Source organism: Sorex araneus, chromosome 11 (genome assembly GCF_027595985.1).
Source record: "Sorex araneus isolate mSorAra2 chromosome 11, mSorAra2.pri, whole genome shotgun sequence".
Classification (NCBI taxonomy): domain Eukaryota; kingdom Metazoa; phylum Chordata; class Mammalia; order Eulipotyphla; family Soricidae; genus Sorex; species Sorex araneus.
Window position 1 is genome coordinate 50,620,111 of NC_073312.1, and position 143,121 is coordinate 50,763,231.

A 143,121-nucleotide genomic window follows, 5' to 3' on the forward strand; every position below is an offset into this window, starting at 1 on the left:
TTTCTACTCAGCATACTCGGGAATGGACAGTCTTATCATATTATCTGTGTACTGTTATACCTATTATGGACAGTGTTTTTAGTATGATCCTGGCTCTGTGCCAGACTGTAAAGGAAATCTAATTTATTTGTTTCTGCAGTCTTTTATAAACAAACTTATTCCCCACCCCCCACTTCCACCCTAGCCCCATCTGAATCACAAGGAACTCATTTGATCACCTAGAAAGTAGTAGATTTCAATTCTGATCTGACTCCAAAGAGTTACTGTTGTTGATACAGCAGAGTTTACCAACTGCGCCTGCTCGTTAAAATGGGCATTTTTCCTGAGCTTGGCTGGAGGTGAGCTGAGAGAAGGGGTTGCAGAGACCTTAGTGGTACATTGGCCTTTCCCGTAGGGAGACAAAACCTGCAGCCCTGGCTCAGCCACAGTCTATGTGATTTCAGGTATTTAGCCTTCAGGGGTGTCACCTCCTCTCCTGGTTTTCAGTTTTAATTTTGCTGTGGTTTCATTTTAATTTATTTCGGGCGCTACAATGTATTTGATCTGAAATGCTAGATGGGTTCTGGCTTTGCAGTGCTTGAACTGCAGGGCACCCACCAGGGCTACACCCAGAAATGCCCAGGGCTATACCCAGTCACAGTGCTGCGACCAAATTATATGTCTATCACTGGCATTCCGGGAGATTAGAGAAGGGGGTGTCATGCAGAGCCCCTAAGAGGATTGAACTCAGGGCCTTATGTGCCCTTTGTGTGTGATCTATTTGAGTCACATCCCCTATCCACTGCTCTGGTTTTCATTTACCTTTAATTTTGATCTGTTTTTAATTTTTTTTTATTTTTGGAGGGAACCGTGCCCAGCAGTGCACCAGAGCCACTCCCTGAGTCTAGTGGTGCTGTATCAGGAAGCATGCCTTGCTTCTTAGGAAGTAGTGTAGCATGTACTCCAGCCCTTGGAGCCATTTTATTGGCCCTATCTAGCTGGTTGAGTGGTTGGTTGATTGGTTGGTTTGGTAGTTGGGTGGGTGGTGGTTGACTGATTGGCTGGTTTTTGGGTGGCTTTCATTGTTGCTCAGGGGGCCATACAATGCTGAGCCATCCAGCTGGGCCTCCCTTATGCAGCCTTGTAGCCTTTCAGTGGTGTCAATTTTTTTCTAATTGAAAATTTCAGTCCCACTTAAAAAATCAGGAAATGGGGCTGGAGCAATAGCACAGCGGGTAGGGCATTTGCCTTGCATGCGGCCGACCCAGGTTTGATTCCCAACATACCAGATGGTCCCCTGAGCATCCCCAGGGGTAATTCCTGAGTGCAGAGCCAGGAGTAATCCCTGTGCTTTGCCAGGTGTGACCCAAAAAAGCAAAATTAATTAATTATTTAAAAATTTAAAAATTAAAAAAATAAAAATAAGGAAACTTCACAAAAATTCAGACATGTAAACTATCTCCTAAAACATTGGAAGGCCTAGTCTTCACTGACTCATGGTGGGTTCTAGGAGTCCTTTGCCAGAACCAGGTAGTAGGCATTCCCCTTCAGCTGCTGCTCTTCAGCTTTCTACAGTTCCCACAGTTCCTATATATCTAGTCCCACTGACATTTGAGAATATGGTAGACTGTTGATTTGGCAGTTCTGGGTTGTTATTATGACCTACTAAACTATCTAATATGCAGTGAGATTTAAGTTTAACCAGGTTCCTAAAAGGAGTTATTAAACAGAGAAGTTGATTTCATAAAAGCCAAATGCTTGCTATCTCAGTGCCCAAAGAAGTAGGTCATCACCTTGACCTAAATTCAGTCAATCAGATGCGCCCACTAGGTGTTTGAATTTAAAGTCTGTGGTTCAAACATGAAGGAATATCTTAGAAATAACTCCATTATCTGTGAAGTGGCTTTGTGCCCATAGACAGGAGTGCCAGAAGTAAAAGGTAGGAGGAGTGTCCAAGGTCATTGTCAGGATGTCCTAAGTGCTAAGTGGGTTGTTTGGGTGGTGTGACCTGTTCTGATTTTAACTACCAAGCTCCTGTGGAGGAGGGTGCTTTATGCTACCTTTGGTTTGCTACCTGATGGCCTCCTAAGATAGTCAATCCCCTTCTGATCAAGTTAATCAAAAGTGATTACAGTGAACTTTGGAACTTTGGAGCGATCCAAAAGTCCAGTTGAATTCAGATTCCATTGAAGTAATGAATAGTGGGCACAAGTTTATTTATACAATTTGTCCTCTTAGAGAACTTTAAAATGTTCTATAAATTCACTTACATTAAAAACATTCAATTCAATACTATTCCCAAAATGCATTTCTAAGATAGATTTTTGTTTCGTCCTTATTAGCAGGGATTGCTTAAAATAAACATATTCCTCAATACTCTGATGAGGCAATGAAAGGAACCTGCTCATCTGGTGGTGTAATTTTGATACATTGCAGGGAAAGGAATTTGTAGCTATATTACCCCAAGCTGCTAAATATACACGTGCCTTTCCCCCAAAGCAGTGCCACTTTAAAAAAATATTTTAATGTATGAAAATATAAAATGTACTCATTAACAGATTTCTCTGTTAAATTATTTATCACCAACTTTAGGCATTAAAACTTTGTTTATAATAAATGTTTAGTAATACTGAAGTTAAGATACAGTGTTAAGTAAACTCTGTATCTTAACTACTTTTAACTACTTTAATACAATTTAATAAAATTAAATTGTATTAAAGTAGTTAAAAGTAGAGTTTTTGCCAAAATAAAATTAAATTGTATTAAAGTAGTTAAAAGTAGTTAATCAAGTAGTTAAAAAATTTGAGAAGAATTTATTAGTATTGCCCCCAAATGATCAGTTATGGACAATACTAACTGCTTTTTTAATGCTTTACTATAATTTTAATTTTTCCATAATGGGAATGCTTTTCTTTAGGAAAAAGAAATATTTAACTATCAACAGAATTGGTAGCCAGAATACTGTGAGGTTGACTGTATGATAGTGCTTCACTTATAATAGGAACATAATATATATTTGGGGAAGTAACAAAAATAAGAGTAAAAAGGAGAGGAGAGGAAGTAAGGGTTGTCACACTATTTTATACAAAGAAGAGTGATGGATTGAGGTTGTGACTGCCCTATTCTTTGATTAACTGATGATGTACACAGAGACAGACATTATACTCAAAATTACTTTATTAAGTAATATTACATTTGAATATTTCTCAGCTTTGACAAATGGCAAATCATTAATACGTTACTCACTTGGTGAGTAACACTAAACCAACATTCACATATTTTTCCTGTCCCACAACATCAGAGATAGATCTGTGAAGCTGGAAGAGCCACACAGTGTTGGTATTCAAAACGAAGAGGGCCCTTCTTCCCCCTGATTGGCCATTGAAGGATAGGCCTCTCTAAGGTGTTCAGAAGAAAAGCAACAAATAGTCTCAAGATGTGTCACATGTAGGTTATTTTGAGCTGAGGTCAACGAAGGCATTATAAGTCCAGGAATAACTTTTACCTCAACTGCCTTGAAAAATGAAAATTAGTGGTATTACTCAAAAGTAGAGTTTTTGCCAAAAATTATCTTCTCAGAGAAATTGATTTACGTGGCGGAGGAAATGTCTGATTACAGAGCAGATGGTCTTTGTCATGAGTCACTTTCTCTTTATCATGTGAATTTCCCTTCTCTCTCTTTGAAGCTTCAGTCCCCCCTCTAATTACTTAGATCAGAGGGCATACTTCCACCACCACCCCCTACTTTTAAATCAACATTGAATATAGATTTTCTACATTTCCATTGCTATTTTTTTCCCTATACATCAGTCTAATACTAATATTAAGTTGATTAATCAACTGGCCTGAGATGAGCACAAAGACATAGGGGAAGTTTTTCTCTCCTCCCCACCACCATCACTACTGCTACTCTCTTTTGGAATATCCAAAAGTAAAAGAGTTTGGATAGTCTCCAATCCTACTTTATTTGTATCTTAACTGAATTGTATTTATTGAACTTGCTAGCACAAAGGGAAAGCACTGGGCCAGGGACGTGACTCAAAGTATGGGAGCTCAAGCTTTGCATGCAGGAGCCCTGTTTTTTTTAATCCCTGGCATCTCATGGTCACCTAACACAGTTGTAAGTGACCCCAAATCTCTGAGCACTATGCTGGGGAAAGCTCCTGAGCACCACAAAGTGTAATTCCAAAACAAGCAAACCAAATAGAAAAGAAAATATTCATAGTTGAACTTTCATTAATCAGGAGACAAAAGTCACCTTCATGTACCCCTGTAATTGGTGCTTGTGTATGAAGTAGCTGATCTTTGCTAAAATCAGATTTGAGTTCTTATTCTTTGGAATTCCTTACAGTTAAAGTCTCTAAAGAAAGACAAGACTAAAATACTCAACTTATCCTATTGAAAATAATATTCATCTTGGGGCAGAAAGGTAGTATAGCATATGAGGCATTTGCCTTGAATTTGCCCCCAACCCCCACCAGGAGTGATTCATGCTTACAGAACCAGAAGTAAGCCCTAAACATCACTGGGTGTCCCCCCACTCCCCCACAAAATACATATATATGTATATGTATATATATATACACACATCTCAGAGATTATGTATTTAAGCAGCATGACTCAGAAAAAAAAACTAGTTTTTTTTTAAATTCAGGATTTTCAATTAATGACTGATAAACAATGGGCCAGGGATCCTTAAATTTCTTATTTAGACAGTGTTCAAGCTTAAAACTCTTCTCATAAAAACACAAATATGTTATTTGACTTTTATTTCATCTGTTTTTAGTTTTAGTTTTAGTTTTTTTTTACCCAGAACACATGTATGTCATCACAGCAAGAGTGCAGATAGAGGTCTAAGAATTCAATCATCTTCTACTAAGTCTGTCATGAAAGAGTTCAAAACTACCCCCCAAATTCAAATTTTATCACAAATATTTAGGGGTTTTTTGAAGGAGGGAGCAAGGGGACCATCTAACATGGTGCTCATAGGGCCTAGGGCCACTCCCAGCAATAGTTGGCCAGGTTGGCCTTGGTGCTTTGTCCAAGATGTGGTGCTTCTTGGCCACGTGGTGTCAGGTATTACCCCAGTGGTGCTCTCCAACCTCTACAGCGCCACACCTGGTGGTGCCCATGTTCTATCAGGTGCCCATGTGCTATCTGGGATGAAGCCTGGGTCAGCTAAATGTAAAACATGTACCTTAACCCCTCTACTGGCTCTCTGGCATTTTTCATTCCTTGTTCATTTGGGGGGCACACTTAGTGGTGTTCTGGGCTTACTCCTGAATCCTGAATCTGTCCTTAAGGATCAGTCCTGGTGGGGCTTGTGAAATCATGTAAGGTGGCTGTATGCAAGGCAAGTGTTTACCTACTGTACTGTTTTTCTAGCCCCTGGCTTTGGTTTGTTAAATTATTTAAATAAAAGATAATGTTTGTCATGAGATAAGTTTATTTTTTCATCAATTAATAAAATACTTTTAAATTGCTATTTTATTTTCAAATATAGTAAAAAAAGTCATTGGATATAGGCCCCATTAACAAATGTTTAATAAATTTATTTTAAACATTCATGACTCTTAACAGTGTAAAGAGATCCTGAGACAATAAAACAAGTTTGCAGGGGGCTGGAGAGATAGCACAGCGGGTAGGGCGTTTGCCTTGCACGCGGCCGACCCGGGTTCAAATCCCAGCATCCCATATGGTCCCCTGAGCACGGCCAGGGGTAATTCCTGAGTGCAGAGCCAGGAGTAACCCCTGTGCATCGCCAGGTGTGACCCAAAAAGCAAAAAAAAAAAAAAAAAAAAAACCAAGTTTGCAAACTGTTGGTCTATACTATCAAGGAGTTGCTGAACCTGAACAGCATATTTATCACTTCAAGACTTATTTATAGCCCGGCTATGGCAGCTAGCTGATGCCAACACACGCAGGTAGAAACTGCTTCAAAATTGGAAAGTGCAGATATGTTTGACGTTTTCTAGCCACGAAATCAATTTTGGTGTTCTCTTGTTTGCTACTTTAGACACAGAAAAATTTTTAAGCACTATGTTCCCATATATGGTCTACTCAGAGAGAGTTCAAAATTCCTGGAAACTTGTTCTTTCCTACTGATGTCTGTGGACCCCAGGTGTAGCTTATGTGAGGTGGGGAGGAGAGAGAGATAGTCACTTTCTCCCATTCCACCTCTGCCACCCCAGGACCAGGTGGGAGGACTAGGACTGATAAAGTCTGTGATAGGCCTTAACCAGGGTTTCCATGTTTTTTTGTTTTTTAAAACTTTTATTAGAGAATCACTGTGATGTACAGTTACAAACTTATGAACTTTTGTGTTTGCATCCAGGTTCTTATCTCACCTTGCAGAAAAGAATTTCAGTTGTAGACAAACAGTTAAGTAAAATAGATTTTATTTGGGGTTTTTTGAAGGGGAGGTGGGAGAGAAAGTGGAGAAAGTGGAGAGCAATGTGCTCAAGAGAAAGCACGGGATTCTCCAAAAGCAGAGATAGCCCCTGCACACATCCCAGCATTAGATATGGGATTTTTTGTTGTTGTTGTTGTTGTTCTCAAATTTTATTTTATCTTTTTTTAAAAATTATTTTTTAATGAATCACTGTGAAATACAGTTACAAAGTTTTCATATTTGATCCACCACCAAACCCCCGCATACCCCCCTCCCACTCCCCCTCTGCCTGTGTGGCAGACATTTTTCACTTTACTCTTTCCTTACTTTGATTACATTCAGTTTTCAACAGGAATCTCACTATTATTATTTGGAGGTTTTCCTCCAACAGTCAGATATACTGGATGGCATCAATAGATTGTATGTTTTCATTTTTCAGAATAGGTTTGGAGATGTCCCAGTCCCACATACCGGAGCCGTGTTAGTTTTTGCTCAGTGTCACTAGGGCTCCATCTGGAGAAGGTGTACCGGCTGTACCTCCTCCGTCTGGCTCCCTGGTGTTGCTGGCCCCGTCTGGGGTCGGAGCATTCTCCGGCCTGCGTGGCTTACCGGAACCCCTGGATTCTTCTCTGTTGAATGGGATTTTTTTATACGTTTTTTTTTCCAACCTGCCCCCATGTAGGGCTTCTACCTAGGTAAAAGTCCATTGCTAGGGAGATTGCCAAGGGGGATAGAGTTGGAAGTGATCTGATGGTCTTTGGAATTCCTTTCTTGACCTTTTGTTCTTTCCAGAGCTTCTCTGGGAGAGCAAAGTGGGGTCCAGCCTTCTCTGGGTCCATTGCTGGTGCCAGGTGAAAGTCTTATCAGGCCTTAGCTCCTGCTTTCTGCAAAGTTGGCTTTTTGCAACTTCTGAGCTATTTATATTGTTGTTATTTTTTATAATGTAGGAGCACTGCTATTTGTTCAGCCATTGATTAAGCTGATTGAATAGGGCATGAGCTCCACATTACTTTTTTTTAATTCAGAATGTTAATTTTGGGCTGGAGAGATAGCACAGCGGTAGGGCATTCACCTTTCACATGGCCGACCTGTGTTCGATTCCTCCGCCCCTCTCGGAGAGCCTGGCAAGCTACCGAGAGTATTGTGCCCACACAGCAGAGTCTGGCAAGCTACCTGTGGCATATTGGATATGCCAAAAACAGTAACTACAAGTCCTACAATGAGAGACATTACTGGTGCCCACTCGAACAAATTGATGAGCAATGGGATGACAGTGACAGTGACAGAATGTTAATTTTATTTTATTATTTTATTATTATTATTTTTCTCCCTTTTTATTGATTCACTGTGAGATACAGTTACAAAGCTTTCATGTTTGAGCTTTGGTCATACAATTATCAAGCAACCATTCCTTCACCAGTGCACATTTTCCACCACCCAAATCCCCAGTATCACGCCCCCTTCCTCTCCCCCTCCCCTTCCAATCTTTCTCCTGCCTGTGTGGCAGACAATTTTCCCCATATTCTCTCTCTATTTTGGTTACATTAGATATTTCAACACCAGTCCCACCACCACTCAAACCTATATTATTTATATCAATGGAAATTCATTGTCATTGCCTTGGGGGTGAGGGGGGTGATTTGGGAGGGGAGCTTTCCTATCTACCTGCCTGCCTACATCACTACCATTCACAGTCTGTTCTGGACTCCTCTCAGCCTTATTTCCCACTTTGAATAAGGGAAAGCTGGCTCTAGTGTTGTTGTTTTTGCAGGAGAGGCCACACCCAGCCTTGCTCAGGGCTTATTCCTGGCTCTGCTCAAGATCACTCTTAGAGGGACTCTGGGAACCGACCTCAGGTGAGCTAAGTGCAAGGCAAGCTTCCTACCTCTCGTACAGTTCTCTGGCTTCACTTAAAGCAGTTTTAAAACTAATAAATAAGAAAAAATTTCGAAAACTATAGTATGCTTCCCAGATAGAAGACTTTTTACTGTCAATAAACACTTCAGTATGCAGGCAGACTTTAATGAAAATGTAAATAATCTCTTCCGCGGACATTATTTGATCCCTGCGATTTAGGAAGGTCAACATTTGGAAACAAATACTAATGGTGTTGAGGTAAAAGATTACTTTTAGGAACATTTTAAGGAGGATTTTTGCTTATGGACTTAGGTATAAAGAATATGTGTAGTAGAGTGAAGTGCAAAAGTGAGGTGGTGTAACCACCTCTGACCCTCCCTGTCAAAGCATTTCCTCTAACACTAGCATCTCCCCTAGCGCTGCTTCAAAGAAACAGAAATTCTTGCACTGTAGAGGTGACTCTTCCTTAATGACCATTCAGTAGGTTTGAAAGCTTCCTTTAAAAACCAAAGCAAGTGTAAAACACACATGGTGTCATTCTATTGACAATTCACATTTAAATTTAAATTTTCTTGGGTCAGCAGAAAATGAATCTATGTTTAGCTCGTTTTCAAAAATGTGCCCATTATGGTTTTTACAGTAGAAAATGTATTATTTTAAAATACAACTCTTCATTTTATCTTTGAATCATAAATCCACACTTAGAACCTCATTTAACTGTAATGACCCTCTCCAATAGCAAAAGGAGCAAATCTGTAAATATATATTTAGGCACATCCTGCTGAGCTAAATGCTTAGGCTCATGCCAAAGATAACACGATGCTATAATACAATCCCATAGACTTCTGACTTTCTCAGAAACATATTTCTGAGAGTTCTGGAGCTGGGAAATTCATAAGCAGGAATAATTTATTTACTGTTAATATTTCTTTTCCTAGATTGAAACTGCCCTTCTCCCTGTGTCTTTTTTTTTCTCTTTTTGGGTCACACCTGGCGATGCATGGCTCATGCACTCAGGAATTACTCCTGGCAGTGCTCAGGGGGACCATATGGGATGCTGGGGTTTGAACCCGGGTTGGCTGCGTGCAAGGCAAATGCCCTACCCTCTGTGCTATTGCTCCAGCCCCTTCTCCCTGTGTCTTTACTGGTAAGAAAAAGAAAGAGACCTCTTCCTCTTACAACGCCACCAATCCTAAAGGAGTAAAAACCCACACTCTTTAACCCTAATTAACCTGAAAGTCCTGCCTGTAAAAAATGATCTTTTTCCGAGGTTAGTGCATGATCATATGAAGTGGGAGAATCAAATTCAATCCTTACAACAATTTATTCATCATTTGAAAGTACATGAAACTATACAGTTGCATAAGAATCAGGTTTATACCCTGCTGGGGAGATATTATGATTACAATGGTACTTTCCCAGAAAGTAGTTTCCCCAGGACAAGGCTTATCCATTGCCTTCAGGAGGTATTAAATCCTGATATTTCCCCCAAATGTAGGGAACTGACTGCATAATATTTGGAGCTAGGTGGGGGAGGTAAAAGGAGGAGGGAGAGGAGGATAGGGAAGGGGAGGAGGAAAAGAAGGGGAAGACTGGAGGAGAAGAAAGAGAAGAAAAATGAAAAGGAGGAGGAGGGGAGGAGAAAAAGGAAAGAAGGAAGGAAGGAAGGAAGGAAGGAAGGAAGGAAGGAAGGAAGGAAGGAAGGAAGGAAGGAAGGAAGGAAGGAAGGAAGGAAGGAAGGAAGGAAGGAAGGAAGGAAGGAAGGAAGGAAGGAAGGGGAAGGAAGACAGGCAGGCCAATGGAAGCTGGAGAAAACCCCTTTGGTCATCCTTGTCTGGGCTCTGAATGCTGGAAATCGACACACTAAGTGTTGTAGAGCAGATCTCAGAGTTTGCATTCATGACCCCTTTTCTCCCAATAAAGTGCAGCCAGAAGCATTTAGGTTTCATTACATGGATGATTTTGTTGCACAGAGGCCTTTTACTGTCGCCAAGCTCTTTACAATCCCTCACAATCACTTACTCCACAGTTTAAGAAGATAATTTTATTATTTTTTTAAAATAGCTGTTTATTCTTCTTGGTGATGATGATGGATTTGGACCATACCTGATGATGCTCATGCTCTTTTCCTGGCTCTGTGCTCAATGTGTGATCCTGGCTGGTATTCAAGGGAACTATACAGTGTTGGGGATTGAACCAGAATCACAGCTGAATTGAGTGTAAATTAGTGCCACCTTTGTGGAAGACAATATGAATTTGTCTTAAAAAATAAAAATGGAAAAACCATACTATTCAGTGACACCACTCCTAGACGTTTATAAAGACATGTAAATACTATTTCAAAAACAGGTATTTACTCCTACATTCACAGTTACCTTTTCTACAATAGTCAAAACATAGAATCAACCTCAATACCTTTGACAAATTGCTAGATAAAGGTACTCTGGTATTTATTCAGCAATAAAGAAAAGATGAAACCTTTCCCTTTTGCTACAATATATATGGAATAGATAGGTATTACGTTAAACAAAATAAGTTAGAAGGATAAAGACAAATACTGGATGATCACACTCATATGTGCTATGTATCACTGTATAACTTTATTACTGTCATCCCATTGCTCATTGATTTGTTGAGTGGGAACCAGTAAAATCTCCATTGTAAGACTTGTTGTTACTGTTTTTGGCATACCGAATATGCCACAGGTAGCTTGCCAGGTTCTGCAGTTCGGGTGAGATACTCTCTGTAGCTTGCAGGGCTCTCCGAGAGGGGCGAAGGAATCAAACCTGGGTCGGCCGCATGCAAGGCAAATGCCCTACCTGCTGTGCTACCGCTCCAGCCCATGTAAAGAAACAAAACAAGAACTAGAGAAGATTATACAGGTGTTAAGTCTCTTTCCCTGTATGCTGCCAATCCTTGTTCAATACACAACACTTTTTGGTCCCCTAAGCACTGCCAGAAACAACCCTCGAGCACTGCTGGAAGTGGCCTGAGGCTCTTCCCCACCAACTAAAAGAAAATATTTTTAAAATACATAAAACAAGGGAGTAAAAAAATGCACAATAGAAACTTGTGCTTAATAAAAAAAAAAAAGAAACTTGTGCTTAAACTCTGAGGACAAAAGTGAGGCTCCAAGGGGCTGTACAGGTGAAGGAAAAATGAAGGGAAATATGATACCCATAAGAGTGTTGTGGACAATAGTGGAGGAATATTGACACTTTGGTGATGGGCCTGGTGTGGTGACATTGTACCCCTAATCATATTAACATTTTTCCTTGTAAACCAGTCACCCCAGTTTAAAGAGCAATGCACAACAAGTATTCTAAGTTTTAAAAGATGTGTTGGAAGATTACTCTTCTACTAAAAAATGATGAAATTTCATAGTTAGGACAAAATGGATGAGTCCTTACGAGTATTATGCTAAATTAAATAAGAAAATAAAAGACAATCGTGTGATGCTTTCACTCATATGTATATTATAAAAAACTGAGGCAAACAAACTAGCCAAAGAACAACAAAAGTAACCCCCCAGATTTGGTCAACTCTATTGCAGTTGTTAGAGAAAATGTTAGGGGATTATGTGGGATGGGGGAGGTGGTCAGATGGCACAGGATTCTTGATGATGGATGCAGTGAACTGTTAATCCATACTACTGAAGTTCTGTAATATTGAAAACAAATGATGAATCAAGTTTTTAAAAGTCAGAAAGCATGTCCTAGAAATGAGAGGATTCTTCTTACTCAAAATAGCAAAGTAATTGTGAATTTGTCACTTTATAATTTGATTTATTTAGCTCTTCTGGTTTAATGCCAAACTTTGCCACATTTCATCACTGTGAAAATATATAATTAATTACTTCAGAGTCTGGAATACCCATAAAAACACCCTCTCAACCTAGTAAAAGGGGAAATTTATAAGACTGTTGATATTGTTTATCTTTGACCTAATGCCAACTTAAACCATAGGAACATTTTTCATTGTCTTAGAATGATGAATTCTAAGGGAGAAGACTGCAAGTCTGAAAAACATATTAATTAAATAGAAATTAAATTAAGTCAAAATTAAAATAGAACTCAAATGTTAGAGAGAAACAAATGAACATTGATAATATACTACAAGAAGACGAGTGATTATACAAAGTTGGACATTATGGAACAAGACAGTTGACTGTAAAATATGGATACGTTTTAATGTTAGAATAAGATTTTATTCTAACATTACATAAGTTTAGTGTGTATATGATTAAAAGTCAACATTTGCATAGATAACCTTCAATGCTTTTGTTTATTTATGTGATGCATAGCATCAAAACTACTTTCAGATGTGCTTCAGCCACTCTTCTTGGTATAAATTTTATATGTCTATGATTAATTATTTATTTTTATTCTAATAAACTTAAAGTGCTTTTTTTTCTTATTTAAAAGTTGTTATTCTTCTGTGAAGGGTGAGTCTACAATTCTCTTTACTTCCTGGCTTAAATGACAAAATTTTATCACCGCCATAAAACTTAATGAGTCTTTCTTTTATGTTTTACCTTCTGGACTAGTAGATTGCCTATTTCCTGGATGTTTTATAGACATTACCTATAAATTGTTTCTGTGCATGTGTATAAAGTCACGTGAATACAGTTCTCATTAAAATGTTTTTTTAAAATTTTCTATACCTCCTAGTTTGGTTGTACTTATTTTAAAAGGTCCTGGAGAGATGGTACAAGGACTAAGGTGCTTGGGTTGCACACAGCCAACCCAGGTTCATTCAATCACTAGCACCACATATGGTCCTCTGAACATTGTCAAGAGTTCAGACCCCCAAGCAGAGTTGGAAGTGGGTCCCCACAATCTTCCTAAGAATTTCTGGTTTTCAGCTAGTAGTAATGGCTGAACTAGATTCCTGAGCTAGATTGCAAGCTCATTATCACTGTACAATAAAACCTTATGTGTATTTATGTCTAGGGAGGTAGAAGAAGACAAGTCTGTTATGTACTTAGCAACCATTTAGCACATAAATATTCAAGTTTACTTTTCTAGAAGATGATGTGCTCCACTTGACCTTATTTTGTTACTCTTCTAGTTTTCATGCCTCAGCCCAAAGGGGGACTTTGACACTGCAAGTTAAATAAGGAGACCTGATGCATCTGTCAGTAGTAAGATAAGATTTAGTCTAATTAAACTATATGGTAACAGCTTCCAGAAGCTGTATCACTGTCATCCCATTTCTCATAGATTTGCTCTAGTGGGCACCAGTAACGTCTCCATTGAGACTTATTGTTGCTGTTTTTGGCATATCTAATACACCAACGGGTAACTTGCCAGGCTCTGCTGTGAGGGTGAGATACTCTCGGTAGCTTGCCAGGCTCTCCGAGAGGGGCGGAGGAATAGAACCTAGGTTGGCCGAGTGCAAAGGAAACGCCCTACCCGCTGAGCTATCACTCCAGCCCCTTCTGGAAGCTATTGTGTATATAAAAATAACATACTTTAACAATCTATCAATAATTTGAATTGTTGAAGGTTTTTTGTGATTGAGGAATGAATTTATAGGAGATCTTTAATTTCTTCATGTAAAATTTTCTCACTATATTATTCACAATATAGTTTACCCCTTTTACCTGATTTGTCAGTCTGCTAAATTTCGCTATCTAATACCAAGCAAGAAATTGGAGAGATAGTACAATAGTTAAACCACTTGCTTCGCATGCAATTAACTAGCCTACTTCTATTCCAAATTCTATAAATAGTCCCCTGAGAACCACCAGGAGTGGTTCTCTGAGTTCAAAGTCAGGAAAGTATCTGTGCACCTGAGTGTGGCCCAACCAAAAGCAAAACAAAACAGCAGAACCAAGCAACCAGCTGAAGCAAAAGAGATCAAAGCAAATGTGCACAGTTTCCGAAATCTTCAGATCAGGGACCCAATAATTACAGAAAATGTGTGATCTGGAGAAATTATCTTAGGTTCAGAGTTTCTGTGTGATTCAGATACTCTTTCTTTTTCCTTTAGTAATAAGCCCAGGGAAGATTTTCTACCTGGCTTTGGAGGATAAGAATACAAATGATTTACCAGAGATCTAGGAGACTAGGTGAATCAAGCAGAAATGGATTTGTATAGACTTTTGTTTTTACTGGTGAAAAGGCGCTGATTTAATGTATCAGGATTTGTAGGTGTGAGTGAAACATAATGAGCATAGAGTATTAGTCAAAGTTCATGAACTCCTGACGGATCCAAGAGTCAGATTAGGAGCAATATACAGATAGAACCAAGGTGAAAATAATGTCGAAGAACTGGTCTGGTTAAGATACAATTAGCACATTAGTTGAATTGAGTCACTGCAGTCAACACCCTTAATTTCATCTTCACTGGTCACTGGTCCCTGTGTCAGGAGACAGTTCTCTATTGACATCTTTCATTTCTGCACGCTTTGCAAGCCAACATACTGACTGCCTTTGTACTAGATTACCTTTCAGAGATATTTATAGAACAAAAGTCTGGAAAAGCAGAGATCGTATTTTCTTCCAAAGTAAGGAGCAGACATGTTTATTGACCCTTATAAATATCCAGGTCCCTTACCTGTTACACAACCACTATATATTTGGGCATCTCTCTGGACCCATTTGCATTACTTCAGTGAGAAGGTGGCCAAAGGGAAATAGTGTTCATGCTAATGTTCATGCAACTTGATATCCACTGAGTGAAGTAGCCTTTTGTTGTTCACCCAAGGATGTGGTATCTTCTACCAGCATCTATAAATTGGAGGATTTGAACTTGTAGCATGCAAGTAAGGCATCATCTCACCCTCACAGTTTTTCAGTTTTTCTACCTTGTTGCTATGTTGTTTCATTTTTTTTTGTCTTTAAGATCTGGATACTGATGTTCCATGGAAATAGTAATCTTAGTCTTTTCTACCTTGTCTGCTAAGCCCAGAGACCAACCACTTCTAACTGGTGAACCCTGTGTCATGTGCCCAGGTCAAAGAAGAAAAGTAATCAAGGAAATTTATTATTTGCTTCCTAAAAGTAGTGTTCATAGTAGAAAACTGAAAAATAGCTCGTTCAAGACCACAGGCAAAAATAGACAAATGCTCACTACATTAACATTCCTTTCATGTTATTGAAATTTATACTTAATAGTATCTTAATAGTATCTTAAATTTATACTTAATAATATCACATCTCACTCAAGTGAGAGAAGGAATCCGGAGTTCTGACCTTCGTCGACTGTCAAGAATCAGGGATGCTGTCTCGTTTGCCAAGGCATCAAAAATCAGATGGGCCGGTCATGTAATTTGATTCAGAGATGACCGCTGGACTAGAGCTGTTACCGATGGATTCCACGGATGTCAGAAGACCTCGTGGCCGCCCACCAACTAAATGGTCCCATTTCTTTGTCAAATCCCTGAATGAATGATTTGAGGTTCTTCCTGTTCCTGGAGCAAGCAGATATCACTGGGCTGCACTAGCACACGACAGGGACAAATGGTGACACTCCTGGCACCCGCTCAAGCAAATTGAAGATCAACGGGATGACAAGTGAAGTGATACAAGTGATACTTAATAGAAACTCTTAGGGGCCCAAATGAGATCCAGAGAAGCTGCACACAAAACTGATCCTCTGCTCCTTAAAGACTATGATCCTGGAGGGCTACTAACCACTTTTGACACCCAGAGGCTTCTTATAGAAATGCATGTAGACTGTGAACTGAGCTACAACCCCAAGCCGATCGGGAGGGGAAAGGTTTTTCTCTCTCGGCCTTTTCTTTTGGTGGGGGTGGCAGCAGCAGTGGCAACGGCACCCACGTGGTGACCACCATCTTCTAGAACCCACTACTCAGAGGTACGAGCTTACAATGACGTGGCGCCCAGGAGATCTTGGCATGGCGGTGTTACCAACATGCTCTCAGCCCAGACGAGATCCGGAGCAGCCACACACAAAACTGTGAACTGAGGTAAAATATCAGAAATCCAAAATATGTATTCTTCATTCTCAGCAATGGAAAACAAATTATCAAATGATACCTTTTCAGCAGGTTTGATTGTTGGGGGAAAATTCTAAATAATAATAGTTTGCTGTTGAAATATTGAATGTATTCAAAGTATAGAGAGAATAAAGTGAAGATCATTAGCCACACATCTGGGGGGATGGTAAGGGGGTATACTGGGGTTCTTGGTGGTGGAACATGTGCATTGGTGAAGGGATGGGGCTCTGATCATTGAGTGACTGAGACTTGAACCTGACAGTTTTGTAATTTTTTCCATGGTGATTCAATAAAAAAAATTTTAAAAATGAAAAAAATTTAAAAAAAGGAAACTCTCAGGGTTCCAGCAAAGAGAGATTCAAGGAAAAAAAGTTTAAACTATAGTTCAGGAAAAGGTGTCCAAACCCGTGGCTCTGAGCAAGGATGTGTCTGTACACCAGATGGCACTTTAAGTAGCAATCAAAAGCAAGTCAAAGAAAACTTCTGCTTTCTTCTAGCTGCATGGGGAAAGTTTTGGTTTTGGTTTTGTTTTCTTAAGCCTTGTAACAGAATTTGGAATCAGAAACTTGCAAAAAAGAAAAGGATTATGGCCAAATGCCTTATCTTATTTCCCAAATGAAACGTATTTTTTTTTGTGGGGCCATGAATAATTTGGGACTGCTAAGATATGCACTCATGATGATCCAGTCCTGACATAAGCACAGGTGGACCCCGTTACCACCATGTGGGCTAACAAGGAGAAGGACCCAGCGAAGATGGGGAGTCTCTAAGGGAATGGCGTGTTTATAGGAGTAGGAAAGCTGCACTGTGCATAGATGGAGCAAGGAAATCATATTAACTGGATATCAACTGTAGATTGCTGATCTGTTGATCTTATTAAAGACTTGTGTGTATGTGTGTGTGTTATTTTTAAAAATAGCATGCATGGTGAGAGGTTGGCACTGAGGATATGGCCCACCTGTAGAGCACTTCCTTTGTGTGGGTGAGGCCCTATGTTTGATTCCTGACATCTGAAAAGCGATCAATCAAACAAATAATACTGCAAAGGACTGGGAGATAGTGGAAAGGCGGGAAAGCCCTAAATTTGATCCCCAAACAAAATAGAACCAAACAGAAAAAGAAATTACCACAGGCCTCTGAAGGGCAAGATGCAGAACTGGCATAGCTTACCTCCTGTCATGACCCGTTGATCAAAGTAAATCACAAGATTTCTCCATATTGATAGGAATCACAGTGTGCAGACATAGGAGTGGAATGAATGGGTGGTTATCTTTGTAAATAATTTCCACGTTCACTCTATTTTAGGCTTTCCTTCTGTAAAGTGAGAGCAGAAAGAGGAGCCCTAAGGGACTGGGCAACCTGACATTAACTCCTAGTGTTTTCAGCATTTTTTGTTTGATCATCTGTAAATGAAATTATTTGCCTTGGAACTAAAGACAGGGGGCTTTGATCTATTTGGAGAACATCCTGAGAACCATGAATTTTGATCCTGTGTCACTTACTAGCTCAGAATTGCTACTCTCCACCTTGGTAAGCAACAAAAGTCATAACTGATCAAATTAAATTTTGAAAAGTGCAGAGACAGCCCAGATGAGAGCCCGAGCGGCTGCACATGAACAGCTCCTCTGCTCCTAAAAGACCATGATCCCAGAGGCCCACTTACTACTTTTGGCACCCAGCGGCTTCTTGCAGAAAAGCCTCTAGACTATAAACTGAGCTAAGGCCCCATGCCAGCCTGGGAGGGGAGAGGTTTTTCTCTCTCGGCCTTTCTTTTTGGTGGTGACTGTACGACCTCATATGCTCTTCATTCTCAGCAATGGAAAACAAATTATCTAATGATGCCTTTTCGACAGGTCTGATTGTTGGGGGAAAATTCCAAATTAGTATAGTGATTTTTTATCGAATTATTGAATGTAATCAAAGTAAAGAGAAAGTAAAGTGAAAATCATCAGCCACACAGGCCATGGTGGGGGTAAGGAGGGGGGGTGGGATGGGAAGTATACTGGGGTTCTTGGTGGTGGAACATGTGCACTGGTGAAGGGATGGGTGTTTGATCATTGCATGACTGAGACTTAAACCTGGAAGCTTTGTAACTTTTTTCATGGTGATTCAAATAAAAAAATAAATAAACGAATAAACAAGCATCATCACTTCAGAAACCCCCCCTCCAAGTGCAGAGACTTGGAGGAAAAGCTTATCCAAGATGTCGAAAACAGGCATTTGTCATCAACTTAGCGTGCCTAAGACATAGAACTTTAAATGGTGGAGTATTCTGTGCTGAGGTCAATTGAGGCCCTAGAGCCTCACAGGAAACTTTTACCACTCCCTTAAGTACCTTCAAGAATGAAAATTAATGATATTACCTGGATTTAGGATTTATTTTAATACCCCAAATAACCCTTTTATCTCAGAGAAACATACATATAAGCAGGACGAGCATCTAATTATAGGGCATCTGGATTCCTATCATATGAGTTGACCTCCTCAGACCTTGAAGCCCAAATCCTCCATCCAATTCCATAGCTCAGGATATATACCCTCATGTCACCCCATTTATTTTAGAATTTACATGTATGTAAACTCTATTAAATTTGTTCTGCTCTTGCAACCAATCTGCCTGATCTGAATTTGATTTTCTGATCTACCTGAGACAAACCCAGAAGGGGAAAAAGAAAGTTTCCTCTCATTTCTTTCAGAATTCTAGCCCACAACAAAAAAGATGGCATTTCAGTGGTCTAGTGGTATCTGAGGAGTCAAAGTGAGTCGAGTCTGTAAACCAAGAAATCACTTCAGGAGCAAAAAGCCACTTGCTTAGAAGCACATTCACTGTATCACTGTCATCCCATTGTTCATCGATTTGCTTGAGCAGGTGCCAGTAACATTTCCATTCGTCCTAGCCCTAAGATTTTAGCAGCCTCTCTTTACTTGACCTTCCCAACAGTACTGCATTGGAGGCTCTTTCAGGGTCAGGGGAATGAGAACCATCACTATTACTGTTTTTGGCATATCAAATATGCCACGAGGAGCTTGTCAGGCTGGGCTGTGTGGACAGTATACTCTCAGTAGCTTGCCAGGTTCTCCGAGAGGGAGAACTAGACAATAAGAGGTTATGCAGCCACAAATGCAGGAGCTTTGTTTTATAGTCTTTGGGTCTTGGCCATTGATGGAATTACACAATTTTCTCTCAGAAATTGTATGAGATTTTAGTACTTCAAAGGAAGATTTTTAATCTATGCTTTTCTGCTTGCTTACTACTAATTTTGAGTACATAATTTTTTCAGAGAGTTGTTTTCCTCATATAACTATAAGGCTAATAACAGCACCACGAGGCCATAGGAATTGTATAGGGATTAAAGTGCCTGCCTTGCTGTGGGCAGCCCCACAGCCCCTTGAGTACTGTCTGAAGCAACTCACAAGCACAGAGCCAGCAGTAGCCCCTGAGCGCCACTTAGTGTGGCCCAGACAATCCCCCAACACTACGTATAGGAATATTATAAAAGAATGCCTATAAGGTTTCTGAAATATGTTCAGTGAATAATGAACACTAAAAGCATGCTAGTCATTATTTTTAAATTTTTATCTGTGTAAAGTAGGGGCTTGGCACATGCTAAGTGTTAAATAAATAAGAGCTGTTACCATATAAGGAAAATGTTAACTAGTTAATATAAATCATGAAGAAGACTACATTATAACAGTTGGATAGCAAATAATGGACATCAAACACTACAAAAAAGATAAATCTCCCTTTCCTTTTTCAAATAAATGCTGTATATACCCACAGGAAGAAGATGAGTAGGATCTTCTGAAAGGGACAATGTAGTTGTTAAAAATGAAAAAAAAATTACACGGGCAGAGCCTGGCAAGCTACCCGTGGTGTATCTGATATGCTAAAAACAGTAATGATAGATCTCATTCCCCTGACCCTGAAATAGCCTCCAATCTTTGGGAAAAACGAGTAAGGAGAGGGTGCTAAAATCTCAGGGCTGGGAGGAATAGAGACGTTACTGGTGCCCGCTTGAGTAAATCAATGAACAACGGGATGACAATGATGACAGTGATGAAAAAAAAAATAATGTCTGGACCACAGCAGGTAGGACATTTGCCTTGCACGTGGCCAACCCGGGTTCGATTCCTCCATTCCTCGCGGAGAGCCCGGCAAGCTACTGAGAGTATCCCACCCACACGGCATAGCCTGGCAAGCTACCCTTGGCGTATTTGATATGCCAAAGACAGTAACAACAACTCTCACAATGGAGACGTTACTGGTGCCTGCTCAAACAAATTGATGAACAACGGGACGACAGTGCTACAGTGCAGTGCTACTTTGCTTCTCATTTCTTATGAGATGTTGGCTTATGTAGGATTACTACCATTAATATATTATTACAGGACTGTGGACAAGATAAAAGGAGCTAATATATGTGAAGAGTTTAGAGATAAGAAAAGGAGTTTATATATAAATATATATGTGAAACACAGTAAGTATTTTCTAATATGCTTGACAATGCCGTGAATATGTATCTTAAGTGTGTGTGATTAGGCTCTTGGAAATTTGTTTCTTTACCATTTTCTGAATTTAAAGTTATTTAGTTTAAAAACTAAAAAGTCAGGGGCTAGAGAGATAGTTCAGAGATTAAGGCAGTTGTCTTGCATGCATGCCAGCCCAGTTCTATCCCTGGCACTACATATGGTCCATATGGTCCATATGGCACTACATAGCATCTCTAAAAGTGACTCATAAAAAACAGAGCCTAGAATAAGCCCTGAACAAAGAGCCAGGAGTTAGACCTGAGTACACCTGGGTGTTGCCACAAAACCAAAAGGAATAGATAAATAGGGGTGGAGAGATAGTACAGTGGGCAGGGAGCTTACCATGCATGTAACCAATCCGAGTTCAATCTTGGGCACCATGTATGGTTCCCCAAACACTGTCAGGAGTGATTCCTGAGTGCAGAGCCATGAATAAGCCCTGAATACAGTGAGGTGTGGCTCAAAAATTAAAAAATCAAATCAAAAAAGGGATTGGGGAAATAGTATAGCACGTAAGGCACTTATCAAAATGAGAAAAAAAAAGTACTAAAGAATCAAAGTGGAAATTAGGTGAAGTTATGTGTCTCAAAAGGGGCTGGAGTGATAGCATAGCGGATAGGGTGTTTGCCTTGCATGTGGCTGACCCAGGTTTGATTCCTCCGCCCCTCTCCGAGAGCCCAGCAAGCTACTGAGAGTATATTGCAAGAGTATCTTGCCAGGCAGGGCAGAGTGTGGCAAGCTACCCGTGGCATATTTGGTGTGCCAAAAACAGTAGCAAGTCTCACAATGGAGACGTTACTGGTGCCCTCTTGAGCAAATTGATGAGCAATTTGATGATAATGATAGTGACAATGTGTCTCAAACTTGTTTTTAATTATCACTTCAAAAAGAAATTTTGTCAATATTTCTTCCTTAATTTTCCCTTATAGTTTAAGCACCACAAACATATTGCACAAGTATCCACTTATGCACTATACCTATGCTATATTAATAAAACCTTAAGAATTCTTTTTTCCAGCAAATGGAAATTTTTATATGTGTATGTGTGTGTGAGAGAGAAAGGTAGAGAGAGAGAGGAGAGAGAGGGAGAGAAAGAGAGGAAGAGAGAGAAGAAGAGAGAGAGAGAGAATGCCATAAAGGAAAAAAAAAAACCTGGGGCACTGGTGGTGGGAAATGTACACTGTTGAAGGGATGGGTGTAGGAAGGGATGGGTGTAGGAACGTTATAAGACTGAAACTCAATCATGAACAACTTTGTAACTATGCCTCTCACTGTTATTCAATAAAATAATAATAAAAATTTTTGTTTTAAAGTATTGGTTTAAAGTATTACTTTAAAGTAAGCTTTAAGTCTTTCAATGCTGATTTTCCTAGGTCTCTGAAAGCAATTTAAAAATATTGACACACGTTTGCCTTGCATGCGGCGGACCCGGGTTCGATTCCCAGCATCCCATATGGTCCCCTGAGCAGCGCCAGGGGTAATTCCTGAGTGCAGAGCCAGGGGTAACCCCTGTCATTGCCGGGTGTGACGCGAAAAAGAAAACAGAAAACGAATAAAATATTGACACAACAAATATTTTATTTCAAGTCAGTGATTAACTTAGTTCATTCATTTTAATATATTTTATTGATATTGAAAAATAAAGGATTGTCTTGATAGTGTTATACATGGCATTAGAGCTTGGGTTATTCTGTGATAATTCTTTCAATTATTGATTGAAAGAATCTGGGAACTGGAGAAATAGGTCAATTTCTAAAGAGGAAAAATCAGAATCTAAACAGACGGGTTGTAATCTTAACAACAGCTTAATGAAAATTAAAAAAAAGATAAACCCCCAAACTCAAATTTTCAAGTACCCTCTTATTATAAAATGGAACACAACAAATAAGTAAAACCTCATAAAAATTTCAGAGACTTGAAACTAAATTGAACAAGGGGATAGCTCCAAATTACTTCTATTTTAAACCTGAACAGGTAAAAAGAGTGAGAAAAATTATATCAATATGGAAATAGGCAGCATTTTCCAGCTTAGGTCAGAATAGACAGCTTATTTCCTAAAAGCATTGTCTCTTCTGTGAAAGGATTCACTGCAAAACGGAAAGAGACTTTCAATGTAAGTGAGAAAACAAATTCTCAAGTTGCTAGAGGGAAGGTGGACAATTTGAGAAGTAGGTGGCTGCATCCTGAAATAGCTGTCCAATGTAATGGAATAGTTACTTTTAGGGTGTTTCCCCCCCATGATTGTGGCAAGAAGCATAAATAAATCTTCTTGACACAGATGTTAAAGTACTTAAAAAATGAAAAGCCGCAAATCACAGTATTGCAGTGGTGATGGAACCATGGGTCTTATAATTATTTTTGTATTTCCACTAAAATAGCATACTAATAATTCTAAAAGCCCCGGCTTGAGATTCCACCAGCGTCCCGCTGTTCCAAGTACATAATAATTTATTCCCTTGTATCCCATTCCCACGCCACCAGGTCCGTGTCAGCTTAATGGACATCATACTATGGTTAACGCCACGCCGTGTTTCTTCCCGAGAAAGAAGGATATTTCTTCTCAGCCGGCGTGGGGATATGGCTTAGTTCAGTCTATAGAGATGGCTACCACTTTGGTGGCCTTCAATATTTCAGCACAAGATTTACTATTCTTGTTGGGATTTCCCACCAAAGTCTGACCCGTTAAAAAGGAACCATTTCATATTGGTGATGATTAAATGACAATAGGTTGCGCGGCCATGGCAGCGGCCTCGCGGCTTTGAATTTCTGTATAAAGTCCAGGGAAAGTACAGCCAGAAATTACACGTCGCTACAAACTTTAACCCTATTATGGTCCCCCCAAAGTCCAACCCATTACAAAGGAACCATTTCATATTGCTGATGATTAGATGACATTAGGCTGCCGAGGCCGCGCGGTTTTGGGTTTCTATATAAAGTCCAGGGAAAATTCTGCCTAAAATTCTATCGCTACAATCTTTTACCCTTCAACAAAGAACTCAGTACTATTGTTTGGAGTTTCCCCCCACGGTAAGCCCTGCCAAAAAGGAACATTTACATGTTGCTGACAATCAAGAGATATTAGGTTTTGGATTTCTATATGAAGTCCAGGGAAAATTCTTTTGGTAATTGCATCACTCGCTGGCAGCGCCTGGGCCAGAAGCTCCGAGCACACAGTTTGGAGGCATTTTGGGGGCGCCGCTCATGTCCAAAGTGGTTCAGTTGCCTCCGGGGTCGATCTCGTGCGGGGCCGGAAAGGAGCGTCCCCACATGGTTCTGCGCTTAAATGTCGGACACAAGAGGATTACCTAAAGGGATGGCAGGATTCCAAAGCATAAAACTCAAAAATGCAAACATTCTGATTAGAAAAATATCAATTAAATAGCAATTGTCATCTTTAAAGGTGATAAAATAAAAACGAAAAATTCCTTGTGTTTTAAGAAGAAATAACTGTAAACCAAGGATTTTACTCAGTTTGTAGAGGAAAAATGACTTTAATAAAGGCATCTATACTCCTTCATTGCTTATGCTGAGGACCCCTTTATGCAAATAACTCAAGAAATTTCATTTCTGTGAAAACTCTTACTCTCAAATTCTGGAACCTTTTTACAAACTGTTGACATCACTTTTCATGTGTTTAAGATAGGCCTCTTAAACATCGATTTAACAAATATGAACAGTTATTTCTCCCATATCTTCCCTAATCTACTTATCATCTAGTGCTTTATATTATCCCGCCCGCATGGCAGAGCCTGGCGGCTACCTGTGGCATATTCAATATGCCAAAAACAGTAACAAGTCTCACAATGGAGATGTTACTGGTGCCTGTTAGAGCAAATTGAAGAACAACTGGATGACAGTGCCGCAGTGCACAGTGCTTTATATTATGGTATATGGGGATGACTAAGACATCATGGAATTATGTTTGATAAAGGGAATATCCAAAATAAAACTGGAGTCATTAGAGGGACTAGCAATTAAGCTTGTCTACCATGTCCCAACTCCCGGTAACCTATTTATAGCTGCATATATCACACTCATTGTCACCTGGAAGTTAGAAGAGAACGTGTTGATTTCCCACAGAGATCAACAAACACCATCTGACCTCACCCTCTAAGAGGACATTCCAATTACTGCTGACCTCTGTCCCTTTAGTATGTTTACCAATAGGAGATATTAGTTAACCTGTAGGAGACAACTACAAGTTGTCTCAAGTTTTATATTCCCAATCCTCCCATATTCCCACCCCTTGCCACATTGAAACACTTACACAGACTTGTTCAACTCATGATTCCTGTATTAAGTCCCCTCAAACTCCAAATAAATTTTGTTTGAGTCATAAGTAAAGCTATTACTCATTTGCTGAAGTACAGTTTAATAGCTTAGAGGTATCAAAATCTACCAAATTTACCAAGCCAAAAGCATGCATGGAGTTCTTGACCTGATCTTCTCTTTATTTTTTTTTAAATTTTATTGAATCACCGTGAGATAGTTACAAACTTTCATGTTTGGGTTACCATCACACAATGATCAAACACCCATCCCTCTACCTGTGCAAATTCCCCACCACCAATATCCCTGGTATACGTCCCCCCTTTCCCACCCTCCCCCTGCCTCCATGGCAGACAATATTCCCCATGCTCTCTCTCTACTTTTGGGCATCATGGCTTGAAACACAGGTACTGAGATGACCTTCTCTAACTTTCAAGCATTTCCAGTCTACTACATTAGTCAGGATCCAGTAAGACAATCAGTGTCATCATTTAATATGAAAAATTTAATATTAATAGAGTGATTATTGGAAGTATGAAAAACTGGGAGGGAAAGTTGAATCTATTATTGTTTCAAAGGTAAAGAGTTGTTTCTGGAATTAAGCGAATAGGATTATTTTTAAATGCAGAAATGATGGGGCCAGGGATATAGTACAGCTGGTAAGGCATTTGCCTTACAAGCGATTGAACCAGGTTCTATCTCCAGAACCACATAAAATCCCCCAAGCTTGCCAGGAGTGATTCCGAAGCACAGAGCCAGGAGTGAGCCCTGATTTAAAAGCCCTAACTTCTGTAAGTCACACATAGTGGGTGTGACCCCAATGCAAACAAACACAATAACATAAAATAAAATAAAATGTAGGAATGAATAACTCTATCTTTATAGACGAAATAGGTCCAGACCAACAAAACATCAGTCTAGATGTACTACCACCAACTTAAGCATTTTACTGGAATCACAATGACGCCAATAAGCCAGATAGAAAGATTGCCTTTTGATATCAAATTCCCTGTGAACTGCTTTCTACCTCCTTTTTCCAAATCACCTGTGTAGCCCATATATATATGTATATATATACATATACATACATATATATATATATATATACACATATATATTTCCCAAAGATCTCTGGAACCCAGCCACAGCCATGCTCAAGGCCACTCTCCACACGTTCGGACAAGCCTCATGCATGAAGAAACTGGCAGATGAAGCCAGGTGTGCGGGACCTGGGGCTGAGATTTCCAAATTTCCAAGACTGCTCAAATCAGTGGGCCTCCTCCAACCCCATTTTCCAGTGGCTTGACAGCCCAGAAACTGCCCCTAGTGCCGTGTAATCCCATCAACGGCCAAGATCCAGAGACTATAAAACAAAGCTCCTGGAAGTGTGCGACCACTTATAGCCTAGTTCTCCCTCTCAGAGAACCTGGCAAGGTACAAAGAGTATCCTGCCCTCACGGCAGAGCCTGGCAAGCTCTCTGTGGCATATTCGATATGCCAAATACAGTAACAATGATGGGTCTCATTCCCCTTACCCTGAAAGAGCCTCCAATGTGGCACCGCTGGGAAGAACGACTAAAGAAAGGCTGCTAAAAATCAGGGCTGGGCTGAATGGAGACATTACTGGCGCCCACTCGAGCAAATCAATGATCAATGGGATGACAGTGATACAGTGATATTTCCCTCTATGATTTATTGCCTACTATCTGAACCCCATTAAATGTGGTGTGGTAATTATGGGGAGTGGGTAAGAAGTGTGTAAGAAGTGTTTTTTTTTTTTAATCCTGAACTCTCATTCTCCTGTGAGCTTTTATTTGAACAGACCTGCCCAATTCCTTCCCACCTCGGTAAGGAGTGTTTTTTGATGTCTTGTGTGGCTGCAAAAGCAGCCGAGTGGTCCAGAAAAATGTTTACTCATATGTGAGGCTCAACCCAAGCTTGTGGGGAATGGCCTTGAAAGTGGCTGCGGTTGGGTTGTGGAGGTTTTGGGCTGCTGGAGCTGGATCCCTTGAAGTGGGGAGGGCTCTCACCCACCCCGCTCTAAGGCGCCCCGTGTGAAACAGTGGTGCAGATTTCGGTGGCATGATTATGAGGGCCTCATGTTATGCTCCCTTTTGGAAGAAGCAGCTGTGTGATCTGGACAGTGGCCAATGGTGAGATTATCTTGCGCCAGGAAATGGCTTATGGGTGTGACCTAGACCTTTTGTCTTCAAGTTCTTCCAGCTTGTCCCTTATCTGCGTAATTCTATCAGCTGTTGTAGTTTTCCAATTTATGGCAAAATGAAATTGCTCAGAATAGGAAGATGTCTCTGGAAGTATAACCTTGGGGCTTGTCACGGAAGTGTAAACCTCCTACTCTCCCCTGTTTTCTTTCTTTTTTGATTTCTGTTCAGTTTTAAATGTGGAACAGGGGACCTATAGGCTTGCTCCAGTGAGTTGGAGAGGAAGACAGGGTTCTGTTCATTCACAGAGGCAGTCCAGGATTTGAGGTCTTCATCTTGTAAAATTCTAACAAGAAAAATATTCCTGCTGTTTCTCTTTTCTAGTGTGTCAGATTCCATTGTAAATTCATTTAAAATTGACTCAAAGCTAAACACTGGGACAACCTGACTGAAAATGTTTTAGAGGTCAGAGAAGCAACAGAGAGAGTGTTGCCTTGCCCATGACCAACTCTGGATAAATTCCCCAGCACTGCACAATGTCCCCCGAGAACCACCAGGAGTCACTCAGGAGATTTTTCTTAATCACTGTCACTGTCATCTCGTTGCTCACCTATTTGCTCGAGCGGGCACCAGTAACGTGTCCATTGTGAGACTTGCTGTTACTGTTTTTGGCATATCGAATACGCCACAGGTAGCTTGCCAGGCTCTGCCAAGCGGGCGAGATACTCTCGGTAGCTTGCCGGCTTGTTAATATATCTCACAAAAAGGAAACTTCCATTCAGGCTTCAGATCTCCTAGAGAATTGGTTTTATGCCAAAAAGTCATATTTTTCTCACCTTAAGTGAGAAACTGGCAGGAGGCTAGTGGGGAAAAAATGTTTACAGAATGCTTGTGTCTGCATCACAGGACAAAAATAAAGAGAAGTGCTTATACCAGTAGATAATAGCTGTCAAAGACTAAGAATTATACAGTCTAGTGATGAGTTGATGTTTTTTATTCTGAACAAACAGTCCATGATCTGGGGATAGTTCTGGACCAAGTAGGAGGCAGGGATTTTCTTATAAGATCTGCAGGTCAATCTGGAAATAAGGAAAAGAACATTTGGTTTGTGTTGTTTGACTGAGATTGCACATCAGAACTTTATTTAGAACAAATTCATTAGAGAACGTTGCCAGTAGTCTATTTACTCTCTCTATATTTTGGTTCTGGTCATGCACAACATTTTCAGTTTCTGTGTGGTGACACGCCTTGGCAGGAGTCAATTCACCATGGTCCTAGAAGTTAATTTTATCTTTGACTAAATAATGCAGTCAACAAAACCTGCTATTTCTACTGCCTAAACTCAAGATGTTATAGGCAGTTCGCTAGATGGGAGCTGCAGAGGAGGAGGTGAGAGGGAGAAAGGGGAGAGAGGAAAATTACAGACAAACACCAAGAGCAGAAGACAAAGGTAGAGATGGATTATAGGAAAGAAACCCACTTGCTAATGGAGAAGACCTTGATGTAAATCCAAACAACTCGGTGTGGAAGCCAGAGAGCTAGTGTGATGGGTAGGGCATTTGCCCTGAACCTGGCTGACCAGGGTTCGATCCATGGTCCCCTGAACACTGCCAAAAGTGATCCCCAAGTGAAGAGGCATATGGAAGCCCTGAGCACTGCTGGATGTGACTCAAAAACCAAACCAATCCAACATCAACAAAAAACCTCAGCCTGGTCTGACAGTCTCAAGTGCTGTGCTCGGTGGGTGGGTACTGTGACCAAGCATAGGCATGGAGTCCTAGACTAATGCTACCAGGCTGGTGTGTTTCTTCTGTGGGTTCTCAAGTTATTGTATGTAAAATTAGCCAACAAAACTCCAGATGTTTATGAAATTACTGTTATTCATGTAATAGCTTTACAAAGGTAGTTTTGGTTCGTGATGGCCTAGTTTCTCGCTGGTCTTATTTCTCCAGATCCAGGGACCTGTATCCCTCATGCATGGGTCCAGTGATCTGCTGCTCTGTCGATGATGACCTGGGGTCTGTTGTTAAGTCAGGAAATTAACTTAAAAACACATGGGGGAAATCAACGCAAAGAGGAATGGGAATTGGCAGTACTCTATTACCAGAACAAAGGGATTTACATCCTGTTTTCAGGACAGGGTTCGAGTAATTATACCAGGACTGCGCTGGCTTGGGACAGGATGTATGCTTCCCTAGCTACCACTATTTTTTAGCTTTTGTAAGCTGCTTGCTTGTTTAGTGAAATTCTGGTATATGGTTTTGCCCTATTAAAAAAAAAACCCTCGCTTCTTGGACCAGAGTGATAGCACATTGAGCAGGGCATTTATTTGCCTTGCACGTGGCTGACCCAGGTTCAATCTTCAGCATCCCATATGGTCCTCGAGCACTGCCAAAAGTAATTCCTGAGTGAAGAGCCACAAGTAACCTCTGAGCATCGCCGATTGTGACCCAAAAAGCCAAAAAAAAAAAATCTCAAACAACAACACCAACAATAAAATCCTTGCTTCTTGCTCTTAGGGCCGCCTCTCTTATCCAGGCTGGGCTTGAGAGACCAGTGGCTGGTCAGCTAACATAGACTCCTTGATGTGAGACAAGACTTTGCCTCTGTGGAGTACTTTAGGGGAACCTGCATCTCCTTGGTTTTATCCCTTTAAGTGTCATTTTCCCTGCTCCTTAGTCATTTCTATTATCTCTCTTGCTGGCCACCCCTCATGTTGGCAAGATTTGAAATGGCCAAATGTAATTACTAGATTACATGGTGTTTTTCTCCTTCCTCTTCCACATCCACTATGACACTAATAAGGGAAAATTGCGTGTCTGTGCAAGTGCTGAGCTTCGTTATCACTAATGTATATACTCATTTACCCATTTAAACTCAGACTCATGAGGAAGGACCCTCCAGAAAGTAAAGGGGAATAGAGTTCCTAGAGTCCCAGAACTCTCTCTGAGCTCTTGTGGTGTGCCCAGCGTCTTCAACTGTAGTCTTGATTGGGATAAATGTCACCACTTTTTGCTTTCTATCACTGAGTCTCTGCACCACATCCCATCCTCTATTCCATTCCCCTTTCTCTATAACATGGGGTCCATCCTTTTTTCTCTACCCAAATTGCTGTTCTTCTGTCTTATGCACCATTATCTCTCAGCTACCCTTATGTAGCAGACTCCTAACTGGTCTTGCTACTTCCTTGCTTTCTTTTCTGCCTCAAATTCTGTGTACATGATGACCCTAGTAATGGCTTTGATGTAAGCAGGTGTACAGGTAAGGAATCCCCATGGCAATGGAATTACTAGGAAGTAACGAAACCAATAGCTAGTGCTTGCCTTGTACTTGGCCAACCTGGGTTCAATCCCTGCCCCCCCGCTGTGGTTCTTTGAGTCCTGCTGGGAGTGATCTATGTGTGATCCAGTGATGGAGCCATGATCCATCTTACTCCACAGAACTGGGAGTAAGCCCTGAGAGAAGCCCAGTGTGTACTAACAGTTGCCTACTTCCCCCCACCCCCTAAACCCCAAAAAACTTACCAAAGAAGTACCAGTGAGAAAGAAACCTTATTGTTTAAATCTTAAGGAACTAAAGAAATACAAGAGCTAAGCAACCCAAAGCGGAAGCAGGTCAGCTGCAATCTTAGTGGGCATGTTGCAGACGTCCGACTCCTCCCACAGAAGACTTAGCTAATTCTTAAGGTACTGAGAGGTCAACCACAAAACCCAGGAAAAGTGTAATTCTTGGTATAACAGTTGCAAAATTAACTTATTATGACTGTTTGAAAAAACAAAACTTCATCTGAATAAATTTAGAGATCCAACTGCTTTTGTGAAGAAATTCAGGATTCTGGATTCTGGTAGCATACAATTTAGTAAATAGAAAAGCTTTGCAAGAAGCCAGCAATGAAAGGATAGGTTCTGATAGCCAGAAAGTGGGTGAGACAGCAAAAATCAAGAAAGATTTTGAATAGAGCTTAGTGGAAGGAAGAAGGTTCTTATCATGCAGATACTTGTCTAGTTCTAAACCAGAAATCCCCAGATTGATTGATTCTATTGCTGATAGGTAGACAAGTGAGGCCCTGATGATGGGGGTTAGAAGATTTCCTCACATCCCAAAACAAACCAGTTCAAAGACATGACCTTTGAGATGTAGGAAGTCTTGGAGGAAACTGGTGACCTTCAAGATGCAAAAATGCCAGGTCTAGAGAATAGAATGGAGCCCTGAAAAGACAGGCTTCAGGGAGAGTAAAAACTGTGAAAAGAATATCAAAGAAGACCATCAACAGTTTCCAGCTCTTCCCCTTGACAATATACTGACAACCTTTGGGAGGAGCTCAGGAAAACCTTATACAAACTAACTTTGCAGAGGTCAACCTTACTCTCCATCTTGAGGATTTTCTGCATCTCAATTTGGTATGTAGATTGAGCTCTCTCCCCTCTGGAGAAGCCCACAACCCTCTGAACCTGACCCTCCCCCTTTCTCTTGCCACATATTTCCTGAAAAAATTTATCTGCGGCACTATCCATCTTATTCCTGAATAATTTTCTTCAAGGATAGAGGACAGATCTGGAAATGCTGGCAAAGGTCAGGGATGATATTTCCTCTCCTGCTAGAGCAAATTCCTTGTTCCGGCCTGAGTTCTATGGCTCTGCTAGAAACTAAATTTGCCAGATCAGTTCTTGTTCCTTGACAATCTACTAGAAGTCTGTCACAGTGTTACAGCTGCTTAGTATGGCTGGTGGGACACAAGCACCCATACGACATAATGCTCATGTGTGCAGAATTGGCCACTCCACCCCTGACCTTCAGCCCATTCTTGGGTGATGGAAGTAAATGGAGCTGGAAGGCGACAATATTCCCCTTCTCAGGATTACTATCTCTTTTGCTTCCTACTTCACATTAGTAATGTGCACATTTAGAATTTACCTTTGGGAGAAGCTGAAACTGTAGTTAGGTTAGTTAGTTATTCAGAGTTTGGGGCCAGAACGATGATACAGTGGGTAAGGTGCTTACCTTGCATGCACAGGACCAGGTTTGATCCCTATCACCTCATATGATCTCCAGAGCCTGCAGGAGTTAGGGTAGAGAGCAAAACCAGGAGCAAGCCCTGAGCACAGCCAGGTGTAGCTCAAAAACAAATAAAAAATTATACTTGGCAGTACCCTCTTCCCACTCTCCATCCCTTTACTTGACCTGCTCCCCATCACTTAAGAAAAATTTGGTTTGGGGTCTATTGTTTCTTTTTAACATGTCCACTGAAGTAGAAAATGAAGTATGTCTGTATCTCTCTCTCTCTCTATATATATGTATATATATATATATATACACATATATATATTCAGGTCCTGCCCCTAATTTTAGAGGTTAGAGAACCCTAAATTATTCATCACAATAATTTTCTTGTTGTACTGGTTGAACTGTTTCATGTTGAACTATTTCATGGAAATTGCTTTAATTTGGAAGTATTTACACTTTGCTGTGAATTGTGCCAAGTTTAGAGAAATTGTATGAATACTTATTTACATTTATCTCTATATAGATTTTAGTGTTATATTTGTTCTAAGAAAATGTTCCCATATTTAAGAGATATGGTATGTTAGCATGTATGACCAAGTGCCTAGTGATTACATTTAAATGAATAATCAGGCCTGGAGGAATAACATAGAGCCCTAGAGCACCTGCCTTGCAAACACATGGTCATGAGTTGAAATCCCTGGTGTCTTACATGCACACAGAGTTATGTTGGCATTCCTGCTCTTTGAGCTTGGCAACTCTACCAGCAACTACCTTCTTACTGTACTATAATCTGATATGTGTAAGCACCAGAAGGGGGAATATGATCTCAGTAAGTATTACAATGAAAAAGACATGCAATGCTATAGCCAGGAAGAACAGCCAGTGTTGAGCAGTTGTGTGAGCCCCATATGAGCCCCTAGTGAGAAGCACGTTCAACCCAAGTGCCTCAACCAGGAGTGCAATGCTGGCAAGCATGATAAAAAATTTGCAATGGAAGAAAGGCAAAGCTCAGTAAGCACCATAACCAAGAGCAATCAACCCAGTCTGCACAGCGTGGCTGATCATATCAGCAAAATACTAACCCACAGCCAGGCATACACGTGATCCTTTGTAATCAAGAGCCTCAACACCAACAAAGGGAAAGGGGGGAGGGGGAAAAGAAAAAAAAATTCCATGTGTAACTGAGGCTGGTGATGTTGTTCAAAGGATAGGGAACAAATCTTGCATGTGTCAAAATCCTGCGTTTAATTAATTCTGGATATGATATGGCCCCTTTCCTAACTCTGGTGTGACTGGTTGCTGAAGGATGCTCACAACTAACACCACAAAATATGTGAATGATTCACATAACTGGTTTTAGATTGATGATGCTAGTTTGAAGATTATGAATAAATTTGACTAAATATGTAAACAATATTAGAATGTTTAAAATAGCCTAATACTTATTAATGTTAATAATAAAGCAACTGGGAACGTATTCCTTATTAGGCAAAGAAGTAAAGTACTCATAGAGGAAAATTAGATATAGTAATGCTTTAAGTGTAATTTAGGCCTTTTGAAATAAAGTTTAATTAATTAGAATGTAAATGGTACTCATTCTTCAAAGAGTTTAGTTTACTCAGTTTGAGTTACTGAAACTACTTTAACTTACTCTTGACAGTGAGTAAGAACACATCTCTCCCTATATATAATATAGCTTATGAATCACTTTAATTTATTGTTAAATTTTATGATTTAATGAGTTTATGCTAATGAAAACCATCAAGAACTAATAATTTCTGAGTTAAAAGATAGCAAATAGTCCATAGTAACAATTTGAAAGAGATTTTTTTGGTAATTGTCATCTTCTGTGGCAAACACTGTGGTCCTAACGAGTAAGTTTGTGATTCTACAGCCTTTCTCAATAGCTGAAAAGCTGATTTTGGGGAGGAAATGTCCTAAACACAGTACCTGATGTTGAATCTTGGGTTCTTCCTGGTTATGTGAGAACTTTCTTTTCCCCTGACTCTGCTTCCTTCCTTCCACAAGTTACTACTGGCAGAACAAACATGACTCAGAAACCGGTTTCTCAGGGTAACCTTAGCTGATGGACTGGCTGGGCTCATTACACAGTACACTATTGCCTTTGTTGTTACTCGCAGTACTGGAAGACCTCTCAGAGGTGTGGAAAGAAAAGGCTGGCCACAGACCTGGGCTTCTAGGGACCTTTCTCTTGGTCAGGAAGAATTTTGATATTTGAGAAACACCTCCAGAAGATCCGAGAAGTTGGAGTGGTGAAGTAACTCAGAAGGACCAGCATGGGGATCCTATATTCTGAGGTATGAAGCCTTCCAGAAAGTATAACTCTAAAGCTATTGAATGCTGTGCATTTTCTTTAAATGTAATTCCTTAATCCTCATTAAGGAATTATTTGTTCATTTGTTCTCTCTTCTGTTTAACTCTCTATGTGACCATTGTCAGGACAAATAAAGCCTATTGCTGATCTAGATTTTTTTAAAGCTTTTTTTAAAGATGAATTATTCTGTATTTCTAAACTGTCAACTAGCTATATAGAGAATGATAGGATGTTCATGGTGTCCAAGTGTACACAGGCACAAGTTGGACCTTGTAAAATGGATTTTGAGTCTGATGTCAAACATCTAGAGGAAAAGTTAAAAAATGTAAGCCGTTGGATGCTCTGAACATATACAAAAAGATGTAGTTTTGTTTTATTTTGTTTTTAAGTGAACTTTCCATAGAGTATGGCATTTAGCCTGGCATAGAAAGAAAGTTCACTCCTTGCAATTACTAATAAAGGTTTTCCTTGTGTAGAAGGATAAGAAAAATATATTTATTTATTTTTTCACATTTGAATATACAAACATGATTTCTTGACACAGAAAGTAGCCTATTAGAATCAAATAGATTGCTAGTAATGCTTCAAAGAATCCTGAGAGAGCAATCTTTAAGTGCAAATTATTAGAATTATTATTCATGACTTCCTACTTCCTCTTCTCCTTGTTTATACCTCTCCTTTCTAACATTTCTAGCAGGTTAATTTACATTTCATCACACATATGCAATAGGACCTTTTGGTTCTTTAGGGAAGTTTCTCCTTCTTTGCAAGGCTTTTGTTTTGTTTTATTTTGTTTGGGGGCCACACAGAGCTGTGTTGAGGGCTTACTATTGGTTCTGCACTCAGGAATCTCTCCTGGTGGTGCTCAAGGGATCATAATGCAGTAGCAAGTGAACACCTTACCCCCAACACTATTTCTTCAGCCCTTGCAGTTCTTTTTTTTCTTTTTTAAAGTTTTTGGGCCACATCTAGCGATGTCAGGTGGCAGTGCTCAGGGAATCATATGGGATACTGTGATGGCGCTGGGTCACACAAGGCAAGAACTCTACCCACTATACTAGTTCTCCAGCCCCAGCTTGTAATTCCTTTTAATATCAGTTACTGTGTATTTTTTGTAGCCTGTATTTTTTATTAGTTTACAGTTCTAGATATGTATGGAAATGACAACATGTCTAATGTTCTAAAAGGACACTCTGATCATTCCCAAATCTAAGCTGTTCAAGTTTCAGGGAGAGAAACTTGTTGGAAACACAGTTTCTGTTTCTTCACTGGGGGTGGAGGTACTGGGTTTTGGGCTCTGTGCTCAGGAGTAACCCTTGTCAGTGCTCAGGAGTTCACATGTAGCTTCCCAGGGTCACAGCCATCATAGCCAAGTGTATGGCAAAGGCCTCACCTCCTGTACTATTTCTTGAAAATGCCATTTCAAAAGCTCCTACTCCAGATTCTGTTTCATTCACTCTACTTATGGTTTAGTGGAGTACTTCAGGTGACTCTGAGGCAGGTTATCAGTCTATCAACCTTGAAATAAATGCTCTTCTCCATTTGTTCTTTTCAAATATTAAAATATATTTTCTTTTCAAATATTAAAATATTATTTGTGTTATTATTCTATAGATTTGGTGAAGCCAAAAATTTCAGCTACCTGATAATTGTGCTTCTTGTCCAGGAAAAAACTGAGTAGTCAGTTCTAGTCTAGGGCCTTAGAACAATTAAATTTCTTTTAAAAGCACTGTGGGAGCAGAAAAGTCATTATTTGTTGATTGGGTGTTGGTTTTGGCGATGGTTGATTTGGTCAAAGCAAGATGAAGTAAAACACATTGACTTGCTTCCACTGTTAAAAAGAGTGTGCCTAGAAGTAAAATAAACATTGCACTTGTCAGATACGTTTAAGATGTGAGTTTACTATAATATTTAAAAACATAATACACAAATGCACACACCCCTAAAAGACCCCATCTTCCCTAGAAGTTTAGAGGTAATAATTTAAAGCTCATAATTGATAGTGAGTCAAAGATAATAATTTTTTTTTTTTTGCTTTTTGGGTCACACTCAGCAATGCACAGGGATCACTCTTAGCTCATGCACCCAGGAACCACCCCTGGCGGTGCTCAGGGGACTATATGGGATGCTGGGATTTGAACCCGGGTGGGCCAAAGATTAGAATACTTTGAATTGAGAAGTGATCATAGGATTGAAGTAAAATGGTTGCTTTAAAAGTTAAATTAAGCAGTCAAACTTTGGGTACTTCATTAGCTTGAATTTAAGATTGAGATGTAAATTTGGGGAAAAATAGCCTAGTTTCACTTTCAAGTATTCTTGTGCAGAAGAGCCAGAATGCACCTTATATGTAACACTCTGAGCTCTCCTTTTAAAGACGCCAAAGCACTGATGTAACCACTCAAACATTTAACTATACCCTCCTCCTCTGTCATGTGCCAGTCTCTCACCAGTCCTATGGCAGTTGACTCTGTTGCCTAGGAGTAAAGATTATGAGCGAATAAAAATAAGAATACAAGAGCCAGCTAGTCTTCATCAATTTCCTGTCCTAAAAGTTTGAAACATCAAGTTTTATTAAAACTTTCAGTAAAGTTCTACTTCCCAATTTACATGTTGGGAGCTCCTCTATATTTGTACATGCATAGCCTTATTACTTTTTTCCTAGAGCTGTAAAAGAGGAAAAACAATGTATTCTTTCTAGGTTCACTGGTTGACATCCTGCAAATTGGACTAATACCAGAAGATTAACAAGAGAAGAATGAACAAAAATTTGTAAACACCTACTTGTACACATACGTGAGAAGAGCTAGCGAATCTCGGAGTCGGTGGTTAGAACTTAGGTTCATAAAACATCTTAACAATGAACTATAAATATTTAGGGAAGTGGCATGACAAGGGGAAAGGACTTTGAATTTCCATGGTGGCATGTTTCACGGGTAGGAAATATATTAGGGAACTGGTGGGTAACATGGACATGTTAGTAAGTTGAGGGGCAAAGGCATTGGGTCACACTCCCTGTGCACAGAATCATACCCGGTGGTTCTCGGGGAACCACATACGGTGTCAGGAATTGAACTGGAGCTGGCTGCAGCAAGGCAAATGCCCAAATCTCTGTATTTTCTCTTCAGTCCTTTAATAGTGAGTTTTGTTCTATAGATTCCTTTGGCATCATTCCCACTTGACACAGTCTTGAATTGATTAGGGTAACTTTTGTCCTTCCTTATAGAGCTTGGAAAATCAAATTTAGGTCGTGCTTTTACTATGGGAGGGGGGAAGAGAACTGTCTTTTTTGCTTGCTTCTTCTTGTTTGCTTTCAGCTCAAAGTAATCATTGTGGTCATATTTGGGAGAGCATGTTTTGAACCATTCAGAGTCATGTTTTGCTAATACTGATGCAATTTCAATTTGAGGAAAGAAAGGAATGAGGAAGCACCCTACAGTTAAATCTAATTCTGCAATTAAGGATATGCATAGAGCTTAGTTAGAACCTAGTTCTAGTTTTAGAATGATCAATCCCAGCTATGTAAAACAGATTTTCCAATGTCGAATTAATTTAAACCCTTATCAGACACATTCATTCATAATATTTGCAATGATTACAGAACATTTCATTAGTTTGTTGTATCTATGGACTTGTTTTAAACGCTTTATCTACATTAAATCATTTGATATAATAACCATATAAGAGAATCACTATTATCTTTATTCTACCAAAAAAAATTAAGACAAAGATAATTTCTGCAACTTGCTCAGAGTTTTATTGCTAAAAGTAGTGATTGGAGACCAGAGATTTTCAGGATAAAGCTATCCTACTGGTCATCTTTAATTAATTAATTAACTGATTAATGATTAATTAGACCTTGAGAGCTTGTTTGGAGGTTCTAGCAGGGGAGTGCAGCTATTTGTATACCCTTGACCAAGGACTGGTCTATCTCTCTTCGAGGAAGGCTGTTCTCTTCGACTGAGCTTGCAGCTTCGGAAGGGACGCACATGGAGCGGTGAGGGAGGAAGGAGATATTCACCTAGACAGCCAGATCAGCCAAATTAACCCTGGCCATCAATGGGGTGACAGATGTCGCACTGCAGGTAGGGTGTTTGCCTTGCACGTGGCCAACTTGGGTTCGATTCCTCTTGTCCCTCTCGGAGAGCCAAGCTAACAAGAGTATCCCTGGCAAGCTACCCATGGTGTTTTCGATATGCCAAAAACAGTAAAACAAGTCTCACAATGGAGATGTTACTGGTGCCTGCTTGAGCAAATCATGAACAATGGGATGACAGTGCTAAAGTGCAGTGCTATTTATTTATTGAATCACTATGAGATACAGTTACAAAACTTTCATGTTTGAGTTTCAGTATACTATGACCAAACACCCATCCCTCCACCAGTGTGCATTTTCTACCCCAGCATCCCTCGACACTCTCCCCACCCCAGCCTTCCCCCGCCTCTATGGCAGACAATTTCCCTCTTACTCTCTCTACTTAGGGGTATTAGTTTTACAATACAGAGAGTGAGAGGCCATCATGTTTGGTCCTTTATCTACTTTTGCCACTGGTTATCTGGAAAGATATAGACTTGCATTTGCAAGTTCAGACCAACTTTCTCATTATTAATTCTTTTTATTTGTTTTTGTTTTGCTTTTTTTTTTTTTTTTGGTTTTTGGGTCACACCCGGCGATGCACAGGGGTTACTCCTGGCTCTTCACTCAGGAATTACCCCTGGCGGTGATCAGGGAACCATATGGGATGCTGGGATTAAAACCCAGGTAGGCCGCGTGCAAGGCAAATGCCCTACCGGCTGTGCTATCACTCCAGCCCCTTTGTTTTGCTTTAATTGCTACTTTTACAGGGAACTCTGATGCCATAGAAAAGTTGGTCTTCACCACTCTTCTATTTTGCCACACTTCTCCCCACTATTTCTCCTTTCCCTTTGTGAAAACAAGGGGTAAACTAAACTTAGAGTCCAATAAGAAGCATTTCTTTGCAGAGAAGGGTTGCTCTGAAAAGTATTACAAAAATTGAAAAAAATGGAAGGCATATGAAACTTAACTCAAAGGGCTCAGAAATGTGTTTTTTTTGAGAACAGAATCTCCCATAGAATCTTAACCTATTGATTATGAAAACAGGCCCCAAAAGAAGTTTATTTGAAAATCCTATCATGATGTATACTGTGAAATCTTAATGGTAAAGTTATTTATGAGCAGTGAGGTACACAAACAGGCTGGCACACATATACACACATATACAAACACAGGCATTCACAAACTTTTAGCAGTCCATTGCCTTAACAACTTGGCCACCTCGTCACAACACACACAATTAGAGTGGCACATCTACTATAGAGAGATGACTTGTGGTTCAAAAGAGGAATTGTTTTGAGATATAAAGTTCAGACACTGTCATTTTGGTTTAGCAGTCTAGCTGGGATGCTGGCGCAATGGAGGAGAATGCAGAGAAATAGGAATAATGGGAAGGATTATATTCCACTTTGGGGCTGGAAGTTAAGATAATCTCGAATTTATTCATGAATGCGCACTGAACTCTTGAGAAATCATTAACTCCTCTGTGTTGAGGTTTCACTACCTGTGAGTAGGTGAATCTTGTTGAACGCTTAACATTGTGTCGTTCTGTGATACAGGAAGACGAAAGTCAAAGATCAATGAATAAAAGTGCCTCCCTCACAGTCTTAACCAATCTTCTCTCTCTACTTTGTATATTGAGCATCTAGAAATTTATTTCCTTCAAAACATTACCAAGAAGCTTCTGTTCTCATTGGTTTCTTAATTTTTTCCTTGTATAGTATTGTTGTTATTAATATTATAAGTCATTATATAATTGCAGTATGGTACTGAGCCACAGTTCAAAAAAAAACTGATTTTTGTATAAACCAGAATTTAACATTCATAAGTATTCACTCATCCATCTACTTATTTAATATACTTATTTACTATTCACATAGTTTATTCCTCGAAAATACTAACTTCTCATATATAAATAAATAAGAGTGATAAATGAATATAGACACTGAACTTTTTAAAATTTGAGGTTAAGTTCACTTTATTTATCTTTTAATTTCTACTGTAGCACTGTCCTCCTGTTATTCATCGATTTGCTGGAGCTGGCACCAGTAACGTCTCCATTGTGAGACTTGTTGCTACTGTTTTTGGCATATCGAATACGCCACAGGTAGCTTACCAGGCTTTGCCATTTGGGCGAGATACTCTCAGTAGTTTGCCAGGCTCTCCGAGAGGGATGGAAGAATTGAACCCAGGTTAGCCACGTGCAAGGCAAATGCCCTACCTGCTGTGCTATAAACTTTTTTAAGTATTAGTGCTAACATTTATACTTTTGTTGTACAGTGTTTGGCACCACACCCTTCACCAAAGGGCAAAACCTTCCTCCACCATTGTCCCTTTATCCCTTCTCAATTGGCCCATCCTTCCCCAGCCCTCATTGTCATTATTTATACCATTGATTTGTTTATTTATCATCTATGTGTGAGTGAGGACACCCAGCAACTATATTTTTTATTTTTTTGCTTTAAATGACATTCTTCTGTTCTGTTCATGTTGAAACAAAAGGTAAGATTTTATCCTTTCTTGTAATTTAGTGTATAGATACCAAGATTTCTTTATCCACTTATCTGTCCTTGTTCCATTTTATCTCTTAGCTATTTTAATGCTGTGAACACAGGAGCACATATTCCTTTCAAATTGATGTATTTGAATTATTTGGGCAGGTGTCATGGTATAGAATTGCTGGACTTACATGCACAGCTCTACTTTAAATTTTCAGAGAAGTCTTTTTTTTCTTCACTCACCAAGTACTACAGACCAAGGATCAGCTTATGTGCTTACCTTGTGCCAGACATTAAATCATGGCTTGCCCTTGGCACTTGCTAGCCATTAAACCATCTTCTGTGCCTTTTCTTTCTGAGCGCATTTTGGACAGAAGACCTGTCAGAATTGCCTCAGTGGCACTGGGATTTGAACTCCTGGACTTGTGCTGACAGTCTACTAAACCACTAAATCATCTTTGGGCTCCTGGAGTTCTGACACTTTGGAGATAATAAAATTAAAAATAATAATAATAATAACAAAAGAAAGCATACGCAAAATCATTAAAAGTAATGAAATAAAAAGGGAAGCTATTGGAAAGAAGCAGTATATTAGAAGCAGTATATTACATCAATTATATATTGATGTATAAGCACACCAATATATAGTATATAAGTGAAGGGTGTACATATTTTATAAGAATTTAGCCTCATAGAAAGGCACTTTTTAGAAGAGATATTTGATCAAAGCCTGAAAAAATAAGAATCTAGTCCTGGGAATCTTTCAGAGACACAGGCCTGACAGAAGGAAGGTATAGATGGGAAACTCTAAGAATGAAAACTTGGGACTAGAGCGATATAGAGCGATAGCACAGCGGGTAGGGCATTTGCCTTGCACGTGGCCAACCCGGGTTTGATTCCCAGCATCCCATATGGTCCCCTGAGCACTGCCAGGGGCAATTCCTGAGTGCAGAGCCAGGAGTGACCCCTGTGCATTGCAGGGAGTGACCCAAAAAGCAAAAAAAAAAAAAAAGAAAAACTTGGGTTGGTTGGACTCCCTGACTCAGCACTGTGTAAAAAAGGCTTATTGATGAAAGTACAGGCAATGGTTGGTCGAACTGTAGATACAGAATTTATACTTCTAAAATTGATTTATTTAGTTAGCTGCTTTTTTTTTAATTCTTTCCCTTCCATTTGTTGTCATTATGATGGCTGGGAGCTGTTTACACTTGCTAGTGAGGATCCCCTAGGAGTGACAGTGGGGGTCACTGCCTGTGGTGATGCCAAGATCACACTCAGCTGAAGTGGTGCAACAAAGGATAGAATCTGAAGCCTCACACTCGCAAGGAAGGGTCTCTACATGGAGCTATCCCCAGCCTCAGAATGTGGATACTTCTAAAGCTAACTAAAAGTTGACAGATTTGTTTTTTATTTCCACCATTTTCTAATTGTCAGTTTGATCTGGTCCTTCAGTGGCTGGAGCCACTGTTTGTCAAGGCTGCTTGTCAGTCTTGGTGCTCCGGAGACAGCAGGAGTGACAAGAACTGACCTTGCAGAGGCTGTCACAGGCCCATCGTGCAGGTTTTGTCAGCCAAGATGGAAAAAAATAGAGATTTGATTCCAAACATAAGGGAATGTGATGACAGGATTTTTAACTCTTAAAATTATTATAACCTTAGGGATATTTCAGAAAGTCTTGTAAAAGCAGAAAGGAAATCTTCTCCCTACCCCTCTGGACCTTTATTTTTTTTCCTTGGGAGGGGTAAAGAGTCCAGGGTACACTTGGGGCTACACTCAGCAGTTCTCAGGACTTATTCCTAGCTCTATGATCAGGCATCACTCCTGGTAGTGCTTAAGGGACCATGTGAGGTACCAGCAATCAAACCAGGGTATGTCACATGTAAGGCAGGTGCCTTAACCCGGTTTTATCTCTTCAGTTCTCTAGATTCTCACTGGATTGGCTGAACAAACAAATCAACATCAGACAGATTAGTAGGAGAAAAGAACAAACGTAATTACCTATGAACAGGGAATTGACATTAATTAGATCCTAGAGCTATATGGCAAATAAGAATATATTTTTTTCTAGCTAAGGAATAAGCGAGGGCCCCTGGGTTCATCATTCATGCAATGAAAGATCCAGATGCTCTGTCATTGGATGGTTTTCCTGATTTGTCTGATAGAAATGGCATTTCTGGTTAAATCTCTGAGTAACATCCCCAATTTTCATTCTTCTCAGGAGAGGTCACAGTTCAGGGAGAGGTCGTGACCTTCTGGACTTACAGCATCTTGATTGACCACAACTCAAAATAATCCACAGGCCCAAGTTACACATTATGGGAAGCCTAGTCCTGAACATAATGGCGAGCCCCATCCTCCAGGCTCTGATGGCAGTGGGGGAGATGCGGAAGGAGAAACTGGGAGCTTGGGTAAAATATGTCCCAGTTCTGGAACGTAATCATAAAAGTTGTCTTAAAACTTAAAGATGACATTTAACTGAAAATGCTGTTGTTAAAGGTGATGGATGAAGTAAGTAAGAGATTTAAAGATGATTCCCAGGATTCTGCCCCTCACAAACTTGTGGGTGGCAGTTAAAGGAGATGGAAACACTTAGAAAGAGTCAGAGGATGGACCCAATTTAGAGTTCTTTTAGAAACATACATTAGAGATGCATGGGAGACATCTGGATGAGGGAGGAAGATTAATTTAGGACAGTGGGCCTCACGTGAGGCAGGGATAACACTTTGGGAGTTGTCTATCAGAACTGGTATTTGAAATCATGAAAAAGGGTGAATTCATGTGGAAAAGAATACAGAGTATTGGGAACACCCTGGGTTATTATAAGAAGAAAAGATCTTGGGGCTCAAGCGACAGTATAGAGGGCAGGGGTTTTGCCTGGCATTTGGCTGATGCAGGTTTGATCCCGACATTCCCTCTGGTCCTCTGAGCTTGCCAGGAGTGATTGCTGAGTGCAGAGGCAGGAGCAAATCCTGAGCACTGCCATTTGGGACCCCCTCCATAAAAAGAAGGCAAGGTCTTACTGAAGAAGTAAGGGACTGTTGGAGGATAAGCTCCTGAGCAGTTCAGAAGCTTGAAACATTTGATAAACATGTATGGCCATGATCAAGTGGAGCCTTGTTAAGTTTTTCATAAGTCCTTCCATTTCCAGAAATAAAAACATTGGCAGTTCCAATTTCTGTATATGAAGTTAGCTAATCAATACAAAATGAGAAGGCAGCTGAGTTTGATGCACGGAAAAAATAATATACAATAACTTGTATCCCAGATGAGTCCAAATCAGGAATGTACAATGGTCAAGAAGCAAGCCTTGATCAATTACATCCCTCCACCAGTGCCCATTCTCCTCCACCAATGTTCTCAGTAATCAATCACTGTATGACTGAAATGCAAACATAAAATTTCATAAGTTTGTAGCTGTACTTCATGATGATTCCCTAATAAAAAATTTTTAAAAAAAGAAGCAAGTCTTTGGACTCAGAAAGCCCTGGGCTCAAATATGAGTTTCACTAGTATTAAAGAGAAAGGGAAAGAGAACAGTGCCCTAGCTTATTTTTTCTAAAAAGGAAAAAAATCATTTTATTTGACTTATTGTATAAGATAAACTAAGACTTCATTTGATTAATCTTTTATATATATACTGCAATAATGGATCATTTTTTACTTAAGTTTGTCTTACAATGAATTAAGGAATACTACTCTTATTTTGGTCGTTATTGGCTGTTGAGGGAGTCACACCCATTGGTGCTGGGAGCTACAGAGAAACTCCAGACAGTGGTGTTGGAGACCTAAGCCAGGGCCTTGCACATTCAAAGCTCCTATTCTACCACTGAGACACAGACTTGATCGTTCTCCTGGGTCACTTGGTCGTTTTGTTTTTGTTTTGAAAGGATGGTGTGGATTATTTGAGGCAATATAAGAAGGCATAGAATAGATCTCTTATTTGTAGCCATAAAAAATAGTATAGGTCTGAAGAGATCAGTTTTTTTCAAATGACTATTACATTAAAAATTCTTAATAAAGAGTCCTTCTAGTCTTAGTGTGGCGTGTATATATGTATTCACTTTTAAATTGCCCTACCCTTATTTTACCCTCTGTTATTGTGTTGCAATCACACATTTGGTTGTGGTGTTCAGCAGGCAGGAATTATACATCTGGTTGTGCTCACACCCTCAGCCAGTCATGTACTGTCTGCAGATGACACACCTTAGTTGTGTCAGCAGATACTAGTGTTTTGGACATAAGCTCTGTTATGACACCTCCAGTGATTCCAAACAACAAGCAGAAATGCTCATCTGGTGCTCAGTACATGTGGTTGGCTTAGGGAATTGAGCCCATGGTCCCTACACTTGGAAGGTAGGTACTTCATGCCAGTGACGGGTTTCTGGGCGCAAACCTATTCTTTTTTTTGGTTTGTTTTTTGGGGTCACATCCAGCGATGCTCAGGGGTTACTCCTAACTCATGCACTCAGGAATTACTCCTGACAGCACTTAGGGGACCATATGGGATGCTGGTAATAGAAATCAAACCCGGGTCAGTCATGTGCAAGGCAAACGCCCTCCCCACTATGCTATTGCTCCAGCCCCTACACAAACCTATTCTTAACTGGAAAGTCTTAAAACTAATTTCAAAATTTCGCATGCATGATGTTAAAATTGAAAAGTCTGCCCACCAAGTCAAATAAAATTTGGCCCTGAATTATTAACTAACTCTAAAAAATAATTAAATTAATTGACTTTATATACCCCCATGCTCCAATGGTTCTTGATTACAGTGAAACTTTGCCACTCTGCCACATTGCTGATCCTTTCTGCTCCTAGGCTGTATCAGATAAGCATGCATTTCAAGGCCTGTATGTTTGCTTCCCATTTTGGAGATGGTTCCCTGCAAGTTCCCTGGTCATTCCGTCACTTGAGAAAGATGATAGGTCTCTAATAAAACCTCAGACTCATGAGGATCATTGTCATTCTCTGTGTAGTCTCTTATTGTGCTTTGTTTACCTTCATGGCACTGGAGCATTTCCCGAAAGCATTTAATGTCTGTTTCTCCTCTCTTCTGTCCTTCATTTCAGTGTAAGTTCTCAGAGGGCACTAAAATGGTCTTGCTCCCTTTTATAAACTTGCTGTTGACAGCAATACTTGGCTCAGAGTAGGAGTGGGAGCTAAAACATATTTGTTGAACAGCTGAGTAAGGAAGAGATCCATTTTTCTCATGATGAGGGTGGAAGGATGTGGAAGATGTTATCAAGTTCAATTTTAGACTGTCTTTCCAAAGATTGTACATCTCACCTTATGTTGCAGTGCTCGAATATTCTTGGTTTATTGACAGTGGGAGAGAGAAAAATGGTATCTCCAGGCTAGAGACGTAGCTGAATGGGATGAACTCATCCTTTGCATGGGGTAGCCACTGATCTCTAGCATGGCATAGTCCCTTCACCAGAGCTGTAGCCTCTTGAGCACCACCAGGTGTGGCACCTCTCCCCAAAACAAAAATAGGATTTTTGAAAAAATGTCTAATCCTTTAGAGAAGTTTTCTTCAACTTTTTTACTTTTGCAGAAGGCCCCTGTCCTGCAAACTGATCTATGGATCATGGGTAAGTAACAAGGTGGTAGACCATTGGGTTTCAACCATATTACATATGCAGGCTGGCACTAGTCGGCCAACCAAAGGCTGAGGAACACTGCTTTAAAGTCCCTGATCACACTCTTCATACTTTCATTGTCTAGCTTTAGTAAGTTGATATTTTACAGAAACGAATGACTATCAGGGCAGGCTTTGGCCAGTGGAAAAATATCCTCCTCACACTGGTTAAGATGATCAACTTCTTGGGGCTGGAGCGATAGCACAGTGGGCTGTAGGACTCTGCATCAAATTGCTTTGTGACTTCACAGGTCAAAAAGAGACAATGATCTGGGGCTGGAGCAATAGCATATCAGGTAAGGCGTTTGCCTTGCAAGCAGCCAACCCGGGTTCGATTCCCAACATCCCATATGGTCCCCGAGCACCACCAGGAGTAATTCCTGAGTGCAGAGCCAGGAGGAACCCCTGAGCATTGTCGGGTGTGACCCAAAAAGCAAAAAAAAAAAAAAAAGATGATTGACTTCTACCTCTATCTGCCCTTCCACTAATGGAAGAAGAAAGGACAATGGCAAAGAAAAGAGGTATCATCCCTAGCATTGTGGAGGCATCTGAGGTTGCAGTCAAGGTCAGAATTTTACAGATGTGACTATGCTGTCTGTTCTGAAGTCTCAGGCAGTGGGATTTCACCAGAAGAAAGTTAAGGTTCTGTTTCTGTCATTTGCAAGTGTAAGAAAACGCTGAGTTCCCAGGCCAATAGACAGGGCTGTCTTCTTTTGATTCTCATGCAGATAGGCTGAAGTGACTAAGAACCTGAACTCTGTGTCTAACTTGGGTTCCAGTTCTCACCGTGGTATTTAAAAGATGAAAGTACTTAAGCACTGTGCTGTGCTTCCATTTCGCTGCTGGTGAAATGGAGACATAATAAGATCCTAATGGTTTGTAATGAACTAAAAAAAAGTGAACTAAAAAGTGAAGGTTTTGGCACAGTGTTACATGCATTAAACATTTGTAAATGTTTAGTTGCTTGTATCATTGACTGACATTTTTTATTTTAGTTACTTTTAAAATTTTTTCTTTTGTTTTCTGGGGCCATGCCTGGCCGTGCTGAGAGTTTATTCCTGGTTCTGAACTCAGAGATCACTCCTGGCAGGCTTAGGGTACCATATGTGTTGTCAAGGACCAGATGGCCATGTACAAGGCAAATGTCACACTGTACTATCGCTCTGGTCCCACTCCTCGTTTCGCCTTTTAATTTCTGAGCCACACTGGATAATGCTCAGAGGCCACTTCCATTGGTACTTAAGCATGTGTTGGGCATGTGCTCTGAAAGCCTCATCCCTGGCCCTGTGAGTTTGATAACATTACATAGACTTCATGCTTACAGCATTATAAGTCAACGTATGTTAATATCATTTAGTCATTATGGTGATGTTACTATCATCAGCTTACCATTAATTACTGTATAATTAATGATTTTTATTTAATTTACCTCTTCTTTTTCTTTTTCCTTTCTGGTTAACTATTATTTTGTTCTTGTCATCTAAGAACTTGACATTGTTTGTTGATTTGCTTTGCTTTTCTATCTACCACATATTAGTGAAATTACTCGAACATTTACAGTGGCTTAGTAAAGAAAATTTTAGATTTTTCATTAGAAACCAAATTGAAACTCTTTCTACCTCTCTGACTGCATATACCATAGAACTAGCACGAGGTTTAGTATTTCAGTGTTCAAGCTACATTAGTTTCATACATGGATGGAATTTTGTCTTAACTCCTTTTTGTTCTAGAGAAGTATGCTGCCAATGATTACTGATTTATTTTAGGCTCACTGATATTATGATAAAAAATCAAGTTTTCCAGATAAGTCTTTATCTAGTCTTCGGTTATTAAGTATTAGATTTTTTATGATTTTTAATTTGCTGAATGCTACAGTAAAAACTATAGTGATAGCTTCCTTGATTTAGGTATCAGGGTTACAAACATATGCCTACTGTGCAGAAGACAGTATAATAGATTTTCCAGGTATTTTAAGAATCTATTAAAATGTGTTTTTATTTAAAATGCTTACCAGGGTCACAAGATCAGACATACCTCTCTGCTTCCAATTAATCACCTGTGGGAAATTCTTGACCACAGATGACTTCTAATTGATAACATTTCAATTGTTCTGCCTTTAGAGTCCAATTTACTTTAAGTATATTTCACAGTAATCATCAAAACTTATTTGGCATGAAAATAATATCCCAGCACTAGTGTGTATATTTTTTCCACCTCATGATAACACTAAAATCAAAAGTGTGAAGAATGAAAAGTATTTGCATTGTATGAATGCATAATCATATCATATCAATCTTCAGTGAAAGCATTCTTCCTTTCCAACATGCTTAAGATTACAGTGAGAAGAATTTCAAACAGGATTTGGTGGCTGTTTTAAATGATTTTGCAATTTCAACAGTTGACCTTTGGCATACATCCATAATCCCATTAAGATCCAAAACAAGGAGTTGGGGTTTTCTGTCTTGCAACCTCAGATATCCCTTATCTGTATATATGAGTAAGATTTTTTTACTGCTTAGAGTGTTTATACACCAGAATTGAGGATGGTCATAGGACATCAGTAAGGGTTGATCACAGAAGAAGGAGATGAAGCAGATGGTAGGACAAAATTTATAGAAAAACTTTCCTTAGGAGAGGTAAATGAAAGGGAGCACAACAAGTTGTCTTGAGAACCACATTCTAATGGAAGTTGAGTGGCTGGGATGAGAGAAAATTTCTAAGTAAAAATCAGAAAGTGACTATATATGTGAATGCAAAATCAGATAGAGGTATTTTTTATAGCCATCCTCCCAGTGGTGGTCAGGAGCTTGAGGTGTGGTCAGAGGTTCAGTATTTGGACCAATAATATGATTCTTGTGGACCAATAATAGGCTCTCAGACCTTAGGCTGCTAGATAGTGCTGGGAATCAAATTCTAGGTTTTGTATAAGCACTGCACTTGCTCTCTACTCTTTCTTTTTTCTTTCTTTCATTTTTTTTTTTTTTTGCTTTTTGGCACACCCGGTAATGCACAGGGGTTACTCCTGGCTCTGCTCTCAGGAATTACCCCTGGCTGTGCTCAGGGGACCATCTGGGATGCTGGGAATCAAACCCGGGTTGGCCACGTGTAAGGCAAACTCCCTACCCACTGTGCTATCACTCCAGCCCCCGCTCTCTATTCTTTAAAGCTATCTCTGTAAGCTTCCACCCCACACCCCCAAATAATTTTTCCGAGTATGTGTAAGACCCCCCAAAATGTTTGTAAGCACATAATTGAAAGCACATATCAACTAACATATGCAGGAAGAAAGACAACTTAAATGAAAATTTATAGCACTAATTGTAGATTATTTCCATATAATGCATGAAATATCACTGATATTTTTTAGTTTTCTGTGCCACATAAATTAGTTATGGCGGTTTCATAGCTTCACTCATATCCTGGTTTCCTTGCAGTATATTAGCTTTGATGAATGCTGGGTGACAGTGCTTTTTATGAAGAGACATTATTGCTGCATAATATGACAAAGAATGTGATCAGTACTAATGTGCCCATGTGTGTGTGTTCTTGGTTTCAGTCATCTCTGTATTCCTCAGAGTCTCACACTGAGACTGGTGAATAGTGGGAGGACAAAGTTTTTCAAGATGAATTGAAAAAAATAATTAAGGGTTGCATAAGGAACTTTTGTGCAATAAGTCAGAACTTTTATGGCTTATTGCATATGGTGGTATATGGTTGAAAGGAAGGTGGGGTTATAACTTGCAGTCACTGTAGACTAAAATACTGGTTCTTGAGTCAAACAGAATATGAATTTCTGTCCTGCTTTTTGCTGTTTGTTATGAATTCTGAGCCTCAGTTTCCTATGTGCCATATGGGAAAATATTCTCCTTTCTCTAAGGTTGCTATAAGGATCTATATAGCTGACATAGGGAAAAAGTTCACTAAATAGCAGATATTATGGCTTTTACATTTTTAACAGTTATCATTCCTCAGAAAAAAAGACAAATATAGCTGTTAAATACAAAAATACCTTTGAATCCATTGAATTTTTCAAGGTATTGGTTACTGAATATTCAAATCCTGGGCTATCCCCTAGCCCATCTCTTGTGCAGGTTGAGGAAGCAGATCAGAGAAATCTTGGATTACTCCCTAGAGGTGGTGTGTTGGCTATGGTGCTGGCTAGAGCCAACTTGAACAGTTTTACTGTGAGACTCAACCTTGCCCAAGTTCAAGATATGGAACCTCTCTGAGGTATCTCGAGGTTAGCCAAATGGGAATATTTGCACCACTGAAACTGAACTCCACAGAAGATTTTCCCCTCTTTCTTTTGAAGAACCAGATGTTACCTATTTTGAGCCCACTACGTTTCTGTGGACTGGAGCAACAGCACAGCAGGTAGGGCGTTTGCCTTGCATGTGGCAAACCCGGGTTCGATTCCTCCATCCCTCCCAGAGAGCCCGGCAAGCTACCCAGAGTATCCGGCCCGCATGGCAGAGCCTGGCAAGCTACCCATGATGTATTCGATGTGCCAAGAACAGTAACAACAAATCTCACAATGGAGACGTTACTGGTGCCCAATTGAGCAAATTGATAAACAGATAAACATCGGGACGACAGTGCTACAGTGTTTCTGTTTTATTAGTCTGACATAGTAGGGGGATATCTATGCTCTGACTTCTGAAATTTAGCTTTTGGGATCCACTTTATCTCCACTTTTTCCCTCTCTGTCAGGGAATGTTTTCTTGCCTCTCCTGGTCTATTAACTGTGACTTCTGAGTTTGCAAGTCTCCTGTATAATAGAAACTCTCAGAAGCCTTCTTGGAAGTGAAAGCATCAACATATTCTTTTTTTTTGTTCTCAACACCTGTTTATTCTTTTTTTTTAAAATTATTTTATTGATTCACCATGTGGAAAGTTACAAAGCTTTCAGGCTTAAGTCTCAGTTATACAATGCTCAAACACCTATCCCTTCACCAGTGCACATATTCCACCACCAAGAATCACGATATACCTCCCCCCTCCCCCCCACCTCCCCAGCCCCCCATATTCTTAAGGAGACATAGGCAAGAGGATAGAAAACACAGACCCAGGTTTAGTAAAGCCTGCTGATGAGCTAGCTTTTATTTCCAGTGTTTTCTCCTGTAGCCTTTAGTCACAGCAACCTATTAGTGGGGCCTTTGCACTTGCTAGTGAGTACAGGGGTGGTTTCTTTCTATACCAAATCATGTATCAGTCTATGTCACCTCTTCTGAAATCTTTCCCTAATCGCTCAGCCTAGACGGACTGCCCATTGTTCAGGCATACTTATCATATTACTATTAGACAACCCTTTTATCTTTCAAATTGTATCATGTGGACCAGGGAATTGACCCAAAGGGCTAGAATATGATCTTCGCATGTGAGACCCCTGGGCTTATTCCTGGCACCTTTTGCCCCCACCCAAGACCTCTAGTAGTAGTTTTCCCTGAGCACTGCAAAAGCCCACGTTTATTATGTGCAGTAGTCTCCAGGCCCAGCCTGTGGTTCATGTACAAGAAACTGCCTTGATTTGTTTTTAGTTTTGTTTTGTTTTGGGGGCCACAACAGGATGTGTTCAGGGATTATTCCTGGTTCTGCATTCAGGAATCACTCCTGGCAGGGATCAAGGAACCGTGTGGGATGTACCTGGGTCAGCTGTGTGCAAGGCAACCGCCTTAGCACTGTTCTATTCCTCTGGCTTAAGAAACCTTGATTTTTCCTGACAAAAGCAGGACTAAACAGTATCTCAAGCTTTTCACAAGTGAGTTAAATAGAATCTCTTTTCTGGACTGTAGCATCCCTGGGGCCAGACTTCCCTAGCAATGATCACTGAGTACAGGGACAGAAATCACTTGTCACACACTGATGATCTCTGGCCTGGCTGGGGGAATGAGACTGGGGCAGGAATTGAGGTTTAGGGAAAAAAAAAAAAAACCCACATCCTGTAATATCAGGTCAATATATCAGTTTCATGATTTTTCAATTCTAAGCTTTAGAGCAGTATAAAAATGAGAATCAAAATATTGTGGCTTGTCAATTGCACAAAAATCTTGTGGCATAGAATGGGAGCAAACTGTGCCATTTAGAGTTTCTGTTGAGTCTGATCATAGTGAGGGTGTGAACCATTGCAGAGGTCAAAGAAACAAATTCCCAGAAGGAAAGCAAAGCCATAACGAAACTGCAGCTTTTATACTCAGGACAGTCAAAATTCTGGAGATTGAGAAATTTGGACCAACGTTCTGTGCATTTTTGTCCTTTCACGTGGACTAGCCTTATAAATAACCAAGATCTAGTGCTTGAGGTTTAGTTCTGTCCCATTTTAATTCCACTTTCTCCTGGATAGCATAAGACACACCTAGCATGTTGATGAATAAGTTAGTTTATGTATTATTTAATATAATCATGTTTTGTACTGCTCTGAGTATAACAGATGTCAGGGCAAAAAAATGACACAATATTATTTTAAATTATTTTTAAACTTAATAATATTAAACTACTTAATGATATGAAAATATCTGAACTGTTTATCCTATTATAAATGTCTCTCAAAAGCACAGCTTTGTCCCCACTGTTCACTATTATTTTCTTAAGTGTAATAGAGCTTTAATTCCAGTAGAATGCCATGCGGAAATCAGACTGGGATTCTGAGGACTGGATAAATTACTTAACCATCTCCAGGCTTAAGTTCTTCCCATTGAAAATGTTCCATAACAATTTCAGAGGAGGATTGCTTCTTTTTGAAGCAAAATGATTCTGGCAAAAAAAAAAAAAAACCCAAAACCCTGTGTACTTTAAACAAAGGTAGTCTCATGAAATGAGAGATAATTTCCTAACTCTTCAAATTAAGAAATCTTAAGGAATGATGATTAACACCTATTGGGGCTTTTGATGTGTACATTAATCCACGCCTTTCTTTCTAAAGACTGGTTTCTTCACATCCTGTGATTTTTTTCCCCCAGTTACTCAGCAAATTTCTTCTTTAAGTAAAACAAGAGAGGTGCAAGGTAGTTTTTAAGAAGTTGTCTTAGGTCCTGCTGAAGGGAACTCCCAGCAGAATATGAGGAATAATAGCTGTGAGGAAGGAATCAAGGCAGGGAAACATTTATTTTTTCTATTCAATTTCCCTCTCGCCGGTCTAGTCCATGTTCCTCATTATCTTTACTGAAATCCCCTGTGGCCACTGTGTCTGTCTGCTTTTTACGCACCAATGCTGTCTAATGGCCACAGCTCAATCTCTTCCTTAGAATCTTTGCTTACACTGGCATTTTGCTTGGCTGCTCTGGAGCACTCAAAGATCACTCGTGGTAGCGCTCAGGGACCACGCATGGTGCCAGCTGTCAAACTGGGTTTGACCACATACAAGGCAAGCCCCTTAACCTTTGGGGTATCTCTTTGGTCCTTCCTTTTTATTTTCCTTATTCACTTTCCTTTTCTTTTCCTTTGTTTTGGGGCCACACCCAGTGGTGCTCAGAGCTTACTCCTGGCTCTGTCTCCAGAAATCAAATACTTGTCAGTGCTCAGGGGATCTTAAACCGTGCCAGGAACTAAACCTGGGTTGGCTGTGTGCGAAGCAAGTGCCCTACCTATTGTACTGTCTCTTTGGCTCTTCCTTCTCACTTTTCCCTGTCACACTTAAGTATTTGTTTCCACCTTTTTTTTTTTTTTTGGTTACTGATACACAATGTCCCCCTCCTCTCTGTTTCCCAGGACCATCGCCAGTGACCTCAATAAGCACAAGCCTTTGGCTGACCACTGTCTGTGTTCCAAATGCCACCCAATCTGGTGGCTATTGGCTCATCTTGGACAAAGTCCTACCTAAGGACAAAGTGCCTCTGTCCGTTTAGAGCGTCTGAACTGGTTGTTTTCCCACTGGGTTACAGGTGCTGAGTCTGCTCCAGTGTTTTGCTGTTTCATTTTCTCTTTCTCTCTTAAAATCACATTCTTTATTCTCTTCCTGATTACTGACATGTTCTTTTGGTTCTGAATTCCATGGTAAAGAACCTTATCTTCCTTACTGCAATGAACAGACTTGTTCTAAAACCTTTGCTCACCTTGTTCTCATCACGCTTTTTTGAAAAGAAGTTTGTTGAACCAAGTCATAAATCTTCATGGAAAGCTCGGTTCTCTCTAGCTTCATTATAAATCTCAAGATGCTTCAGGAACTTCTGTATTTCATTAAATGTATAGAAACTTTTCATTATGACTTTTTCCAGTCTCCCCCATCTGAGTTAGAACCTTTTCTACCCCATATTATTCTTTAAAAATTGTTTTTTCCCTCATCTTACTCTGGTCTGCTCCAGAGTTAACTCGTACATTCATCTAAACATTCACTGTATCACTGTCTCCCCGTTGCTCATAGATTTGCTCCAGAGGGCACCAATAACGTCTCCATTATGAGACTTCTTGTTACTGTTTTTGGCATATCGAATATGCCATGGGTAGCTTGTCAGGCTCTGCCGTGTGAGCGGGATACTCTCAGTAGCTTGCCGGGCTCTCCGAGAGGGACAGAGGAATCGAACCTGGGTCAGCTGCATGCAAGGCAAACACCTTACCCGTCGTGCTATCACTCTTGGAGATCTAAATAAACATTTAATGTTTAAACATCTAGACATTATTGCAATTTCTTTAATTATCCAGCATTTATTAAATAGGTGCTAGCATGAAAGTCAAGGTAGAAGTAATCAATTCTACCATGTAGCATTGTCAGATTTTTTGACAAAAATTTCAGTCAATGTAAAACTCTCTCTATCCCATATATGTCTTTCCTTCCTTGCTATGGCCTTAGAGACAGAATGGTCATTCCATTTATTTAATGAGATGAGTGCTACCATTTTTATTTCTGTTCTAGCATTTCTTTGCTCCCTGTGAGCAATGATTTGCTCTTTCATAACCATCCTTGCCTATCACCACTGGTTCTTTATATTTTAATAATTATAAGCATGACTAACATTAATTTGGGTGTTTATTCTGAGTCAGCTCTGAACTTGCTGCTTCTACTACATAGTCACACTTAATGCTGTCTGTTACCTCATAATGATGCTCTAATTATCAAGTAGGGAAGGAAACTGAGCACAAAGAATTTAAATTAATTGTGCAAATACACAACTAAGGTTGAGATTGAGACCCAGAAAGTTTATTTCCAGAACCCATCTTAACTACAAATATGCTGGGGAAAAAAGAAAAGAAAAGACGGGCATTGTCTGGACTCTGTTGTTCATTCCCCTCTCAGTACTCACTAGATTCCTCTTAGCTTTCATTGCCAAACTTACCATCAGTTCCTTCACTTATCAAATGCTCCCCTTCTTCCCAGACTGTATATTTAGGTGCACTACTATAGGAAATCTTTTCCTTCCTTCCTTCCTTCCTTCCTTCCTTCCTTCCTTCCTTCCTTCCTTCCTTCCTTCCTTCCTTCCTTCCTTCCTTCCTTCCTTCCTTCCTTCCTTCCTTCCTTCCTTCCTCCCTCCCTCCCTCCCTCCTTCCCTCCTTGCCTCCCTCCCTTATTCCCAGCTTTGTGTTCAGGGATGACTATATGCTGTTTTAGGGATCAAACCTGGGTTTGTCCCTTGCAAGGCAAGTGCTTTAATCCCTGTATTTCTGGTCCCCTTATTTTTTTTTTGGAAATATTTCTCCTTGCATTTACTTTCTAGTTTCTCCTGAAGTCTTTTTTTCCCCCCCACCACTTACAAACATTACTAATTCTAGGTCATTTTGGAAAAAGAACATGAATCTATAAGCATGACACCATTAGACCAAGGTAGAATAGGACTGACAGATATCCAGGGACTGTGAACTATGACTTAATTGTGGGTATAAATACAGTCCCCAAAGTCTCAAGTGCATAATCCTATAGCCAGCATGCATTTTTGAGGGATGTTTTCTAAACTTCCTGAAGTAATCAATTCTGCCATGTAGCATTATGCAATTATTCCCCTGAATTTGATTCCTACTATTGCTCCTTATGTGCTGTGTGGCTTTTTTTTTTCTTTTTGGGTCACACCCAGCGATGACACAGAGGTTACTCCTGGCTCTGAACTCAGAAATTACTCCTGGCAGTGCTCAATGGGGCCATATGGGATGCTAGGAATTGAACTCGGGTCTGCCGCATGCGAGGCAAACGCCCTACCCGCTGTGCTATTGCTCCAGTCTTGCTGTGTGACTTTTGGAAAGGAAGAGAATCACTCTCTGTTTCACCTGTATGAAATGGGTACCAATAATACTATATATGAAGGATTGTTGTGGTGGTTAAATAAAAAATCTGAGGTTTCCAATAGTTCGTATTATTAGTTGTTCCTTCATTTACTCAGTCACCATATATGTGTTATGTTACCACTATATATATGTTCCAAATGTCAGGCATATACTGGGTGCTGGAAATACAAAGTTATTCATATCAAACACAATGCCCACCTGAGCTTTCGGCCTAGATGAAAGATACCCATGAATATCACGCAGATTTTACTTAGGTCAATTATAGGGATAAAACTTTTGTGGGGGATGAAATTACAAAGATAGGGCTTTACAGATGCGAATAACTATGTGTGACATCTTGATATCACAATATCCTGATCCAACTGCCAACATAGAAAATTTGGGGCAGCAAAGTGGCATGAAACTACTTCTGTTTTTGGAGGAGGGATTTGCAGATGGACAAATGAGAAAATAATCAAGACCAGTTAATAAATATCCTGCAAAACTCTGGGGAGAAGGATGAAGATTTGAAGTAGCCTTTAGCAGAAGAGGTAAAATGTTCTGAATCTAAGACTCAGAAATGACCATTGGCCCGGTCATTTCATTTTCCCAGTTTTTCACAGGCTTTCTATATGCTGGCTTTCCAGAGTTACTCCAAGTTCACGAACCTTTCAGAGACCAACAGAATTCACTATAAATCCCCCCTCAACCCTTTCCCCCTCCCCTAAACCCAGAAGAACTGACCTTCCTTCCCCTTTCTCCTTCTCCTTTCTATGGATCAACCTGTTCCAGTTTGAACCGCTCTGGTCAGTTGAAGAGCTTTTATGGCACTGCGCTGCCCTCTAGTGGAAACTAGGAGTTTAACAACATAAGAATCTTCAAGTCCCCAGCTAGTCTGAGTCAGGAAGACACTGGAAAAATAGAAAACCTGGGCTAGAATAGAGAAAACGCAGGGAATGAGATCAAGTAAGTAATTTTAGTAATATCACTAAAGTGGTGTTGAGAAAGCCCTTAACAGCACCAAGTGACTCTTGCTGAAAAGCTGTCCCCCGGAGATCTGGCTTGTTTTAGTTTGCTTTCAGGAAAGATTCTGCGGGCCCAAACAGAGGCAGCTTTCGGCCAAATAGAGAGCAGGTGGCTTGTGAAATTGTACCTTTGCTGCAAGCTGAAATCCTTGATCATGCTTATTTCATTTTGGAGAAGAGAAATGTTCTTTTAAGCTGCTAGGGAGCTGGCTTTCTCTTCTGATGTCACCCCAGGATGGTGCTTTCAGCAGCTCACATACTGTGTTGCATGACTGTGAAAACACGAGTTGATTAGCTAATGTCCCACTCGACTTTTTTACTCATCTGTGCCAGCTGCTGCAGGGCTGATATACCCGAGTCTCTCCACCTTTCTAATTGTTTTCTTAATGTTTAGTCTGTGTGTAGGTACACGTGTGTGTGTCTTCTGTCAAGTGTAAACAGGATAAATTAATTACTTACATTTCACACCATTAAAAGTATTCTATTATATTTATTTTGGGATTTTTAAGGCCATACTGGTGATGTTCGGGGATTCCTTAGAAATTACTGCACTCAGGAACTACTCCTGGCCCTGCTCAGGAGACCGTAAGGGTTTCCAGGGGTGGAATCTGGGTATACTGCATGCAGGGCAAATGCCCTACCTGCTGTATTATCTCTCTGTATTATATCTCTGCCCCAAAGTATTATATTTTATACTTTAAGCCATGCTACCAGCCCTAAGCAACTGTTGCCAGCACTCAATAAAGATTTGACTTTATTACCAAATTAAAGTGTGATTTAGCAAGCAATAGTAAGTAATAACTTCCATAAATCAAATATCAGCCACGTACTAATCATTATTTTAAGTACTATAATTCATTTTATTTTTGGCATCTTGGATCACACCTGGCTCAAGGTTTACTCTCTGGCTCTGTGTTCATTTCTGACAGGGCTCAGGGAACCCTATATGGTGCCAGGGATCAAACCTGAACAGAATGCATGCAAGGCAAGAACCTTATCACTGTACTACTCTCCATCTATTTATTTTATTTTTAATTGTATAATTTAAATTAGTCTGCTAATATTTAGTGTTTTCCTTCCCTATGTACCCAGTGCTGAGTTAGATTCTGGGCAGATGCTGGTGAATTAAACCACGCAGTTTCTAGCCTTGTGGAGTTCCTATGTTGCATCTTTTTGTCCTTCCCTTATTGAGAGCATCTTTAGGCCTCCTGAGCGTAGGAACCTGAAACATGTGGTTACATATTACTCAGAAAAGATTTCCAGGTATGCCAGATGTCCTGAGGGAGTGTTGGAAATCGAGACAGACTTAGATGAAATGAAGACTGAATCATAACTCAATTGAGACATGAAGAATAAGCTAGTAGTTAGCTAGTCCCCCAAAAAAGATGGGAGAAAAGTGATTGGTGCAGAGGGAGGAGTGAGGATGGCTGGAATACAATGAACTTGAGTATTGAAAGAAGAAGTCTAGAAAGGCAGAGGTGGAGGAACATGGGCATAATAAGCCTTGCTTAGATCTTGCTGTTAACATCCCAAAGCGCGTTAAAGCTCCTTAGAATGTTTCTCTCCCTCTTTTTTGAAAGAAAATATTCTATTTCTATCTTATTATTTTTGCATTCCCTTCTCTGCCAGCCCCTTCCCTTCATAGGTGTCGATGTGACGGGGTGCTGTACACTTGCCTGACTGCAGTGCCCATTTATTTAAAATGGTGGTACTCCTGCGAGCTTGTCCTCTCCTTAGCTGCTGAGCTTGCATGTGTGCTCATTGGAGGTCTCTCTCCTTGGTCAGGAGCCCAAGTGACAAATGTGATGCTCATCTAGGGTCATGGTGGTGCTCCCAGAAGTGCTCATCAGAGATCACACTTCCTGGCCTTGGGTCTCATCTGTCTTTCTCATTGTGGTGCTTGCCAGAGTGTCACAATCTCTTTCATGGAGTTTGCCCACAACTCACTGTGATGAAACCAGAAATCACTTGAGGCTCTGGGGATTGCAGAGAGCAGAGCTGCAGGGCTCTAGCTACTGAGCTGTCAGAATCACTCTTGACACCAATGGGACACCAAGGGTTTGAATTTGCGACCAGATGCTTGCCAGGCAGGTGTTCTAAACCAGCATTTCTCAACCAGGAGCAATGTCACTCCCAGAGATTTCCCCCAGAATATTCCAAGACAGTCATAGGTAAATAATCACATCAATGGGAGTTATGGCACGGGACTAGGGGATCATCTGGAAGGAAGGAGAGGGTAGAGCAAGGAGACAAAGCCCGAAAGGGGTCGCAATTGGAAAAAGGTCGAGAAACATGCTCCTAACTCTCTGTTCTACTTACAGTGATTGGGGCTTGAGGGTGGGTCACACACGGTGGTGTTCACGGCTTACTCTGGGCTTTAAATCCAGGGATCATTCCTGGAGGACTCAGGGAATCATATTGGATGCCTGGGATTGAACCCAGGTTGGCTGTGTGCAAGACAAATGCCCTACTCACTATGCTATTGCTCTGGCCCCCTTATAATAATTTCTAAAATGAAAAGCATTTAACTTTGTATTCATATATTATTTGTCTAAAGTAGAACTTTGTACTGCCCTACATTCCTTGAGGGCAGGGGCCCAAACAGCATCACCTAGCGCTGCCCTGAACTTCTCAGATGGATTATTTTACCTTCACTTCCATCCTGCTTACCAAATTTGCCCACCTGTGCATGAATAGCACATCATCTTCCTGACAACGACCAATCTGCACCATGATCCACATATCCACTCATTTGTCCCTTTCTCTGTGCAGGAAATTGAGGATGCATGAGAGATGCCTCATGAAAGATTGCTTGATCTAGGACTGAGATTAGGCAGAGCTCAGACTAAAAATCTATTTGGTTTCTGCAAAGTCAAATGCAAAAACACTTGAATTTTAAGTAGCTAGGTGATGGAATTTGTTTTCCCTTTCTTGTGGTATACTAATTCATATATTTCAAAACCTGCTTTTTTTCTTTCTCTATGCAGCCAATCTGCCAGGCGGCCTATCAGAATGATTTTGGCCAAGTGTGGAGGTGGGTGCGGGAAGACAGCAAATATATCAATGTTCAAGACGGCTTTAATGGAGATACTCCCCTGATCTGTGCCTGCAGGAGAGGGCACCTGCGGATTGTCTCCTTCCTTTTAAGAAGAAATGCTGATGTGAACCTCACAAACCAGGTGAGACCTTGACACATGGATGGAGAGAGAAGTTGACCATGATAACTCCTTTCTCTTGCTGATGGAAGTAGCAAATGTCATTTTCTCCTAGCTTACAGCTCCTAATAACTATTACGCGTGTGGTGTTTTTTCATTAGTTATATTTTTTACCTGTTATGTTAAATTTAATATTTCTAGAAGAGCCTAGTGCAGAGGATCGCGTTGCTGGTGAGACATTTGCTGAGGAGAAGGAAGCTCATGAAGCTCATCAGGCTAGTTGAAGCCACATAGAGAAAGGCATGAAGAATGCATTTAAAGATGCAGAGTTAGCTGATACTGAGTCTTTGGGACAAAGCAAGAGCAGTAGAATATGCAGAATTGTTGTGAACATGCTCCCACAGTCCCTTTGGAAAACCAGTCCTGCCTCATAAGAAAGAAAAAAAATCTACTGAACATATAAAGCCATTTTCTGGGAGACGTGTGCCCATGTACAATTCAATGCCAGAGGCCGCTCTGCTCAGTTAAAGAACAGAACATTTGGGGTAATATTGTATTCTTAGAAAAATGAATCAATATTAGACTTCCTGATTGTGCTTATCATTGTCTCTCTCTCTCTTTTTTTTCTTTTTGGGTCACACCTGGTGATGCACAGGGGTTACTCCTGGCTCTGCACTCAGGAATTACTTCTGGTGGTGCTCAGGGGACCATATGGGACGATGGGAATTGAACCCAGGTTGGCTGCTTGCAAGGCAAATGCCTTACCTGCTGTGCTATTGCTCCAGCCCCAGATCATTGTCTCTTTTTGACTGGTGAAGTCACAAAGCAATTTGATGCGGAGTCCTCCAGCCTAATGGGACATGGCGTGCTTTCTCACAGGAGCAGAGCCCCTGGAGAAAGGGAATGTAAAGACAGTATCTGTGATACTTGTCTGCTCACAGAACACACGTCTTTAGAAAGTGGAGTGGAGGGGATGCTTGAACACAGGGGAAGGACTGAGGAAGTACCCTTCTTCTGTCTGTTTAGCAAAAAGCCTAGGCCAGACTGCTTGCATTTTCCAGTATCATCAGAACCAAGGAAAGGACTTTAGTGAATACTTTGTTATTGTTATTGTTATTTTTTTGCTTTTTTGGGTCACACCCGGTGATGCACAGGGGTTACTCCTGGCTCATGCACTCAGGAATTACTCTTGGCAGTGCTTGGGGGGCCATATGGGACGCTGGGAATTGAACTTGGGTTGGCCGCATGCAAGGCAAATACCCTCCCCGCTGTGCTATTGCTCCAGCCCCTTTAGTGAATACTTTTTATTGAGGATTTAGAGAGATGTTCTTTGAATAAGTGTTTGGTTTGCGTTTTTGATAAAAAGTGTTTAATGTTATTAAAATATTTGCTCCTTCATTTTTCTCCCATACTAGTCTTTGTACATTAATCATTTAAGTCACGCTTTCTCATTTCTTTAATCTAGGTCTATGGTTATCTTCAGAAGTGCCAAAGACCTTAAAAACCAGCCAAACCAAATGCTATCCTGATAATTCAAGTGACTAAAAGAGAACTCTGATGCTATAAAAAGCAAATTAAATTAAAACAAAAATACATTTAATTTCTTTTTTTAAAATTTTATTTTATTGAATCACCATGTGGAAAATAACAATGCTTTCAGGCTTAAGTCTTAGTCATACAATGCTGAAACAACCATCCCTTCACCAGTGCCCATAGCCCACCACCGAAGACAAAAAAAAAACCCACAGTACACCTCCCATCCCGCCCACCTCCGTGCCCCCCCCACCTTGTAACTGATAAATTTCACTTTACTTTCTATTTACTTTGGTTACATTCAATATTTCAACACAAACCTCACCATTATTATTAGGAGCACCCCACTAGAGTCAGACCTGTTGTGAAGAGAAATGAGGTTTTGTATTTCTGTACTTTAACAACTAAGTCCAGGGAGATTTCTTCCGGATCATTGCAAGCTTGTAAACCCCATCTGTGGTCGTCATAATATGGCGGTCCCCACGCCCTTCATCCCTGGGAAGGGACAGGCGAGAGAGAGAAATACCTTTCCCCTCCCGGGCGGGCATGGGGTCGCGGCTTAGTTCTCTGGCTGGAGACAATCTGCAAGGAGCTGCCCGTGTTGAAGTTGGTTCAGCTGGGTCTGGATTCACGCTCGTGCAGCTGCGGAGGAGCCGCACGCGCGTGTGGCCCCCGGGGTCACATCTTGGCAACCAAAAATACATTTAATTTTTGAACTGTCAAATCAACAGGTATTAGAAAAGGATAATCAAATGTAAGGAAAGAAAAGGAAAGTTTAAATCATCTTTTTTTCCTTTTTTAAAAAATTTTATCGAATCACCTTGAGATAGTTACAGGCTTTCATGTTTGGGTTACAGTCACATAATGATCAAACACCCATCCCTCCACCGGTGCACATTCCCCATCACCAATATCCCAGGTATACCTCCCCTTTCTCACTCTCTCCCTGCCTTCATGGTAGATAATATTCCCCATACTCTCTCTCTAAAATCATCTTTCTCCACCAGATGTACAGCTAATCAGATGTACAGTTTTCACTTAAATTCTTCATTTTTATAAAATGTTCCTTCTGCCTTGGAGAAGCCTTAGTAGCAGTTCTCATTTCTAAGTCTAGAAAGTGAAAGAAAGACATCATGAAGTTCACAGAAATGCAGTAATTTCAGTTGGTCTTTTTAGTCTGGAGATTGTTTGAATGATATTATTAGCAGAAATATCATTAATATCATTAATGGGGAGAAAAAAATGAAGGAGTTAGTTTCTACAAGTTTTTTATTGGACACAGCTGAATCATCTTATAGGGACACATTTGACAGAACAGCATGTAAAGCATCAATACCCCTAACTTCAGGTTCAAAACTTTAGAAACTTATGATGCAGAAGAAAATTTAGAAATGTTGACAAAGATTTATGGAAGAAGATACTTGAGAAGTGTGATTTATAAAATGAAAAGTCAACAGACCTGAACATTTAATGAACAGAGCTTAACTTAATAAAGTTGGTTCATTTAATAGAAAGCCATAAAGCAATTATAGTTAGATGCTTTTCTATATATATGTATACATATATAAATTTTTGCTTTTTGGGTCACACCTGGCAATGCACAGGGGTTACTTCTGTTTTTGCACTCAGGAATTACTCCTGGTGATGCTCAGGGGACCATATGGGATGCTGGGAATCGAACCGGGTTGGCCACATGCAAGGCAAATGCCCTACCCACTGTACTATCACTCCAGCCCCAAATGTTTTAAAATATTAAATCACTGTCACTGTCACTGTCATCCTGTTGCTCATAGAATTGCTCAAGCGAGCAGAAGTAATGTCTCCATCATGAGACTTGTCGTTACTGTTTTTGGCATACCAAACACGCCACAGGTAGCTTGCCAGGCTCTGCTGTGGGGGCGAGATACTCTCAGTAGCTTTCGGGGCTCTCCAAGAGGGGCAGAGGAATCGAACCCGAGTTGGCTGCATGCAAGGCGAATGCCCTACCCACTGCACTATTGCTCCAGCCCAAAAATATTAAATAACATGGAAAATACACAAATTCTAAGCATTAACTGAGAAAAACAAGATGATCTTTCAGATAAATAATATCATACATTTTAAAATACTACAAACATGAATTTAAAGGACCACATGTCAATTATACTGCAATAGTACTGAAATAAAATAGACTATAAAACAACATAGCCTAAACATCACAAATGAAGTCTGGGTTTTTTAACAATGGATATTAAATTCTATCATATATACTCATCTAGTTTTCTTTTTTTCACTTTTTAATTTTTATTTTTTTAATTAATTTTTAAATTAATGAATCACTGTGGGGTACAGATACAGGTTTACATATTCTCGTGCTTGTGTTTTAGTCATATACAGCTTGAGTATCTATCCCTCCACCAGTGCCTGTCCTCTGCTGATGACCCCATCATCCCTCCCACCCACTCCCACCCCATTCCTCTCCCCCCCCCCCGCCTCTTTGGCAGGGCATTTCTTTCTGTTCTCTCTCTCCCTTTGGGCATTGTGCTTAGCAATGAAGGTCTTGGGTGGCCAATGTGTTCGGTCTATAGTCTGCTCTGAGCATGCCTCTCCCATCCCAAGCGGGTCCTCCCACCACATTTTTGCTTGGTATTCCCTTCTCTATCTGAGCTACCCTTTCCCCCACCATGTGAGGCTAGTCTTCAAGCCATGGAGCAAATCTGGTACTTATTTCTGTTATTCTTGGGTGTTAGTCCTCCATTCTGTTGTTTTATATTCCACAGATGAGTGCAATTCTTCTATGTCTGTCTCTCTCTGACTCATTTCACTTAGCATGATACTTTCCATGTTGATCCACTTGTATGCAAAGTTCATGACTTCGTCTTTTCTGACAGCTGCATAGTATTCCATTGTGTAGATGTATCAAAGTTTCTTTAGCCAGTCATCTGTTCTTGGGCATTCGGGTTTTTTCCAGATTTTGGCTATCGTAAACAGTGCTGCAATTAACATACATGTGCAGGTGTCTTATCGACTATATCTTTTTGCCTCTCCGGGATATATTCCCAAAAGTGGTATTGCTGGATCAAATGGGAGCTCGATTTCTAATTTTTTGAGGAGCGACCATATTGTTTTCCAGAAGGGTTGAACCAGTCGGCATTTCCACCAGCAGTGTAGGAGGGTCCCTTTCTTCCCACATCCACGCCAATAGCAGTTGCTTCTGTTCTTTTGGATGTGTGCCAGTCTCTGTGGTGTTAGGTAGTATCTCATAGTTGTTTTGATCTGCATCTCCCTGATGATTAGTTATGATGAGCATTTTTTTCATGTGCCTTTTGGCCATTTGTATTTCTTCCTTGTGAAAGTTTCTGTTCATTTTTTCGCCCCATTTTCTGATAGGGCTGGATGTTTTCTTCTTGTAGAGTTCAACCAGTGCCTTATATACCCTTGATATCAACCCCTTATCAGATGGGTATTAGGTGAGTATCCTTTCCCATTCTGTAGATTGCCTTTGTATTCTGTTCACTGTGTCTTTTGTGGTGCAGAAGCTTTTTAGTTTAATATAGTTCCATTTGTTTATTTGTTTCTACTTGATTGCTTAGTTCCGTGTCATCTTTGACCTTGTCTTCAATGTACCTTATGGATTGTGGTCTGATGTTGAGGTCTTTAATCCATTTGATCTGACTTTTGTACATGGTGTCAGGTCAAGGTCTAAGCCCATTCTTTTGCATGTGGTTGACCAGTTATGCCAGCACCACTTGTTAAAGAGACTTCCTTGCTGCACTTCACATTTCTTGCTCCCTTATCAAAGACTAGGTGTTCATACAATTGGGGTGGTATGTAGGGATATTCCACCCTGTTCCATTGGTCTGTGGCTCTGCTTTTGTTCCAGTACCATGCTGTTTTAATTGTTACCGCTTTGTAATAGAATTTAAGGTTGGGGAGGGTGATGCCTCCCATCGTCTTTTTCCCAAGAATTGCTTTAGCTATTCGTGGGCATTTGTTGTTCCATATGAATTTCAGGGTTGCTTGGTCTATTTCTTTTAAGAATTTCATGGGTATCCTTATGGGGATCGCATTGAATCTGTATAGTGCTTTAGAGAGTATTGCCATTTTGACAATGTTAAGTCTTCCTACCCATGAGCAGGGAATATTTTTCCATTTCCTCATGTCTTCTTTTTCTTCATGGAGTAGGGTTTTGTAGTTTTCTTTGTAGAAATCCTTAACCTCTTTAGTTAGGCTGATTCTGAGGTACTTGATTTTCTGGGGCACAATTGTGAATGGCATTATTTTTTTAATGTCATTTGCCTCTATCTCACTGTTTGCCTATAGGAAGGCCATGGATTTTTGAGTATTGATTTTATAGCCTGCAACTTTACTGTACAAGTCTATTGTTTCTAGGAGTTTTTAAATGGGGTTTTTTTTTGATTCTCTAGGTATAGAATCATGTCATCTGCGAATAGTGAGAACTTGATTTCTTCCTTTCCTATCTGGATGCCCTTAATGTCTTTTTCCTGCCTAATTGCTGTCGCAAGTACTTCCAGTACTATGTTGAACAGAAGTGGTGAGAGTAGGTATCCTTGTCTTGCCCTGATCTTAGAAGAAAGGCCCTTAGTTTTTCTCCATTGAGGATAATGCTTGCCATGGGTTTGTGATAGATGGCTTTGACTATCTTGAGGAAAGTTCCTCCAAAACCCATTTTGGTGAGAGTTTTCATCATAAATGGATGTAGGTTTCATTTTTTTAAGTAAAGAAGACACATACTTCAGTAGTTAAAAATCAAAAAGTATTCTGACTTAATAGTGCCTCCTCACAATAAAGAAATTGTTTTCCCTGTTCTCTCTGGATCTTCCTCTCATGGATTAGGTTGGTATCCCAATCCCATGAACTGTTTTGCATTATGCTTCCTTGTGAATGTTTCTATCAACCTTTGTTTTATAATGAGGCTCTGAAGCTCAACATCCTCATCATGTCTCAGAGTTAAGTTATATGCCTGATAAATATTCACATATTTGAAGAATTCATTGGACTTATTTCCATTCATCTAGCACTGGCCATGTGTGTAGGAACTTGAACAAAATGCCAGCTGGTTAAGATTTTTCTATGAACCTACCACAGAATAAAAATAATGTTACATCAGAGATGATTAAGGGATAACTGGAGCTTTTCATATTCATAGTGCTATGTTCCTATCTCAGCGTATTATTTTCAAACACTAAATGGTCATGAGGATCCATCTTTTGATGATTTTTGTCCTTCCCCAGCCTTTCTAGGAGGTCTGGGGTGTTTGGGCCACACTCAGTAGTGCTGGAGAGTTACTCTTGGTTCTATGCATAATTTCTGGTGGTGCTCAGGGGTCCATGTAGCACAGCAGATGGAATCAGTCTTGGCCACATGCAAGACAAGCAAGTAACTTAACCCCTGAACTCTCTCTCCAGCTTCTCTTTCCTTAAACTCATCTAAGTATTTTCTTTGTACAGAACTATATTAAATATTCTGATCAATTGGTGGGGGAACCTAATTTATCTGACATATTCCACATGGAAAAGTATTATAATACACTAAAATCTAAGGTGAAAACTCAACTTTTTGATATGGTAGTCTGAAAATACAAATTTGGAACAAACTATGTTATTAATAGAGTTCTTTTCTTAATTTTCAGAAAGAAAGAACCTGCCTGCATTATGCAGTGAAGAAAAAATTTACCTTCTTTGATTATCTACTTATTATACTTTTAATGCCTGTCCTGCTTATTGGGTATTTCCTCATGGTAAGTACAGTACCCCTGCATGAAGGGTAAGGCAATGATTAGAAAATCAATAGAAAAGCTTATCAAGTTTTGCTAGACCAGTGAGTTACATATAAATAATGACAAAATAACTACAAGTATAAATAATGACAAAGCTTTGTAAAATATAAACCTGTGTTTTACAAATGGCATTTATAATATACATACAATACCAAGATTCAAGTAAAGTGAGGAGGAAACAAAATAAGTTAGTTGTGGTAAGATTAGATAGTCATGGTGAAATAATCTTTGCAGTGTTTATTTAAAATTTTAAAAACAAATTTTTAAGCTTGATTAAAAATTACTGGAAGGAAGAACAAAAGGCCTTAATATTCAAAACACTTTGTGTTTCTTTCTCTCTTCCATTTTTGTTAGTTATATTTTTGTGCATATCTTTCCAAATTTTTTATTTTTAAGAATCTACCTTGTTTATGAGTTAATAAACAGATTAGAGACATTTTGCTGCTGTTTTGTGGTCATACCTAGTGGTGCTGGGGGGGTCTACTCCTTGCTTTGTGCTGGGAGCTGGCTCATTGTTGGTGCTTAAGAAAACAACCATTATGTTGTAAGGCATGGAATCCTTGTTTCCCTTATGCAGAGCATGACTTGGCCCTTGAAGCTATCTCTCCAACCCTCAAGTGAAAGATTTGCACCCAAAACCTAAGAACCATAGATCTTTGTAGAGAATTTTGTGTTCAAATGACTCTTTGGTACAAAACTCGTGTTTATATAGAAAGATGTTGGTGTAAGAATGCAACCACATTAGGAATAGAAGATCACACTTAGCGTCTTAGCTTTTTAATTGAGCGACAGGTAGTTACTGACTCAATGACCATCTGGTTCCCTTATGACAAAGTCAACCTGTGAGAGATGATTCAACAAATGCATAATTTACTCCAGTTAAATGACTACTCTTCCTTCTCATGAAGATATGCTAATAGGCTATGGGAGTTAGTTATTACTGTTTTCAAAACCTCTGGAACAAAATCTGTCAAACACGTTACTATCTCCTTGGACATTGAAATGTTATGGGATTTAAAGAATGTAATTAAATAGAACCCCCACACACAGATTCTAATGATTGTATTTGGGAGAGCAATAACTATAACTCATTGATAAAGTATTATCTGCTTTAGATATTTGAAAAGTCCTTGAAAAATTAATTGTTCACCTGGTACTTGAGTATTTGTAGTTTGGAACTGGACAGAGGAACTGTCATTAATTTATAAAACTTTTTAAGAGATAGTGAGGACACAACCACAGTGGTGATTAACAAGGCTTATTCAGAAATTTTAGACACAAAACCATGCTTTCTAAGAATGTCCAATATCTAAAGTTAAAGGTCTAAATATACTCAAGTGATGGCATGACTATATTTTATTAATGGAACCCATATCTGTCCTTATCATTGGCCAGCATTTGTGTCCATAAAGGATAAGTTACATGAAAGGACATTATAGAAAAGACAGAAGGCACTGTGTTCCTTTCGTAAAGAGTGGGAAGAGAGAGGCTGAAAAGACCTTTAAAAGGAAGGTATAAAGAGAAATGCCAATGTCATGAAGTACCCTTAACGATAAAGAGACTGAAGTTCGGTGACCCCCAAGAACAGGAAGAGCTGTGTTCCCTAAACAATGAGAAGTTGGGAATACACTAAAAAAGCAAATTGTCCAAATCTCTGGTGGCTGAACAGAAAACAGTGCTTTCCAAGAAGACTAATTCATTTCATTCATTTGTTTAGTCATTCAATCCACATATTTATTTGGATCTATTACTTGCCAGACACTGTGCTGAGGGTGGTGACAGATTCCCACTGATTCTCAGACAAACGTAGCTTTGGTCCTCATGATTGCTAGAGGTGATGTATAAAGAATCATCAACCAACTGACAAAAACACGTGTAACATGATGATTAGACAGGTGATGTAGAGTTGGTAGCTCTTATGAAAGCCCTGAAGGGAGAAATATCAGCTAGCCAGGTCAGTGAAGAATGCCTCATGGAGAAAGAGGGTTTGTGGGCTGTCACAGGAAAGGTGAATTTACCAGGCAAAGGGTGGACAGAGGCTTCCAGGAAGAAAGAAAATTCTGAGCAATCATCTCCAGCATGAGGGAGCCTGGTTGGAATGAAAGATGAACAAAGGTCTGTGGAGGTGAGCAGGTGAGAAGGCAGTGTGAAACAAGATTCCTGGGGTCTGGGGTGGACATGTAAGCATACCAGATTTTATAGGAACAGTCTGAAGAGAGGGATTGTTTCTCCTCTCAGAAAACAGGAAGTTTGAGTAAGGAAAAGACAAATTATAAGACCCCATCCTCAGCACAATTTGGGAGCTAGTTAGATTCTAGAATTTGCATTCCTAACAAGTTTCTGGGGACTGGCATTTTTATTTCTAGACTCTGCTCTGAGAACTTTTTGATATTGGAGTAGGGTGAGGGGAGGGGAATTTTAAGAAAGGTATGTAGGTTCATGAAGAGAGGAACTGCATGATTGCATGAAGGAACTAGCAGAGGAACCCAGGTGTGCGGGACCTGGGCCCGAGATCTCCAAGGCTGCTTTGATCAGGACTGGGCCTCTTCAGCCCAGATCCCCCATTTTCCAGTAGCTAGGCAGTCACACCCAGAAACTGCCCCCAGCGCTGTGTAATCCCATCAGTGGCCAATATCCAGAGACTCCAAAACCAAACTCCCTGAAGCCAATAGCCTAGTTCTCCCTCTTGGAGAACCTGACAAGTTACAGAGTGTCTATGCCCGCTCGGGAGATCCTGGCAAGTTCCCCGTGGCATATTCATCTCCCAAATACATTAACAAATATATACATAGCTCTCGGAGAGCCTGGCAAGCTACCAAGAGTATCCTACCCGCATGGCAGAGCCTGGCAAGCTACCCGTGGCATATTTGATATGCCCAAAACAGTAATGATAGGTTTCATTCTCCTGACCCTGAAGGAGCCTCCAATTGTTGGGAAAGACAAATAAGGAGAGGCTGCTAAAATCTCAGGGCTGAGTGTAATAGAGACATTACTGCTGCTCACTCAAGTAAATCGACGAACAACGGGATGACAGTGATACAGTGATACAGTGATGTGGGTTCAAGGGTTGGGATCAAGTTGAAGTCTACAGATTACAAGCCATCATATAGCAAAAACATCTGTAAATAAGCCTGTTTTGCAATTGCTGTCTGTGGCAGGTATCAAAAACAAAGCAAAATGAGACTCTCATACGGATGCTCCTTGACGCTGGTGTTGAAGTTAATGCGGCAGACTATGTAAGTTTGTATTGTTGGCCATTTAAAAATGACTACATAAAAAGGATTTTTTATAGATTGGTCGTTTTATCTCTGAAGTTGTTTTCCTAAACACCATTGCACTGCACTGCACTGTCGTCCTATTGTTCATGTATTTGCTCGAGCTGGCACCAGTAACGTCTCCATTGTGAGACTTGTTACCATTTTTGGCATGTTGAATACGCCAAGGGTAGCTTCTGCTGTGCGGGCAGGATACTCTTGGTAACTTGCCGGGTTCTCTGAGAGGGACGGAGGAATCAAACCTGGGTCAGCTGCATGCAAGGCAAATGCCCTACCTGTTGTGCTATTGCTCCAGTCTTAAACACCATAACCTTAATTTAATTTAATTTTTTCAGTGGCATCGAAGAGAATTTGAGACTATTTATAGTTTGCCTGTAAACTCATGGAAATTACATTTTTATTGATTATAAAGAACTAGGAAAACAGAAGTTCAGCAGTTAAGACAATGGAAATTTCATGTCTACATGTAAACCAAGGCTTGCCACTTGTACCTATGTGAGCTTCTACAAGTCATAAACTTATCTAACTCTGTTTGCTCATTTGTAGTTTTTATAGAATATTTTATGCAAAGCACTCTTAATAGAGTGCCTGGAAGGTGGTAAGTATGCAGAGATACCTCCTTGTCAACGACCCTTCTGTTACTAAGGAAGAAAAGGGCAATAGAAAATCCAAATAACAGTCATAGGTGTGACAATGGGAACATTACTGGCTAACAGCTTTCTAATTAAGGGTTATGTTTATACTTATATTTTTGTAACTTCATACTCATTTTCCTCTCTTAAATGATCATAATTGGTCAAACATTGTAGGAAGTTTTGTTTGCTTGTATGTATTGAAAAAATTCTCTATTGAAAAAAATAGGCAACTTTAAAACTTAGGTATCATACCCCTTAAACTCAAACTATATTTCATAGCAACAATAGTTAAAACAGTGCGGTATTAGCGTAAAAATATGCACATGGGCTAGAGCAATAGCAGGGAGTAGGCAAGCTTGCCTTGCAGGTGTGTGATAAGGGTTCAATCCCCAAGTGAGCACAGAGCCAGGAATAAGCCTTAAGGACAACCAAGTGTTGTCCTTAACACCCAACCCAAACAAATAAAAAATAGGCACACAGATCAATGAAATAGACAGCTCTGAAATAAGGTCACAAATATAAGGACAACATGAGCTTTTTTAAATAAGTTGCATAGTTTTAGTTTAAATAGAAATTGAAGAGGAATATTGAATGTGCTTACAGAAATTAATAATAATACACACTGAGGTATAAAATCTTTTTGTTTGTTCCTTTGGTTCTCGGGTCACAATCAGAGATTCTCAGGGCTTACTTCAGGCTCTGTGCTCGAGAATCACTCCTGGTCATCCTCAGGAGACAGTTTGTGATGGAGATTGAACCAGGGTGGGTTGTGTGCAAGATAAGTGTATCGTGTATCGCTTGTTGTGCTCCCTCTGACACAGGAAAGACTTTTTTTTTAAAAAAAGAAGTACACCTGCACACATACCGTTTGCAGAATTTTTTTCATAGCTGTAACTACAAAACATGAAAAAATATGCTAAGGAATCCACATGTTACAGTGTGTGAATGATAAACTGAGTTGTTACAACACTGTACTTTGTGTTTCAGTATGGATGCACTGCCTTACATTATGCCTGTGAAATGAAAAACCAGAATCTTATCCCTATTCTTTTAGACGCCCATGCAGATCCCATGATAAAGAATAAGGTAAGATGGGTGGTCTGTGGTCTTTCCAGAGTCATAATCTTCTAACTTTGACATTGTGTTGAGTTAAATGGACTGCCATTCATATTGTTCACAGCAAAATTAATCATGTTAATGATAAATTAAGCTTCATTTACTGCTAGAACTAAATGATACATTTAAAAATGTTTGTTATTGGGGCTGGATTGATAGCACAGCAGGTAGGGCATTTGCCTTGCAAACGGGCAACCTGGGTTCAAATCCCAGCATCCCATATGGTCCCCTGAGTACCACCAGGGGTGATTCCTGAGTGCAGAGCCAGGAGTAACCCCTGTGCATTGCCGGGTGTGACCCAAAAAAAGCAAATAAATAAAAATGTTTGTTATTCATCTGTTTGAGGGGTTAATGAACTCTTGTGCAGGGGACCGTGTGGTTCAGAGGATTGAATTAAGGTTGATGCCAGCACAGAATTAAATGACATTTCAAACCCAAGTATTACAGTATTAATTTTGCAATTAGTCTAAGGAGATTTTTTAAATCTTTTGCATTGCCATTAGCCTCTATTGGATATCAATAACCCTGATTCTCTTTTCTCCTCAGCGTGGTGAGAGTTCCCTGGATATTGCACGAAGATTAAAATTTTCCCAGATTGAATCAATGCTAAGGAAAGCATCATAATTCTTGTGGCCTCAATGGACAAGTTGAAAAAAGCTCTATGACTGGATTTTTATTTCTATCGTGGACGTCGTGTTCATGGACTGCTCAAATTGAGTGCCACAATTTAATGGGGATGGTGATATTTACCATGGAGGTTTTTGAAAAGCTTTGTGTTTAGAACTCCTTTCTGGAGCGAAGTTCACCATAGCATAATCTTAAAGGAAACACTAATGCGATTGGCTTTTCCACCTTAGTCCAAATAGAATGGCATTTCTAACCCAGTCTCTTTAAAAAGAGGGACAGTTACCTGAAATAGTATTCTTTGTTCTCTGTATGCTCCTTTAATAAAAAGGCTCTCCTGTCTATGTTCTGTCCTGGGAGACAACACTGTTCTTACATGGCTTGTATAAAAGAATCAAAGTATGACATATATTTGTCTGGAAGAGGTGGGTGGTGGGGGAAGGGGAGGATGTTATTAGAGATTTGTACATAAAGATTTCTTTGATGAAACAACTTCAACAAAATCATCTTTCAGTGGTGGGAGTGTTTGCTCCACAGAATGTGGTAAATGATACAAATTAGGATTTTGTGGTTTTTTTGGGGGGGTCACACCCAGCAATGCACAGGGGTTACTCCTGGCTTTTCACTCAGGAATTACTTCTGGCAGTCCTCAGGGGACCATATGGAATGCTGGGAACTGAATCCTACCCGCTGTGCTATCACTCCAGCCCTGTGGTGTATTGTTTTGTTTTGTTGTTGTTGTTGTTGTTCTTTTCAGGGACCCAGTTTACTAGTATACCTCTAAATATGTTGGTCATTTAAAAATAAAAGACCTCGTTATTTTAGACAAGATTATATAATTACTAAGCTGTTCAAAACTATTTTTATAATTATCTTATGAATACAAGGCAGCTATTGAACTTGTTATTTTTTTGTTTTTATTGATAAAATAAAATATTCTAAATTTTTTGGATAAAGAATTTTTTTAATAAGAAAGAAAACAAAGGGGTAGAGTGACAGTGCACACCCTACAGTGTGTAGGGTGCTTTCCTTACCCAGGTTTGGTCACCAGAACTGCATATGGTCCCTTGAGCCCCACCAGAAGTGATCCCTGATCTTAGAGCCGGAAGTAAACCCATAGCACCATTGAGTGTGGCTCCAAAACAAAGAAACAACAGTAAAACGAAAGAGAAGAAATGGAACTAAGTGATGAAATGGTATGTGGATTATACTTCTGGAGAGATTGTGACTACCGCACTGAACTGTTGGTCTCAAATTCTTCATAAATGGGACAGAGTGAAAAATAGACACATCTTAAGAATTGTTGAACTTACCAAAGAGAATTGACTATAAGTAATGGACTAGACTTCACTATGTGTTAATAAAGAAAATCTATTAATGATTTACCATCCTTAAATGGAAAGAAATCCTGGAATAGTTATTGAACTAGGTACAGTATTTATTGAACTAGGTACATGTAGTTGGAGGGAAGTAGTAGCATGTAGTTACGGATTTTGAAAACCTAAAAGATCTCTTAACATATCATTTCATTTTTGCTTTTTCACTGAAACAAATTATTATGTGACTCTGGAGGATGAAGACAAATCTCAAATGAATATCATACATCAGTATAGCTTCAATTTAGATTCAGAGTTTGGACTATTGTAACTGTAACTGATTAATTGTATTATAATTCATGTAATTTACAAGTCATGTTCAAAACTGTGTAAATGCAGGATGTTTTCTAAAAAAATAAATCTAGGTTCACACATGAGTTGGTGATTTTCTAATATAACTTTGTCAAGATAAAGGACTAAAATGCATAACAATTTGCTTCATTATGCTGATGACATTATAAAATTTTCTTCTTTTAATTTTGGGAGTCAAAAAACTGTGCCAGAGGTTTCTAGCCATTAGGTCTCCTAGCAACAGGCTGTAAAATCTTAAGCAAGCTAGAACTCAAATCTAGACATTGAAATGAACAATCATGCTTTATGCAATGCTTAATACATTTATTAGAAATCTCATACACAGCCTATAAAATTATCTTCCCTGCTCCTGAGCTATAACACTTAGGCTTGTTTCTAAAGGTTTAAATATATATTTCATCCATACTGTTGATTTTTTTTTTGCTGTCGTTAAAGCGACTGGGCTTCCGAGGTAGTGTTACCATGGCAACAAGTGGAAATTATCTAGCTTATTTTGTGAACGTTAACAACAATTCGCAGAGTCACAAACTCTATCTGTTCAAATATATTGATTCACTTTATTGCTCCAAAAATATGACATGGAAAAAATAAAGGTTTTTAAGAGGTTTATCTGAATAATGTAGAGAATATATAGATAATTGTGTCAGATAAACCTACACTTCAAGATGACAGGGTATATAATAGCACATAAAGTCTATATATATATGTTCACCCATTGAGTAGCTTAATTAACTGGGAAAAAAGTCAATCTTAGTGTCCAATATTGGAAAGTTCAAGGATATATACTATATCTTTGACCTTCATCACAGTCCTTCTACTGATATGACAAATTTTCCAATTCTAGAAATATTTCTTAAAATTTCCCATTCTTGGACTCCAGTCTCCTTGTTCATGAACCTTTTCATGAGGTTAGTCAGTTTTCAAGGCTTTAGAACAATGTGACCTTGCATGTCCCCTCAGTGAGGTTGGCCTCCTGTTTCATCAGATGTATGATTTCATTGTACATACGATGTGGAGCATCTAAACCCCAGATGAAATCCACGTGAGCCCATTCAGGAATGTTCTTATGGTAGATGAGGTTGGTCACTTCAGAGAGTAGAGTTTTCACATCTTCTGGGTTGGAAAGCCAGTCCTGACCTCCCGTCCACATTGCTGTAGGAACCATCATATCACTGACTCGGTACCTTATAGGAGTTGGCTAGAGGAAAGGAATAGTTTTAACTTTAGATGACATTTGGACTTCCTACTCTGTTACATTTTGAATAAATGCTGTAAAGAAGTTTCATGTTGTTATGAAAAAATGTCTGGGCATTAGACCCATATGAAATTGTATTAAGAGTTTCTGTTCCAGTTTCTTCGTGAAGTTATTTAAAACTATTTGAACTCATTGACTCTGTTTTTTGAATCTGTGAAATTGGAGTGTTACCTGTAATAAAATACTAATTAAGTTAGTATTTAAGTAGTTACAAAAAACATGTAAAGTTCCTAGTATTTTAAAATTTAGTAATAGCCATTTTTCCATTAATAATTTTTAGACATATTGTCTCTGAAAGATAATGTTCCAGTCCCTTTAAAAGATAATTTCATGAACATTTAATTAGGTCAGATTTGGAGTTATTCAACAGAGAAAGGCAAGAAAATGGAACAGAGCCGGAAGCCCTCTAGTTTCCATAGAAACTTAATGATGGCTAAAAGCCCTTGGTAAGGACCAGCTTGAGTGTTTCTCTAAAAAACAAACAACAACAACAAAAAATCAATGGCACTGAACTCAAAAAATTGAACCAAAAAGAAATAAGAAATATATTCTTGCTCCAATTCCCATCATCCAGAAAAAGGGTACCTAGTCTTCCTAATTCTTGAGAATGACCTTTATTTAAACACAACTATCCATCTTATCCATGAAAAGAATTAATTGTGTCAGGCTTTAGCTCTTAAAGTTCTGTAATTCTACTAATACCTCTTGATATGTAGTGTGTTTTTTCTTTGTTTCACAAGCATTTTTTGGTCTCACTTTTAGACCTTGATGTCTTTTAAAAATCAATTTGGCAAATGTAGATGAAGTACAACTATCTTAAATTTGGAATACCTTCTCAAAGATGGTTTAAGAAAAATGGTGGAATATGTGCACTGGTGAAGGGATGGGTGTTCGATCATTGTATAACTGAGACTTAAACCTGAAAGCTCTGTAACTTTCCACTTGGTGATTCAATAAAAAAAATAAATTAAAAAAAGAAAAAGAAAAATGGTAATGAAAAATCAAAAAGAAGTAGGTGATACTTCTTTAGAGTTAGCTATTAGAATTTCGAGTTTTCTATACAAGGTACCAAAATATATTGATTTCTTAGATTTTTCTCTTGATGTGCACTTTAGAGAAGATTACATTAGGGCTGAATGGAGGAGCAATCACAGAATATGAGCTCCATTTCTTTTCCCAGTGTATGCTAAGTGTGATGTTACTTCTGTCTACATGACCTTATGTATGGTTGATATTTGTTTTATATTTATATGCAGCTAATCAATCAACTTTAGTGAAGATTTTACTCAGAATAGTATAATAGCCACTCTGATTCACCATGATATTTATTTTAAAATGCAATTCATATATATACTACCCATTTTTCTTGAATAATGTATTCGCCTTTTTTCCCCACGTTTTTGCATGCAAATCAAAGATCCATTTAAGAATGACCTGGGGGAATTCTTAGGGATTTGTTAATCCAACCATTTTTGTTTTAAGGATAAGGAAATTGAGATCTGAAGTGTCAAAATCAGCCAGTCATGATCCGACAAGTTGATTCAAGACTAACAGTGATTCTTAACTGCCATTTAACATTTTTTTTCCTGCTGCAAAATGGCACATCATTCCCATAATTCTCTTACCTGATTACTTTTCTCCAGGTTTTTGGTCTCACTCCCCCAGTCAAATGCCCGAAGTTCTCCAGAATTCACTGCCTGAAAGAAAACAGAAATTGATAGGATACTCAAATGTATCCCTGGATAAGCATGGAGGGAGGCACTGCCACACAAGCCTTGGGGAAAGAAGTGGGACTCACTTTCTGCAACTGCTCCTCCATTCAGCCTTAACATAATCTTCCCTGAAGTGCAATAGCCAGAATAAAGTCTTTCAGGGAGAAGTGTATGTACTAAGGAAATATTTGTTCACCACGTGAGACAACTCTGGGAAGTACATCCATGTGGTAGACTGAGCATATGGATATTTCACACAACTCTATAGTCCATAATGGGAAAGCTCTCCCATTTGGGAAATTCTGAAAATAACCAAAATCACATCCTCTCTCTCTCTCTCTCCCTCTCTCCTTCCCTCTCTCTCTCTCTCTCTCTCTCTCTCTCTCTCTCTCACACACACACACACACACACACGCTCTCCCTGCTCCCCAGACCATCCCCAATGTAACAATGACCTCTGAAGAACACTTGGACTGAGTTCTTAATTGCTAGAATATAGGTAAGTTCAAGATATATGAATTCGAGATGTCATCAGGCCTATTAAAATGTTCTCCTTTAATCAAGAACCTAATTCATTTTTTAAAAACAAAATACTAAGTTTAGTAGATGAGACTCTAAGGTTAGTTACACACTAGTTCTTTGTCTTTTTCTTCATCATTCTTTTTTTTTTTTTTGCTTTTTTGGGTCACACCTGGCGATGTTCAGGAGTTACTCCTGGCTCTGTACTCAGGAATTACTCCTGGCGGTGCTCGGGGGACCATATGGGATACTGGGAATCAAATCCAGTTGGCTGCGTGCAAGGCAAACGCCCTACCCACTGTGCTATTGCTCCAGCCCCTCCATCCTTCTTTTTGCCCACAACTAATTAAGTTTACTCTGTAGTATCACCTGCATGAGCAATGTTAAGAGTGTGCTTTCTCATAGGGTAGAGGAACGATTAGCAATCACATTGTCCTTGAAACAGTTCTAAATATTTTACCTCAATTCCCCTGCACTGCCCTTAAAGTCAGCTCAGATGGTGGGTGGATTCCTGGGACTCTAAGACAGATTTGTAGTACAAAGAACTCCTATGAGGAACTTCTTGGGTACTTGGTCCTGCCCTAGCATTTTAGTTGTTATCTAACCATGTTTCTGTAGAATGTGCAAACAAAATCTCTAGCCTCACTTCCAAGATGACTAGAGACAAAGAAAAGTCTTACTTGTCTCATATGAATTTACACTAAAAACATTCTCTAAAGATGCCCGGGAAAAATCCTTTTTCTATCTCCTTCAGAATTTTAATACTTTCTGTCAAAATAATACTTGAAATACTTTGACAATATCACATTGCATCTTGGGATAAGTGTGAAATAACAAATGCGCTATCAAAGTGCGCCCTGGACTACTTCAGAAAAAATTGACAAAAATGCTTAGCAAAGATCATGAATGGGACATTCTTACCTGACTCCAGTGGAGGATATTTTGCACAGATGTGCCAGCAGGCGTATGCGCAACATAGACATTTGCTCGGCTCTGTAACAAAGCATGAGTGTGAAATCATCAAGGTTTAGATAAATCTTTGTGGTGTTAGACCAAGTAATGGAATCACGATAAAATTAATTAATTGTTCACAAAACAGTGGCATTCATATACATATCAAATTAAAATTCTGATACAGTTATAGCTTTGTTTTCATCTGAAGAGAGCTTCTTATTGTAGACCTGAATTCTTTAAAATTTTTTTTGATAAATTAGAGATAAGAATTCTAGATTTGAAATGGTATTAAAATCCTATCTCTGCCATCTAATCTTGAGGGGAATAATTAGGAAGGGTTGTTTATTTAATTTGCTTTTTGGGTCACACCTGGCGATGCACAAGGGCTACATCAGCTCTGCACTCAGGAATTACTTTTGCAGTACTCAGGGGACCCTATGGGAAGCTGGGGATCGAACCTGGGTCATCCACATGCAAGACAAACGCCCTACCCACTGTGCTCCAGTCCCAGGGCGGGTTGTTTAAAATAAAAAATCTCAGAATATTTTTCTGTGAAGTGAGGATATAGATAACAGTTGTCTCTTAGGGGCCCCAGGAATGTGGCTCGGTAGTAGAGCCTGTGAGTAATGATAGATTCGATTCACATTGCTGAATGCCGTCACCGGACAGCTGTTGCGGTCTCTGGGGAATTAAGTGTGACTTCTGCTGCAGGAATCTATCTCAGATGAGCCTCGTGTCAGCCACCATGTTATCCACATTAAACTCAATAAAGCCCTTTTTCCTGGTGATAATGGATCTCTGGTTGCCAGGGACTTGAACTGGGACCATTGTAGAGCCTCAACCACATGTTACCCACTTTGTCTGAAGCCTTAAATGGCCATAGTAAAAGGAGAAATCCACCACACAGAACTGTCACCAGATCCCTTAGGACAGTTCTACCAGTAACAGGCTGCAAACACTACCAGGAGGCTGCTGTTGGAAGACATTGTACACTGAACCACTATCAATATTTTATTTGTCTGTTTATTTGGTTACGGAAGAGCCTGGCAAGCTACCCGTGGTGTATTCTATATGCCAAATACAGTAACAATAACAGGTCTCGTTCCCCTGACCCTGAAAAGAGTCTCCAATCGTTGGGAAAAACGAATAAGGAGAGCTACTAAAATCTCAGGGCTGGGTTGAATGGAGACGTTACTCTCGCCTGCTTGAGTAAATCGATGAACATTGATACAGTGATGACAGTGATACAGTAATACAGGATGACAGTGATACAGTGATTCTGCTGCGGGGCCACCTAGTGGGTGATTAAGGGCACTGCAATAAGCACAATAAAAAAAAAGGGAGGGGAGTGGAGGAAGGAAAACAATAACTTGGCTTGATACAAAAGGGAATATATTAGTCTGTCACACCATAAATCTTTATCAAATGGTAGTTCTTGATTACGTCATTAATAAGAAATAACAAATCTTGAATTGAAGATGTTTTCCTCAAGTCACTGGGGATGCTGCTGACATAACATCGATGACAAGGTCTTTTGGTGGTCTGTCCAGGTTCGGAGCCCTGCAAGGCTCAAGGCCTCTCCCCCATCTGCTGTGGTCGACAATAAATGACTGATCGATATGTAGGTGTAAAGCTTCAGGCCCCACACTCTAATTTGAACAACTCTGAAGGGTCACCCCAATTTCACAAATTCTTGTGGCATCAACAGACTCCCACTAAAACATTAAAAAAATAACCATTTTCCTTTTCTTTCTTTTTCACAAGTTGACACAAGAGCTTCACCCTCATATTATTCTGCATACTAACTTCCATTTGAAGAGGATTTTGGGGGACCCTATATGGTGATACCCATCAAGTGTTAGAATATCCTGGAAGACTTATGCTATAAACCAAAAGAACCCACATGGAAGGCAGTCATGAATGATGCACTACTATTCTTTTTTGATTAATAGGGTATAATCACCCTTTAAAAATCTGATAACTCACTGTTGCTAACTTACTTTCAGATCTCTTCCATCTATCAAGCCTGAGATATAGTACAGCCTGACTTGCATGCTGTTCATTCTGTTTCGGTCCCTGGTACCACATGTGATCCGCAGAGCACTGCCAGGGATCACTACTGATCAGAGAGCCAAAAATAACCCCTAAGCAACGCAGAACAAGGCCCAACCTCCTTTCCCCACAAAGAAAAGAAAGACTTCTTCCATCTAAAATCTGTAAAATTCCTATCTTGCACTGTCCAAATGACAAGTTTATCTGTCCATATTTGGTATTTTTCTGTATATTATTATCATTTGGAGAAACTGGAAACTGAATCACTGAATTACTTGGATCATATTTTTCTAGATCTTCATGGAAACTAGCTCAGCGTCAGAGAAAGAGGAATTCCTAGGTTTGCTTTGGGAAATAGAGAATTTACCAGGTTTCCACTTACCATGTTCATGTTGTTTGAATTAAATCCTCCCAGAAGTAGCATGATATTGCTACAAATCTGATCCAGAAATACCTGTCCACACAGGTAAATAACAAACTGTCTGAGAAATCTGGTCTGGTACAGAAATTCTTTTTTGCCAAACAATCCCTGTAAAAATATGAAGTGGAATTGCTGTTGTTACATCACAGTAAAAATAATAAGTGGTTCTCATGTGAAAACATGTCCTAGAAAACTGGGCAGGAAGACTCTTCTTTGTGAATAGAGAATTATTCAGGAAGACATATACCTTAATCATCATATCAGGCAGCAGCAAAAATTTGGTCCCAGGGCTTTTTGCATATTTAACAGTGGCTATTGGTGCTAACGCAAAATTCAGTTTGATTTTCTGAGCCAGCTCTGGCATGGTAGAAAATGCTATAAAGCCTACAAGATAAAAAAAAATATTTCAATGTGAATACTGAACACTGTAGACCACATGAAATGCTTAGTTCACTTTTATATTAAAACACTTCAGTATATGCAGTCTGTGTCTTATCTCTCATATGAGATGATAAGCTCCTATAAGGATAATTATCAGCAACAACAATTTCTTTGTATTTCCTAAGATGCCTTATACATTTACTTTCCAGTGGTTGATTTTTACTGAATTATTGGATTAAGTCTAATAATAGAGATTTTGAGATATAATTATTGCTAGGCATTTCTGTGGTTTTTATGGCTCTTGCCTCATATAATTCGCATGAACCTTGCCCCATTTAATAATGCTCAGATGCTTATGAGGACACTGTATCACTGTCACTGCCATCCTGTTGCTCATCGATTTGCTCAAGTGGGCACCAGTAACATCTCATTGTGAGACTTGTTGTTACAGTTTTTGGCATATCCAATATGCCACGGGTAGCTTGCCAGGCTCTGCCTTTGGGTTTGACTCTGAGTGAAAGTCAAGCACCTGTAGAGATTCTTCTCCTGTGATACACCCCACGTCTCTCCTGTCTTTCCTTTGATCTCATCTAAGCTTAGCACACTTTTCTGACTAGTTTTGATATGATCTAGGGCTGGTAATCACAGTCTCCACTCCCATCTTCCTATGTTTGTGTCCTACAGAGGCCAGAAGCTAACGTTTCTCACACCTTCATTGAAAGTAAGAGAATACCAACAAATCCTTAAAAACATTGGCATTCAAAAGAAAAGAAGAGGGGACTGGAGCAATAGCACAGCGGGTAGGGCATTTGCCTTGCATGCGGCCGACCCGGGTTCGATTCCCAGCATCCCATATGGTCCCCTGAGCACCGCCAGGGGTAATTCCTGAGTGCAGAGCCAGGAGTAACCCCTGTGCATTACCGGGTGTGACCCAAAAAGCAAAAACAAAAAACAAACAAAAGAAAAGAAGACTTTATAGAAATGCCCCCATTAGTTCTGCTTACAACATGGTGGCTTTTATTATCTGCCAGTCTATGACCTTAGAGCTTCATGTGTTCCTTGCACTATCTGAATGCTTACGACATGTTTGGAGGCTTCCCCTAAAACTCCATAGAGAACAAAGCTCATGCTTGGAGTGAATTAATGCCCATTATCATATTAACTGATCCAAATATCTCTTATAATCTTCATTTTTATAAAGAAATGGAGATAAGAGAGGTTACATAATGTTCTCAAGAACATTTTCCTAAGACATGGTCCATCCATATTTGAATTCACATCTTTCTGACTCAAAAATCTTTCCTCTTTCTACCAGATCACAGGCCTTCCTCAATTTTGTCTCTGATTCCTACAGCCCTTAGATTCACTGAAGAAGGTAGGATTAAAAGACGAAGAAGATTTGAAAGAAACGCAGTATGATTGATCCCAGGAAGAGCTGTGCCGCACATACTCTCATTTCTTCTGAGCATACAAACCTGCTTTCCTTTGAACCTACCTATGGTGGTGCCCTGTGAATAGCCGATATAATAGATCTTTTCCTGGCCCGTTTTCTGCAAAATAAAGTTTATGACTGCAGGAAGGTCAAACCTAGACATCTCATCATAACTACAAGGGGAAAAGACAAAGTCATATGAAAAATTATAGTCAGAAACAAAAAATAGGAGTCCCCTTGCTTTACAAATAGCCCCTGAATCATTGACCCAAACAGCTTGTTACTTTGCCCCTCACTGCGCACAGATGAATGAACCTGTACGTGAGTGCCTCGGGCCAAGTACTGATTTCCACAGTTGCCACCGAGTGATTGTCCTGTTTAAGATTCACTGAGCACAGACCCATTCCACTGGAGACCTCGTATTGTCTTGTTGGTGATATAGCTTTGAGACTTGCAGATTCACTTATACGGAAAACAGAAGCGATGCTCTAAGACCCTTCTCTGCTGGAAGGTTGGAAGAGCAGTTGGGTGTCAATAGTTCAATTAAACAAAAACATTGAAAACCTTTTGTCACAGTATAAAAGATGTGTTAGTCTCGTTGTTATCCCCAAGGGTTAATGTTTCCTTCTGTGTTGCTCATCTCCAAGGTGCCCTCATCCCTATAATCACTCATGGAAGATTTAGTGCCTGGATACCCATATATGGGACTCATTTCTCTCATTTCTTTCCTTTCCTTTTTGCTTTGGGGCCACAATCAGTGACACTCAGAGGTTACATCTGTCTCTGCATTCAGGAATCACTCCTAGTGGTGCTGAGCAGGGCATAAGGAGTGTAACCCTGGTCATCAGGGTGCAAGGTAAGCACTTTACCCACTGTATTATCTCTCATTCAACTTAATCACATAATCAGAATCATTCTTCTCATGCCTATTAGCCAGACTTGCTACCCAGAGAATCCAATCTTCCTGACTACTTCCCCCAAATAATCATTAATTACTTATAGCAATTGGGCCATTATACCCCAGCCAAAGTAAAGTACCCAAATCCTGGATGCTATCAGAATTTACAGTTCTCCCAAAGACCTCTAGGAGTATCTCCACTCTCCAGATTCTCACATACCTGAAAGCCCAGAACTCATCCTGTTCAACAGAGAGACTCTTGTGTTTCCGAGACCAAGTGTTTCCACGGCTGTTCCCCATCCACACGTCAAAACCAGCATCTGCCAGAATGAAGCCCAGGCTGTTGTTGGGCAGGTTGGAAATCCAGTTGCTTGCGTCACCAAGCAGGCCATGCTGCAGTAACACCACAGGCCTGGGACCTAACAGAAGAGAATTTCAGTGTGTGAGTTTACTTCTTTTCAAATCCTGATTAATCCACTTGCTTGGTTATCTTAGTCAATTATCCAAATTTTTCATATCTTGATTTCCTCAAGAGGAAAGTAGGAACTTTGTTATAATTAAATAAAATAGGGTTTCTGAAGTAGATTGCATTATGTCTGACGCAGTGAATCAATAAATCTGTGTCCATCATTGTTTATCTGTGGTTGCTATTATTAGACTTGTCTGGATATCTCAGATACTACTGGAAATACCCTGAATGTTAGGTACTTACATGAATTATGAAGATAATCACAAATAATAATCAAGTTATATAATAACAAATGTGATTGTTTTCATGCAACATATTAATATATTGTCAAAGTATAATTTATATGGTTAATAACATGACAGTGTTCAGACATTACTCCAGCTTTGTTCTTGCTCCGGTTGTGCTCTGGGGACCATGTGGTGCCAGGGATTAAATGGGGTCTGCACATGCAAGACAAACACCTTAACCCTCTAGTATCACTCTGACCTGGAAGTCAAATGATTTTTGGTTTGTTTCCCAGTGCATGAAAAAAATCATCTTTACACTGTACTGTGGGGCTTATGATAAAGTATTTAAGGTTTTTTTTTTTTTTCCCACACAGACGCAGTCAGAACTTTGGCTTTCAGTCTGATGGCACATTTGGGGACCCAGGATGGGGATATGTCCTTGTGAATAGGTGATGTACCAGATTTGTTTTTATGGACTCAGAGAGGGAAAATGAGTTGTTGGCGTAGGAGAAACCAAGGGGCTTTGGGTCTTGGGGGTGAGAACTTGGAAACTTGTTTGTATTAGTGCCTAATTTAAAGATTTTTGGAAGGCTTTGGCTTTTTCCTTCTCAGAAGAGATCTAAGACTGTAGGAAGGGCATGAGTGAACAAACTAGCCGTGCGCAGTTAGCTAAGCATTGTTGTCCTGTTGCCTCTGGCTCCTGAAATGAGCTCAGAGTGGCCAAGGAAGGTGGAGGAAGTTGCTGCTGCCCCGACCTGGGAGAGGAGCAATGAAGAAGACCAAAGCAGGAGAGCTGCAGCTCTGAGCAAATAGAGAGATGAGACAGAGATTGAGAATAGCAGGTATAACGCAAGAGCACAGGGAGCTGAGCAGCAGAGCTGCAACTAGGAGACAGAGGTAGCAAGTTGCAAGGCCTTTGCTACTGAGAGAGGTTTCTAGGAGCAGCTGCCCACTGGGGTAAGCCGAGTGAGACTGAGAAGACTGTTGCTGTTAAATGAGGATACTGTTTTCCCGGACTCCTGGGAGCCTTCAGGGAGCCCTAAGAGCCATAGGTCGCCCCTGTAGAATAACATTGGTTTGTCCTTTCTGCCTTGCCACAAGGAGCTTAGGTTTATTGGGTTACTCCCATCACAGTGCTCCCATTCGTCTGTGTTTATTTGTAACCTCCTTCTTTGTGCTCTGCTTCCCCAACAGGTGAATCACCTTTATCTCCTAATCAGTCTCTGTTAAGTTGTAAATATTGCTTTTCTCTTCTCCTGAAGTCTTTGCATAGTTAATTCAGAGCAATGCCCTTTTTGTATAGACACAGGAAGACAGTTAATGCTATGCTTTTGTAACTTGGGACTTAATTGATTTTGAATGTTATTTACTCCTGGGCATCTGTTCTCTCGACTTAAGCCTCAGTTGCCCTTACTTCCTAGCACCCCAAAATCAGGGTCCCGACAAGAGACTGGATGGACCCAGGGCAAGCTGTGAGCTACCCTGGCATCGAAATGGGCCTGGCTAAAGCACCATGATACTTATCTATAAGTTAAGAGCATGGTCATGGACAAATTCTGTCATGATCCAAAAAGTATCATCTAGATTAGGACCCTGCTAGGGTTGGAAAGATTAATCTGGCCTGAGCACTATAGTCTGAGTCAATAGCGAGATGTCCCCAGGAGAGCCACCCTACAAGCTTAATGTATCTCTTACTGTGTCAATACAAAATAACTAATATTAAGAAGTAGAATTAAGATGTGAATTAAGGGGCTGGAGCAATAGCACAGCGGGTAGGGCATTTGCCTTGCACACGGCCAACCCAGATTCGATTCCCAGCATCCCATATGGTCCCTTGAGCACTGCCAGGGGTAATTCCTGAGTGCAGAGCCAGGAGTAACCCCTGTGCATTGCTGGGTGTGACTCAAAAAGCAAAAAAAAAAAAACAGTATAAAAGATATGAATTAAGATGTTAATTAAGTTACTAGTTAACCTAATTAACTAAGGATAGGAGACCCCCCCCCCCAGTGGTATTTTGCCCTTGAGCCTGATCGGGAAGGGCTTTTGATATGTTGATTGTGCTACAGGACAGGGTGTGATGTCTACCCCCAAAGCGGAGAGCTGGGGAGAGACTAGAGAGAGAGGCAAGATGGAGCTCGGAGAGATGAGCGGGAGAGACAGGAGACAGGAATGAGACTAGAATGGGGAACTTGGTGAGACTGGAACTTGTGCGTGAGGAGAATGGGATAAATGGCAACTGATCACCAACCATCCTGGCCTTCCTTTCCTCCTTCGTCCGCCATGGCATTGGCTCTCCTGGGTGGAGAAGTGGCCCGAGTCCACCGAATGCAGGTGAGAGAGAGCCACCTGCGGGGGGGGGGGGGGGGGAGGAGGAGTGAGTGGGGGTTCCTACTCGCCTGGTGATTACACATCCCTTCTTAGTTGTGGGAGAGCAAAAAGAGTCCAAAGACTGCTGGAGAGCAAAGGAACAGCTATCAAAGAGAATGTTCTATTTGTCCCTCAGTGCTGGTCATTTCTTTTGGCTCTTTTGACTGCTGGACTCACGTTTCCCACAAGGACCCCAGTTTCTTCACAAGGAATAAAGAGAGGGCAAACTCCACAAACCCACTTCCAGCCCTGCACAGGTCTGGAGAACTTCATAACCTGTAGACTAATTCGTGTACAATAGCTTTTCACCTAAAAATCTATGAACACTCCTTAATTTTAAAATCCTTAAAAAAAGCGATAGCACAGCGGGTAGGGCGTTTGTCTTGCACTCGGCCGACCCGGTTCGAATCCCAGCATCCCATATGGTCCCCTGAGCACCGCTAGGGGTGATTCCTGAGTGCAGAGCCAGGAGTGACCCCTGTGCATCGCCGGGTGTGACCCAAAAAGCAAAAATAAATAAATAAATAAATAAATAAATAAATAAATAAATAAATAAATAAATAAAAATCCTTAATTGCTAAAAAGTGCGGTCAGCTAAACTCTCGGACAAATAACACCAATAGATTTGCTTGGCTTAGGGTTGCCATGAAACTTTAATTTGCAAAAAGGACAGTATCTGTGAAGGTGTGATAAGGCAAAAAACAATTAAAACAGCAGGCAAGTAAGTTCTTGCTGAACATCAGGGTTTGATTTTGGGAAATTGTGATTGGGAGTGACTAAAATGTAGGCTAAGATGCTTTTATTTTTTATCATATTTATAACACAATGACATTATTTGCTATCAGAGAACTGTCTGCCTGTAGTTATAAAAAAAAACAAGCCCATAAGCGACACAATTATGCTAAGCCCCGTGATACTAAATCGAGGCAGTTTAATTACAGTTTTGTTTCTCCCAGAGATGGAATCTTTAACAATTACTCAGAAATCACCTGGTCCACACTAGTTAGATCATATTCCTGATAAAATTCATCATTCCCTAAAGCATCCGTGGGGAATGTCCACCCATGAGCTATATAAGGCCCAGGAAATCATGTGATCTGGCCTGGGTACATGACAGGATAAACACATGCTTCTTCCAGCTGTCTACAATTGTCTGCCTGTGTTATATTCCCTATGAACGAGTTTATAAATACCCCTGTGCAGCACTGGGTGTGACCCCAGTGGTTCAAAAACAGGTTCAAAATTGGTTCAAAAACAGTCACAGCACGGGGTCACACCCAGTGCTGCACAGGGGTTACTCCTGGCTCATGCACTCAGGAATTACTCCTGGTGGTGCTTGGGAGGACCATATGGGATGCTGGGAATCGAACTTGGGTTGGCCCCATGCAAGGTTGGCCCCTACCTCCTATGCTATCGCTCCAGCTCCACCCAAATAGTTGTTGACAAAAATAGTTTCTCCATTTCGGCAAAACCAAGGTTATAATGTCAGAGTCTATCTGTGTTTTTGCCTAGGCTGACTTCCATATTCCCAAGGTGTAAAAGCCTTTCATACTCCATAGCTCCTCCAAGTTCCTTGGATTGAATGCTGAACAGTGGATGAACTGTTCAATAAGCTCAAAGAACACGTTCTAATTTACTCAACTGGTTTGATGGGGAGAGGATTGGGCCGCACTGAGCAGTTCTTTTTTTTTTTTTGCTTTTTGGGTCACACCCAGCGATGCTCAGGAGTTACTCCTGGATTTGCACTCAGGAATTACTCCTGGCGGTGCTTGGGGGACCATATGGGATGCTGGGGATCGAACCTGGGTCGGCCGCGTGCAAGGCAAACGCCTTACCCGCTGTGCTATCGCTCTGGCCCGTGAGCAGTTCTTGAAGCTACTGGCAGCAGCTGGAAAAATAAAACAGAATAGGGCTGCAAGAAGGACTATAAAAATTCTATATTTCTGATGAATAAATGGTCTGGAGGGAGAGCTACAAGTTCAAAAGCACCGAGGCAATGCATACTGATGCTAAAAAAAATTGGTTCAAAAACAGGCACAGATGAAAATTGGGGAAAACAGACCTGGACACTTTACCCCAATACTGACAAGCATTCACTCAGCATTTCCTGTCCTATTTAAGCACCCAGACTAGAGTTGCAGATGGATCTTGCTTTGAGTTCAGATATTACAATGGTCTACAAAGCTATAACATAGATTTTTCTGAAAAAAATAATTTAACCTCTGCAAGTGAGAAGCTGTTTCCTGGGGTTATTATGAAAGTCAAATAAGAAGAATGTTTGAAAAAAATCACTTACTATTATTCCTAGCTTTGAAAAAAAGACTGCATGAAATCATATTTTGAGTACCCATGACAGATAATGTAGTTGCTGCTTAAACACAGAGTTATCATATCTAACTCTTCAGCTGCACCCGGCCATCTTGGTGATGCTCAGAAACATCATAGTCCACTTCTGGAAATTCTAGGTCAATGTTACAGACCTAATAGTTCTATGCTCCTGTTTGGCACTCTGGTGCTCAGCCTGGCAGTGCTAGAGAACACTGATGCTTGTATAAAGGCCATGCGGTGCCAGGAATTAAAATCGGGGCCTTGCATATGCCAAACATGTGCTACACCTTGTTGAGTCATTTCCCAGGTCCCAATAGTACCTAGAAAAGATCTCACTACAAATCTGGAAAATTTAAATACTTAATATTTAAAGTATTATTTGGGTGGGAACATAGAGTCTGTGGAGTGGGCACGGGGCCATAGTGAAATCTGTATTCTTCATGCGGATTTCACTCCATGTTAGAGTGGTCTGCTCAAGAGGTCATCACCAGGGGGCCATAGAGCTGTTACAGCAGGTAGGGTGTTTGTCTTGCACACACTGACCCGGGTTTGATCTCTGGCACTTCATAGGTCTTCTCAGCCCAATAGGAGTGATGCCTGAGTACTTTGCCAGGAGTAAGCCCTGAGCAGAGCTGGATGTGACCCCCAAACAAACAAACAAACAAAAAGCACAACAAAAATGAGTTCCTCATCAGTAGACACACTAAAAAATAAAGAAGGGATTTCAGTAAGTGGATAATAAAAGGGGCCAAACTATAGACATTTCTTGAATGACTTTTTAAAAAAGTAAACACTGTTCTTTTTTTTTTTACACAATTGAAGATGGGTGAAAGTGGTGATAGAGGGAAACTGAAGCCTTCTTTTGGCTGGAGAAGTCTGCAACAAGAATATACATTGTCCTCTACATAGTCAAATCATAAGAAGTCATTACTGTAAGGGAGATCGAAGACTTGGGGTCATATAGGGTGAGTCATACCTGTCATATTAAGTTGTGTTAAGCCTTGAGGAATTCTGTTCACAGAAAGTATATAACCATCTTCTGTTGCAACTTCATATTCTTCACAGAGATAACCTTTATGTCTTATGATTTCACTCTATGGAAAAAGCATAATCTCCTTTGAGTTCAATTCTATATGGATATATAAAACTCAATGACACAAAACAAAAAAAAGGAGAATCCTGAATGCTGCAAAGAATTTTTGTGGCACCATAGTGAAGCTCAAAGGACTGGAGTACATACTTCGTGTCCAAAGAAAAAAAGAAAAGAAAGAAAGAAAAATGGAAAGGAATAAATTCCTTACTTTTCCCTAGCTTATGTTGTCTTATCACTGTCATCACTATCATCCCATTGTTCATCAATTCGCTCCAGAGGGCACCACTAATGTCTCCATTGTAAGACTTGTTGTTACTGTTTTTGGTATATTAAATACACCACGGGTAGCTTGCCAGGCTCCGCCATGCAGGCGAGATTCTCTCAGTAGCTTGCTAGGCTCTTTGAGAGGGACAGAGGAATCAAATTTGGGTTGGCCGTGTGCAAGGCAAACGCCTTACCTGTTGTGTTATCACTCCAGCCTTACTTACTATGCTGTCTGATAAAAATTAAAATAACAATTAACCAACTCTCTATAGCTCCTGTTTTATTTATTTTTAACATGGGGGCTAGACTAGAACAATTAGGATGGTGATTGGATCCTGAACCCAAAGAATCAGCAGCATGGCACTAATTAGAAATATTGATCTTCAATTTTCATTTAAATATGTTTATATCCAGGAATTCTAAGATGAGGCCCAGAAATTTGTGCTTTACAGACCAGGTCTTTTTGGAAATCCTAACACACTCTGTTGGAATCAGCGCGCCAGTTCTCTAATTCCAAAAGCTCATAGTGTATCAGAATTACTTAATCAGTTTATTACTCTTCTGTTGATTAGGAATCAGGAAATTCTTATCACAGGCAAGAGATGCCTGTTCACAGAGAGCTCAGGAGAATCTTTGGACTTTGCATTATCTAGAGATATTTCCAATTCTAAAACATAAACTCAAGAACAATGATTCTTAACATTTTTAGATCAAGGGTCCCTCAGTGAATTTGATAACTATAAAAATAGATATTTACAGGAATGCACAGCTTCAGAAATTTCATATCTCCTATTCCCCTACATAAGAGCCTACAGTTAAGAAACCCTTTTCTGTATAGATACACATAAAACTTCTGCAAAATATGAAGCTGTAGATATTTCTAAAGGATCTCCACTATTCTTGTCCACTGTTATTACCCAATGAAAGATGAAAATTAATAATTAATCTTACCTTTAAAAGAAACAAAAGGGAATATATGAGGTAAAATACCATGATAATTAAGAGACTGGTCAAGTAGTGGCCCCACAGTTTGAGTTTTAATAGCATTGTAGTACTGTTGTCCAGTTGTTCATCAATTTGCTCGAGCAGGCACCAGTAACAGCTCCATTGTGAGACTTGTTGTTACTGTTTTGGGCAGATTGAATACGCCACGGGTAGCTTGCCAGGCTCTGCCGTGAGGGTGGGATACTCTTGGTAGCTTGCTGGGCTCTTCAAGAGGGACAAAGGAATGAAAACTGGGTTGGCTGAGTGCAAGGCGAACTCCCTAGCCGCTGTGCTATCACTCCAGCCCTTGACTTTTAATACGGGTTCTAATGTTAACATGGAAACAAGCCATATGATAATAGAAATTTAATTAACCAGTTCCTATTCTTCAGTTTATTACTCTTCTGTTGGGTATATCAATGACTCATATTTCATAAGATTATTACAAGGAATACAAAAATTCAACGCAGCACTAATGTTAACTATTTTGCTTTGTATATGTAAGGACTCTATGAATACTATTTTTATATTTAAAAATAAGTATTTTATGAATATTAACTACTTTTTGCATTTTGAAATTGGTCAACTGATTATTATGGAAATTTTTGAGTTTATATCCCAGAAGTGTGTGTTCATTCTAAGACATTTAGAGACTAGTGCTCTCCAAACTTCAGAATGCATTAGAATTACTGAGAAAATTTATTAAAAGCAAACCACTGGACATAGAATCTCTGGTTTTGTTTTTCTGAGGTATTAGTCAAAGAATTGACATTTCAAATAGTGCTAGGTGATAATGGTGTTACTGATTTGGGGACTTTAAAGAACCACCATTAGAGACAATTTGGGGAGATGAATATGAAGCACAAGAAATAAAGACATCTGAGAAGGGTTTAATGAAATTATATGCTAAGTAATAGGCTCAGTAAGGAAGGAAGGACGTGAGCAAATGAAGTAACAAAGGGATTCTGAGCAGAGGAAGTACCATAAGCAGCACTGGGCAAATTAGGTCTCCTCAAGGGTCCCCTAGGCCCCAGAAGACAGAAATTAGGGAAGTTCCGAAGACAATGCTGGATGAACCTCAAGCTCCTCTCAGTGCCAGAATTTATTGACCAAGGAAGTGCGGGTAACATCCAAGGATGAAAAAAAAAATTAGGTCTCCTAATTTGGAAGAAGAATTCGAACAGGGCCTTCAGACTGAGGTAGACACCGAAAGAACTAAGGAAAGGCAGCTGCGATGGACAAAGGGCCACTAAGTAAATGATGGTTGGAGGGATCGCTTGGGTGGTAGACGCTGAAAGTAGACTAGGGAAACATGGTGGCCCTTGGTACATGCACTGAAAACCATAACACCCCAAAGGATAGAGATAGCAAGAGGAAATCTGCCTGACATGGAGGTAGGGGGTGGGTAGGGGTGGGGATGGAGGGAGGAACACTGGGAACATTGGCGGTGGAGAACGGGCACTGGTGGAGAGATGGGTATTTGAACATTGTTTGACTGAAACACATTCATGAAAGTTTGTAAGCCTGTAACTGTATATCATGGTGATTCATTAAAATAAAAAAGAAGAAGGCAGAGGGACATAAGCAACCCAGAAGAAAAAGGCAAAAATTTAGTGAGTGAACACTGTATACAAGGGACAGATAATTAATAGATTACCTTCAGAAGGGTTTTTCAGGATAATAGTAGGACACAAATTTGCAAATATAAGAGCACATATTCTAAGATATGATCATGTGTTAATGACTGGGGACATTATCTGAGAAATGAGTTCAATACTTTTGTCATTGCGTGAATTTTATAGAGTGCAAATTCCACTACTACAGACCTAGGCAATATGGTACAGCCTATACGGGCCATATTGTATGCATGGACCATCATTCTGGGGTGCCATTAAATGACGCATGACTGCACATTCAAAAGGATAAGGCACTTCTTTTAAAGGTGCAAAATTTTATTGGGTAGCTTATCAAAGTGTCTGCGTATATATTTTTAAATTATTCCCTTTTGTCTTTTGATCCCACATTTTATTCCATCAATGTGAATATTGATGGAATCAATATCTCAAGTATCTATTTTTCATCTCTCAGACTTCAGCTTAAGAAATTATCTTGAGAAGACCTTTCCTAAATCCATTCAGTTAGGTCCTTCTATTCTTCTTATATAACCACTATTGTAATGACTGAGTGTTCAACTGTCCTGCAATGATGTCAGGATTCTTGATTCTTAAATGCATAGCACAGTGTCAGAGGCCCAACAGGTAATCAAGTAATATGTGTTATAAAAACGAGTGAACTGAAGATACAGATGAATTGTAATCTATATTAATCAGTACACAACATCAAACATTCAGACTCTGGACCACTTTTACTATAATGCTATTTAACTGATACAAGAAATTTCCTATTTTACTTTGCTTCTCCATCTGCAACTGCTCAATTCAATTGATTTTTAATTTTAGAAGAATGAATTCAAAATAACTCTTAGGTGATCGTTACAGTCAGTATGTCTGGGGCAGAAAGATTGGGTCTCTATAAAGGTAAGGGATTTCCTTGGCCTCACATCTTAGAAAACTTTGTGTGGGACATTATTGGGGTGAGAAGTTGCCTCCCAAGGTCACTACATCAGTATCCTGACTGATGTAGTGTCTGGACAGTTCATAAAAAGATAATCATTGGAATGATCAGAAGAATTTAGATACTTCCCATCACATAGATTCAGAATATTTATTTGGCTTCTCAGAGTTTTGGATTCACTTTATATAGAAGCATCTATATAAACAGTATTCAATTGTATAAAGCCGCATTAACTTTATGATAAATGTATGGAGAATGAACATTACATACAACCATCCTGCTCATCTGGAAGAAGCCTCTCCTTACCTGGGAGGTATTATTGCTTAGTGGTTATAATTATGAGTTTGTGTTCAGGCAGGCCTAGGCCTAATTGTGGTTCTATCATTTACCAGTGATGTGGCCTAATTCAGATTGCTTAACCTCTTTAATCTGAGTTCCTTGATTTGAAAATCAGGTATGACTATATCAACAGCATACAATAATGAATATGAAATAAAACTGCATCTTTGCAGTTGTCATAACAATATCAATATGGATGGTAACCATGAATTTGAAAATAGTCAAAAAATCATCCACAATAGCTAAAATAATGTCTCATTAGTGCATATTTCTTATAGGAATTTTTTTTAGCAATCATTGGGGGCTCTTTTACTGCCAGTCAAGAGAGTTACAAATCCATAACAGAATACAAAGAATAGAAAGGGATAGCAGTGTTCTAAAAGTGGTAAGAAGGAAGGGCTAACATGTTCTCCTATATGGGAAAAGAAAAATTAAAAGCACAGATGAAATAGAATGATCATAGGCTTGATCCAGATGATTGAGTAATGAATTTTTGCACATTGAATATGAGTGATAAAATGCTAAATAATGTAGGTTTTTGCTATTTGCTTGAGCAAATAACAATTTGCTCAAGTTTGGTAATTTAAGGAGGACCTAACCTATGATTATGTTCTACCTACAATTGTCATCATTACAAACAAATATCATACATAATGTAGATAATACCCAGATGCAAATGTTAATATATAAGAAATGTAATTTCCAGCCAAAGCATTATAGAAAATCCCAACTTACAACATTCATGAAGGCTTCTGGGTCCACATCTTTAGTTGGCATATGTCCTGAATTCACATTTCTTTGGAACAAATACGCCACCAGAATCAGAAGCCATATCTCCATTCTGTGTGAAATAATCCATTCTCTTGACAAGATTTTTGACATGGTCCAACATCTGTATTTATTATTTTCCTGGCAATATAACAACTAATTCTGTGTCAGAAATATCTGTAGACTTAAAAACACAGTTATGTATTTTCTAGCTGCAGTTTCTCCCCAAATTCTGACAGAAGCTAAGTTGACAGGAGTGAAAGAATACAAAGGGGTGCTCAAGCATAGCCTAGAATGTCCCAATCCTGACTCCTCCTACTCCTCCCTCACACAACTTGCAGCCACCAATCGCTTAACTTCTAGGGATAGACTTTCTTTGATGCAACCTGTAGTTATGTACATAAGATACAGCCCATAAAAACCCTGTTGCTCATCATCAGTAATAAGGGCCATCGAGAGCTTTTTTTCTGCTCCATGAGTTTGTATCTTTCCTTGATAGAAAGATGCAATATCTGTAGTCTATAGAACACATTACATGCTTCTATAGTCACATAGAAGTTTTAATGATTATAGTCACATAGGGTTTTAATGATTCTTTTTTTGAGAAGATCAATGTAGTTATAAATATTTTTGTTTAAAATGTCAAAAATTTAGGACCTCTCTACTTTTAGAGATAGGTGAAACTTCATTGGAAGAAAACTAAATCCTCCATATTTACACCATTTCTATCCAAATCGAGTAGATAGACACTTCAAAAATTTATTTGAGTTGTGATCTCTATTTAATTACTGGGAGATGAGCTACCTGACAATTAAGTCATTGGCCATAGTAAAATGATTTGCAGCCTATTTCTTTACATGAACTAAATATCCCAATTCACTCCACTGAATGACACTGAACAATTCCTTAGTTTACTGATATTTAAGAAGGCCTGGAAAACAGACTTATCGTTATTCAAAGTAAAAAATATATTAATGTTTAAGGAAAAAATCGTATTTAAAGAAAAAAGTTTTTTATATAAACTCTCAGAGCAGTCGTAAAAGCAACCATGCCAATTTTTGGACTTGGAATGTTGATGGAGCAGCAGAAGCTGGAACTGGAATGATGAGTCTGTAAGAATATCTGCTCACAATCTCAGCCTCACCCACTTTTGGCTGGCTGCACAGGTGTGATGAGGTAAGTGTAGCATGGCTTGTATCGGGGAATCTTAGCCTTCCCACTAGTGTTGATCTGGTAGATGTTAAAGAGAAATTAATGGCCTAATTCAGAATATTGGGGATGCTTTTATCTAACACACAGAGCCCGTGTGCTAACCACATGCTGAGCTCACTGCAATTTTGCGAAGTAAGAGTTTCTTAAGTGTTTTAGCAAGGGAAAGACAGTATCAAGCATGAGAAAAGATTTTGGCCTTGAATTACAAAACTCAGATTACCAAATGGGAGAATAAGGAGATGGACCAGAGGTGACATAAGTACAGTGGTGAAGGAGCTTGGAAACTTGGTTAGTTGAAGGTGCAGGAACTGTATCAATCAGTACTACAAGACTTGAACTATTATAACCATGTTACCTAAACTACATAAACTGTGTGCAAGGCAGATGACTTATTCCCTACATTATCTCTCATGTTTTTGGTACCTTTTAGGTGTTTTTTAAAGCTAACCTTATGTAGACCACATATGACTGGAATTTTTTGTTTATGTTAAATTTTTGTGAGGGATTTAGATCAGAAATGTTGGTGCTCTGGTACTCTGCATTCAGGGGTCATTAGTGTGGTGCTGAGTTTGAACCAGGGATGGTTGCTGCAAGCCTTAACTCCTGAACTACCTCTCTGGCTCCATGACCGGAACTCTCTCTTCAATACAGCAACTTTACGTCTTTTGAATTCAGACTTTTGATTTTAATATAAATTATATGTCTTTTGGTTATGAAACTTAAACTTAGAGTGAGTGTTGATAGGTAAGAAGCTATTGTTGCTATTTTTTGGGGGTCACACCTGGCAATGCACAGGGGTTACTCCTGGCTCTGCACTCAGGAAGTACTCCTGGCATTGCTCCGGGGATCATATGGGATGCTGGGAATCAAACCCAGATCGGTCGCATGCAAGGCAAATGCCCTACCCTCTGTACTATGACTCCACCCCCTATTGTTGCTATTTTGATAATGTTTTTCTGATTATTTTCTAGCTCCTTTGTTTCTTTTCTTTTTCTCTTTTTCTTTCTTTTGCAGGGCAGGAGGCACAACCAGAGGTTCTTGCTCCTAACTTTGAGCTCAGGAATCACTCCTGACAGGCTTGGTTGACCATATGAGGTATTAGGGATTGAATGTAGGCCAGCCACTGCAAGGAAAACACCCAAACCGCTGTACTGTTGCTCTGGCCCTGTTTCTTTATTTTCAATCTTTAGCCTCCTAAAAATTTTAAAATTTTTAAAAGTTTTTAAAACTTTTTTTTGTTTGTTTGTTTTTGGGTCACACTGGGTGGTACTAAGGGAGTACTCCCAGCAGAGTGCTCAAAAGTTACTCCCAATGATGCTCAGGGAACTGTGTGGTTCTGGGGATCAAACCTAGTCTTTTACATGCAGAGCATACAGTACTCTACTTCTTTGAATCATCTCCAGAAATCCTCCTTCATGATTTCATAATTTTCTGTGATGAATATTTTTATGTTTTCTTTTTGTAAGCCTACTGTATATATTTATTTTGTGGTTTTCACAAGGCTTACTTACAATGTATTATATGGGTTGGAGAGATGGTATACCAGGTAGGATACTTGCTTTATATGTGGCCAATCCGGTTCCATCCTTTTTTTTTTTTTTTTTTGCTTTTTTTGGGTCACACCCGGCGATGCACAGGGGTCACTCCTGGCTCATGCACTCAGGAATCACCCCTGGTGGTGCTATGGGGACCGTATGGGATGCTGGGATTCGAACCCAGGTCGGCCGCGTGCAAGGCAAACGCCCTACCCGCTGTGCTATCGCTCCAGTCCCCCGGTTCCATCCTTGGTACCCTATATGGTCCCTGAGCTTCCAGGAATGATTCGTAAGCACAGGATCAGGAGTAATCCCTGAGAACTGCTGTGCATAGCGCCCCCCCCCCCAAAAAAAAAAAACCAAATGTAATATAGACATGAGAACATTTTGAACTAATAACAAATAACTTTGTTTTGTTTTGTTTGGAGGCCACACCTCATATACTTAGGGATTACTCCTGGTTCTGTGCTCAGGGATCACTTCTGGTGTTCAGGAGACCATAGGGAGAGATGGTGATTGAATTTAGGTTGCCCACGTGCAAAACAAGTACTCTGACCCCTGTACTATTTCTCTAGGCCCACAAATAACTTAAATCACATACAATAACTCTATCCTTTTATTTCTTTTTTCTGAGGAAAACCTTCAGAGGATATTTTTTTTAAATTTTTTAATAGTTTATTTTTAATTAGTGAGTCAACGTGAGGGTACAGTTACAGATTTATACATTTTTGTGCTCATGTTTCCCCCATACAAAGTTCGATAGTCCATCCCTTCACCAGTGCCCATTCTCCAACACCAGTAAACCCAGGGTCCCTCCCACCCTCCCCAGTCCCGTCTCCCCCCACCCCAAACTGCCACTATGGCAGGGTATTCCCTTTCGTTCTCAGAGGATATTTTTAACTTTTATTTTTTTTTTAACTTTTTATTAAATCACCATGTGGAAAGTTACAAAGTTCTCAGGTTTATGTCTCAGTTATACAATATTAACTCTACCCTTTTCAACTTCCTCCTTTTATACAGTTGATCTCATTCTCTATATTTTTATGTATATTAGCAGATAACACAGCAGGTTGGGCATTTGCCTTGCACTGGCCAACTCAGGTTTGATTCCTCTGGCCTTCTCAGAGAGCCCAGCAAGCTTCTCTAGTGTCCCACCTGCACAGCAGAGCCTGGCAAGCTACCCGTGGCGTATTCGTATTCAATATGCCAAAAACAGTAACAAGTCTGACAATAGAGACATTACTGGTGCCCACTTGAGCAAATCGATGAGCAACGGGATGACAGTGACAGTTAGTTATAGTTATTTTAATTTTTTGTCTTTATCCTTTATAGCAAAGTGTTAAGACTAAACCATATCATAGTATTAGAGTATTCGGAGTGTAAATATATACTTATCTTTCCCTGTGTGTTGTATATATTTTTTATTGTCATTTTTTGTCTCAGCTGGAATAACTACATTTACCATTTCCTGTAAGAAAAGACTAGAGGTGATGAATTTCCTTAATTTTTGTTTGTTAGAGCAAGTCTTTATCTTACTTTTATTTCTGAAGTATAAATTTACCACAAAATTGGGTAAAGTATCCGGTTTCTTTAACATGTGGACCATACTGCATTCTCTTCTAGTTTGTAAAGAAATTTATTGCTAGCATTATGGAACCTCTCTTATGAGAATTATTTTAATTCTATGTAGCTTTTAAAATTATTTTTGTCAAGGAGAGAGAGAACAAAAGGGAATGCCCTGCCACAGAGGTGGGGTGGGGTGGGGTGGGGTAGGAGGGGATGGGATGGGATGGGAGGGTGGGAGGGACATTGGGATCATCTGTGGTGGAGAATGGGGACTGGTGGAAGGATGGGTACTTGGCATTGTATGACTGAAACACAAGCACGAAAATATGTATATTTGTAACTGTACCCCCATGGTGATTCACTAATAAAAAATAATAAATTAAAAAAATAAAATAAAATATTAGTCTAACTTAAAAAAATAAATAAAATTATTTTTGTCTTAGAAAGATTGCACTCATCTATGGTATATAGAATAACAGAGTGGGAGACTAACACCCAAGAACTGTAGAAATAAGTACCAGGAGGTTGACTCCATGGCTTCGAGGCTGGCCTCACGTTCCGGGGAAAGGTCAACTCAGAGAAGCGATCACCAACTACATTGTAGTCGAAGGCCATATGGGGGAAGGGAGTTGCGGGCTGAATGAGGGCTAGAGACTGAGCACAGCGGCCACTCAACACCTTTATTGCAAACCACAACAGCTAATTAGAGAGAGAAAACAGAAGGGAATGCCTTGCCACAGTGGCAGGGTGGGGTGGGGGGGAGATGGGATTGGGGAGGGTGGGAGGGACACTGGGTTTACGGGTGGTGGAGAATGGGCACTGGTGAAGGGATGGGTTCCCAAACTTTGTATGAGGGAAGTATAAGCACAAAAGTGTATAAATCTGTAACTGTACCCTCACGGTGATTCTCTAATTAAAAATAAATAAATTAAAAAAAAAATAAATAAACTAAAAAAAAATTATTTTTGTCTTCATTTTTACCTTAATAATAATAATAATACTATCTTTATTTATTACTTTTAATTATTATTATTATTACCTTAATAATAAGACTGGAGCAATAGCACAGCAGGTAGGGCATTTGCCTTGCACGCGGCTGACCCAGGTTCAATTCCTTCATCCCTCTCAGAAAGCCTGGCAAGCTACTGAGAGTATCCTGCCTGCCCGGCAGAGCCTGGAAAGCTACCCGTGGCATACTTGATATGCCAAAAACAGTAACAAGTCTCATAATGGAGATGTTACTGGTGCCTGCTCAAGCAAATCGTTGAACAATGGGATGACAGTAATATAGTGCTAATAATAAATCTCAGGGAAGATCATTCACTGTATCACTGTCATCCCGTTGCTCATCAATTTACTTGAGCGGGCACCAATAATGTCTCCATTGTGAGACTTGTTACTGTTTTTGGCATATTGAATACTCGACAGTTAGCTTGCCAGGCTCTTCCTTGCAGTATACTCTCAGTAGCTTGTCAGGCTCTCCAAGAGGAGCGGAGGATCGAACCCGGGTTGGCCTTGTGCAAGACAACTGCCCTACCCGCTGTACTATCGCTCCAGCCCATGGTAGTGGGTTATCAGAACTTATAACGCTAGTATCACTAAAGGGAAGATCACCGTGGTTGAAATTTTGGAGTGGCATTTAGTTTCATAAATTTTGGTATTCAAATCTATTCAGAGATAAAGAAAATTCTGTCATTATATATTTAACTAGGCTTCTCCTTCTTTATTTCTCTTTCCTCCAGTGACTTGTATGTCCTGTCTCATAATCCTCATCTGTTTACTTTTATTACCTTTTGTTTTAATTTTGGTTTTGCTTCTCTAATTGGAACATTTCATTTAATCATTCTTCAATTTCACTGATTCATTTTCTTGTTTGCTGAAATTCTACTGAATTCTTCACTGCAGTTGTATTCTTTGGCTCTAAACTTTCTATTTGGGTATTTTAATCAAAAAAATCTCTGTTCAGTTTTTTATATTGTCTTCTAGATACTATGAAATTGTTGTCTAAATTTTCTTAACATTCTCTGTGAACAATTACTACGAATAATTTAACTGGCAACTCCTAGGCCTCCTTTCTTTGGGATCAGTTACTGCAGGCTTTTCTTGTTCTTTTGATAGAGTCATATTTTATTCATTCTTTGTGATTCCTGTGGACTTGTGAAGGTGTCTGTGCATTTGAAAAAGCAGTTATCTTTTCAGTTCATCTGCTAAGGGATACACGCTGACATGTGTCAGGTGGCACCAACTGTCGGCACAAGGTCTAGAAGGGAACAATGTCTTTTAGCTCAGTCTTCTAAATCACAGAATATTGACAAGTGTGGGATCTTTGGTGAACACTGCAAAGCTCTACAGGAGATGCAAAGACTTGAGTTTTCAGGAGTACCTTTTGGCTTAGCAACCAAGGACCAGGGCACCTCCAGTACTAGCTAGAGCCAGTACTGTGCACACATTTGACTGTGGGAGGCCGACTAAGGAACTTGTAGAGTTGCAAGGACTGATGGTAAATACACGAGTAGTAATGAACACTGGGACCAGGTCCTAGCTGTGGGGGCAGCTCTGTGTCAGAGATGGGGTGGGGGGAGGAGGTGTCTTTAACTGTCCCGTGGAAGCATAGACACCACTTTGGCAAGCACACAATAGTGAAAATTAGTGACAAGCGTCAGAATGGTCATGCAAAGACACCACTGGAGAAGGAACCCTGGTCACGCGTATAGTGCTGAGAATCAGTTGTAGGTGTTGAAGCTGTTACTTAGTGTTAGTATGGCTGATGAGACCTGAGATGGCTGCTCATGTGGCCGGGCAAATGGAGGAGGGCGCGCAGAGGGACGCCACTGTTGGAGTGAAGACTTGGCAGCTAAGGCTGAAGAAACCTGCAGAGTCTGTGGTGCCTGTTCTGAAGTTTGATTTCTTTAGTGGCAAAAGTTACTGGGTTTGAGTAACTTTTGACTGGGCTGCTCTGTCTGCTGGATCCCTGCTTGCCTTTAGCTGTTTCCAAATGTCTCAACTTTCCCGGTTTGGGTGGGGTGAAACCTGGGCAGGTCTTTCTTGTTATGCCAACCTGAACAGCTGGGGAAATGAACTTGTTTTCCTTGGTCTTCTTTTTGCAGCAAGGGAAAGCTTTCTGGCTGGAGACTTCCCTCTAAACACCAACAGATAACCAGATCGGGGATGAGGTTGATGTAGGCCAAAGGTAATCGTCTTTACATTCTTCTGTGTGGTATCCTCAGATTATTTGCTCCGCTGTGTTGCCAACATTTCTTTAGCAGGCCTCAGCTCTCTTCCCAGGGTTTTGTTTGTGGATAACTGTTCAATTGTTCGTCTTCGTGATAGAGGGGAGAATAGGGTCTTCTCTGGCGTTAAGGCATCCCTTGGTAACTTTATATGATGCCTTCTAGCCCTGAAAGATCACTAACCATTTCATGTCACATGTAAGCATGCAATGATCGCTGACTCCTATTATTGACCAAGGAATTTCATATACAGTATCTAAAAGATCCAAGCTCTCCTTTTCACCAGTCTAACAGGTAATTTTTACACTCTTCAGGACTATGCAGTAAATAGAAAGATAAGCCAGAGACCCACAGACAGCTCCACTATTTTCTATGCAACTATGTGTTGTTTAACATCAAGGATAGATGTAAGAGAAATAGCTGATTTTGCCCCTTTGGAAACATGAAAGAGCAGTTTTACACAACCTAGATGACCTACTATACACCTGGGTAAGGGTCCAGAGACCATTGTTGACTGAAAAGTTGATAAGCAGCACATGACTGCATATGTGACTTTCGGCAACTTTCTTATCTTTATTGAGCCTCATTGCTCTCATTGCAAGTTATGCACAGTAAGGGTGCAGTTCTCCTAGGGCTGCTGTGAGCATCAATTGAAATGTTAACCAGCTCCTACTAAAGAGCACTGACCAACCACCTGTGAACAGTCTAACTTTGAACAATTCATAATGGTTGAGCTGTCAGGCCGATGTTCTCTCACTACCCCCACTATCTCCTGACCTCTGGTGCCCTGTTTATAAGATAAATTATAGTTTCCTCTTAAACTGGCAAAAGTGCCGACATTTGGTGTAGAACTGCAATCACTTTTCCTACAGGCCTACTTCAGTGAGAATCTGTGCCGCCTCCCTTCTCCACATTGTAATATTTGTGTCACTTAACCTCAAAAAAGAAGCCTTTAATGCACACAAGTCGAATAAGCACATAATAGGTACTTAAGTAACAGTCATTCCTCTGTTCTGTTTTACCTTTGGCAGGAGCTAGTTTTATGAACACCAGGTTCATAAAGCTTCAGTTTTCACATTTATTTCTAAATTAAGATGAATTAAACCACGGTTTGTTAGCGTTAAGTCAGGCTTATGAAATAAATTCAACTTTCTCACTTTTACTCAAAAATGATGAAATCGCAGGGCGCAAATCGGTATAAATTCCAAACATTATGAGGCATATCCTATGTGAAGTACATAGATGGAAGAGTTTATCTTTTTTTCCTGGAATTACAATTTCCATTAACAGTTTGGCATCATCATTTTAGAAACTTTTTTATTTTTAAATGGAGGAAGCTCTCAAGAGGTGTGCAGGAGGTCCAGGGATTCTTCTGGCAATTCTCAGCCAGCCCAGACAACAATTCAATATGAGGGGTTGTGGATGCAATGTTATTCAGGCCCTGTGGTGCAGGGATTACCTGAGGCACCCAGTGGTGCTCAGGGGACTCCCAGGCTACCCCTTGGGATGCTGGAGTGGGGTGGAGAAGCAGCTAGAGCAGAGGATTGAAACAGGGGATTAAACAGGAATATAATCCCTGTGCTGTTTCTCCAAACTCTCTTTTCAGAACCCTTTATGTTTTCCTGTACATGTAGTTATATATACACAGAAAACACATAACTTTAGTTATGTAAGTATGTATTTGAATAAAGTATATTTATATATAGCTCTTAACTTTCTGTCATATATAAATCCTTTCCATTTATGTATATTAAATCTTACCCAGGGTTGGAGCGATAGCACAGTGGTAGGGCGTTCACCTTGCATGCCGCTGAACTGGGTTCGATTCCTCCACCCCTCTCGGAGAGCCCCGCAAGCTACTGAGAGTATCTCACCCCCATGGCAGAGCCTGGCAAGCTACCTGTGGTGTATTCGATATTCCAAAAAAAAAAAAAAAACCCAGTAACAACAAGTCTCATGATGGAGACATTACTGATGCCCACTTGAGCAAATCCATGAACAATGGGATGACAATGACAGTGAAATCTTACCCAAAAATTACTGAGTGAAATTAATTAATTATTGCAGAAACCACATTAAACATATCAAGTTTTGATGACACCCAACTATTTCTTAATGATGAGGCTGTTAGTTTGTAATGTTCGGCTCTCATAAACAATAGTATAGTTATCACCTTTGTGTACATGTTGTATGTTTGTACGCATATATGGGAATATTTTTATGTATAAATTTCTAAAAGTGCAATACTGGGTCACAGGCTATAGAGTATACATTTTTATATCTATTGCTAAGTTGGCCCCAAATGTTGAACTAACAAAATTTCTCATAAAGGACATGAGAATAATTATTTTCTCATATCTCCCCTCATTAATTCTATAATTCAAAAATCTTTTTTATTCTGCCAGTTGTATAGAAACATATGATATCTCATTGTAATTTTATTTTGCAATTTCCTGACCTACAGTGACACTGAAAATTTTTTCCTTGGGCCACACCCAGTGGTTGTCAGGGGCTACTACCAGTTTAGAGCTAGACTCTGGAAGTATTGAAATTGAAGTCTTGTTATATTTCATGCAAAGATCTACTCTAGTCTGTTAAGCTCTCAGGAACTTTTAAACTTTGGGTGCTCCAGGTGAAGACCAGAGGGAATTTTTTCACACTTCTTAACTATTTTTTTTTTCTTTTTGGGTCACACCCGGCAATGCACAGGGGTCATTCCTGGCTCATACACTCAGGAATTACCCCTGGCGGTGCTCAGGGGACCATATGGGATGCTGGGATTTGAACCCGGGTCAGCCACGTGCAAGGCAAACGCCCTACCCGCTGTGCTATCACTCCAGCCCCACTTCTTAACTATTTTTTATGATAGTCTTTATAAATTATTCACCCATCTTCCCCATACTAAAAAAAACATTTTCCGGGATTTCTATTTTTCAGGATTCAGTTTTCAGTGTTAAGCTTTCATTTAATGTGTTTTGCAAATATTTTATCTTTTCACTTAAAATTTTTTTGAGTATAGCATATTTCTTTAGTTTTTTTCACCATACAAACTATTAAAATAGTAAGAAATTGAAACCTATCTTAAGATTCCAGTTTTTGGCTTCTGTGTTTTCTGAGTTGGGGGGAGCACACTTTCCCCCCTTTCTCTTTATTTTGGTTGAGGTGGGGGAAATAGAGTGTTAGTGTGGGGTTTGTTTCTTTTTGCTTATTTGTGTACTATTTTTTTTTGTAGTACCAGGAATCAAATTTACCCTTATTCATGTGGCATAGGCAGATTTTTTTTGACCCTAAGCTTATACACTTCTTATTTTTTCAATATTTTACATTTTTATTCATTTAGAACTCTAGATCATTTGAAAATTTCTTAAATATGGGATGATACCCAATCTGGGGTATTTGTTCTAAATATTTAACTAGTATCATTTACTATATAGTCTTTTCTGATTCTACTGTTATGAAAAATACCCTTATGCTTTCACACAATTCTAATCCATTGCACTGTAGTTCCCATTGTTCATCAATTTGCTTGAGCGGGCACCAGTAACGTCTCCATTGTGAGACTTGTTACTGTTTTTGGCACATCGAATATGCCACGGGTAGCTTGCCAGGCTCTGCCATGCAGGCAGAATACCCTCGGTAGCTTGCCGGGCTCTTTCTGATGACTTTCCCACAATTATACTACTAAATTAAAAAATTCCGAGGATTTATATTATTTTTCAGTTTCTTTTGTGTGTTTCCTGGCTGGGAACAATTTTTCCTTCCAGGAAATTTTTAGCAATTCCTGGATGCATTTCATAATGTGTCCTCTCAGGGAATGCTACTAGCATCTAGTGGTAGAGACCATGGAAGCTGTCAAGCATACGTAAAGGACAAGACAGAACCTCAATAAAGAATTTGCCCTAGGGGCTGGAGTGATAGCACAGCAAGTGGGGCGTTTGCCTTGCACGGGGCCAACCCGGGTTTGATTCCCAGCATCCCATACGGTCCCCTGAGCACCGCCAGGGGTAATTCCAGAATGCAGAGCCAGGAGTGACCCCTGTGCATCACCGGGTGTGACCCAAAAAGAAAACAAAAATAGAATTTTCCCTAGCTGCCAATAACACTGAATTTGAGATATCTTGGCCTTGGGTCATCACAGAATATGACTATAATCCTCAGAAAAATGCATTCTACCTATAAGATATCAATAAATATGCTTATGATTCATTTATTTGGGAGTGTTTGTGTCATCCCCAGTGGTGCTCAGGAGCTTTTCCTGGCTTTGGTTCAGGAGTGACCCCTCCCAGTGCTCGGAGTCCACATGCAATGTGGAAGATCCAACTGGGTCAGACACATGCAAAACCAGAAACTTAATCCTTGTACTATCCCTCCAGCCTCCAGAAATATGCTTTGCTATTGTTGTTGCTTATAAACATGTTTTTGTTTGTTTGGGGGCTTTTGGGCCACATCCAGCTGTTCTCAGAGCTTACTCCTGGTTCTGTGTTCAGGGATCACTCCTGGCAGTGCTTAGGGGCTACATGTAGTGCTGAAAATTGAACCTGGATCAGCTATGTGCAAAGCAAGCACCTTGCCCATGGGATTATTTCTCCAATCCACAAATATGTTCTTTGCTATTGTTATTAAATTAGCATTTTAAGTATTACTACTCTTGAGCTATCCATAACTATAAATAAAAGGAGGAGATGATTCAGCTTTACTGTGTTTCATGAATATAGGAGAGGATTAATAATAAATCCCCATTGTTTATTTAGTTTTGTTCTTTTTTTCTCTTGTCAAAACCAGAAATACAATAAATTCATGGTATTTTTGCATCTATTAGTAACTTCTCTGAAATTGATTTGCATCGGAGCTTGCCATCCTGAGGTAATAGCTGCATTTTAAGGGCAGAAGACATGTAACTTCTTTCTCATTGACATTTTTATGAGAAAACCTAATTTTACAGAAATGAAGTTTTTCATTCTGACCAATTCTGGAACAGATAGCTTGATCTTCTGGCTCACAGTTTCCTGTCTACTGATTGTACATTCTTTTCAAAATCTTGATTTTAATCAGGCAAGGTGGGACTGGGATTCTCGAACTTTCCTTTACCTCTGTGTTTGAGAATAATGATCTGAGGATCATCTGATTTGTGACACAGAGATTTGGAAGAGGGTCTGGGTATAAAGGTCATGCCTGTGTAGCACCACAGTCATCATGGTGAAGCATTTTGTTGTGGAATGTTCTGCCACCAAAGAGAAATTTAATCTACAGAGTAAAATGAATTTGGGACTTTTAGGGTTAAATATTTATCTGTGTTCACCTGCACTGAGAAGGTAGTAAAATGATGATTCATTATAACCACGACCCTTTGACGTTTTAAATTTTATAAGGAGAAATCACAGGGGTGGGATAAATAGGCTTGCAGGTTGCTCATTTCTATGCCTGGTAATGACAGTCTGTGTTGGCTCAGTATTCTTTCATCTCAAAGAATTTAAACATTAATTATCATAAAACTGGATTGCATTTAACAAGTAGGACAAAGTCCAGAGTAAGATCACATGGACTTAGTCTGCTTAATACCTTATGGAAAACACCACGAATCACCTAAGCCATGCAGAAAAAAGTTTTGTAATTACTCAATAAATTGCAGTATCTGTGGTTGATTGGGCCATGACTTACTAACTTCCAGAGTTAGTCCATCTCAGAGAAAAGAGGTATGAGAACAGAAATGAAGATCCTGAGCTTCTCAAACTGGTTCAATTAGAGAAAAACAGTTTCCATAATTACACTTCACAGCTATGGGAGTGGGGATGGGGTATAGGGAAAATGCTCTTTCTGTAACTAATGCCAACATATGAAATTTACAGAAACTTCTTTCCCAAGATTATTTGCCCTGAGATATTTTTGAGACTGAAACATGTTTGATATATCTTTCCAACATGGAATATTCAACTTATCCTCAATTCTAATAATATATGCCTAACAAAATGGATTTTTTTTTGGCTTTTTGGGTCACACCGGCAATGCTCAGGGCTGACTCCTGGCTCCACACTCAGGAATCACTCCTGGCGGTGCTCGGGGGTCCATATGGGATGCTGGGAATTGAACCCGGGTCGGCCGCATGCAAGGCAAATGCCCTACCCACTGTACTATCAGTCCAGCCCTGACAAAATGGATTTTTGAAAAAAAAACCCCACAAATATATAGAATATTTCTAAAGATATTTAGGACAATACCCTTAATACTAAAAAAGAAAAAAACTTTTTTGGGTATTTCAAAACTTTCAGAAATTTAAGGTAAATGTAATTAAGGGTGAAACATTTGAGACTAGAAAGGACTCTAGATTTTAATGAAAGTCTTTAAAAGTTCTTCCTAGAGCTATAAAAGAGATAAACATTGGGATGTACAGGTTTAATAAAGGAAACTATAAATGCTAATTGAAACCTTGAGTACAGAGACACTGACCAGGGAGTCATGTCTACAAGACAGGGAGAGCATGATTTGGTGTCTCAGTTCAAGTCTGTATCCCGTGTTTGACCAACTCGAGGTTCTTCGACTTCTTATTTTCTGATTTTCCCTATTATTTTCTATAAATTAATAATAAAATTACTCCTTTTTTACAATACTGTTTTAAAGACTAAGTAAAAACTTGCCGTTTTTAAAGACTAAGTAAACCATGTATGAGTCACACATGTATAGTATCTGCACCTACAACTAAACTAAATTACCATGTGTTATTATCATTAGGAATAATATTAATCTACAGGATTGAGGTAAAGAAGACCCAAAATTAAGCAGATGATTTGAAAATTCTATATTTCATATTTCAGTTAAAGTTTGATTCCTGGAGCAGGCCAGCCTAACAGATCATGTCTTGTAGAGTTTGTTGCAAGATTAAGCAAATCTGCTTGTCTTCACTGTTTAAGGATTTGCCTCAACAGCTCTTAACAAGTGGTAATTTGGAAGTTCTCCACCTAAGGACTGTGCATTTAACTAAAGCAGAAGAAATGTACTTTAAGACTATACATTTGTCTGTGTTGCTAAGATTATTGAATCTATTGTTGACTGAATTATCTTGAGGGCTTTTTCAAAACTGGGCAAAGCTTTTGAAATGAATGCCCATATTTTTCCATGTGAGGATTCTTCACCTGCAACCATTTATTTTCCTGCAATCTGTATTATAAATTCATCTAAACTCCCTTGGGAAAATTTTTATCAGTTATATTTTTCCCTTTTAAGAAGTTACTTCATCTCCAGAGGAGCTTTTTCTGTGCTTTCTTTGTCCAAGCAGCCAAGCAAAGAATTAGGCTTGCTAGTGAGGTGGGGTGGTTAGCCTCTCTTACTTTCGTATTGTGTAGATGAAGGATATCTCTTCTTTCAATCTCTTATATCCTTTCAGCTTCCTTCCCAGTTCTACACTCTAGAACCATCAGCTAACCTATTCTCTGTTTTCTTCAATCATTTCCAAGCTACACCATTTTTTTTTGAATGTAGCTTTTTGCTGCAAGTCAGTCATGAATAGCCAGATTTGTCAGCATAATTTCATGAAGGTGGTGCCCACTATTAATCACCTAGACAGTTAATCCTCATCTTTCTCTGGGCTTTGATTTTCACTGTAACAATGTGGCTCTTCAGGGTGTGGACCACTTCCTCTGAGTAGGCTGAGGAGAATTGGATTGATATCGGGTGTCTCTTGAAAATACGAAATTGTTTTGACACTGAGCCCTATTCTAGGACACACAGATGCCATTCTAATAAGTGTGATAAAAGCTGGGTGTCATAACCAGACTTCATTGTTCTGGGATCTCCACGCGCTGGCTTCTACTGAGCTCCCATCTCTGTACCCTGCACATCCACTTCTAAATGAAAGGGAAATGCTAGGAGATTGGAGACCACCTGACTAATCTCTGCAGGTTGAATGTCCCCTAGATTGAGCTCATAAGGGTTATTTACAACCAAGACTAAAGAATCTGGAGCTCAGTGACCTTAAGAAGAAAGAAAGAGAAAGAAAGGAAGAGAGAAAGAAAGACAAAGGAGAAAGAGAAGAAGGGAGGGAGGAGGAAGGGAGGGGGAAAGAGAGAGAGAGAGAGAGAGAGAGGGAGGGAGGGAAAGAAATCCTCAATTTAGGTATTTATTTTTAGAAACCACCAGTGATGAAATTTTTTTCCTAAGGAATAGAATGAAAAATTGAAAACAGTATAATATCCAAATAGATAAAATGGTTATATAAATTCTAGTTTGTCCTTATAGCAAAATACCTTTAAACTATTACAGCCATATTAATGTTTGTATATTAAATAATATATAATGTTAAGTAATGTAAAATTCCTCATAAAATATTTTAAAAGGGCAACTTAAGATTATATTCATAAATATATATTGTCGAATATTTTTATATTCAATTTTTATAAAAGGGCATGTATAGTAATTGAATCAGAGAAAATTCTATCAATATACTGACCCAGTAGTTTTCTCTGGGTGATGATTATTTATTATTCATTAATATTGTCTATTTTACAAAATGTCTATTATAACCAGATCTTATTTTTGAAATTAGACATAAACACAATACATGGTGTAACACAGTAAAATTTTCCCGAGCCTATTTGAATCGAAGAGAAGGACAGTGCAGTTGAGGAACAAAGAAAAAGGAAGCTATAACCTACCTCAGTGCTGAGTCCATTTGCTGCATGCAGGACCAATCAAGAATGATGCTTCGTAGCCCAATGCTACAGTACAAAGAGAGGCTGAAGTAGTTGAGGAAGCAGGATACTGACCACAAGGAGCTTCCTCTGTAATCAATCATCACCTTAGCAACCTGGCTTCACTCCCTTGGGTCACATTCCACTGCAATTGCTCTGGTCTAAGGATGCCATTTGCCGGATGACTTATTTACTGTTTATGAGGCGTTGTTATCCCCAGTGTAGGAAGCATCACTGAAGCTCTGGACATTTCAGTTGACACATGGGCTATTCACACATAGATTGTATGGTATACATGAACTTTGAAACATGTGGTGGGAGTTAGTCTCCCTTTCAGTAAAGTTTCCTAGGAAACTACTGCTGCTACAATAACTTACCAACCAACATTTAGTGACTTAAAGTCATGTTTCTATTCTTTTCCAGTTCTGAAAATCAGAAAGCTAAGGTTTAAGGGGGTATTGTTCAGTGGTATAACATTTGACTGCAGAAAGCTAAGAGCCAGATATTGGTAGGGCTGCCTTATTTCTGGACTTAGGAGAAAATACATTTCCCTGTTTTTACCAGTTTCTGAAAACTGAATTTCTGGGATCTACGATACTACTGCAAATTCTGCTGCTTCCAAGTCACATTGACTTTTTACTGTCTGACTTTCTTGCCATCCTTTAAAAAGAACATTTATGATTACATGGGATCCACCCAGGTGACCCAGAATTAACTCCCCTCTCAATATTTCCAATTTAATCATGTTTGCAAATTTTCTTCTAACATACTCATAGGTTTCTGGAATGGACAACTTTGGGTGGTCATTATTCATCCTGCCATATTCTCCCTATCAAAGTCCTTCCAACTTTTTGAGAGGCCCAAGGAAGAAATCTAACATTATTTAACATCTTTGTTTCTAGAACTTGCTAACTTACCTTTAAAAAAGCACAAGTTTAACCAAAAAAGGAAGTTCTAAAACTCAAATGCTGAGTGATAATGTAGCTGGTACAGGGCTTTCCTTGCACATGGCGAACCAAGGTTTCATCCCTGGCACCCCGAGCGCCCCAGTACTGATCCCTGAGGGCAAAGCAAATAGTAAGCCCTGAACACTGTTGGGTTTGACCCATAAAACCAAATAATAAAAATCAAAACAAAATAATCCCCTCAAACTTCGTTGCTCTGACTAGTCATGACATCTATTTTATTATCAATTATCTACTTCCTGCCTCTCTGAAAGGTCCCACTGATGTTCCAATATCAGTGGAAGCTGATGCCTCAAGTTAGTAAGAAAGAACTTAGTGAAAAATATGCAAATCACCAATAAAAAAATCTGCAGGGAATCATTTAGTGGCCATTGGATATGTCTAAAAATGTCATAATAAAACTTGAATATTCTGGGCAGATAACTTTAAATTATTCTATCTGCCAGAAAAACAATTTGGATCCAGTTATTCTTTTGAAATTTATATAGTTATACTTACATAGATAATTATGGCTACATATATCTGAAGCTATGCTTATATAAAATCTGTGTATCTATTTATATATTTTATATTGTTGATTTTATTAAATAAATTTAAGAGAAATAAATTTTTAATGATAAATCATTCAAATAAATTATTTCTATACTTATAGAATCACAGAAACTAACCCAACTATTTTTAAAATTCACATAATATGGGGCTAGAGAGATGGTACAGAGGGCCAGGAATACAGATGATTCAGGTTTGATCCCTACTACCATATGTGATCCCCTGGGCACTGCCAGGAGTGATCCCTGAGCACAGAATCAGAAGTAAACTAACAAAACAAAACAAACATTCATATGATATGGAATAATCTTTGATAAATGAAAGCTAAATTTGTTCATACAGTTAAAAGAGACACATCTCCAGAGTTGCCAACATTAAATGTTACACAAATTGTTTCCAACTGGTTTTGTTTCTCAAATAAATTCATGTTATCTCTACATTATAAAAAATTTTCAGCCCGAGCATGGCTTAAAAGGCTGCAGTACTTTGACTGTGGACGCATGACATTCAATCCCTGGAACCACATAGTCCCCGGAGCACCACCCCCAGAACTACTGTAGCCCAGAACATCACTGGGTATACCTCCCCCCAATACTTAAGATGATATCTTGTCTTCAATATTTAATACAAACATAACTGTAAGAATTAATTAATTTAGATAAATATAAAATCAAAGTTATAGTCTGTTAAATTAAGTGATAAATATGACTAGAGCATTTACAAGTGGCATAAATTCTTCTACCTTTAGTTTTTTTGTGGGGACATGCATCCAAGCAATCTCAGGGGTGCCAAAGACCTCTCCGGTAGATACTGAGACCATTGATGTGGGCCAGACAGAGCTCTTGGTATCATGCAGTTCAAGGCACTGAATTTAGGGCACTTAAATGCCAGGCATGTGCTCCAGCCATTTGAGCTATCTCTCTGGAACTACTTTCATCTTCTTCATATTTTTACAGGGAGGCAAAAGACATTTGAGCCTGTTAGTAAAATTTCTTTTCCTACCATTTAAAGAAGTATGAAAACTTAGAAAACCTGAATTTCCAAAAAGATAAACTTTCATAGATCTATAGTCATTAATGTGTTCATCTGTTTTCAAACACCTTTATTAATTTAACCTTGTTTCAAAGATAGTGACCTACAGTAATATATTGAATAGTAATTTAGCAAATTAGTCATTCCCAATTTTGTTCCTTTCTTTTTTAGGTGGTAACAATCAAACTCTTAGAATCTTAAATCTTTGTTATTGTTTCTTTCTGTTTTCTTTTCATGCTTGATGTGGGGGCAGGCCTTAGTTCATGATATTCATGACTCTCCAATGACTACTGTGCTTGTCTCAAGTCAGTTGCAAGAACACAGTCACTGAAAATAGTTCCCCATGACTGCTCCCACAAGGCACTCCTGCTAGGTCAGCATTCCTGTGGGTACATTGAGCCCTTTGAGGGAGAAAAAAGGATATAGATAACAGGTGTTATTTGCAGGAAATGACTAGGGTTTCTTGAAAGAGGAGAAAGTTCTTTCTTAACTACTCACTCACCCAACAATACAGAAAGTAAAGGATTGTTTACCAGATTGCCTTGGATGTAACAGAAAGCCTGGCTTTGCCTTAGGAGAACCAATGCTGAGATTTCAAATGTGAGCGTTTCTTAAAGAAAGGCTGTCCAGTTGAAATATTTCCCAGTTGGGATACAGTTCTAAAGAAACACCAGCAATGACAAGGTGGAGGGTGCTGGACATTTGAGGGCACTCAACAACACAGTTGACGAGCATTTCTCTTAATGCCTCTGATGCACTTGGAAGTAACTTTTAGCTGAAAAGCAGCTGTCTTGCTTTTAGGGTTAGGGAGTTGCCTTCATCAAGTCAATGATTTTACTGTAGACCCGTTGAGCAGCATCCAGGCCCCAGATGAAATCAAAATGGTTCCAATCTGGCAAAAGATCAAAGTAGCGGAGATCCCTGATTTGAGGGAGAATTCTGGCCACGTCCTGGATGGTTACCAGAACATCATGCCCACCAACCCAAATAGCAGTGGGCACTTTCATGGCTGTCAAGTCGTATAACGGGGGATGACTCTGTGGGAGATAAATAAAGAGCACTTCTGAAAGAAAGGTCTTCAGACATCAACTGAATTCAAGTAAGTTGCGAGGATTTTAAATGAGATGAATGATTTTGTGTATTATAACTATTGTTTAATTAAGCCCTAGGGAACTAGGAAGAAAACATGCACTGATCATTTTTCTCAAAGAATTTGCAAAAAAAAATGCAAAAAAATTTAAGTAAGACAGCAAGTATTTGCATATAACCTATAAAATATAATAGGAAGAGCAATTTTGTAGACAATGTATAGCATTTGTGGAAAATATTTGTATACTCTGTTGCAAAGTATTGTTTTTTTGCTTTTTGGGTCACACCCTGCGATACACAGGGGTTACTCCTGGCTTTGCACTCAGGAATCACTCCTGGTGGTGCTCAGGGGACCATACGGGATGCTGGGATTCGAACCCAGGTCGACTGCGTGCAAGGCAAATGCCCTATCCGTTATGCTATTGCTCCAGCCCCCTGTTGCAAAGTATTTTTAACATATAATTAAAGAAAAAGATGGGATTATTTTCAACTGGATGTTTCACTCAGTTGAAATGAGTCTTGAGGGGTTGGGCTGTGGCTCACGTGCTGTGCATGAGTGAGGTTCTGGGTTCCATTGCTTGCCATACACCACCCCAAATTCTGAGAAATGCTGAATTTGACAGACAAGGATGGAAGCAAAATACTTTTTTAGTAGACAAGATTAACATGAATACTGTACTGAGGAAAACAGGCTATCAGTGTACCCAAATAATAAAGTATGTAAAGGAATACAGAAGGTTATGAGAGTGGCAGGAAATAGTCAAAACAATGCCAAATTAAGGCATTTGGACACCTTAATTTTTTAACTCAACATTGTGTTTTTGAGTTTCATTCATATTGATAATTGCATGTACAATTGTATAATTATATGTATAATTGTTCATTTTTTAATTGAGAAAAATGTATACTGTTCAGGAGATTGGGCTAATTCAAGATAATATTGGTGTATCTCACTATCTCTGAGTGGAGTGGACACATGATTTAAATTGCTTTGAATCTGCAACTCTTGTTTATTTAAACATTTTATCCTTTTTCTTAAAGTATAATCAAAATATTTGTTTGAGTTTCTGGTTTAAATACAACATAATATTCAACATTTTATATATTGTGAACTGGGCATACTGTAAGTTTATTTACTATTTAAAATTGATGCTTTATTTCTAATTGGTCTGTAATGAATACAGATTAAAATCAGAGCTATAAAAGTTCTACCAGTACATAATTCTTCTCACACAAATTATTTCTTATAATTTTCCCAAACTGCCCTCCAGGCTCATGGCTAGTGGCTCACCTGATTGTAGTGATGTATGTTCTCGGCTTCACTTCCCCAATCATAGGCCCTGAACTCGTCAGATCGGTAAAGCTGAAATAAATGTTTTTAGGGAAGAATATTAAGAATGAGAATCCTGACTGTTAAAAGCAAACCTTAGACAAGTACTTAGACAAGTAAGTTTCTGAATCCCCAGAGGATGTGAATATACAGTGATAAAAGGAGGGACACACTGATCTCCTTGGTTGAAAGAAAAAACTAAAACTATGGTGTGGAAGTCGATGCGGAGGTCTCGTTCTGTTCAGCAGGGAGAACCCTTCGTAGGGCGCAGCCGAAAGAACAGACGCAAGCCCGGAGGAGGGAGAAAAGGCATTTATTCTATGGCAGTTACAGTATTTTATACCTCCCTGTTGGGAGGAGGTGGTGCCAGGACCCCCAACAGAAATGCAGGGTGTGGCACGGGATTTAGCTAGTAATAAACAAATGCTGATAGGATAAGATCAGTAAGATTAGGAGTGGCAACCTTTGCTAGATGTGGCATGGGGTTAGCTAGTGATTAAACAAATAGTGACAGGATAAGATCAGTAAGGTAAAATGGCTCCCTACATTATGGAAAGCTGAGTCTCATTAGGGGAAGTCAAACTTCAGACTGTTTTCTCTATGGAGAAGTCTCTTCTGAGACTGATCCAGTTTACCGTTACTTTAGCTCACAGTCTGTTCTATAAGCCATCATTTAACTTGGGAATTTATTTATGTCAACTGCACAGTATGCCCCATACCTTCTTTTGTCCCTTAAAATCCAGGGAAAACAGAGTATAAAGATAATGACAAGGATAAAATGAAAGGTACCTACTAGATTTCCTAGATCATTTCTTTTACCTTTAAAAAAATTTTTTTAATTGAATCACCATGAGGCACAGTTACAAAACTTTCATGTTTTAGTTTCAGTCATATAATGATTGAACACCCATCCCTCCACCAGTATAAATTTTATACCACCAATGTCCCCAGTATTCCCTTCCCCCCCCCACACACACATCTCACCCCTCCTCCTGCCTCTATGGCAGACAATTTCCCTCTTACTCTATCTCTACTTTGGGTATTATGGTTTGCAATACAGATACTGAGAGGCCATCATGTTAAAGAAACTTTGGTACATCTACACAATGGAATACTATGCAGCTATTAAGAAAGATGAAGTCATGAAATTTGCTTATAAGTGGATGGATATGGAGAGTATCATGCTAAGTGAAATGAGTCAGAAAGAGAGGGACAGACATAAAATGACCACACTCATTTGTGGAATATAAAATAACATGATATGAGACTAACACCTCATATTAGGACAGTACAGACAAGGGCCAGGAAGATTGCTCCATGGTTGGAAGCATGTTTCATGAGCAAGGGGAGAAGGCATGAAATAGAGAAGGGATTACTAAGTCAATGATTGTTGGAGGGATCACTTGGGATGAGAGATATGTGCTGAAAGTAGAGAAAGGTCCTAGATCATTTCTATTAATTCTGTTATTTTATATAAAATTTCAATACAGATTGCATCAGTGTCCCATGACAAAGACAGTACCTGTTTCAGATGAAGGATGTTCTGTACTGATGATCCAGTGGGAGCATGTGACAAATACACATCCATTCGACTCTGAAAGGAAGCAAAATGCATGTTATAGCAATAATCACACTATAAAGTAAACTGTGCCTGTCAGAAGAAGGGAAAATTTATGATACAAAAATTAGTAAACAATACTGGGGTTTTAAAATTGGTGAAGTAGGGGATGGGGAAAGTCCAGAGGGTAAGGCGTTTGCCTTGCAAGCTATGGATCTGGTCTTCATATGTGTCATCCCATGAGGAGTGATCCCTGAGCACAGAGCTATAAGTAATCCCTAAGCAGTACCAGATGTGTTCCCCAAACAAGAAGAAGTTTGAAAAATAATGAGCACTTACATAAATAAGAATTCATGTAAGTGTCATGAAAAAAATCATGGGCTGACTGGTATTATGAGTTCTTTGAAGTAAACCTTCAATAACTTTGAAGTTATGGGATATATTTTATTTTGGAATAGAATGAGACATTAAACATTATGAATAATAGAAACTAGCGAAGATGTCATATGCAAAGGTGTGTGGGTGTGGGTGTATGGGCACAGATATGGTCAGATAGGGTCTGTTACATATAAAGTCAGAAAACCTGGATCTCAGGCCTTACTTTTGTTGATTATAAATTTTTTGACTACAGGAAAGTTATCTACCTTTCTTCTAGTCACAAAATTTGTTATCTGAGTTCTGAGGTAATTTTTTTGTTTATTAAATGACCATAATAAAAAGTATTGTATTTTCACTTGGTTTTTGTTTTAGCTCATTTTTTCATTCAACCCGATAAGGTAATTATTTAGACTTTGTGTATGTTGACATAAATATATTCTTAGCATTATGTTATAGGAGATTGGAGAGATAGCACAGGGGCTAGGACATTTGCCTTGCACGTGGCCAACCCAGGTTTGATTCCTCTGTCCCTCTCGGAGAGCCTTGCCAGCTACTGAGAGTATATCACCTGCACGGCAGAGTCTGGCAAGCTATCCGTGACGTATTTGATGTGTCAAAAACATAACAAGCCTCAAAATGAATACGTTACTGGTGCCCACTCGAGCAAATAAATAGATGAAAAATGGGACAACAGTGCTACAGTGCTACTAAAAAGTATGAATCCTTTGTATAAAAACTAAAAAATCTTACTATGAAATTTCTGGAATCGTGAAGACAAAATAAAATATTGCAAAAGAAAAGCTAGAAAACAGTGATTTCTATATGTACTGAACTTCAAAATTTGTAAGCATGATATAGACTAAAGATATAGAGATGAAAGTAATCATAATTTTATCTTAGAGTATAACAAAGTTAATTAAGGGACTTATATAAAATCCTTACTTTTGAAAAAGCAGCCTTTGAACAATATTCTTAATATTAAATTCTTAATTTTAATTAACTGTTAATTAATAAATTCTTGATTTTCCTTTTGTTTTGGTGGTGATATCCAATGGTGCTGGGGTGGAGGCTACTTCTGGATCTGTGCATGAAGGTGTTCACTCCCTGTACTGTTTGGTGGACCACATGATGCAAGAGGTTGACCCTGGGTCCCCTGTATAGGCTCAAGCAGTTGAGTTATCTCTCCAGACCAGCCCCATGATTTTTATTCTAAAAACTCTTAAAAAACAGCAGTGGAGTTGGGTGGTGAAGAAAAGCTATTTTGGAAATGGCACTAATGTACTCATTGACTGCCATTTAGAATGCAGCTGAGTGACTACTCAATCACACCAGAATGCAAACATAAATTCTCATTCCTCTTCCTCTCTTTGCCTTCCTCCAATTCTCAATAGCAAGAAACAAAGAGTTGATAAAGGTGAATTGCTGTTTCTTCATAAGAAAAGAGTTGACTATCCATTCCATTTTATGCAGATTAAGTGGTGAGACTACATTTTGCGGCCCAAATCACCCAACAAATAAAGAAAACAAAATGAATGCATTGCTTGTGTTCCCTTCTCTTCTCTGTTGTGATTTTATTTTTTAATATACTGTAGTAATTGTAAATTTAGCTTAACCAGCATGAGTAGTTGTTAATTGTGAACCTGTGAAGCCACCCATTGTGAATCATTTCTTTTAAACTCAGAAATGAAAAGATGAAGCTTCTGTTCCCTTCCCCATTCCTCACAGCCATAGTTCATTGAATACTGAATCTCCTAGGCATAGCAAATCTTCACCTATAAAAATTTAGAGTGCCATATGCAATATTACTGATACATAAAAATGAAGCACAAGAGATCTAGAATTTCTTTAAGTATGAAATGGTCTCATAATCATTGTACATACCATATTTATATTTTTCTTATTGGATCCAGCCCATAGGGACATAAATTCACTACATATTACCCAGAGTATCTTATTGTTGCACATTTTAACAGAAGCTGCCTTCGTTGCCTCATCTTCTAAAAAGAAGCCTTTGGTACCAAACATACTCTGTAAATATGAAAAATAATGATGTTTTCAAGAACAAATTTTATGTCATGACATTCTATTCATGGCAAGAATAAAGATATAGGGTGGCGGGATTTGCATTTTTACTTGTTGCTTTTGTCAAGGTTTCCAAGTCATTCAGGAAAAGTAATTACTTAAAAATCTATTTTCTACTAAAATACAGAAATCCAAAACTGTGCGGCTGCTAGTGCGGCCTCCTGACCTCATATCTCTTCATTTTCAGCAATGGAAAACAAATTATCAAATGCTTTCTTCTCAGCAGGTCGACTTTAGGGGGGAGAAACTCCAAATCAATAATAGTGAATTTTTTGTTGAAATATTGAATGTAATCAAAATAAAGTGAAAGTAAAGTGAAATTTACCAGTTACACATGTGGGGTGGGGGGCTGGGGAAGTGGGGGTGGAAGGGGGGAGGTATACCGTGATTCTTGGTGGTGGAATATGTGCACTGGTGAAGGGATGGGTGTTTGAGCATTGTATAACTGAGACTTAAACCTGAAAGCTTTGTAACTTTCCACATGGTGATTCAATAAAAGAATAAAATAAAAAAAAATACTTCATTAAAAAAATCTATTTTCACCCACCCAGAGAAAATCCTCAACTTATTTTATATGAATATTGCGATAGGAATCTCAATTCCAAATTCACTCCCCTGTATTCTCTCATATCAGTGAGATCTAGTATTTGTTATTTCTCATTAATTGACATGAAAGGTGCAATCAGTTCTCTAAGGTGAAATATTGTCTCAGATAAGGAAAATAGTATATCCTTACCACCCATGCACACATCAATACTCTAATCATGTCCAGAGTCACTCTTATACTGCAAAACAGAGAGTGGAAAGCCAAATGGAAGGTGCCACTGGGCAGGGAACAACGGATAATGTCAGGTTAGCACTGTTAGCACTGTCATCCCATTTTCCATCGATTTGCTCGAGTGGCACCAGAAACATCTCCATTGTGAGACTTGCTACTGTTTTTGGCATTTTGAATATGCCACAGGTAGTTTTCCAGGCTCTGCACTGTGGACAGGACATTCTCAGTAGCTTGCTGGGCTATCTAAGAGGGACAGAGGAATCGAACCCAGGTCGGCCACATGCAAGGAAAACGCCCTACCCGCTGTGCTATTGCTCCAGCCCATCAGGGAAGGTATCATGATTTAAACTTCTAAGACATGGGAAAGTGAGTTTGGGTAGGATATCTTGGTGGGAGGCCTGGAGATTCTGGGTCAACAGAAATTTAGATTTCCTTTCAGATTAGGTATTCTAATGCTATGAAATGGTAAAAAGGGTCAGAATAAGACTCAGCATGGCAGAAAGTTTGACAAGGGTGTGAATCTGAGAAATCAGAGGCAAGATTAGTTTCTCACACATCTATATAGGGGAAACAAAACGTAAGCAAAATTACTGTGTTTAGCGTAATATCTCTTTTCCTACATTTAAGTAAGCCAATTTGATAGTCTCCAATTATAAAACATGTACAAAACAAACTGACATGAACACACCATACTGTGATGCAAACTATTGATCACACACAAATTAAATCAATAGTTTATAGAAAAAAACCCAAAATTAAACCATTACTAAATCAGTCATTGCTCTGACGAAGTAGGAAATAGATTCTTTTTTGTACTAGATCAAAAGTTTTCCTACCACTCTATTCCAAATCTGGATCTCATTTTATATATGAATTATTGCCATGTCCAAACTGAGGCATGTAATTAGATTTATCTTGACTTTATTTTGATCAAAATTAATTTTACTCTCCACGCAAAATAAAGCTGAATCTTGGTAAATACTGTTTTTATTGTGGCAATGACTTTTTAGGATTTTTTTTTAAAAAAAAGGAACCAAGAAACAAAACCCTCTTAATAGAACCCTGAGTTAATAATTGGCATTTAAGCTTGTTTTATATAACTGGAAAATAATAAATATTTGATGGGAGGTGGAGAGATAATACAGCAGATAGGGCTCTTGCCTTGTATGTGGCCAACCTGGTTTCTTTCCCTGATATCCCACATGGTCCCAGTGCCTGCCAGGATTGATGCCTCCCTAAGAGCAGAGACAGAAATAAACACTGAGTATCACTGGTGTGGCCACCAAAATGCAAATAAATAAATAAATATTTGAATGAATAACTGAGCTTTCATATACAGGCTTTGGAATCTTAGCTTTACTAAATTAGAACAAGTTTCCACTTGGAATGGTACAATTTATTTTGGCTTATCCAACTTTTAGATCAGGGAATTCAGGATGCTCTGGGCACTGAGAATTCATTGACTAATAGAACAGAAACAAAACCAGAAAATGTTTGAGTAGTCCCTGTGCAGACATATCACTAAGCTCAGCAAGCAATTTTGGCATATCTTCAATTATGTTCATGATGGAGTGTAGTAAACTGTGTACAAGAACTTCACCCTTTCTGATAAAGACATGCACATCAAAGGACTCACACACATATACAACCATAAGATCACAGAATCTAGCTCCTATAGATTTCAACTTAGTTTTCTATCTTAACTCATAATCGGATTAAACATAATTAGTACTCTATAATCTAACATGAGGTCCTCAGTTTCACTTTGGTTAATGGAATTTCCTACCTTGATTGCAGAATTTGGGAGCAGAAAAAAATTCATAAAAATGCCCGTAGGATATTTTAATGAGGCCACAGGACCCAAGGCAAAATTCATTTTGATTCTCTGTGCTAGTTCAGGCATAGTGGAAAAGGCTACAAAACCTGAGGGAAAAAGAGAGAAGATAATCTTGTAAAATTAGAAATACTTAGGCAGTGTTTTTATTAACAGAATAGGGACTCATATTTTTCCTTTTGTGATGATCGCGGGATAAATTGGAAACTCTTCTTTGTTACTATGAAAAAACAATTCCCTACAGTCTTCTCTGAAGTCTCCATTTCTCTCTCTGAATAATTTAACTTCGTAGAGGAGAGTAAGCTGCTGGGGCAACTATGCTGGGTTAACCATGGACAAGCTCACTTCTAAGCATGAGTTAAGTGATGACAATATTGTCATTTTACTACCAATTATGAAATGACAGAATCAGCTAGTTTCCAGAAGTAAATACAATTTTGGGGAAGCAAACCAGTTTTTATGCAGCATCATTAAGTTTTTTCATTCATTCTGAAATGAGGTTTAATTTTTCGTTGAAAGATATTTGGTTTTCTTTGGTCACATCCTCTAGGACTCAGGAACTATTCCTAGATCCATACCCAGAGGACCATACATAGTGGCAGGGTCAAAACCAAAATCCACTGCATGCAAGAGAGGGGCCTTCACTGCTGCATTACCTGTCTCTGTAGAGTTCCCAATACTTATAAGAGGCTTATAGGCCCCTCACATTGCCCCTGCTTCCAAGAAGGAAGAGGTTTCCTCTTTATAGTGAGTCCCAATAGTGACCAGAAGGTTGGTTTCATTTGCTCTGATCTCTCAATGGTAACCTGCCACCCAATTTTAGTTTGTGAGGATTAGGACAGAGTTCAGTACTACACAGGCAAAGGCACATTAAAAAAAATCTGTTTATACCGTTTCTCTTAGGGCTGGAGTGATAGCACAGCGGACGGGCGTTTGCCTTTCATGCTGTCGACCCGTGTTCCATTGTTCCGCCCCTCTCGGAGAGACCCCACAAGCTACTGAGAGTATCATGCCCGTAGGGCAGAGCCTGGCAAGCTACCCCTGGCATATTTAATATACCAAAACCAATAACAATGAATCTCACAATTAGAGACATTACTGGTGCCCGCTCGAACAAATCGATGAGTGACGGGATGACAGTGACAGTGACAGTGACCATTTCTCTTAGTTCTCAAGGCTCCTGGCCCTCCTTCACTCTGTATATGTAACCAGCCAGAGTAGAATTGTTTATTTTGCTGAGATTCTTATTGAAATATTGAAAAATATCTTGGACAGTAAACAAACACCCACCCCCCACCCCCCAAACCCCAAAACACAAACTTGTATCAACTGATTGAGCTAGTGATACTAAGACTCTGAGGCAGTCATAATAGTTACCCCAGGAAGGACACTTGGAATGCATAGGGGTGTTTTGGATGGTCATGCAGACTGAGGGACCTGCTGCCTCTTAGTGGGCCTTGACTGATATATTTCTTTCCACATAAGACAAATTGCTCTGCCCAAAATGAAAAGAACATTTACTGAAAACTTTCATGCCTGAATGCAATGTAGACCACTGATGATCAAGTGTTCTGATTTCTTTGGGAATCAAATATAAGAACGTGAGTCTAACTTCTCTCCTCTCTCTGTACCCCACTAAAATAATTTCTTTTTCATAGTTTCTTCATCATATTGGTGGAATCAAACTGACTCGGTTTGAATTTGTGTTTTCTTTTGTGCTAAAAAACCTTTGTGCTAAGAATCGTTTTAATTTCTTTGAACTTCTTTTTCCTCTTCTATGAGATGGAAATAATAACAATAATATTAGGATTGTTCTAAAGCTTGAAGAATGTGATTATGAGTTCAGTACTGAATGCAGAGCCCTAAACATAGTAAATGCTTAGTGTTAGATATAATACTACAAATTTTTGTCTGTTTTGTTTTTGTTTAGTTTGGAGTAGGGAGCTCTTACTAGTTCTTTGATATTACTGAAGGTTGTAATCTCTGGTACTCACTGCCTGTTCTAAGACCGTAAACTTCCAACCAATATAAAGTACCAATAAATATACGCTTCCAATTGATGGCAATGTTGATGATGAGGCAATTGTAGGAATACTAAGGATTTTTTGTAGTTTTATTTAATATAAAGCATTGCACTTTCACCTAACCTTTCCTTGCAAAATTGAAAATTTTGGGGAAAGTTCACAAATTCACATTTTTAACACTATGGGTCTCTATTTGGTGCTAGATTATTAATTTTCTTTTCAAAGAGTCAGGAAGTCATTAAGAAATGCATTTCTCCAAAACAGGGCTATGGAATTAAAAATAACTTTCAATATAATGATAACATTTAATGGATAATTCTATTAATAGTAAATCTCATCCTAAATAGATTAGACTAGCTGATGTATTGCAGTAAACATGTGTTCCAACACATTAAAAGTCTATGATCTAACTTTTCAATTTGCCAATAGAAGTATAAGCTCCACCCTTTTATTTTTCAAAATTTTATGCATATTGTGAGAAAACTTTGCTGTAGGACAATTTACCACTTTTTCAGGAATATTTTATAGCACTTGCTTTTACTTTTATAGTACATAGGAGATCTAGAAACTTACTCTTTGCAAATACTTGGGACTTGGGACATCTGCTATTCTTGAAAAATCCCATCACTGTTAAAAATGTACTGCTATAAGTAGAAATGAAGAAAATATTTGTCCACATAAGATCTTTGGAATTTAGTTCATAATCACTCAGAGCACTAGGGCTATGTGTCAAGCACACAACACAGAATTATGAATACTGTTACTAATGGCAGTTTCTCAGTTTTAATTTAAAGGGGAAATCTTGTAAGACTCTAACCTTGCAAAACTTTGACCCTTATAAACATACCTATTGTAGTGCCAAGTGAATGTCCAACGAAATACAACTTCTCCTGACCAGTTTTATTTACAATGAAGTTTATTATTCCTGGGAGATCATATTTGGCCATTTCATCAAAACTGCAAATTAAGAAAGGAGCTTATAAATACTTGCAGCTCAGCTTAAACTCAGAACACTTATTTTATAATATGAAGAATTTTGTGCTGCCCAAAGAATTCTGTGTTGCGTGTGGACCACTTAAAAAAATCTGATTAAATGTGGGCTATTATAACTTTTGTTTGCTGCACTAATTCTTTTCCTCTTTCTTTTGCTTTCAAATAACAGGAATAATTTTCAGACCCTTAGATATTATACTTAATCTTTCTATTCCTTTTCTTTTCATGGTTTTGCTTTTTTTCCACTTCTCTTATCTATTTTGCGTGCTCTGCTTCAGGCTCCCCTGGGTACTTAAAACCATTTAGGAATATTTAATGCTCAACTTTGGAAATAAGGCTTGCTCTAAAGCATTATTCTATCACTTATTTGCAAGGTTATTTATTTCTGTGCTACTGGGGTTGGAAGCCAGAGTATCACATGCCAGGCACATGTTCTGCCACTGAGATACATCCTTCACCCCGGTATAATTTTTTGTAAGTTACTGAAATGCACTGAGCTTCAGTTTCCTCATATGTAAAAAAAAAAAGATTAAGTGACTGTCTAGTAGGGCTGCTAGGGGCTGAAAATATAAGGGAAATCTCATTGGTTGCCAGTAGGCATTCACTATGATAGTTTTATAATTGATATGTCTGTCTACCAGAGGTAATATTCATTAGATAGTAAAAATCTGCTAGCACTGGTTTATCTAGCAGTGCAGTATTCTTTTTTAATATAGGAGAAAAAAAGCCTTAGATTTAACATTTAGTTAGGTCAGGAATCCTATAAGAATACAGGAATATGTTAGGAGATCTATACATCTGAATATAGTATTATGGTGATACTTTGTTTTTTTATTTTTGCTTTTTGGGTCACACCCAGTGATGCACAAGGATTACTCCTGGCTCATGCACTCAGGAATTCCTCCTGGCGGTGCTGGGGGACCATATGGATGCTGGGAATCGAACTTGGGTTGGCCGCGTGCAAAGCAAATGCCCTATCGCTCCAGCCCCTTATGGTGATACTTTATATTAAATATAAAGTTCCAAATTTTCTCCCATGGGCCAATGGTTTTCAATGTTTCCTGATACTTGCCTCTGTTCAAAGGCATGACTCCAAAATTTCTTCTGCCCTTCCTTTCATCTCAATTTGTCAGTGGACATTCACTATTTCATTAATATAGTAGAAATGCATATTCTATGCTAGTCAGAGCCTGGCAAACTAAAAAGATGTTCTGGTCTACAAAAAGAAATCTATTGTAGGCCTCAGCCTGTCCTTAGGTGTTGGTGACACAAAACATTTCACAGAAAGAAAGAGTATGTCAAAGGAGTCTTCTCCATTGAACATTACAGGTTTTTAATGATTCATATTGGATTTTTCTATAAATGATGTTCTAGCACAATTTCTCTAAGAGAAAATAACTTATAGCATTATTGTTGTAAAGGTGATTGACTATCTGATAGAAAACACATGGCATAGTATCACTAGAATGAATGTAGGATTTGTGAGGGTAGGAAATTTGTTCACTTATGATTTCTGGGCCAGAGTAATCAAGTAGTAGGTACTCAGTGATCATTGGTTCAATTGGAGCATAGATTGGTCATAGAAATTTTTTAAGCTTTCCCTTGTAACTTATAATATATACTTTTTGGTATAATTGGATGCTAAAATATCTTATTATGAGCAATATAATTTACCGATAGGAAAATTTAAAAAGTCGGCTGTTTTTGCTATTATTTTAATTAGAAACAGTGTAAACAAGGAACTATATGTCTCAAGTATCATAGATTGCTATTACTATTATCCTCATGCTTTTGAGTAATTATCTCAAATAGTTTTCATGGTTTTTCCTAAAGGTTTACCTAAAGGCCCAGAATGCCTCTTCAGTCACTGAGAGTGTTTCGTGCCTTCTTGACCAAGTGTTCCCTCGACTGTTTCCCATCCATACATCATAACCTGCATCTGCCAGAAGGAATCCGAGGCTACCATTGGCATAATTTTCCAGCCAGGTGGCACTGTCTGCAAATAATGCATGCTGCAGATACACAACTGGTCGGGAGCCTGGAGTGAGGGGAACAAGAAGAGAGAGGGGGAAATGGAGAGGGAGAGAAAAAAAATGTGATATTAATTATTTATGATAAAGAGTATTGTAGGATCTCAAGAACATTCATTCTCTTTATAAATACATAAATACATTCTCTTTATACTGGAAAGAAGTAAAAATAATCAAAACATCATTTACTTTGATCCTTGATCATTAGGACAGGGAATATGATCCATAATTTTTTTTGAACACAAACTTAGTAACTTGTTTAACTGACTGATAAGAACTATTAAGTATCACTTGGAGATCCTTATTTTACAGATATGGAAACCAAACCTAAAGGTAATTAAACCTAAAGGTAATGGGGTCACCCAGCTTATATTGGACAGATTTCTAATCCAGTTTTGTGTCTTGTGGTTAAAATTACTTTACTCTGTCCATTCACTTTTTCATATATCCTGGATATGACAATAAAATATGTGAAAGTAATCATGTATAATGAGGTCCTCTACCTCTTACAGGGAGTAAGAAGGGGTAAGCATTAAGTGGACAAAAACTAACTAATTCTTAAACTCTGAGCTAAACCTCTAGCCTTTACCCACAGGAGATCATCTAAAAATCTAAATAGTAAAATCAGCCCGCCATCCCTTGCTAATCCTTACATTCTCATACTGGAGCGTTTGCAAGGAGGTGAAAAGAGACAGAAAAGACTGCTCAGAAAGGGAATTATAATCTATGATTAAGAGCACGGGCTCTGGATTTAGGAAGCTGGGTTGATTTCAGGTTCTGTGGCTTGTAACCTGTTTGATTTACACAACCTTTTTCACCTCAGACTCATTTTCTGTCAAGTAACTTACCAGCCTCACCAGAGTACTAATAGATTTAGCGATCATAATCCCTGTAAAACCTTTAGCACAATAATGAAAATGGCTTTTAGTTCCCCAAACAAAAATAACTTTTAAATTCCAAACTGCTCCAAATTCTTTTTCTTTAAGCAAAGTTCTTCTTGTATAAATATTTTTCTTTTGTATTTTTAGGCTCTCTTTGCCATGCCAAATTTAACAACACCAAAAGCAAACCCCCACCCCCTACCGTAACCCATTATATTTGAATGCAAACGTGTGTGTATTTAGTGTAAGAATATTTTAAAGTGGGACTTAACTTACTGTTTATCTGAACTCCAGCTAGAACTGAACTTTTCACCCTAACTGCATCCCATCCTTTATTTTTCATTTTGAAACTTTTGAGTTACATTTTTATAGCGGGTATCCAAATGCATGTTTTATCTGTCACCGAATATGGATTATTGGAGAGAAGAGGCAGCAATTAGGGTAAATAGGCATCAAAAACAATATTTCACAAGCCTTTGTTTTCTCTTTTATCTTCTTCTTTCCAAGCTTTGTAGCTATATTTCTCCTTTAGATGATGGAATTCTGCTTTTGTGCAGTTGCTCAGCATTCTAGGATTTAGACCTCATTAGCATCGTGCTCTCTTACTCATAAGCCATTCCATACTTCTGTTAAAGTATCATATAACGGAATGACATAGCCTAGCTGAGAAGGGTAAAATGTGTTGTTTTGTTTTGTTTCTTGGAAAAAGTTTCAGGAATGTTGCTTCCACAGCAAAGGGAGGGAAGTCTATGCATTCTAGTGGGGGAGTACCAAGGTGTTTGTTTTGAACCTACAGTCTCCATTATACAATGTAACAAATCTCCGAAAGGAAGGAATTCTACTTTGCTGGGATATTGCAAATTTCAAGTGGGAAATCACTTATAAACTAACAATTTCTACCTTGGCATTTGCACCCTAACTAGCAAGCTTCGTTGCAGTCGGCATGATCAGTCTTATCTGCCGTACGTTTAGGTTCTTAGCTCTCTTAGAGACTTGCGGGATAGGGAAGTGAGATTCTCTGTTAATCATTTTAAATGAATCCAGGGAGGTCCTTGGCATAGTGGTTCAGGAAAAGTGGCACTCTGGTGGTGGGTGTGGTGTTGGGACAATGCATACATGAAAGTATCATTAACTTTATTTTTAATCACCCATAACTCAATTAAAAAGGGGAATGGGCAACACACTCAGAGAGAGAGAGAGAGAGAGAGAGAGAGAGAGAGAGAGAGAGAGAGAGAGAGAAAGACAGACAGACAGACAGACAGACAGATAGAAAGACAGAGAGACAGAGAAAAATAAGGACCAATCCAAAATTCCAACCAGTTTATAAATCAATCATTGTCTTGATATAAATAGCTAGCACTACAATTTCAGTCATCTGCAGTTCCCCTTGTCAGGGCCAATACTGTTACTGTACCTGTGTTGCTGGCATCTGTCCGCCCATAGGGGATTCTGTTGATGCTGAGTATGTACCCATCCGAACTGGTGACTTCATACTCCTCACTGGGATAGCCATTGTAAATGATTATTTCACTCTGCCCAATGCAAATACAACCATTAGCTAAACATCTTATTTATTTCACTCTGCCCAACAAAAATACATTATCCAAGCATCTTATTTAAAGATTTATAATACAAACTACAACAAAGCATCTGGTATGTGCTGATGGCTGTGTACCATGATTGGTGCATCTACCCCATAATCCAGTTTCATTTACAACTAAAATCATGTAGTTTGATAACAAATAAGAAAAATTTGTTATCTGTAAATTGTTGTATACCTGTAGCCTCAGGTAACTGTAAAATTAATCCGCGTGGAGTATTGATAAAAATAGGTAGAAAGTTGAAAAATACCATTTCCTGACAGTTGGGGAGCAATTTGGAAATAGGTAGAGATCATATTTGGTACTGACCTAACTATATGCTTATCTGAGATTTAATGATAAAAAATGTAGACCAATAGAAGGCACTCTCTCTCAATATATATGTATATGTATATGTATATATATATATATTCCATCAGCTTAAAATACTTCTCTAGTAGTCTTCAAATATGAACTTTAAAAAGGTGTTTCTTTACAAAAATTGAAATCCTTTACATTAATTGAAAGGATTTTGTACTATTCAGTTGAAGGAGAAGATTTAGCTAGTTCAACTCTGGGAGAAATGTTCAGAAATCACCTATGTTTTATCTATTTCTTAGCAGAGATTTTTTTCTATAACAGAATATTTAAAAAATAATTTTATAACTCATTAATATGCTTTAATTTACATATTTTTGAATTTTCCATGACTTACAATATTCATCAACACTTCAGGATTCATTTCTTTTTCCAAATTAAAATATCCTCCAGCATTTAAATTTCCACAAAGCAAGCAGGTTGTAGTTAAAAACAGCCACATTATGGAAAGGCCTGACATAAAACATTTAGTAATGACATATTAGTTTTATCCATCAAAGTTGATAAAGGAAGTGAAAACTTAAGAGCATCCTAAGAAAGCTTAGTGTCAATAGGAGCAATTATAGTGAGCCAACTCTGATCAGTTCTAATGCATTTATCCCCATTGACTCTGTCTTCTTAAAATGAAATAATTTAATGTCACAGAGATTTTTATTGTTTCTTAATTTAATCCAAGTTTTTAAATGATCTTAAGTATTTTCTCACCTGTTAGGTCCCAGAATAGCATTTCTATGACACAGCAAAACAAAAAGTGGGAGTTTAACCTCTACTCTAGCCAGCATCCCATAAAACAATCATGAACAAGAAAACAATAAAGCTTCCACCAAACAAGTTTATGATCAGTTTCTAGTGATGTGGTTATTTCTCTTATGAACGCCCAATGGCCGCTTTTGCTCATAAAATAAATGGGCAGGCACATTTCTTAGGCTTAATTTAAATGCAAGCCCTTTCTAAGGAAGTGAAGGGTGTTCATTTTATGAGTGCTGCAGTTCATTGGTTTGAGCTTGGAGTTCAGGTTCATCATCAGAAATAAGATTTCTGACTTTAGACACTTTTTTAAGTAGCTTTGTTTTCTATTTTCCATGTTGGTAAATTCAGGTTAATGGAGAAGCCTGCCTTGTAGGATTACAGAGAGGATTAAGTACCAAAGTATATACAAAGCAGTAAGTACAATAGAAGCTCTAAGTGAACGCTTTCACAATTTTTCTTAATGTAACCAGACAGAGAGGATTATCAGTATTTAGTATATCAAATTAATGCCTGATGTCTAGAGATTCAGAATTCATTTCTGAAGTTAACTAAATTTGTACATTTGCCATCTGTTTGAAGATGATTTATGTCTGCAAATGTTATATGATTTAAAACATTTTTTAAATTAAAAATAGTTAAAATCAGTTGACTATTTTACCTATACCAGATAACAATATAATATATTACTGTGTTACAAAGCAATTTTATTAAATATGTACTATGCTATTATTATTCACATTTTACCATGGGGAAAAAAAAGAAGGCTTAGAGAGAATACTTTTGCAAGGTAACAGAGCCAATAGGTGACAGGACTAAAACAGAAATGGGACAACTTCTCTACAAAAACTATATATATCCTACTTTTCTAAACAGGCCCCCCAGCTGTGATAAGTTTTTATCTTACCTACTTAGGTGAGCTTTCCCCACTCCTGAGGATTTCTTATTGATTAAAGACTTCTGATGTTTTCCAGGTAACATCAGGCTGAAGAATGACATATGCTGTGGTGACAGTTAGACGCTAGAGAGATGAAAGACAGGAGCTTATGGAAATGAGAAAAACCTAGTCTGTGACACTCATCGAGGGCGTGTTCTGACATACCAAATGCCACAACGCATTTGCAGATTGAGAAATAGTGGTCGACAGGTGACAAATAACCAGTTTGACTGAATCCCTCATGTTTGAGTGTCTGTCACTGTTGGGAGGGTTCAGTAACATTTTTAAACCAGTATGTCACATTAGGAAGAATGTACTAAAGATTCTAATAGACAAAACCAGAGATGATACATGCCCTTTCTATTCCTCAGCATTGCTATGGGGTCGAATAAAGCAATGTATATGAAAGTTATTATGTCAACCAGGTAGTGTAGAGAGATATGATTGATGGTAATTAAAACAGGATGACAAGACATCTGACTCCTGATTCTTGAGTCCATAAGACTTTGGTATTAGCAACAATCCTTGTGGTTAGATGCTGACTGACTTAACCATTTACAACTCCCTTAAGCAAGGAAAAAATGGATGCCTGAGGAGAATGAAGACAATGTGAGCTTTAAGCCACTGGAAACATTAGCTAGTGGTGGTATGTGTACCTTAATTTTCTACATCATTTTATATAACAGTGGATCCAAACCCAGCCACACCCATGCTCAACGCCACTCTCCACATGTTCCAATGAGCCTCAGGCATGAAGGGACCAGCAGAGGAACCCAGGTGTGCGGGACCCGGGGCTGAGATCTCCAAGCCTGCTCAGATTAGGACTGGGCCTTCTCCACCCAGACTCCCCCATTTCCCAGTAGCTTGGCAGCCACACCCACAAACTGCCCCTGGTGTCATGTAATCCCACCAATGGCCTACATCCAGAGACTGTAAGACCAAGTTCCCGGAAGACATCTAATAGCCCTGTTCTCCCTCTTGGAGAGTCTGACAAGCTACCAAGAATCTATTGCCCGCACAGGAGAGCCTTGCAAGCTCCCCATGGCGTATTCATATCCCAAATACAATAAAATATATATACATGCCTCTCGGAGAGCCCGGCAAGCTATTGAGAGTATCCCGCCCACACGGCAGAGCCTGGCAAGCTACCCGTGGCATATTCGATGCCAAAAACAGTAACAATAGGTCTCATTCCCCTGACCCTGAAAGAGCCTCCAATCGTTGGGAAAGACAAGTAAGGAGAGGCTGCTAAAATTTCAGGGCTGAGGGTAATAGAGACGTTACTGGTGCCCACTCAAGTAAATCGATGAACAATGGGATAACAGTGATACAGTGACAGTGAGACAGTGGGTCCAAATAGAAATTAGACTCTAGAGAAAAAGAAGAATTTTTCCCCCTTTTCTCAGGACAATGAAGAGCAGGGAAAAATCAAGGAGATACTGTAGTTTTAGTTCTATTAGTTTGGATCCCTTCTGAAATTCTCAAGAAAAACAAAACAAAAGAAGACAAATCTCAAAATTAATTCCACTTTCAATGAAATTTCATGCTAATTAGATCAATGAAAATGAGAAAAGCTATTCAATATGTTGGAATAAGTTTCAGATTATGCACTATTCCTTGCTCATTTGATCTTTGATGGAAGACTCCACTATGTTTTGCCCTGGTCCATAGCACAGTGGCAGAGATGTGTGGGATTAACTGAAGCTTCTTCTATGGGATCTCTACCAAATCAGCAGTAGAGAGTATGAGAGTCCAGGTTTAAAAATAAAAAATAAGAGGGACCAGAGAGCTAGTACAGGGATAAAGGCACATGCCGTACACATGGCTGAACCAGGTTTGAGCCATGTCACCAAATGGTTCCCTGAGCATTGCTCAGTGGAGCACTGTTAGTCCAAATAAAACAGGCTTGACACTGGCAACCCCATCACCACCAGGCTCTTGCATTCAACAAGTAGGCCTAATTGGCCAAGAATAACCAGGACAAATAACCCCTGAGTCTTCTGAGCACTGCTTGAGAGCCCCTCCCCTCAAAAATAAAATAAAAACAAAATGACATGCTGACAAATTTACTTTGTATTATGCTCATGAGATAATTTATTTACCCCTTTATCCTAAAATCCAAATAGCTTCAAAACTCAATAAAGTCATAAATATGTATATGTGTGTATAAAATTTATTAATAAGCACTCTTTGACTTTAAAAAAAGGCACTTTAAATTTTATTTAGAAAGCTATTTTTTTACCCATAAAGTATTGACAATGAGTATAATATCTATGAAAAACAATGTAATTTCTTATTACAGTGAGATATTTTTAAAATGTTATTGTGAACTCATTTCTATGCCCATTAACCTATACTACATCTATCTTCAAACACACTATGGCAATTATAAATGTACAGAAGATAACAATGACAAGTTCTATTTCAGATATCTAAATTATTACTGATTTTTGTAAAGAAGCCATAATATTCTCATTGCATATACACCTAAACAATTCCAAAATGCTTAAAGGAAAGAACATTCATATTTTAAAAGACATTGTCGGGGCTGGAGTGATAGTGCAGTGGGTAGGGCGTTTGCCTTGCATGCAGCTGACCCAGGTTCGAATCCCAGCATCCCATATGGTCCCCTGAGCACCACCAGGGGTGATTCCTGAGTGCATGAGCCAGGAGTGACCTCAATGCATAGCCGGGTGTGACCCAAAAAGCTAAATAAATAAATAAAAATAAAAGACATTGTCACCAGAAGTACAGGTGATTAGACTGATGGCAGTTGCATTCTGAAGTCGTGAGATTAGAACTGAATTGATGACAAAGATTAAAGCACTGTGAGAATCAAAAGGTGGAGCTAAAGTACAGGTTAGGAAGTTTATTTATATAATCCATTCCTTCAAGCAGGTTTACCTGCCTAACTGCTTAATTTGCAGATTTATGTTTGGTAGTCTCTAAAGATCACTTTGTATTTGAATGGATGTAGGTGGTATATTCAAATGGAGATTCCTTAAAGAAAACAAACACACACACACACACAATACCTAGCCAGAAATTCAAGTTGAACCTAGCTAGTTTACATAGTTTCTTTATTTTGCATAGAAAAATAAATGGTAGCTGAAACTTGCTCAAAAAAAATACAGATGGCCAAAATGTGTATGAAAGAATGCTCTGCATCACTGATCATCAGGGAAATGCAAATCAAATCAACAATGAGATAATACCTCACACCAGTGAGAGTAAAACACATCACGAAAAAACAAAACAACCAGTGTTGGTATGGATGTAGGGGATAAAGGATCCTCATTCACTGCTGGTGGAAATGTCAACTAGTCCAACATTTTTTTGAAAAACAATTTTGATGCTTCTGAAATGGCAAGGGATTGACATTCCATATGACTCAGCAATTTCACTTTGGGCATCTACCCCAAGAGCCCCAAAACTCAATTTCAAAAAGACATTTGCACACCCACCTATGTTTATTATACCACTATTAACAACTGCCAAAATCTGGAAGCAACCCAAGGATCCAAGATCAGGTGATTGGATAAAGAAATCATGGTGCATAAACACAATGGAATACTACTCAGCTAGAGGAAGAAATAAAATCATGAAATTTGCTGTCACATGGATGGATCATGCTGAATAGTCAGAAGAGAGGAACAGACATAGAATGATTCCATATGTGGGATTGAAGCAATGGAATAGGGGAATAACAAGTGCCCCAAAGCAACAAAAACTGAGAAATTGTCTTTAGCAAGAAACATACCACAGGGCTAAAGACGGTAGGCAAGGAACACATGGACAATGGTGGAGGGAAGTGGATTCCTGTGCAAAGGATGTGGTGTTAGATTAGTTTGTATATGAAATATATATTTTATAGTTTATATATATTAGTTTATGTATGAAATTCTACCAATAACAGTTTGTAAACTATGGTGCCCAAAATAAATTCTTTTCAGCATATGGTAGCAGAAAGTGCAAGAGAATTAATAATTATTGTTGATATATTATACTATGTGTCTCCTGAGTTTATTTTATATGTTGTTAAATTACTATTAAATCCTTTCAGTTTGCCCCCCCCCAAGGACCACTGAAAATGTGTAGATGACTTTCATGATCACAGGATCTTGATTTCATCCCTCTCCTGAATATCAACTGTATTTACTGAGTGAATAAATTAATAGATGGATGAATCTAAAAATACAGAGAAAGTTGCCTAGTTACTGAGGAATAATAGCAGCATCATTACTATGAATAATAGTGAATTTTTATTTGCTAAGCATTTAAGTCAGATATTTCATTTTGATATGCGATCAGCTTGGCTATTTATTTTAGCATTTTTTTCTTTGTTTTCCCCTTTTTATTTTTTTTAAAGATGTAAGCTTGGTGTTTGGGGCTTACATCTAGGTCTGCACACAGGGATCATACTGGTGGGGCTCGGGCTCGGGTGACCATGTATAGTGCTGGGTCAGTCTTATGCGAGACAAGTGTCCTACCTGCTGTTATTGCTTCAATCCTTCAGACACTTTTTCTTAGTAGCTATAATTGAAAATTTAGTTATGAAAGTAAATCTACAGGGAAAAATTAATCTTGTCTTGTAATTACACAATCCTGGAATAGGTGCACTGTTACTTATAAATCCCATACATACAGTTGTGACAAAAATATTTATCCTATTGTAATTTTCCAATTATTCAACCTCCATCATAACTCAAATTTGTCATGACACAACCTATATCTTTCACACAATCTATACTCTCTTATTTATCCATACACACAAACAAAAAAAAACAAAAAGAGAATATGTTTCATAGTTTTCAAACAAATGGCTCTTTTCTTTTAAGGAGCCAATTATTTTCTCATCTATACTGTGTTAAGTGTAATGTGTATGCTCTCCATAATCACTAATATTTATAGCTATATTCTTTTAGAATAAAAAAGGGAAATCAATGTTTATATTATATTTCATTTAAACCAATATATCTAGAGTATTAAAGCTTCAACATGTAATCAATGCTACTTGGAGAAGTTTTCTATCTTTTGAAATTTTCTTTTAATTATGATGGCTAGGAGCTGGCATGATAGTACAGTAGGTAGGATGATTGCCTTTCATGCGGCTGACCGGGGTTTGATTCCCAGCATCCCATATGGTCCCCTGAGCACTGCCAGGAGTAATTCCTGAGTGCAAAACCAGGAGTAACCACTGTGCATTGGAGGGTGTGACCCAAAATTAGCAAAAAAAAAAAAAAGAAAAAAAGAAATATGATTGCTAAATTACACTTACTGCATATCTTATCCGAAATAAAAACTTGTCAAGTATTAATACCTACATGTGACCAGTGACTGTGCATGGAGAGTGTATCTATGTATTACCAATGTTCTGTATATTTTTAAAAGTACATATTCTTTATATTTTTCATATATTACACCATATACAATTTATATAACTTTGGATCATACATCTAACTTGAATGCCTGTCAACCATCTGGTTATCAAACATAACCAAATTTCTCTATCTGGTTATCAGGCATCTTCTCAAGTTCTTGCACTTTGTTCCCGTAACACTATTATTCTCCAGCAAAAAGACATGCAGAAATATTTAGCTACGGTCTTGTATCAGCAGCACAATATGCAGGGGTTGTCTCCAGACCAAAATATCTGGAAAGACTGAATTATTACTTTGTTACATTGACTCTATTCTAATAACAAATGCCAACCTCTTATTTAAAAGATATTTTATGACTTAATTTTTCCAGAGAGAGAACTTGCTGCTAAAATTATTACATAGTCATTTAAGTCATTTAAAATCATTTGCAGGTTTGACAGCTTCCTGGATTAACTTGTTAGTCTTTTTCCATTGGTTTTTAAATCAAACAGTGCAACAGCAACAGCATAGTTTATTATTTGAAAGGTTTTGCTTTGAGAACATGGATATAAATAACTGAATTCATTGTTATCCATAATAGAGGATTGAGTTCTTAACATAGTTGTTGTTCTAAATAGCCATTAATAATCTGAACTGTCTTCATTTCTAGCTGAACCACCATCTAGATTTCTCCCACCCCTTTGATGTTTCCTCCATATTGCAGTTATTGTTATTATTATTATAATTACTATTATTATTATTATTAAGGCCACACCCTGTGGTGCTTAGGGCTAACTCCTGGCTCTGTGCTCAGGGATCACTCCTGAAAGGCCTCAGACGATTATATGTGGTGGCAGGGATGGAATCGAGGGTGTCTGCATGTGAGACAAGCGCTCTACCTACAACACTATCAGTCTTGCCCCATCTTCTTTATTTTTTTTAAAAACTAATATTTTAATCTTTCTCATCATGGAATATTTTCATGTTAGGACTTCTCATGTGTTTTAGTACAGGAAAGAATATACTCATTTGGAAAAAAAAAGCCGTATATCCTCTACTCCTAAAGATCCGAGAGGTCTCCTAACCCATTTTGGCACCCAGAGTGGCCTCTTACAGAAATGCATCTAGACTGTGAACTGTGCTACAACAGCTCATAGAATCTTCATTCTCACCAATGGAAAACAAATTATTAAATGATGCCTTCTCAGCAGGCCTGATTATTGGGGGAAAATTCCAAACAATAATAGTGAGTTCTCTGTTGAAATATTTAATGTATTCAAAATATAGAGAGAATAAAGTGAAGATCATTAGCTACTCAGGTGGGAGGTTGGAGGGGGGTATATTGGGGTTCTTGGTGGTGGAACATGTGCACTGATGAAGTGATGGGGGTTTAATCATTGTATGACTGTGACTTAAACCTGAAAGCTTTGTATTTTTTTCAGTGTTTCAATAAAATTTAAAAAAAAGCTGTATAATTCTTCCTACTCCTATTTTTTCACATAAATTATAAAGTTATGTTTTGTTGTGTGTTTTGAAGTTTCTTATAAATTTGTGACTTGATATGTTAAAAATGCAACAATCTTTGTGGGAATGCTGACAAGATCAAGTGTCAGAATATCATTATGATAAGCCACAGTCACTGAAGAGGTACCTCCCTAAGAAGGGCTTTGGTGCCCTGCCAGGCTTCTCCCTGACAAGGTTCAGATTTAATTTACTGCCCTCATCCTCACATCTATAGCCTCCTTATTTATGCCAAAAATTCTTGGTAAATGAATCAGCTTAAATATATATTAATTATATGTCTTAAAATTGCCCCAATTTCTAAAAGACCTAACCAAGTACTTAGAAAACAGAGAGGACACTCCCAGGAATTCAAAAGCTATTTATTGATTACTGGCTGTCCTGGGTGATTGTGGGTACAAACAGGAATGAGATAGGCAGACCTATTGCTAACAGGTATCTGGTTCACTTTAAAGTCAGATAACCCCACATTTTTTGTTTCTTCTCTGTTTACATTCTAAGATTTTCTTTACAACTTAGATTCATATCTCTGGGACATCTTCTGTGACTATTTGGACTTCTGTGATTTTCCCTTATCTGAAGTCTAATAACTCTTTTAGCCTAACCATTCAGATAGTACTTGGAGTCTTTTTTGATAGGCTACCTTTTGTGCACATATGATCTCATCTACAACTAAATCACAAGCTTGAGAACAAATGGAGATACTTTTGTGAATTGGAATAGCCAATTAGTTACTTGACCTTAGATACCTTATTTATTTTTTATTTTTAGCTGCCCCATATATAAAATGGGAATATTGCTGTCTAACTAAAAAATATTGTTAGGATTAAAGTTATTTAATGTTGGGGCTAGAGAAATAGCACAGTGGGTAGGATGCTTGCCTTGCACGTGGCTGACCCGGGTTCGATTTCCAGCATCCCATATGGTCCCCCGAGCACCGCCAGGAATAATTCCTGAGTGTATGAGCCAGGAGTAACCCCTGTGCATCACCAGGTGTGACACAAAAAGAAAAAAAAAGATTATTTAATGTTAATAACTATTAACATTGTATTTTATATAAGTGCCTCTTGTATCCATCCTCTAGATATTTGGCAGAGGGCAGGAACTCAATAAATATCATTGACCACCCCTACACTTACACTCAATACCTCTTGTCTCCTAGCTGATTTTACAGCATTGTATAAAAATATTAGACACTATTTAACTGGTTTTGTAAATAAATAAAAAATAATGTACAAGTACTTCCATATTAGCAATATGCCATATGAGGCAGCATATTTTGATTGTTACTGTTAATTAACCAAATGAACCTTGTAATGAGACGGCTTTCAGCTCATTCCTGACTCTGTCACTTGAGGAAGGAACTTATAAATATTCTAACATTCAGTTTTCTCCTCTGTTTAAAAAAAGGTATATGTGAAATCCAGCTTTAGGACTATTATGAGAAACCAATGTTATAATCTACAGAATATTAGCATAGTGCCTGGGAAATATTATTGAAACACATTATCTCCAGATATCATGAGATCAAAGGAGAAGGTCTTCCAATTAAGTACAGGTTTATACATGCCATTTATACTTTATGAATTATGTTTTTTCCATTTGAGATTCTGTTCAGAATTTAAAATATTAAGCATCACATTTACATAGTGGAGTACATTCTTTTCTATATAACTGAAATTCATAAACTCTTTTAAAATACTACTTCACTACAACCCAATAATAGAATGTTCACTTCACAAATAAGAAAATAATTGCATGAGGGCTGCCTATGCATATGAGACTAACAGTAGAGTTGTAAACCAAGCCTAAATAATCTGACTTTGTACCCACATTTAAGTATTCTGCTAAACAAATTATGCTCCACACATATCTCTAATCTTCATGGTAACATATAGAGCACACAGGAAAGAGTGTCTCCACTTGCAGGTAAAGGAGTTTCTACAATCCATGATAAATGGTTCCAAGATCATATAATTAATCAGTTGTAGAAATAGCTCTAATGTTAAGAGCTGAACTTTCTACCAAAATTCCATGTTACCTTCCAGTAAGAAGAAATGTAATTATCTCTGTGAAAGCTTTTCAGAAAGAAAAGTTC

At 39.0% G+C, this 143,121-nt stretch overlaps 3 protein-coding genes and 1 pseudogene across 3 annotated transcripts; 1 reads left to right on the forward strand and 3 right to left on the reverse strand.

The window, feature by feature from the left end:
• The first annotated feature begins 43,402 nt into the window (after window positions 1-43,402).
• Window positions 43,403-74,065, forward strand: ANKRD22 (ankyrin repeat domain 22). Its single transcript, XM_055118677.1, has 6 exons — window positions 43,403-43,471; window positions 60,899-61,090; window positions 68,232-68,339; window positions 71,537-71,614; window positions 73,276-73,374; window positions 73,951-74,065. The coding sequence occupies exons 1-6, from the start codon at window positions 43,403-43,405 to the stop codon at window positions 74,026-74,028; spliced, it is 624 nt and encodes a 207-aa protein (XP_054974652.1). The 3' UTR covers window positions 74,029-74,065.
• Window positions 74,066-76,644: 2,579 nt separating this feature from the next.
• On the reverse strand, window positions 76,645-96,867 carry LIPM (lipase family member M). Its single transcript, XM_004607620.3, has 9 exons — window positions 96,721-96,867; window positions 91,708-91,825; window positions 85,561-85,759; window positions 84,506-84,615; window positions 82,877-83,013; window positions 82,591-82,737; window positions 80,124-80,195; window positions 78,597-78,668; window positions 76,645-76,914 (listed from the first exon to the last, which is right to left on the reverse strand). The coding sequence occupies exons 1-9, from the start codon at window positions 96,865-96,867 to the stop codon at window positions 76,645-76,647; spliced, it is 1,272 nt and encodes a 423-aa protein (XP_004607677.1).
• LOC129399469 (small nucleolar RNA SNORA70) lies at window positions 81,064-81,193 on the reverse strand (annotated as a pseudogene).
• A 19,459-nt stretch (window positions 96,868-116,326) lies between the features above and the next one.
• LIPN (lipase family member N) lies at window positions 116,327-132,900 on the reverse strand. The gene is made up of 9 exons (XM_004607621.3): window positions 132,796-132,900; window positions 131,915-132,032; window positions 129,429-129,627; window positions 127,444-127,553; window positions 124,525-124,661; window positions 121,760-121,906; window positions 119,465-119,536; window positions 117,904-117,975; window positions 116,327-116,560 (listed from the first exon to the last, which is right to left on the reverse strand). Exons 1-9 carry the CDS (start codon window positions 132,898-132,900, stop codon window positions 116,327-116,329), a joined length of 1,194 nt encoding a protein of 397 aa, XP_004607678.3.
• Window positions 132,901-143,121: the final 10,221 nt, after the last annotated feature.

Excerpts from the sequence above, each read along its gene's own strand:
- ANKRD22 (XM_055118677.1), top strand. The coding sequence starts at position 43,403 with ATGGCGAGCCCCATCCTCCAGGCTCTGATGGCAGTGGGGGAGATGCGG. Across the intron at positions 61,091-68,231 it reads ATGTGAACCTCACAAACCAG|AAAGAAAGAACCTGCCTGCA; the intron begins GTGAGACCTTGA and ends CTTAATTTTCAG. Across the intron at positions 68,340-71,536 it reads TTATTGGGTATTTCCTCATG|GTATCAAAAACAAAGCAAAA; the intron begins GTAAGTACAGTA and ends TGTCTGTGGCAG.
- LIPM (XM_004607620.3), bottom strand. The coding sequence starts at position 96,867 with ATGTCAAAAATCTTGTCAAGAGAATGGATTATTTCACACAGAATGGAG. Across the intron at positions 80,196-82,590 it reads ATTCAAACAACATGAACATG|AGCCGAGCAAATGTCTATGT; the intron begins GTAAGTGGAAAC and ends GCTTTGTTACAG. Across the intron at positions 78,669-80,123 it reads ATATCCTCCACTGGAGTCAG|GCAGTGAATTCTGGAGAACT; the intron begins GTAAGAATGTCC and ends GTTTTCTTTCAG.
- LIPN (XM_004607621.3), bottom strand. The coding sequence starts at position 132,900 with ATGTGGCTGTTTTTAACTACAACCTGCTTGCTTTGTGGAAATTTAAAT. Across the intron at positions 129,628-131,914 it reads GACAGATGCCAGCAACACAG|GCTCCCGACCAGTTGTGTAT; the intron begins GTACAGTAACAG and ends CCCTCACTCCAG. Across the intron at positions 116,561-117,903 it reads ACATACATCACTACAATCAG|AGTCATCCCCCGTTATACGA; the intron begins GTGAGCCACTAG and ends TATCTCCCACAG.